Source organism: Oryzias latipes, chromosome 3 (genome assembly GCF_002234675.1).
Source record: "Oryzias latipes chromosome 3, ASM223467v1".
Taxonomy (NCBI): Eukaryota; Metazoa; Chordata; class Actinopteri; order Beloniformes; family Adrianichthyidae; genus Oryzias; species Oryzias latipes.
This window is the reverse complement of record NC_019861.2, coordinates 17,816,443-17,938,756: the sequence shown is the minus strand read 5'-3', so window position 1 is coordinate 17,938,756 and position 122,314 is coordinate 17,816,443. Positions and strand designations below refer to the sequence as shown.

General features: G+C 39.4%; 11 protein-coding genes across 25 annotated transcripts; 8 read left to right on the top strand and 3 right to left on the bottom strand.

Annotated features, from left to right (window-relative positions):
- The first annotated feature begins 17,826 nt into the window (after nt 1-17,826).
- On the top strand, nt 17,827-31,095 carry bdnf (brain derived neurotrophic factor). 9 transcript variants are annotated; one of them, XM_023953424.1, is made up of 3 exons: nt 17,835-18,428; nt 19,140-19,593; nt 29,882-31,095. In XM_023953424.1, the coding sequence occupies exon 3, from the start codon at nt 29,903-29,905 to the stop codon at nt 30,710-30,712; it is 810 nt and encodes a 269-aa protein (XP_023809192.1). In that variant the 5' UTR covers nt 17,835-18,428; nt 19,140-19,593; nt 29,882-29,902; the 3' UTR covers nt 30,713-31,095. The 9 variants fall into 9 exon arrangements, with proteins under 9 accessions (XP_020569060.1, XP_023809192.1, XP_020569069.1 ...); XM_023953423.1 differs by lacking the exon at nt 17,835-18,428 and adding an exon at nt 18,497-18,663; XM_020713401.2 differs by lacking the exon at nt 19,140-19,593 and having other exon boundaries at nt 17,827-18,428.
- Nucleotides 31,096-33,484: 2,389 nt separating this feature from the next.
- Nucleotides 33,485-36,811, top strand: lin7c (lin-7 homolog C, crumbs cell polarity complex component). Of its 2 annotated transcripts, none has more exons than XM_004067041.4 (5): nt 33,485-33,695; nt 34,740-34,858; nt 34,943-35,014; nt 35,124-35,333; nt 36,431-36,811. In XM_004067041.4, the coding sequence occupies exons 1-5, from the start codon at nt 33,659-33,661 to the stop codon at nt 36,596-36,598; spliced, it is 606 nt and encodes a 201-aa protein (XP_004067089.1). In that variant the 5' UTR covers nt 33,485-33,658; the 3' UTR covers nt 36,599-36,811. The 2 variants fall into 2 exon arrangements, with proteins under 2 accessions (XP_004067089.1, XP_020569055.1); XM_020713396.2 differs by having other exon boundaries at nt 33,493-33,695; nt 34,943-34,990.
- Nucleotides 36,812-42,073: 5,262 nt separating this feature from the next.
- LOC101168608 (60S acidic ribosomal protein P2) lies at nt 42,074-45,469 on the top strand. Its single transcript, XM_004067042.4, has 5 exons — nt 42,074-42,179; nt 44,400-44,523; nt 44,596-44,644; nt 45,018-45,113; nt 45,353-45,469. Exons 2-5 carry the CDS (start codon nt 44,401-44,403, stop codon nt 45,430-45,432), a joined length of 348 nt encoding a protein of 115 aa, XP_004067090.1. The 5' UTR covers nt 42,074-42,179; nt 44,400; the 3' UTR covers nt 45,433-45,469.
- A 2,778-nt stretch (nt 45,470-48,247) lies between these two features.
- LOC101169025 (ferritin, heavy subunit) lies at nt 48,248-50,338 on the top strand. Its single transcript, XM_020713389.2, has 5 exons — nt 48,248-48,553; nt 48,963-49,068; nt 49,236-49,382; nt 49,595-49,720; nt 49,922-50,338. The coding sequence occupies exons 2-5, from the start codon at nt 48,967-48,969 to the stop codon at nt 50,078-50,080; spliced, it is 534 nt and encodes a 177-aa protein (XP_020569048.2). The 5' UTR covers nt 48,248-48,553; nt 48,963-48,966; the 3' UTR covers nt 50,081-50,338.
- A 2,034-nt stretch (nt 50,339-52,372) lies between these two features.
- On the bottom strand, nt 52,373-56,029 carry mcee (methylmalonyl-CoA epimerase). 2 transcript variants are annotated; one of them, XM_004067045.3, is made up of 3 exons: nt 55,926-56,029; nt 54,907-55,241; nt 52,373-53,075 (listed from the first exon to the last, which is right to left on the bottom strand). In XM_004067045.3, exons 1-3 carry the CDS (start codon nt 55,951-55,953, stop codon nt 52,923-52,925), a joined length of 516 nt encoding a protein of 171 aa, XP_004067093.1. In that variant the 5' UTR covers nt 55,954-56,029; the 3' UTR covers nt 52,373-52,922. The 2 variants fall into 2 exon arrangements, with proteins under 2 accessions (XP_004067093.1, XP_011488209.1); XM_011489907.3 differs by having other exon boundaries at nt 54,907-55,238; nt 55,926-56,016.
- On the top strand, nt 56,017-64,372 carry mphosph10 (M-phase phosphoprotein 10). Its single transcript, XM_011489916.3, has 11 exons — nt 56,017-56,134; nt 60,463-61,123; nt 61,250-61,416; nt 61,516-61,675; nt 62,226-62,367; nt 62,489-62,556; nt 62,631-62,768; nt 62,871-62,981; nt 63,208-63,315; nt 63,403-63,633; nt 64,138-64,372. The coding sequence occupies exons 1-11, from the start codon at nt 56,049-56,051 to the stop codon at nt 64,285-64,287; spliced, it is 2,022 nt and encodes a 673-aa protein (XP_011488218.1). The 5' UTR covers nt 56,017-56,048; the 3' UTR covers nt 64,288-64,372.
- Nucleotides 64,373-65,080: 708 nt separating this feature from the next.
- Nucleotides 65,081-70,252, top strand: ist1 (IST1, ESCRT-III associated factor). Of its 3 annotated transcripts, none has more exons than XM_011489929.3 (10): nt 65,081-65,192; nt 65,772-65,872; nt 65,988-66,168; nt 66,251-66,338; nt 66,439-66,522; nt 66,623-66,733; nt 66,822-66,995; nt 67,930-68,031; nt 68,467-68,473; nt 68,651-70,252. In XM_011489929.3, the coding sequence occupies exons 2-10, from the start codon at nt 65,785-65,787 to the stop codon at nt 68,815-68,817; spliced, it is 1,002 nt and encodes a 333-aa protein (XP_011488231.1). In that variant the 5' UTR covers nt 65,081-65,192; nt 65,772-65,784; the 3' UTR covers nt 68,818-70,252. The 3 variants fall into 3 exon arrangements, with proteins under 3 accessions (XP_011488231.1, XP_004067095.1, XP_011488236.1); XM_004067047.4 differs by having other exon boundaries at nt 68,428-68,473; XM_011489934.3 differs by lacking the exon at nt 67,930-68,031 and having other exon boundaries at nt 68,428-68,473.
- Nucleotides 70,253-72,038: 1,786 nt separating this feature from the next.
- Nucleotides 72,039-81,900, bottom strand: LOC105356856 (polycystic kidney disease protein 1-like 2). Its single transcript, XM_011489943.2, has 23 exons — nt 81,528-81,900; nt 80,837-80,941; nt 80,726-80,751; nt 80,589-80,622; nt 80,442-80,506; nt 80,276-80,338; nt 80,015-80,173; nt 79,801-79,919; nt 79,586-79,709; nt 79,376-79,498; nt 78,326-78,545; nt 78,045-78,223; nt 77,732-77,962; nt 77,419-77,520; nt 76,712-76,890; nt 76,232-76,378; nt 75,927-76,129; nt 74,989-75,176; nt 74,783-74,915; nt 74,085-74,280; nt 73,753-73,972; nt 73,599-73,683; nt 72,039-72,970 (listed from the first exon to the last, which is right to left on the bottom strand). Exons 1-23 carry the CDS (start codon nt 81,871-81,873, stop codon nt 72,924-72,926), a joined length of 3,294 nt encoding a protein of 1,097 aa, XP_011488245.1. The 5' UTR covers nt 81,874-81,900; the 3' UTR covers nt 72,039-72,923.
- Nucleotides 81,901-84,957: 3,057 nt separating this feature from the next.
- Nucleotides 84,958-92,532, top strand: dhodh (dihydroorotate dehydrogenase (quinone)). Of its 2 annotated transcripts, XM_023953422.1 has the most exons (10): nt 85,014-85,083; nt 85,163-85,197; nt 85,642-85,854; nt 85,942-86,141; nt 87,671-87,753; nt 88,051-88,238; nt 90,500-90,613; nt 91,496-91,649; nt 91,726-91,885; nt 91,991-92,488. In XM_023953422.1, the coding sequence occupies exons 3-10, from the start codon at nt 85,744-85,746 to the stop codon at nt 92,058-92,060; spliced, it is 1,080 nt and encodes a 359-aa protein (XP_023809190.1). In that variant the 5' UTR covers nt 85,014-85,083; nt 85,163-85,197; nt 85,642-85,743; the 3' UTR covers nt 92,061-92,488. The 2 variants fall into 2 exon arrangements, with proteins under 2 accessions (XP_004067096.1, XP_023809190.1); XM_004067048.4 differs by lacking the exon at nt 85,163-85,197 and having other exon boundaries at nt 84,958-85,083; nt 91,991-92,532.
- Nucleotides 92,533-100,295: 7,763 nt separating this feature from the next.
- LOC101168355 (trace amine-associated receptor 13c-like) lies at nt 100,296-112,017 on the bottom strand. Of its 2 annotated transcripts, XM_023953420.1 has the most exons (4): nt 111,470-112,017; nt 108,814-108,879; nt 103,468-103,825; nt 100,296-103,245 (listed from the first exon to the last, which is right to left on the bottom strand). In XM_023953420.1, exons 3-4 carry the CDS (start codon nt 103,739-103,741, stop codon nt 102,353-102,355), a joined length of 1,167 nt encoding a protein of 388 aa, XP_023809188.1. In that variant the 5' UTR covers nt 103,742-103,825; nt 108,814-108,879; nt 111,470-112,017; the 3' UTR covers nt 100,296-102,352. The 2 variants fall into 2 exon arrangements, with proteins under 2 accessions (XP_023809188.1, XP_023809189.1); XM_023953421.1 differs by lacking the exon at nt 111,470-112,017 and having other exon boundaries at nt 108,814-108,976.
- A 2,196-nt stretch (nt 112,018-114,213) lies between these two features.
- LOC101170257 (haptoglobin) lies at nt 114,214-119,688 on the top strand. Its single transcript, XM_004067049.4, has 4 exons — nt 114,214-114,343; nt 114,532-114,599; nt 117,401-117,684; nt 119,007-119,688. The coding sequence occupies exons 1-4, from the start codon at nt 114,324-114,326 to the stop codon at nt 119,568-119,570; spliced, it is 936 nt and encodes a 311-aa protein (XP_004067097.1). The 5' UTR covers nt 114,214-114,323; the 3' UTR covers nt 119,571-119,688.
- The last annotated feature ends 2,626 nt before the right edge of the window (nt 119,689-122,314 follow it).

Genomic DNA, 122,314 nt, shown 5'->3' with positions numbered 1-122,314 from the left:
TGCACTACATCAAAATTTTATATTCTAACTGACAAACCAAATGGAAACTGATTGTTTAAAAAAAATTAAATACACTATTTTTGTCTGTAGATTTCCACTGAACAAAACTGAATACACGCAGAAGCTCACCGTATGATCTCTCCTACAATGTTCCTGACTCTCACAATGTCACACGTCACCGCTGTGAACTTTTCATCCCCCTGTCTAATTAGATGAACCGATATCTTAAAGCAGTATGTCAGAGTGGAGCAACTTGTGGGGAGCTCACCTCCAGCACTCCATGTCCTTTTACTACTAATGTCCTTTTCTGGCTTCTCGTTGAGCTCTATTAGCCTGCAATATGTGTATGACACAAGATAATGTTTGAGGTGAGCTCACAGGTTTCCATGTCTCACGCTGCGGTGAACATGCATGCAGAACAAGACAATAAGTTCTGCTCAGACACCAAAGGGAAAAAAAGGAGAGCATAACAAGAAAAAAGCAGACTTTTTGAGTTGCTTCTGGTGTTCATCCTGTCCCATGGTGCTCAATGCAAATATTAAAGAGGTTTATGGAAATAGAAGGGATCCACCCTGGTTTGGCATGTAAAACAGGGCCATGAGGGTTTTTGTTTACGCCCCAGACATTTGAGTCAAGTAAATCCCACTGCTGAGAGTAAAAGAATAGATCCAATAACTATAAAAACAGGAAGATTAGCTGCATTTTTCACTGTAATCGAGAAAGCTCACCAGAGAAAGCAGTGATTCTGGAGAAGGTAAGCCTTTTGAAGCTCACACTTTTGAATTCAAATAGTAAGCAAAATCATTATTTGGTTCAATTTGTGCAAAAAGGTATTTTTTTTAGATCTTTTGGATTACTGATCTTTTGTTTTTACACTTTTTTTAACAGTACAAAATAATAATCTGATTATTTGTAAAAAAAAAAATATGGGATTAAATCTGTAAAGGACTAGCTAATATATCTTTATTTCAAAGGTTTTCTTAACCATGTTTTAATCAGCATTTAGACTTGCTGGAGTTTACCACATTTACTGTCTAAAATAACAACAAACCTGTTTTTTTTTCCATATGTTACTAGTTAAATGTGACAAAAAGTTGTTTGTTTCTGCAGGAAAAATGGCTGCTTTTAATGTCAAAAGTAGCTATATGTCTCAGTTTTCAGTATTTGAAAAATATTTTATGTTAACATTTTATACTGGGCAAGCAAATGCTGTGGAAACAGATGTGGCAGCAAATACCTGGCTCGCTTTATCAACACGCAGCTGACTGTTGACAGGACCTTGTGCAGCCCTAATCATAGAGGGATGGGAGAGATTTACAGTTTCCTTTACCAGGTAGGGTCTCCTGTTGTGAAACAATGTGACAGAAAATCAGTACATCTGTGATGGCTCAGCAGTGTTCTCTACCCCTCTACATTTTCCTTCAGGAGCTTATCCAAAGTCCACCTTAAATGTAGCGCATGTAGTCTGCTGATGACTCATCCTCTGGAGAAAGAGCTGTATGGTGCAGGTACCCTTGCAAATAAACATTTCACAATCTGCAGAGTCTACTGAAGTATTTTGCTGACTTAAAGTCTCATCCCCCTGACTGCAGAGGGAAACTAAGAACCCGGTCAGTTTTATTTGATTGTATGGTGCACACAATGTGGATTAATCCCTCTGTGGGCATGTGTTTGCTGTGTGCTTGGTATGTGATGGCAGCGCCTCTAAAACTCATCCATTCACATCAAATTAAAGCTCCAGATTTATCACACTTTTGTTTATTAAAATGGCAAATATCTCCTCATTGCAGCATTTGTCAGGAACAGGTTAAATCCTGCTGTTGCCTTACAGTACATGCTCATTAAAACCGCTTCCAGTTAGTGGCAGGTTTTCATTAAATCATCCAATGCTTCATTTCTCTCTTATTTTTCACCAAGTTACTTTTTTTTTATTAAGTTATGAAGTTGTGAGGCGAGGAAAAAACTATTTTTCTTTCAATTTGAACCAAAATTAGAATTTCCTACTCCACGAGGCAACTGCCAAAACATAGCCACGCCCACTTTAGCCCTTTGACCTCACTTGTTTTAACAAGGCATCCACAGATTCATACAACTTTTGATTTTTTTATCCCACCTGCATGCATGATATGACCAAACCCAACAGTATTTTTACACCAGATTGAGACAGCCACTTGCTTTGTCACAATGTTTTCCAAGTTGCAGAGTCCCTGTTGCAGCACCGTGTCAAAAGATTGTGTTACACAGACCCAGTCTGTGCAGCTTCCAAGTAGCATTTAATCAGACAGCTAGAGGTTTCAGTTGCTTAAGAAGGCTTTTTTTTTCCTCTTCTGGTTCTGAGTAGCGCTTTGCCAGACTCTGCTGTCTTAATTCCTCCCTGATTCTCCGAACAGGCAATGTGCAACAAGCGTCCTTACACCGAGTTTCCACATGTTTTCCATCCTTGATTGCAGTGTATAAACAGATCAACCATTAAGTATTTCTCATAAGAAAAAACTCATTATTATGCTATATTAAAGAAACTAGCATTACCAGTATTTACATCTCCTGCACATGGAGCATTGATGTGGCAAAAAAATAAAATCTACAAATAGAAACAATTGTGCGTGTGGCTTAAAAAAATAGTTAGGAGTGATTTTGCAATTTGGCAATATGTCATCTGTGATTTTTTTTTTCATTGATTGGGCTGCACACTTTGTTAGCCACTGTTTTCAAGGCAGTCAATGCAACCCCTTTTCCAACTTTCTTTGAGTACTGTCACTCTACAATCGTATTTGCGCAACTTTAGTTTGCTTGTTTTTTACGTGAAGCAAATTTTAAAAGAAAAATTATGAAGACAGATGTTTGGTCAGTTGCTAACAGTTACAAGAGATTTCCATGAGCCTTTTAAACATACACATCTTTGGAAACCCCAAGAGTATATGAGTATTTGAGAACTGGAGCAAGTGAGGCGCCACCCTATGAAAATGGCTTCTACCTGGCTCCAATGAAATAAAGTCAATTCAGTCGCCTTTTTATTTTTATTCTTTTGCTATACGGACGTCATGTTGGAGCCAGATGACATCAGGAAGTAGTGATTGTTTTGAATTTGTTTGAGTCATCATTTGTTTTGCAACCACTCTCACCAATCAGGAGTAAGCTTGTTGGAAGTCTACACCTCTACCCAGTGGACAAGCTCGAACATTTTATATGGGGGGGGGGGGGGCAGGAGGGGGGGCGAAAGACTTCATAAGGGTGGCAAATGAGAACAGCTGAGTGGAAAGCCATTACAAGAGAAAGGATCAAAAATACCTCTTTCAAACAGTTTTTTTTATTTGTATTGATATTAAAACAGAAGTAATTTTAGCAGAGATGCTATTATTAATGTGAAGCAGTAGCTAAAAAAAAAAAATATTTAGAAATTCTTGAAAGCCCAAATGGGTCCACATACAAAGTACGGGGGCAAAACAACCAATTTAAGGGGTTTTAGATTTCGTTGGAAAGTCTTGAGTTTGTTATTTATGTAATGCATAAAGACACTCGTATTGATTAGTTCTAAATATTTGTCAATATTTTTACTAATTTTGACTCTAATACTGGGGGAGCAAAGCTTTTAGCCCTGGGGGGGGCAGTTGCCCCCCTTGCCCCCCACACCTCCACCCCTACCCATTCCACTTGAGAGCAGACTACACGAAATCTGTCAAACATTTTGAACAATTGATGTGAACCCGCCTACATTTATTGATGCATCTTATTGGTCAGTTTATAACTTTAAGAACTTGTGCAGAAAAACTATCAAGAAGAAAACAAAACAGGATGAGCAGGAACACGTTAAAAAAGCATCAGAGCAAAAATGGTTATTCTGACAAATATAATGACTGAGTAATTGCTGTTTATTTCTCAGTTGAAGGATTTTGGCTTCTTGGAGCCAGCAGGTACTTCCTGTTTGGAACACGAGGAGGGAGGGGTCACTCTGTCCAGTTCTCATAAACAGTCAGAGGCTTGTCTAGTTTACTTAGAGCCAAAATATGGAAGCTTGTCTCAAAATGAACCGACTCATACTGCAGGTCCACAACAGGAGAAAAAAATTAGGAGCTCCACTGCATCTACAACTGGCTCCTAAAGTGCTGAAAGGAGGAAAATTATCCGTGCTGAAACTCTACTTTGATTATTGGTTTCCTGTCAGGTGGAGTCTGATCCAGCTTTTTTCCTGTCCACCTCAATCTGCTTCTTTTCATTGGTGCAAGACACCTGGTTCAGGTAACAGCTGCAGGTGTAGCAGAAAAAATGTTTTCCCCTTTGCATTTGTTTCATTTCACTCCGAGTACAGAGAGTACTTATGCTTTTAGTGCAGCTTTCTGACACGATTAATCATGAGACACAAGAAAACTAATTGTCTAATCCTGAGAATATTTAGCGTTAAGAGGCACTAGATGTTTTCCTCCAAGCAAATTTGTCTTAGAATTCGACAAAGCAAACAGCTACATTGAAAAATAAATGCTGAAAACCTATGATGTCACACCCTTTTCAGCTAATTACATCAAAACACAGATATAGGTTTTTCTGAGACTCAGACTAAAATGGTCCCTCGGTGTGAATCAGTGAGCTACACAATCATGGGGAAGACTTTAGGCAGTCATCCACACCCTTCACAAGGAGGGCAATCCAGGAAGGTCTTTGCTGAACCAGATGGTTGTTCACAGAGTTCTGTATCTGAAAATATTAGCAGACGTGGAGTTGAAGGGGAAAGTGTTGAAGGAAAAAGTTCACCAGCAACAGAGGACTGCACCTTTGAGAGGTATGGAAAGCAAAAACTATTCAAGAACTTGGTGGAGCATCACAAAGAGTAGGCTGAGGCTGAAGTCATCAAGAGCCAAACAGACAAATACCAGACATGAGCTACAAATGTTGCGTTCCTCATGTCAAGCCTGTCCTTAACCAGAGACAATGATACAACCTGTGCTAAAGAGAAAAAGTGCTGGATTTTTGCTAAATGGTCCACAGTCCTTATTTTAAATGAAACATCAAGGTCCCAGAGTCTGGAGGAAGAGTGGAGAGGCACAAATCCACAAAGCTTACAGTCCAATGAGAACTTTGTACTCAGTAGGGATTTAGGGAGCCATGTTTGGTCCACTGTGTTTTCTGAAGTCCACAGTCAATGTCGCCATCTTCCAGATAATTTCAGAGCATTTCATGCTAACTTTTCCTAACACACTTTATGTAGATGCTGTTTTCCTTTTCAAGCAGTGCTTGGCACCTGCCCACACTGTCAATGACTTCAAAAGCTGCTTGTATGGCCATGCTGCCACTGTGCTTAATTGGCAATCAAATTCCACTGACCCGAACCCAACAGAAAATCTATGGGCTGTTGTCAGAAGAAAGATGACAGACACCACAGCCAACAATACAGATGACCTGTAGGCAGCTATCAAAGCAAGCTGGCCTTCCATTACACCTCCACAGTGCCTCAGACTGATACATGTCACAATGAGGCAGGAATGTATGCAAACGAAGCCCTAAACAAATACTACATGGATTGAAATGACCATAGTATTCAAAAGCCTGACAGTTGGACTGAAAACATCCCTTTTGATTGGTCTGATGTTGTACTCTAATACACTCAATTTTAGGTTTTTACTATCTATAAACTATATTCATCAACATTACAGAAAAAGCTTTAAATATTTTATTTTCAGTATAATGTTTTTATATAAAAAGTTCGCTTTAAAACAAATCAGCTTTTCACAACATTAGTATTTTTGAAGTGACAGCCTCACTGACATTTACACTCACAGATCCTTCCTGGTGGAAAACGGAGAGCGCACCAATTCTCTTAGAGAATCTAAAAAGGGGAAATTACAACAAAATTTGCCGTTTGAAGCAAATATTTATATCATCCTTAGAATATATTTTAAAAAGCCTGAAGCAGAGAAAAACTGTTATTCAGCCTTATGCTAGATTCTTTTTTTCCCTCCTCTTTTTTTATTCTCTGTGGTGTCTGGGGGCCTAAAGAACCCTCAGCACAAAGCTACCGTGCTGCACAGCAAGGTAACCTTCCTGCAGGGGAGAAGCACACCACCACAGACCACCCATCTACGCAGGCAACAGGTTTTTTTTTATTCTATTACTGAACTTTTTATTCCAGCCTAATTGGATTTGTTTCAAATAAAGTTACAGCCACATACATGTTACACCTACACAGGTGTTTCACTTGCTGCACTTGATTAGACGTCCTCTCAGGACCTTGTGGGCGTCCACCGACTCTGCTTAATTCACTGCTGCTTCGCTCCTGCTTTGGTTTTCTGCTCCACTTCTCCAACTACAACCAGAACATTTGACCCTATGGAGTGGATCTACACTTAAAGCCTCCATTTCTGCCAGATTTGGCATAACTCCTCCATAATTATGATCAATTTTGATTATATTTTTAACCATCTCTTGTGTTTTTTTGATATTCTTTCCTGGCCTGTAAAGACTAGGAATTTTGAAATGTGTTTTTTGATATTCAATTTGTAATTTTTCTATTGTAACTTCTGTTTTTAATTATTAAAGCTAGAAATGTACAATCTTTCTTAGTGAGATGCTTATTTCCAAGCGTTTAATTTACAAATGCTTTGGCCTTGACTTCTTGACCCTCCTTGACCCCCTTCCTGTAAACCTGCCATAATTTCAACAGGATGACTCAGGTTAGAATTTTGAGAAGACCCTGAAATTACTAAAAGTCTATGTACGGTTTTTGAAATAACCCCAGCTTTTGTTCAGTTGCCATCCATGATAGTCCTCCAAACCAAACTATTTCATCTATTCATGTTATTTTACCCTTCCTAATTACGTGGCCTGTTTTCTGTGTTCTTGACCAAGGCTCACATTTCTCAAATTTCTAATATATTAGGGGAAACAGAAAAATGTTTCATGGCTCAGAATAAGGATTATATTTTTACAGTGATCAACAACTTGAGTTTCATAATGTTTTGCACAGAAATTTTGCAACGCATGTCTATTGTAATGATGATCATTGATGGTTTTGGTACTACAGGACCTTTATTGACATTGTTTCAGGGATATTCTGAGGCCTAATACGGTTTAGAAGTGTGTTTGAGATAATACGTTCAATAAAACAATGTAAACAGTTGAAAAGTTTTGAATTTGATGTATGGTTTCTCCAAGAACAGAACTCAAGCTGTACCTTGTAAAACCCTAAATTAAACAGCACCTATTTCTGATTAGAGAGGAAATTTGTGGTTGAACCCTTCAGTGAGATCCCTGCACATTGTCTTAGACCAGTTCCGAAATGTAGCTTGAAGTGCGACATTTATCAAAGTTTGCTACATCCAACTAACAATATTTAAAAAAAACAGGCATTTAGGTGGAACATGGTGAACGTTCTGTTGGCTGGACTCACCCACCACTTAAAGAAACAAGGCCTCAAATCAGTGGAGCAGAAAAGTATTTGTCAGTTATTATTCTGCAATTTGTCCCACTTAAAAAGATGAAACGTTTGTAACTTTATCGTGGGTATGTTTCAACTGTGAGACTCTGATTTTTAAAGAATAACTTTATATAATCCTACCAAAAAAATATTCGGTCAACAACAACTGTTTACCTCAAGATGTTGTTAAGTACCCTGGTTGATAATGACAGAGGTCAAACATTTTCTGTAGGTCTTTAACAGATTTTTACACACTGTGGCTGCTATGTTTGTCTATTCTTCCGTGCAGATCATCCCAGTCTTCTTTAAGTGTACAATCTTGTCCCTGGTGTTCTTTGACAGCTCTTTGGTACTGGTTGTTGTGGTGAGGTTGCTGCCTGACTGTTTAAGGCTGTGTATCTTAAATGCAGATAACCAGTTCAAAATGGTTAATGATGGGAGGAGTGAAGAGCTTCTTAAAGAAGATGCAACAGGTCTGTGATGGACAAAATTATTACTTGTTTGTAGATGATGAATATTTAGTCTCTGACTATTATTCAAATGAATTCTTTTATAATCTTACAGCGTGATTCTGTCTCTTACAGTTGAGGTGTACCCCTCTCTCATATTTTTAATTGGGACAACTTGTAGAATCAAAAATTGGAAATAAACTTTGCCCAATTGCATGTGCATGAAAGCTCTAAAATAATTTTGAAAACAGTTTTTTTATCCATCCCACACAGTTACACATATACATACATATGAAAACATAGTTATCATGAATAGACATCAAAGCAATGAGTATTAAACAGATTATTTTTGGTTAGAAAAGTTTCTTTTTGTGTAAAATCAGACTTTTTAACGTGGCCTTCAAGCGATAATTGCTTCTTTTTGCAACCTGCCTCCAGTGGCCCTTTGATGAACTGCAACACTTTATCCTTTGGGGTTTGGATCAGATTTGAGTTCAGAAAGGAGAAGGCTGGGTTCCGACTAACATGACATCCTTTTTTGGTTCTGAATTCTCAAGTTCTGTGCTACAAAATTCGGGTTATTAAAATGCAATTTCAAAGTACCCTCACCCATTCTCAAACACAATCATGCATCTTTTGTTTATACAGCTCCGTTCTCCTTTATTGTCCTAAATCTTTACAGAGAATTTAATTTTTTTAGATGTATTCCTTCAGCCATGTTTCTCTCATGTTTTCTAGCTTGGGGAACTCCATGGATGTTCCCTAAAAATATTAGCAAATTAAAAAAAAAAAACACTAAAATTCAACTGTTGAGCTATTGCAGATGGATATCATTTTGCAAATCTACATATTGCTGGGATAGATTTTATGTAAAACGTGGAAAATCCAGGCGGTTTTCAGAGCCGCTCTGACTGTGTTGTTCTTAGCATTGAACCTTTTGCCTGAAGTGCTCATTGCAATATAAAAGTCATCTGAGAAGGAAATATCAAACTTTAGTCTATTGAGATTTTATATCAGAATTTTTTTCTCCTGATTAAAGACAGGCTTTTTTTTGTCTTATATTCCGGAATGCATGTACTGTAAGGTGCTAAATAAAAATGTAAAAATCCAAATACCAAAAGCAAAAGCTTTGTCTTTGCATTGAACAGGCTGTTTGACTTAAATTAAGAAAGACTTTTACTTTCCATACACACAATAAGTTAAAAAAAAACAAAAAACAGATGCAATCTGAATTTTTATCTTTGCTGTTTTATTGAAATAAAGAAAGCTGTAAGAACTTCATCATCAAACTGCAACTTTCCTCCAAAGATGAGGAGTCACAGCTGTCATTGTGAGGGCTGCAGACAAATTATTTTTCTATTTTCAGAGCAACAGTTTTCCAACTTGATCTACATTTTATACATATACATGTGTGATTCTAAAATCGGCAGAAGGCTTTGAATTTAGGTTGGTGTGATTTTTCTTATTTCTTTTTTTTGAGTTTATGAGGAGAGCTGCATCTGCTTGCATTAGATGACAGTTGCATAAAGAGCATTTTGAAACGTCTAACAGCACTTTTGGTTCAGATTTTGCCCTTTAATTAAAATGTAATTATGATGACAGATAGTACGGTAGCAGTGGAGGGATAATGCTTCTCAGATCCAGACACTGTTTTTCCATCACAGTAGACTCCGTTAGATCAAGAAGTTTGTTTCAGATTTATAAACATCTTTTTTTACACACTTTACATAAGTCAGTAAGTCAAAGTCAGTTCTTTCCATCATGCTGTAGTGTGAGATTCAGAGAGTAGAGGGTGGTTTACAGGAGTTTGAGCTGTTCACTGTGTTGATCGTGGAGACGTCTGAACTGACAACGTTTCTGTCCGTTGCTGTTTCTTCTCAGCCCACATCTTGGTGTTTGGGGTCTGCAGATGTGCTGCTGCGATCCGAGTCCCGCACTCTGCGTTGACTCATTTCCAGCTTCTCGTGTGATTCATTCGTGGCAGCCTTGTGATTCATCTCATGGAGGGGAAGGTTCTTCCATCCTGCTTCCTGCTTTTCCTCTGCCTGACGAGAATTCCCATCAGTCCATCTTTGGGGGCAATCTTCCCTGTGTCTCGTTGTTTCATTATGGATAATGGCATTCACTAATCCAATAATCTCTGCGTTGTTTGTAGAGCCTCAGGTGCTGGATTTGCAGGATTCGTCTGTAGGAGTTTACATGTCTTGACGTCAGTGGTATCTTTCTCTTTCTGTCGCCAGCTTACCCCCCACCCCTCATCCCCCTGACTGGGTCTGAAGACAGGTGGGCCGTACATGCTGATGACTTGTATCTTCTTCCTACAGCTGAGCTGTCTTCTCTGTTTATCTCACCTTCTTGAGGCATTTCTCTGTGACTGTACTTTTGAAGAAGTAAGTCTTGCTCATTCTTTTGCAGCTTGATGTTATTCATGGTCACCACACTTATGAATCTGAATTGGTTTTCTAACGTAAAGTGGATAAGGGGGGTTAAGGAGAATGGAGCATCTCTTTTGTATTTTCCTAGTAATAACTTTTTTGTAAAGTAGTTTTTGTTGTTTCTAGTGAGGTTTTCCTTTGTGTGACTGAACATCGTCAATCCAAGCAGGTTCATCTAGTTTAAGGTTTTGGAGATGATGCTTCTTCTAAGCTTTGGATCCTTCTTTCATTTAAATGTATAAAAAGATTACTTTAAGATTGGATAGGTGTTTGAAAGGTTGGTTTCATTTTTTTTACAGTTATATTCCTGATCAGGTACAGATTATTCATCAAAGTGCTACACTGGTCTCATGCACACCTTTTTAAATGAAGTGTTACCATGGATATAACTTTAACTGTATGTGGGCAGGATTTCTGCAGAAAGAAGTTAATTAAATTTAGTCTTGCCTACCTTTAGTTTTGAGTTTTAAAAAGTTGGAAGAAAGAAAAAGATGCCCTTTTTTATAGGATGTCAAAAAATGACACCATTTATGTTTTGAACTCGTACAGATATCATTGTTTTATCCCTTCCTTACTTTTTGCACCTTTTACCCCTCAGAAGCACGCCAAAGTGAGGTGTGCTATACACTGTATTTATCATAAATAACACGCGTCTTCAGGCACAAAACGCGACCTTCGATCTTTGTCTCCCTAGCACACTTTCAGTGCAGATGCACACATGGTTGCGCCTCTCCAGCCTTTCATGCAGAGTGGCCGCAAAACCCTGGGATTCTCGTTTTCACTACTTCTTTTTCTTTTCCATGATTAAAAAACAATAAGCAGCCGATAACTGCAAGTTAGGCACACACCCACACTCATTTGCAGAGAAAGGCAAATGACCCTGGTGATGAGTCATTGTATTTACTCAGAGACTTCTTTTTTTTTTATTCAGTACCCTGAAATCTGTTAAGGCAGTAAAATTAGATTTTTATTTTCAAGCTCCATGCATGTGTCTAAAATTTGACAAGGATTTTTTTCTGCAGTGGAGATATGTTTGCATTTTACAGCAAATGACAGACAGGAATAAAATACATCTATTGCGTATATTAAAAAAAAAAACCCTTGTAAACCATTTAGGAGCACAGTTTTGGAATTATAACGAAACCCTTTAATCACTTATGAAAATGTGTTTGGTCTGTTTTGTGCCCCCATACTCACTATCTTTGGAACAACAACCACAGATACCTTTCAGAAAATAAAATATTCCATTTCAATTTTGCAAAAGCGATTATTTCACGAGAAACATTTTGGATACCTGTAATAACATGAGAAAAGAGGTGACATATTGCACTGAAATTGTGAGTTGTGTCACAGCGTGTGCAGGTGGAATAGACTCTCTCCCTTTAAAGGCAGTGCATGCATGGAAAAACTTTCCAACTGACAAGGTTTTTTTGTTTTGTTTTTTTGAGACAAGTGCAGGTAGCAGATGTTTGAAGAAACAGCAAACCACACGGGACAAAGATCTCCCATCAACGGCAAAACATGTCCAGTCTGTCTGACCACAATCTGTACAAGGTTGCTGGCAAATGGGGGGGGGGGTTGAACCTGAGACTCATCTTTGGGCATGAGGCCTGAGGGCTGCAAGTGTTATCTGCCTGCATCAAGTTTACTTTGTTTAAGAAAAGAAAGAATAGCGGAGTGCATGGGGGAGGGAGTGTAACGGGATTCTTTAACAGGGACTAAAAAGACCTGAAAGGATTTTGATCCAGTGATATTATGTATCTGTCCTGGTCAGGACAGACAAAAGCAAACGGCAAACCACCAGAGAACAAAGCATGTCATCTGAATAGTATGTCTTCTTTGCAGTGTTGTACATCCAAAGGCTTTGTGCGCGTGAATTTGGTTGGTTAGAAGCCATAAAGGAGGCAGTTTGTTCACCCCTGACAAGTGTGCTTTTATTTGCAGCAGGCCTTTGATGTCTTGAGAAACTTTGGCTGGGATATCCCTCACAGACAAACACACAAGAAATCCCAGTTCTTTGTGCTCTCCTTAACAATCCCCTCACTATTCACGGCAAAGCTTTTATTCCCTTTAAGACCGCCGTTTTTAACTTTCTGCTTATTGTCTGTCTGTCACCTGTAATGGGGTATCTTGTCTGTCTTTTTTTATTTATTTTTTTGGAGGGCCGACGCTTATTTGTACTCTTGACCAGCCAGAACTACTTCAGTTTTCTGAACTCAACCCCTTGACGTGCTATGACAATATATGAAAAAGTAAAATGTCACTTCTGATTATGCTTTCAGGTAGATGCTAAATAAGGTAATTTTGGAGCCAAAGGGATTTGAATCATAGCTGCATTAGTAACCGTCAAAGGGTTAACCCACCTCCCCGAAAAGTGAGGATTCTGGTTAAAATAAAGTAAATGATTTAATGTAATTTAAACCCCTGAAAATCTGAAATATGTTTTTATTATTTTAAAACAAGTAATAACATATATTCTGCATTTCTGTGTGTTTTTTATGGAATGTATTTATTGGTTTGTGAAAACCAAAAACACAACGAAAAGATCCAAACCTCCTTCACAAGTTGACAAAGTTATTGGTCCATAAAATGTTTTATTTTGTTTTTATTTCTATAGTAAGTAACACGCTTTAATTATTTTTCTTTTTTTTTCTGCAAATGTGTATTTTTTATAAGCACACACGATGAATTCTAAAGACCAGCATCAAACCCCTTAAAAAACAGGACAAGTAACAACATATCTGATTAAATATAGGCCAATCATTACATTTTCCAGCTGAAAATGAATTTTCTGTCAGCAATGCAATGTTGGCACTATTGTAAATGAACTCCAACACATTTCAGATTGAGCTTTCCTGCAGCTTTTTCCAGCAATCTGCTCACATTTGTAACCTAAATCCAATATAACCTTGTGGGGCTCATATCAATCATTTTGTCAACTAGATCAATTTAACAGTCAAACAGTATTCCAGGCTATCGTGTTCGTTGTTTACTTTTGCAGATGACAAATTTTACACCTCTTCAAATGGATTTACATCTAATCAGAAACTGTCTGCTACATGTGCATCATGCGACCCTCATAAAACCTGAGAAAATCTCGCAAACAAAGATACTTTTTGGTTCTTTCATGATCTTCGTCAGCAGGTGGCTTTTTGATCAAGGTTACTAAATCCACAATAGGTCTTCCTTTTCTTCTACCTTCGCTGAAATCTTTCAGGCTACACCATACAATGGCCTCAAGGTTGTGACGCCAAAGTATAAATGCACTATTCTGTGCTTTGACGCTTGATTTAAGTTGCTAGACGTTCTGTTACATTTGATCTTTTCTGTTTTCTGATGTAAAATTAAATCTCTGCCTAATTTTGTAAACCTTTTTGTCTGGGCAATTTGAGCTTCTCCACAACCGCCTCCCACTGTATGCGCAGACCAGTCTGGACGTTGGAGCCGCAGCCCTTTGGCAGCTGCTGTGGAGGCAGCATTCAGGGAGGTAAACTCCCTGCCTTCAAGTCATGAGTCTCCACCTCCTGCGCGGGCAGCAGCTTTTATTTTTGATGGGAGATGACCAGTAATAAAGCAAGATAAATAAATAAATAAATAAACACCCCGACCCCTCTGCTCTTGGGCGCCCACCAGTTCTTAAGCAGATAAAGAATATATTCATCACGTAGGCATTTTAATATGGGGTCAGAAAAAGGGCTTTTATATAAAAACACACAAAAATGCCTGTTTTTTAAAGTCTGCTGATTTTTTTTTACAGTGATGCTGACCTTGACTTACTTTGCATTTTAAGTTGGTTTATATGCTAGGCTTTTTTTTTTACATCCTTTATGAAAATCCAAACACTTCTTTTCTTTTTAAGAAGGAGTTGTCCATTTTTTCTTTTAGGTAAAAGTGGATGGTTGCAGCCTGGGTGTCCAGCGCTGTGTCAATCCACCTCGCTGTTATACGAAGTGAATCACACAAAGTTAAATATTTGAACTCACAATCTGCCACCTACCTCCTGTGTGTTCACCTACGTAACTGAGGAATTACTTCTACTGCCGTGTAAACAATAAAAGAATAACTGACTGACAGTGTCGCTGTCCACCTTTTTATCCAAATCCTTATTAATAAGTTCAAAAGCGATGCATTCTGTGTAAGTCTGGCATCTAGATGTCACAAATATGGAAAGCCAAGCCAACAAAGATGTCTAAAACTTCACTCTGAAAACAGACAAACTCATTGTTTTGTTTCTTTTTCTTGTAGAAATCAGAGGAAAAGCAGAGGGAGGGACAGCAATGAAATGTGCACATCTGCTTCGACTTATGTTGCATTCATGTGCTGCGTTGAAGGTCAGTGTCTTCATGCTACTTCTGTGCAATATATGGCTGAGCATAAAGGAGCTATCCTTCACAGGGGTTGCCATGCATGCAAAATTTCAGGTCACTACCACTGGGAACCAATAATGCCTTTAGCTAAGCAACAATATGCAAATAAAAACTATTCAAATTCACAGGACTCCTTACACAAACACTCATGCACATTTTCATCTCAGGGCCCTAAGCTGCAGATTTGAAATACAATTGCATTCATTTCAGTCATGAATAAGCCTCACTCCTGGGGCAGAATTTAATCTGAAACAAGCTGGGATTCATATTTCCGACCCTCATCTGGCATATCCTGAGTTGTTAAATACAAACTAAAGTGCTTACCCTCCTTGCTGCCTGCTGCAGCTTGGCCGTCCCTCAGTCTGGTGGCAGGCCCGAGATTACCCGTCTCGCCCAGGCGGCCATAAAGATAATGGCAGACAGGCAGCATCCTCCACTCCAGACTCATATCCAGACAGAGGTTAGTCAGAGTTAGGAGATCAATGCACATATATATCACACCCTGAGCTCCAGATTTCTGCTCCCAGGCTCCAAAGACAAAGTTTATGCAGTCACCTGTGTCTTTAACTGGTGAGTGATGGTCAGAAGAGAACAGATGAAACAGGTGCAGAACCAGAAAGAAACCCTCAGCGTCACACCGGCACCCTCGGCTTCGCCTCACGCTGCTGACCCACTGGGGCAACCCAGATACCATTCTTCCTGGCTCTGTCCGTGACACTAAACATAGAACACCAGAATTAGCACAAATGCAGCTTTTGCTATCAGCGTGAAGTATGGCGGCGCAGCACAGATTATTTACAGGCTGCATTACTTTGGGAAGATCTGAACTCTGAGTCACCGGCCCGGCCCGATAATAAATTCCACACTTCACTTCACTTCATATTTTGAAGCTGCACCGCAGAACGACCCGACTTTGTCAACAGAGAAGCAAACTGGCTCATTCACAAACTGGTGCATTTTTAGATCACATTTTGATGTAAATATTTTGTTATTTTTCATAAACTCAAATCGGTTTGACCATCACAGATAAAGCTGTTGAGACAAGCGGGGCAGAAGTTTGATGTACTTGTGTGTAATCAGACTATTTGTTGTTTTCTCTTCTGCTCTTTGTTTGTTTCAGAGCTCAACTTCCTGTAGATACAAGAGGTAGAGGGGGGAGATACATTGGCTACATCTGAGAGCAAGAGATAACCTGCTTCTATTTATAACAGCAGGTACTAGTAACTCATGACGTAGAGCTCCTGTTATCAATATTCATGGAACAAAGATTAAGACAGAGTAATGGTACACAGTCCTGACTGGATCCATCCTGACTTAATAGTCGTCATTACGTCACACGGGGAAAAAAGCTCTCATAGACTCAAAGTTTGAGGTCGCCACTCTGCGTTTTAGTAATGATTTCGGAGACCAGACGGGGCCCAAATGCGATTAGCAGATGGAAACAGGGAAGAATGACGAGTGCAGTGTCAAAACGGCCTCAACAATACTATCTTTTTACTGATTCATTTTGTTCAGTTGTCACAGGCGGACACCGAGTTCATTTTCAAGCTTTTCCTTGGCAGATTGTTGGCACATCTTAAAGGCAGATTGTGTATCACAACAAGTGGCACTGAAACAGACACCAAGGAGAAGAGCTGCTTTGTCTCTATAGCTCTTCTTTCCCCCCTCCAGATTAGTCTTCTTCATGCTCCAGCCCACATTTGTCCGCAAGGTTCAACAAGTTAGCAACACATTTTTGCCCAACCCACACGAACGCCTAAAAGTTCCCCAGGTGGGTTTAAAAGAGGTGAAGCACCTTGGCAGATCGTGGAGCTAAATGCCACGCAGTCACACGCCACTCAGGGGATGAAGGGATTGATCTGTGACCTCCAGCTCGGTATAAGATGTGATGGTGAAGAATGCGGGGGAGGGCATGGATAGTGGAAAAGAGACGAGCATGAGTCAGTAACCGAGTCTGCAAAAGGTGTGGGAGCAGAGGAAGTGTTAACAACATCACAAGTAGGAGCAAGTCAAGTTACCACGTCAGGAAGCAAGAAAGGGCCTGAGAGTAGGATGATGGTAGGAGCCCGAGACGTGATGGGACACATACATCTTGATCATTTAATCATGTGAAGCGAGTGAAGGGACTTGTTCATCCTCTTAATGCTGTCCACGCTGAGCTGGAATGTGTTACCTCTCCTCTTTGCGTGGCTGCCTTTTATTACCAGCCTGTAATGAGTAGCCCCCCTGTGTGAAAAGTCAACAAGTAGGGAGTTCAAGGATGATAAGCTACAGCATGTGTGACTCTGTCCAACACTTGTTGCCTTTAACTCTCACTCAACACCAAGAAAAACTTAGGATTACCATTTAAAAAAAACTAGATTTCTACTAATTTTATCAGATAATGCCATCTTGTGTCTTTTTGACAGAAATGTTAAACTTTTTACAAGTTTCTGCTTTGTTCTAATCCAGTCTGACAAATTAGTAATGTGTCATATTTGTATCAGTTGATTGAATCAATGCATGATGCACCACAGCCAAGGGGACCTCCACTTGGTGCCCCCAGAAACTTTTAGGGAGTTGAGAGAAGTCCTGATTGAAGACATCCTCACCTACAAGTTACAGCAAAAAAGAAGAAAAAACGCACCACCTGCTCTGCGTGATTTCTATAAAATATGACCAAAAAAGGAGCGGGGGGGGGGGGTCCACCAAAATGAGACGTTTCTCTGTAGAAAGTTTGGGATGTTGGAAAAGAGTCCGTCAAATATCACATATTACTCATGTTACTTAGTACATTTGGGGCTTCACTTGACAGCACAGCGCTTCGTCACTGCATAACAATCAGATGGCTGAGTGTTGGCAGTGCAAGTGATGGAATTTTACTGAAAACAGATTTCGCCTTTGAACTTCAAGATATTCCTGATCCAGAGAGTGTCACACCTGCCTTTCCACGCAGCTGTCGGTGTAAGTACGCCTCTTGAGGACGGGGATTAAATTTACCAATTTTTCATTTACATTTTTTTTTGGGAGGGAAATTCTGTGCCGGAGGGGTCAAACAAAAGTATTACGCAGCACTCCCTGCAGATTTGTCAATGTAAGTATGTATGAGAGGCAAACAACTCAACATTAGAGAAAGGGGTGGGGGAGTTGTTTTTTTTTTTTTTTTTTTTTTCTTTCTTTTGCGCAGCAACAAGTTCCTCTGGAAGTTGACATGCACACGCATGGTAGCCATGGATGTTTTTTTTTTCCCTGTGCCGCACTGTCCGCGTTCGAGAGCCACCTTCATGACAAGTTAGTGTGTGCGTAATCGGCCTGTGGCCCCCGCGCCAAGTAGGGAGTTTACGGTCTATAACGCAAACGCCCGAACGTGTCAGAAGTTTTATGTCCGTCACTGTGGATTTAAAAGATTTGAAGCAGCAACGGGGGAACAGTCAGAAGCTTCAACCCCTCCATAAACTTGTGCAGCAGTCCTTTGAATCACGTAAGACCCCTAATGGCGTTGTCCCGGCGAGGGTGTTACGTATATCTGCACGAGCTTTTCTGACATCCACAGCTTGTTGTTGTTTGTCTCAACTGAAGAGCCACCAAGGTGTTGCCTAAGAGAGTTTAAGCACGCCGATATTGCAAAGGGTTATTAGATTCATAAGTCAGCGAAGTGGTGGGCGATCTACTGTGCACAGCAGAAGTTCTCATATGATGACTTCAAACAAGACACATTACCTACCAGCATCTGTTGGAGTGAGTGGATATTAAGACACTTCTGTCTCCAGGACAGCATATGGGGGGGAAAATGGTAAGTAGCGATGAAAACTCGCAGCAGATCAGCAATGATTACAAGTAAAAGAGTCGTGCTCGCTGTTTAGTCTGGCAACGCATCGCTGGAAGGGTTGGACTCCTACTTGACAAACTCGAGAGCCGCGTCTGCTGAGGCTGGTGTTGACAAAGCTTGTGTGAGAGGGGAAAAAAATAATTAAACAACAGATTGTGTGGCATTTCTCTGCTCAGGATATGTCGTTTCATTGAGAGGGGTAAGGACATATTACACTGTGTCTGCGCGCAATGTGTGGCTGTATTGGAGGGCTGCGTGCTCGCATGTTTTATGCATGTATGTTATGATGATTTCTGTTTTATTATTATTATTTTTATTTTTATTTTTTTGCTTAAGCGCGTTGGTCACATTTTAGAATATAAGCCAATTACCCGTGACACTTGTCAAAAGCATGACAGCTCGGAGGAAGAACGGTGCGGAGTAGCAGCAGTTTGAATCTCCAGGCTTTCAAGCGAGCGTGCACTGCTGAACCGGCGTTTGTCGTTTTATCTGGAAGGAAATATCCGACCAATATTTGATCAAATATTAACAGGACAGCTTTGGCACGGGGTGGAAAACACACGTGACAATGGGAAGCAGTAATTCGAGGGGGGGGGGGGGGGGGTAAGACTCAAACAAAAGTAGAGACAGTGTCTTGGCCCCTCATAGTTCACCCTGGCTGTGTTATGCTTTCAGCACGTTGGACAGAGGCACAGGAGTCGTGCATGGACTAAAACGCCGCGTGGACGCCAACTCTCTCTCTTTTCCCAGCCCCCCCCCCCTTTTTTTGCCAAAACCTGGGATTGTTTTTCCAACTTTTGGTAAGCTTATTGTGACAGAGCCTTGGTCTTTCAACGGGAAATCAAACGGGATTTTAGAGAGGTGAAAGAAAAGGCGCAAAAAAAGAGAGGAGGGGAGAAAAGGAAAAGGCGCTTAAAAATAACTCGTTCTCCAAAGCATTTTTTTCTGAAATCCCTTTTTTTGTTCTAAAAAGCACAGAGAAAGTTGAAATGTTAGGGCGTCTGGTCTTTTGCACACCACATTCTCAGTACCTATAAGCCCCCCCACACTGCGTTAAACTTTGGGACATGCAAGTCTTGGTCGCGGAGATCTAACCACGCACATAGTGGTTGTCAGCCCCCTTATAAAGGTAAGAAAACAATTCATTGTTTTCCTGTCATTTCTGTCATTCTTTCGTCTTTACCCGCTTCTGAACTACAAGCACTGCGTTGTAATTGGGACCCGAAATTGCTCCAAAATTAGACCCGATCCAGGTGACAGATAAGCCTTTCAAATACTTATTTTTCATGTAAATGAAGTGTGGTGCCTGGACATTTAACGGAAAAGAGAAGCAGGGGAGAAGAAGAAGAAAACGAAGAAGAAGAAGGGGGAGAAAAAGCCCACATGCGTTTGTGTCGCTCGTTTGGAACGTGGATGCGTTTTCTCGGGGAGAAAAGGAGAGCTTTCGGACGCGTTTGTAGAGTTTCCGAACACCGCCTGCTGCATTATAATTTGCGTAATCGTTGCGTTGCGCCTAATCATGCCACCAATATGGGACTTCAGGACGCTGCAGTAATGATTCCAGCACCAAATGGATTGAGAGGGATGCAGATGCATGCAAATTTCCATCCATTCATCCATCCATCCATCCATCCATCCATCCATCCATTTATCCATCCACCATCTATCTATCTATCTATCTATCTATCTATCTATCTATCTATCTATCTATCTATCTATCTATCTATCTATCTATCTATCTATCTATCTATCTATCTATCTATCTATCTATCTATCTATCTATCTATCTATCTATCGTTTTTATTTCTCTTGTTTTATTTTGTTTTGATGTCTAACCCTCCGGATTTTGTTATCGACCAAAAATAACCCTACTCTTTTTACCCCCACCCCGCCCCGCGCGCCTCCGCTACCCCCCACCCCCCTCCCGTCATCGCCATCAAATCACTTGTGTTTTTACTACGACCGCTCTACGGTTTCATTCATAAGGTGCTATTCACTTCACCTGCTACCCTGCCCCCCTCTTTTTTTTTTTTTTTTTTTTTTTACTGTGTGTGTCTGTGTGTGTGTCCGTACACAGCCGACCTGCCTGATCGGAACCGCCTATAGTGAGCACTAATGATATTTTCTTTTACATTCCTTATTAGAATAGATGTTTTTTTATTATTATTTTTTTTGTTTGTTTCGTTTGCGATGCGAGCTTCTTTGATAGTTCACACATTTCTCTACATTATTCCAGTGGGGGAAATTACAATAAAGATGGGCGTGGTCAAACGCATCCACTGACAGATGTTATGGCTGAATGGGGAGAGATAAGACGGCTTGATATGCAACTGTTCAGGAACCAAGGGCTTTTTTTTCCTCCTCCTCTTCTGTTTTTTCTTCTCTTTAAAGTGATCGCACTCATTTCTCCTCATCGCTCCCCTCTTCCTCTAAATAAAAAAGACAATTTTTTTGGCGTTTTAGGATTGTAGCAGAGCTTAAAAAAAATAAACAAACAAATGCATAAAAACACAGCCAAAGAAATAGTCTTTAAATCGCTTCTCCATCCTCAGCTCCACCCCAATCCCCCAACCCTGCGGTCAAAGATTTAAGATTTCTGATCCAAGATGCCAGGCAAAGTAACGGCCAGAGAACCCCCCACCCCCACCGAACCCACCGCCCACTCACAGTCCCGTTTTTAATCAAGGCACCTCATGCAGGCTGCGCGCTCCAAATCAACACAGCGCGTCCAGTAAATTCCTAATTGCATTAGGATTATGGGACTTTTCCGCCGGCGTTTTCGCTCACTTTTTACCGCGCGCGCGGATCGCTTTCTGCATATTACAGTTCAGCCTATTACTCCTCTGTGATGAGACGCAACCCCCCCCCACCCCCCCACCCCCCATAGATCCGCAGCTGATGAGGCTGCCCGACATTCATAAAATGCTCAATTAATGAAGGCTGCGTCGCCCGCAGAATGCCTACATGTTTGCGGCATTTTAATGAAATTCTTCTTTATTTATGAATTAAAACATCATTAATCAAACGAAACGAAAACGGTTTCATCTGAAAAAAAGTACAAATAGAAATGTAAAATCAATTCTTGGCCTTTCATTCACTAAGATATTTTTATTACATAGTCTGTGTCGGATTTTTTTCGTGATGGTAAATCAAACATTTTTTTATCAGCAGAATAGCTATTTTCTGGCCATGTAGCAGTATTTTTAATATTTTTTTTCTCCTACTGAGACATGGGATTATGGTGTGGGCGTGGGCGTGTTGGGTGGAGGAGGAGGGATGAGCGGAGGCGGGTTAGGAGGGGTCTGTGGGGTGGCACGACACACTTTGTATGTATGAAGGTTTTTTTATAGCACTTTTCTGCAATGTACGTCAGCGGATCAGTCCATAAATGGGGCTGTGTGCGCTTGTGTGCGGGCGTGCGCTCCGGTGCGCGCGCCCCTGGGTGCGTGCGTCTCCGCGTGTGTTATCTTTACCGAGAATCTCCCCTCTCTCTCTCTGTGCCTGTCTCTTTCTGCCTCCCTCTCCCAGCTCTGCAGAGTTGAGGTGGGCGTCAATAACAAACCTGATGGTAGGTTTCACTGCACAATAAAACAATCTTTTGTCGGTAGGCCTTTTAATTACACGGAAAATAAAGGGGTAGGGCGCAGAAATAAAACGATGATATTCCGGGATTAAACTGTTTATTATGTCATTTATATTTTTCTTACATTTGTTTAAATTCCCACAATAATTGCCTTTTTTGCGTCGTTTTTATTCCGTTTGACATCATTGAACTCCGATGGTTATTATTTTTGAGGGGTGTGTGTGTGCTTTTTCCGTTCTTAGAAAAGTCGTAACGCGCTCATCCAGAACCTTTTCATTCATAAATGCTGCCGTTTTCTTTAAGGCGAAAATTTATTCTCATACGTGTAAAAGAACTATTGGTTGTTTTTGGTGGAAATCTCTGCGCGCAACAAAGCGAACATCACGACGTGTTTGGTGGGGTGGTGATGCTGGGGAAGGAGGGAAGGAATGAAGGAAGGAAGGGGAGAATAAAAGGGAAGTTAATCATCTTCACCAGTTTGGAAGGCTACCTCGCCCTCCGCCGCGGTCGCTGCTGCCACTGCTTTAGTCACCACGCCATCATCTTCATCACCGACACCCTTCATCCAATTAACAAGCTTGTTTCAGCAAGTTCTGGCAGGATGCGACGCTGTCAAGCTCATTCCGAGCCTTTAATTATCAGCTCTTCGTCACTCCGTGGCGTGATTGTGCTTTTGCATCAAGGAAGCCCACTATGAGTTATTAACATACACGGTAGATGGAGTTAAGGCGCGTCCACTGCGGGACGACGGAGTGTGTGGTATAATCCGTGCGCAAAGCAGCAACTTCTGGAAACAATAACGCGCGGTTGTTTACCTCCCGAGTCTTGAACGCACAGAAAAAAAAGTGAATGGCATCTGTTTCTAACTTAAAACTGACGAAAAGGGGAGGGGGGGACGTAACATTTGGTTCTCTTCAAGCTCATTTAATGCAGTTTGAACCTCTTGAACAACAGCACGTTGCAGCATTGACTGTTTCCAGGCAAATCTTGGTGTGTGTTCATTCAGCAAATTGATGCGGAGGAAAGAGGACAGACAGACAGACAGACAGACAGACAGACAGACAGACAGACAGACAGACAGACAGACAGACAGACAGACAGACAGACAGACAGAGACCATGCGTCTCGCTGGAGTGATTTGCAGTCCTCACCACCACAGAAGTGATGTATCAGCTACATAGGGGTGTGGATGGAGGCCTGTATAAACCAGACTTGTCAGACCAGTGTGCCGTGGCTCTCTCATGATTACATTAAAGGTTATTGTCATCACAGGAGGGATGGCATTAAGTCCTGCGCTCCCAGACTTGTCTCCACTCTCCTCTCCACTTCTTTGACGTCATCCCAGCCTCAAACAACGCGTTTCCTTGGCTGTTTGCTCCTTGAGCAGGAATGCAATTCCACTTTGATCAAAAAATACCCATCCTCTTCTCTTTTTATCCGCAAGTCAAAATGACATTTCACAAAATGTCATTTCGGCCGTGTTACGCTTCTTCTCCTCTCGCGCGCACGACGAGGCGCACTTTGGCGCGCCAGGTGGAGGGGTTTGGTGCTGAAGGTTCTCACTGGTCTCCAGCACCGGTTGCGGCACAAACAAGCTCGGGAAACAAGGAATGTGTCCGGATGAAACGGGATGTTTGTCATGAACTGCCGAAAAAAGTCACTTCAGAAGGGTTTGGTCCAGCAAAGAGGGGCCCCTCTCGATACATTTAACCCATTTGACAATGTCAGTTCCAATCATGCTGGATCACTTGTCTTGACGCATCTGCTTTTAATTGAGCTGCATTTGTAGAAAGGAGTGGGGCCGTGATGTTGGTTTTTTGGCTCTCCTAATGAGATTTATTTATGAATTAGTTGTTCGGTACAGCCCCTCCTGAGCAGAGCCCATTTTTCCTTCTTATTCTCTTTGGAGTCATGTCGCTCAGTGATTGCTGATGCAACTTTTTGTCATCCAGAGTTTGCCCTCGCCTCCTGTGAGCCTTCAGGGAGGGCTATATCTATCTTGGCACATCCCCGGGTGTGTTGGAGGTGGGAGTGACTCATTAAGCAGGTGTGAGCATCCACTTCTATACTGCTGCACGCCAAACAAGCACACAGGGAAGAGCCATGATGGCAATATTACTAACGCATCACAATAAATCTTTGCACTGGATCCTTGCCAAGACGCAAGGATAATGAGCTGCTGTTCCTCCATTATGCTCGCTCTCGTATTCATCAGAGGTAGACTTTCCCAACATCCATTACCAATAGAACGATTGAGAGCTCTTTATTTGAATCCAGATTCATAAAAGAGGTGAATTAATCCCAGTTTGTTCTCGATTATGTGTGAGGGTGGACCAAAGAGGACAGTCATGATCTGCAGCTTCAGAAGTTACCCAGATCAGCTGTCACTTGGTGATAGCACCATCACTGCACTGCAGAAGCATTTGCAAAGAAGTCATGCACCTGCAACGTGAGGAACAATTTGCAGGGGGGGAAGCAAAAATTGCACCAGAATTGAGAAAAAATGACGCATCGGGCAGCTCAAGATTGGGCTTTCATTAGTAAGATGGAATCCATGTTGCTCATATCTAATCTCCTCATATAGTCATCTAAGAGAAATGTTTATTTTTGAAACACCCCGAACATCCAATTTTACATAAACAGGACATTTTTAAATGGCACGCAGTGTTATCACGACTTTGGTGGAGACGCGCTTGTTACGCAAAACCTCAAAAAAGAAAAAAAAGAGAGGGGTGGAAAAGCCTACTCTGGAGGAGGCTGAGCAGAAAATACGGAAGAGGAGAGGCTTCAATCGTTTGTTCTGTTTTGTAGATGCGGACAAACAAAGGGGGAGTAATGCACCTTAAAATCGCACTAATAGTTTCGCCTCTGGGCTGTTAGTTCGGTTACGACCAGTCAGCCGGCGGCAGGTCACATGTTGCCGCGTCATTGTGTAGTAAAGTTACTGTAGTTGCAAAGAGGATCCTCATTTCGACTCCAGAGGTCTCCCATCCCGCGGTGCTGCTGCTGCGTTTTTACGTGCGACAACTTCAGTTTGAGACGATTTTCAAAGGGAACGCGCAGCCATGGGAATGCATTACCTCAGCTATGCAATTTCCACCATCAATAATTTAATTTATTTGCTCCAAAGCTGAAGAGATATCCCGAAGCTTTTTACCGAGAGAGTTGCAGGGAGAGGAGAAATACCGCTAAAGTCAAATTTTACTCAGGGAGTTGTCCAAAACATCCCAGATGACTACACTATCCTCTTGAATGGTCTGTTTTACCGACTGGGCAGTAAAAGGTACGTGTGTGCTCGTTTTCGGTAACTTTGCTATTGTTTGAGGCTTTTTTGAGGGGGAAACAGATGATGTGTGCGTGTGTGTTTGCGTTTGTGTGTGTGTGTGGTGGGTCTAAAAGTGGCTCGATCAAGTCCAGGTCTCCTGCGCACCTACAGCGCCGCAGCCCGACAGGGGATCTGTGTAACTTTATCCCCCCGTTCATTAATAAAAAACGCTGTTATTATGTTGATTGGGTTTCCAGTGGGGAGCACAAGCTCCGGAGATATAATCTCATGAAGGGATAGAACGGAAAAAAAAGCAAACTGTTATAAAGCGGTGTTTTGGGTCAATATAGTCAAGTTTTAACTTAATTTCTTAGAAATTGGCTGATGGAAAGGACATCCTTTGGGATTTTAGCGCACTCACGTACATCATAGTCTTCGAAAGTTCTACATTATTGTTTGAGAAGCAATGACAAACACTTTGATGGACATATATTGGAACTTTATTGGACGCTAGAGACAACGCTGTCAACGCTGTGACCTACAGTACATTCGTGTTGAATGACTGTACAGCAAATCAGCAGAGGAAAGAAAGTGGCGAAACAGTCTCAAAGTTGCAGCAGAAAAGGAGTTTTACACTTTGAACGTAATTGTACCAAGTTCCATCTATCCTTACGCACTATCTTCCCTTTACGCACACAATTTTACGCACAACAAAACTATCTATCTATCTATCTATCTATCTATCTATCTATCTATCTATCTATCTATCTATCTATCTATCTATCTATCTATCTATCTATCTATCTATCTATCTATCTATCTATCTATCTATCTATCTATCTATCTATCTATCTATCTATCTATCTATCTGCTTTTGCACAGGGAGGTAAAGGAAAACACTTATTATTTCACGGTCTCAGACACCACCTAGTGTTCAATTTAGGGAATTGCCAGTTCAGAACTGCAGGCCTGCTTCTCTTATCTTCATTTTTAAGGTTAGAAACCACTTTTAGATGACTTCCTAAAGCTCCCACCCAGGCACTTGGTTGCACCTCAACCCAAACTGGACTGATCGTGTACTTCCACTGTGATCGCACACTGCCGCACACAGGACAAGGCAGGAGGCGAGCCGCTCATTTGGGTAGCATAAATCACTCAGCAGGTATTTGAATGCTGGGTTCTCTATGGCAGGAACCAGGGGTTGGCCTGGAGGCCAAGGTATAATCTATAGAGATGCTCATCTATTACTAAACGTGCTCGGAAAATTGAAAACAGACCAGGAGGAAGCAAACTTCCACATGTGTCAGCCATTACTGCAGACAGCTCAATTGAGTCTAAATTGCCTTTCATGTATTGCATTGTGGCACAACAATGTGATGCCAAGGTAGAGTTTTGTTTTTAAGAACATTTTCTTCTATTTTCCCAGCAAAAGCGAGCGTTTAGGCTGTGGGGCTTGTCGTGTTGAGCATGACAAAACTTGCTGCTGGGTAAATAGCTCTGACCTCCACACTTTTAGAAGAATCAAAGAAAGATACCCATAATGGAGAAGCTGCTGTGGAAAAGAGTCCATGCTGCACGTGTGCTTCTATTCAAATACATAGGGGGACATTTCGTTCTTTCATCTCTGCTGATAGAATTGTGTTCATATTCCTTTGTGGGAAGATAATCTCACTCACACTAAAGTCAAAAAGTGTCGAGACACGCAGAGGAACTCTACACATTGTGTATGAACACTGGCCTTGCTAGTTCATTCATGCTTTAGAGAAACTTTTCAGTAACTGTCAGAGGAGGCATTTATCACTTTAATCCCCATGCGGCACAAAAGAATAAATGTGAGAGGGAGTTACTTTACCTTGTCACACATCTGTGTTCTCTCAGCGATGAAACAGGTGGTTGTCTATAGACGGCAAAGTGGTCAAACATTAGGGTTTTCATGTTCAGATTGTATTTTTAGGAAGGATTTCTTTTGTTGGATCTTTCATTCCTCCACACCGTTATGTTATCAGATCAAAACTCAAAGTGTCTCAGTACAGTACCCTGAGGTCTCTGTTTGAAGTGAGGGGGATCCGTTTTTTTTAACTCACCAACTTCTCACATTACTCATCTAGAAGCATCAGCAAGCAGATTTGACTCTTCTTTCCTGATGAAATATTCATGCTCATTATGTAAACAGACAAACCCATCTCTTTATTGGCTGCGGACTCCCGTGAAAACGTTCCTGCACTGGATGGATGAAACAGGAGCAAACCAAACATTTGTCACATTTAGCCTGGGTGCAGATATAAGCCAGAGATTCTCTGCCGGTCCCACAGCAATTAAATGATTCATTGGCTTTATCGCATTTTAACAGGATGTTGATTGAGAGCATAAGCCATATTGATTGTCCTGATGGAAACAGGAAATCACAGAGATAGAAATAAAATCATCTGTTGTTCCCGGTGTGAGGATACCCAGGGGAATGGCATGCAATTGCGCACTGTTGAGTGGCATTACCCCCCCTCAGCAACCTCCCCTCCCTCGCCTTCTCCATCCTCTCCCCTATGGAGACCTGGAAGAGACGTCATCGGAGGTTGTTATGCTGTGAAATGACGCTGGCACTCTCCCCACCCCCTGCTACTGCAATATTACCCCTGTGGTCTGTTACAGAAGATGCAGCACTCTTCGTCTGCACCATTTCCAGCATGAAGTTTGACGCCTAACAGTAATCAGGCCTCTGCCGTCATTTCCCTCTCGTGGAAGTGGAACCATTTGAGCTCGATGCTGATAATAATTATATCAGCCTAAATGCTTCCTACACATAAAGCTCACGACTGGCCTCAATCCCGTAAACCGACATGCTTTTCCATGCTGGGAAGCTCTACAGAAACCTTCTTGTTATTGGAGACAGAATAATGTTAATTCATAAACTGGATTTGGAACAACTTCCAATATGAGGTCTTCATTCTTGGATTTTTCCTGAATCGGTATATTTGTTGGATGAAAGGAGAAAAAGAAAATACCCCCCCCCCCCCCCCCCCCCAAAGTTAACACACATATAAGCCAGCCCCTCCCCATCCAGCACACACTCCGGAGGAGCACGTCACAGAGCTCGGGGGATGAGTGCCTCATTAAGAAGAAGGATGTGATATTCTGAATAGAGACTGTGAGACTCCTAGCACGTCTATTTATAGACGAGATATCTCTATGGCACTCACCGTGGTGTCGGTTAATTGCAGCCACAGCCCCAGATACCAATTAAGAATGAAACAAATGCTTTTAAGGTGGGGTTTTGCTCCTCCCTGTTGTAAAGGTTTTTCGTGTCCATCCTGAGCGAAGGCAGGAGTATGTTTGCTCGCTTCCTTTTCCTGCGTCAGCTTGGGACATGCGGAGTGCAGTCAAAGCCACGGCCAGGCTATTTTTAAATGAGCAAGATCTAGATTTTTGTTTTTGTTTTCTGAGTGTGTATGTGTGTGTTTGCCGCTATGAAGCCTTTAGCTGTTGGATGTTCACCAATTCATTGATTTGCTGTGAATCTTAGAGCAACTAAGAGGTAAGGGATGAGCATGTGCTCAGTCAATTCATTGATTTAGGATAAATGTTCAGCATTTCTGCAACATATGGCTCCCTTGTGGATTTTTTTTTCCCTTCTTTTTTTTCTTTTGCTTATCTTGTAAGCTGCCGGGAAGATGACACATCTCTGGTTCCTCATGACATCCTGCTCATTCATCCTGCAGTGCTTTCAGCGTCCACCTGCCAAAAACCAAACAGAGTCCCTCATAAAACAAACCCATTCACAAACATGGGGTTTTGGTGTCATACCTGTCTTGCAACACCGACCAGTTTACCGTTTAAATAAATAAAAACCACAGCTCCAGTGTTTGCCAGAGCTGACACGAACACATCAGCCAGGCTGTGGAGGTGCTGCACACGGGTGGAGGTTCCTGAGCTGTTGATGGTGGGGATTTTGCTTGCGGGGCTTTCAAACGATTACGAGCCCATCTGTTTTGTCGTTTCACAGTTGACCCTGACGTGGTGAGCGCTCTAAATACATCCATCTGTCAGTTGTGGTTTTAATCGGGTGTAAAAACAATTAATGTATCAACCAGATGACGTCTAATAACCGGAAACCACTACTTATGTGCCGAATTTTAAAGCCTTTTTCAAAGCTGGTTAGCAGCTTCATAGCAGCACATACCTGCACACACTGGAGTTTACTCAGCAGTTCATGAATAATATAAGTGTACGGCGCTTTCAGCATCAATTTGTGTAATATTATCTTTGGTAAAAGCAGCCTCTCTAATGCTCAGCTCTCAGTTGCTGCCAACAAATAGAAATCAAAGCCAGACCTCGCACAGAGTCCAGTTTGCAAACAAGCTGAAAACACTGACGACACAGTGCCAGTATGATTTCAATAGAAGCTTGTTTTGATTACTGCAAAGCTTCAGGCTTTCTTTTTGGCATGCACTCAAAGAGTGAAGAAGAAAGTAGGATCTGTGGGTGTGAAGAAGAGGAGAGGAGCTGGCTTTGTTGAAAATGCTCTTTAACTGACCGACTCTCCCCACTTTGTCTGTTTTTCTCTTCCCCTTCCAGTTCCACCAGGTTAGAAGAGTGATGACCATCCTGTTCCTTACTATGGTTATTTCATACTTCAGTTGCATGAGAGCTGCGCCCCTGAGAGATGCCCCGGGCATGCGGGGCCATCGGACGGAAGGCTACCTGGGCGCCGCTGCGACGGCCGTTCGAGGCCACGGGACTCTGCAGAGCGGCGGCGGGCCGGGCCAGCACGGGGAACTCCCCTCACTCACAGACACATTTGAGCAAGTGATAGAAGAGCTGCTGGAGGTGGAGGGAGAGGCGGCGCAGCTGGGACAGGGGGCGGATAAGAGCCAGGCAGGTGGGGGCCCATCGCCTGTGGTCGCCGCAGAGACCAAGGATGTCGACCTGTACAATTCGCGGGTGATGATCAGCAACCAAGTGCCTTTGGAGCCGCCGTTGCTCTTTCTCCTGGAGGAATACAAAAACTATCTGGATGCCGCTAACATGTCCATGAGGGTGCGGCGGCACTCTGATCCATCGAGGCGGGGAGAGCTCAGTGTGTGTGACAGTATTAGCCAGTGGGTGACGGCTGTGGATAAAAAGACGGCAATAGACATGTCTGGGCAGACGGTTACCGTCATGGAAAAGGTCCCTGTCCCCAATGGCCAACTGAAGCAATACTTTTATGAGACCAAATGCAACCCCATGGGGTACACAAAGGAGGGCTGCAGAGGAATAGACAAGCGGCATTATAACTCCCAATGCAGGACAACCCAGTCCTACGTGCGAGCACTCACCATGGATAGCAAACGGAAGATTGGTTGGCGGTTTATAAGGATAGACACTTCCTGTGTATGCACATTGACCATTAAAAGAGGGAGATAGTGTATAAAATGTATAGATTTTATTGCAGAGTTTAAAAAAGAATAAAGAGAAAATATCTATTTGTATATATACTTAACAGGGTAAATTATTCCGTGAAAAATTTTATGAACTGCATGTAAAAAAGATGGTTTATACAGTAAAAGTGATACTACAGTCTATTTATTGAACATATTCATGACCTTGTAAACAATTAAAAAAAATCTGATGAGTCTTTTTGCGCCCAGTTTAAATTACTATATCACTTGACTCAAGACATTGTGATTTGTTTACATTGCCAAGAATTAGAAAATGAAGGGAGAAGATTAAAAAAAAAAAACAAAGGCAAAGAATGAAGGAATGAGAGAGGACGGTTCCATCTTCAAAAGCTTGCATGCTGCTTCAATTGTGAATTGAGAAATATCCACTTAAAAAAAAGGATATGATGCTGACCAGAAAAAGAATAAAAAAAGAAGAATTCAGTTTACATATTCAGCAGAAAACAGTTTCCTCTCGAGTAATTTATCTGTTTACTGTTCTAAACTTCTCAAGGTAATGTTGGAATTACTTACTATGTCAAGGTGCTGTTGTCAAAGCTTTGCTGTTTATTTTTTTATCCCCACAAGAGGAAAATATATATTTAAAAAAAGTATATATATATATATATATATATATATATGAGACATGTTTCTGGGTTAATATTATTCATTTTGTATGTTGTGAAGTTGTTTGCAATATTAAACTGAAATATTTCAAGAAATAAAAATGACTATAGGCAACTGAAAACCAAAACCAATGTCGCTAAAGTTTTAACAGTACATTTCCAGGATTTCCGCATAGACTAACTTACCAATTGAAAAGCAGAGCAAGCACTCATTGCACACATGCATGCCCACAAGCTGCCATTTTTGATGCATACGTTTGAAAAAAATCCAGCTCTGTTAGCGCTTAGCTCTTTTTTGTTGTCGTTTTTTTTAGTCTGCGAGCAAACACATGAAGAAAGTGAACACAATTGCGGGTAAGTGGGATTTGGCTGTTGGCTTTAAGCAGGAATGTGCAATAAGAAAACATGTGGTTGGTGGTTCTCATAAAAAAAAGTTTCCCATTAGCACACAAGTAGAACACAGCATCAGTGCTTTGATCTCCTCTTTTTTATTATCTTGACTCAGGTGCTCAGCGATTTACTTAATTTGCCCTTCAGCTGCGCATGAGATATTTTACAATTGCATGAACTTAAGATCACAACACATGTACCTACATATTCAAGTGTAGACAAGTTCCAGTAGGCTTGAATACACAAAAGGCATGACTCAGATTGACAGTGATGGATTCTGCCACCCATATTTTTGTGTACAATAAAGATATACAGCTGGTATTTCAGGATGACTACAAGCTAATCCCATTTTTAAACTTTCCTTTTCCTTTGACAAAACACTCACTGTGATCCAGCACAAAAGCGATTCTTGGCATCTTGATTAAAAGAGAGCAGCCGCTCTGTCAGTTTTTTTCCTCTGGCAGACGAGAAATCCCCGTTTACCAAGTATCAGCACCTTAGTTTAAAGCCACAGTGGGATAAACTAAATCACGTTGATCTCTGTATGACCAATTTAAAAAAAACTTTAAAATGCAGTTTTAAAAATGAATAGAAATCAGAAATTATCCTGAAGTATTTGATTTTACTTCTTCCTCAAACACATGGAGGTAAGTCAGGCATTTGATGGATCAAGGGCACACTGTTACAACATGGACCTTGGAGAGAAGGCTATCCAATAGAGAAGAGCAGAACTGAAGATTTTTGGTCGAGTCCAAAGAAAACCAATCAATTTAAGTGATAATTCTGAAGAAAAGAAGTCGGCGTGCTCATGAAGGAATTCCACAACATTTGTCATGTTCGTGCAGAAACACATCCTCAAGGACAAGAAGCAACAGTTTTTGGATTCTTTGTTGGTAAGGTAGACGGAGTTCTTCATTTGTGCTCAGTAGATGCCTTGGGCATTTTTGTTTAACAATGTACCAGCAAGCGGAAACTGACATGTATTAATTACACCCCATAAAGACAGGAAGGAAATCGTGCTTTATCAAGCCAGGTTCAAGCTCAGGTTTGCACAAAACAGTAAAAAAAAAATCAGTTTTCTAGCATCATGCATCATAAATAACTCTATTGTAAGATTGTATAGATTAAATACAGCTAAGATAGTAATGGAAATAAAAAGAATAAATCATTACTGCTACTACACCAGCTAAAGTTAGGTGAAAAGTGAACGATTTCAGCCCATAAAGGCCTGTAAAGCAGTACCTCACAGCTGATTAATGTCAAGAATGGAAGCAGTGCTGGAGGTTACCACTGGGGGGCAGTAGAGGGACATCAGGTCTCAGAATTTCACTGGCCGGTCTTCCTGCTCTGCCATTTACCCACCAAGCTTTGCTGTGCAGATGGACCTAACTCTTTAAATAAACGTTTCAGTCAGATTCACAGTTTATTCTGCACATATTTTATTATAAGAAATACATTTAGATTTGCAGCAATTGATTGTACTGATAAGAAGGGAGTGACTTTAAAACAAGAAGAAAGTAAACAAATAGCTCTCACCAAGAAAGTAAAGCAAATAGCTCTCAGCCATGGGTAATCCGGTACGTCTGTCTGTATATTAAATGTTATGTGGATTTTAAGTGGTCAATTGAACAAATTATGATATTTAAAACAAAATAATTAATCTACATATCATTTTATTTTAATCGATTAAAAGAAATTGATTTATGTCTGATATCGAGTGTGGTCAATCTGTTTTACGAGGTTCCTTTAACGCATCATGGCACTGGCATCTAGCCTAGCCTAGCTAACCTGGCTAATCTGATTTATCGTCTCAGTTAAGCGCAGGAAACGTGGGTCAGGATTACCAGTTTTAGTTATCCTAACTCGCTTTTTGTTGCTGTGTAGATTAAAGGTGCAATTTATTTATTACATCGAGAATGGCATCACTGGGGGAGCCTGTGCGACTGGAAAGGGGTAACGTTAATTGGCTAACTGGCTTTATTGTGAAACGAGATGGACACACCTAGCTTACATACATAGCATTGCTTGGTTAAAACAAATGGTGTTTTTCATGTTTTATTTGGATAACGTCTCGTTTAAAGTATGCTTTGGACCACAAGTGTTTTTATGTCGTCGAGTTACATTAACTATTGCTTAAGCGTTGTATTTGGTTTGCTCTTTTTAGCTAACAACAGAGATTGGCCAGCGCTCTCATTTGACTTCGGCGTCCTAATGTTGTATTTCATTTCTCTGACTTTTTGTTCGTTTTTAGAAAATAAAGATAAAATTAAGTAAAAACTGTCGATATTTTAGTTTTCATTGTGATCAAATCTAAAACATTTTAAAATTGGGTTTGAACGTGCCCATAAGTACTACTAATGTCGTCCTGAAATCACCTCGTTATTAACGTCGTTAAATGAAAAATATAGTTTTAAATAAAAATGGTTAGCAAGTAAGAATGACTTATCTAGTTGGCTTTAAGTAAACTTAGGCAAACGTTTATATTTTGTTGCAACTCTACTTTTGCCTTAATAATAAATACTAGCTTTAAATTGTTTCAAGAACATAAGGACAGAGTTAAACTGATACGTTTTTAACCAGTTATCAGTTCTATATTATTTACTAGTCTTTATGCATAATTTTATTTTTAATTGCTAACTTTGACAGATATCAGCATAAAAAAGTACGGTAACCGAGTTACAGGTACAGGTATTTGCAGTTCTGTTTTGATTGAGGGACCATATTTAATTTTTATAAATTAGAGGTTGGTTTCTTTTTTTTCCCTCCTTTTATTTATTTATTTATTATCAATATTTTTTATATATTTTTTACCATCAGTCTTTGTGGCTGTTAAGGAGTGGCTTTTGTAAAAATGGAAACCACTGTGTGGGTATCTTGTGTGATAGATCGTAGCTGATTAAAGTGGAGTTCCTGATTTGGACAGTAATAGGAGAAATAAAAACTATTGTTGTTGAGACTTGAAATCTGTGAACGTGCTGTACATGTTGTTCCTTGTAGATATCAACCGAGCCATTGAACTTCTGGATAAGCTTCAAAGGACAGGGGAGGTTCCTCCTCAGAAGCTGCAGGCTCTGCAAAGGGTCTTGCAAAGTGAATTCTGCAATGCTGTCAGAGAAGTGAGACATTGCCATCACTTGTCTTTTTTTCTCCCCTATTATCAAGATTTTTTTGTTCATTTTATGTATTTCATGTATGCTTAGGTATATGAGCATGTGTACGAAACTGTGGACATCAACAGCAGTCCTGAGGTCAGAGCCAACGCCACAGCTAAGGTTTAATCTCTCTTTCTTTTATTTAGGTTCACTATGTTTCCTTAAAGAAGATGTGTTTGAACGGTTGGTATTGTGTCTTGAGGACTAAATAACACTTTCCTATTTGCAGGCTACAGTGGCAGCTTTTGCAGCAAGTGAGGGACACTCGCATCCGCGCGTGGTGGAGCTGCCCAAAACAGAAGAGGGTCTGGGCTTTAACATAATGGGTGGCAAGGAGCAAAATTCTCCAATTTACATTTCCCGGATTATCCCAGGAGGCATTGCTGATCGACATGGAGGTCTCAAAAGAGGCGACCAGCTGCTCTCTGTCAATGGCGTGGTAGGTTCATATTAAAGAAGTCCAACTGTGGTTCTAGAATAACACTAAAAAGGTTTGTTTGTATTATTCTGTGCAGCAACTTAGAGAACAATCTAAAACTATCAAAAACCTTAATTTAGTGGCCTATGCACAGGTTTAGGTATTTATAATATAATCTAGTGGATCATTACTTTATTTAACCGAATTAAAATCCATTGAGAACAATATATCTTTTTCACAGCTGACCAGCAGCAAACATTAAAAGTAGTTAAAACAGAGAAAAAGGACAATAAAAGTCCAGTTTTCAAATAAAATGTAAAAAAGTGTGTTCATAAAACAGGTGTTAAGGGTAAAATTGATACAAATCAGAACAGTGACAAATTGGAAACATTAGAAACATAAACTAGCATAACAAATTAGACACAGTTTATATTTAAAGCAAATATTAACAACCAAGCCATGATAATCTTTTTACACATCAAAGTAGACCATTTTGAATAAATAGCTTTGTGAATCTGCAGTTGTGTTTTTCACCTCTGAAAGTACTGACCTAGTGTTGCTTTATCTTTTCTCTACATTTCTATGACAGTAATTATCTAAAAATCATGAACCTTTTTTGTGCCTATTAGCTTTTAAAGTCTCTGTTGGAGCCATTTGTCTGAGTTTAGGTTATTTACTAGATTTCGTGCATGCATGCGCCTGTCATTCCTTGGCCATGCAGCTGATCTGGCTTCCTATTGGTTAGGTGCATTTTGGGAGCTGCCGTGTCTTTTATTGGCATTTGCTTTTTGGATTTTGAACTTGGGAAGCACGGCAGCACATTAATCTTAGACCGTGTTTAGAACATGTTATTGTCATAGTTAAGACGTGTTCATGCGCTTGAAAAGTATTTTTTGTGGTTTGTACTTTATATTTTTATTGTTCAGTAAGGTGCAAGAAAATAAATTACATAAAAGGAAGAACAACTTTTTTTTATGAAGCACGCATTAAGACAGTTCCAGCTCCCCAAGATATCCGAATGTAACTGCAATGGCAACAACAGTCTCAATGTTAATACGGCAAATGCACCTTTATTTTTATTTCCTGAATTAATTGAATGCTGTATTTTCTTTCTCTAGAGTGTGGAAGGTGAACATCATGAGAAAGCAGTGGAACTCCTCAAAGCAGCTCAGGGCACAGTGAAGCTGGTAGTAAGGTACACCCCCAAAGTCCTAGAGGAAATGGAGTCACGCTTTGAGAAAATGAGGTCAGCCAGGCGCCGACAACAGAACAACTATCCCCAGTAGAATTTTCTTCTCATCATAGTGATGCCCACCTCCTGGGTCTCTGCTCCTCAAGCCTTCACATCTGTTCTGGTCTTTTCCATATATCTCTGCCCTTGTTGGAACCCACAAAAAAGACGATCCCAGCTGTAGTTCCCACTTGCATATGCATCACAGATTTGGATTCTAACCTCCTTTGTAGCATTTTTTTAGTGTGTGTGTGTATATATATATATATATATATATATATATATATATATATATATATATATATATATATATATATATATATATATATATATATATATATATATATATATATATATATATATATATTTTTGCCACCATTACTGTACCAGACACTAAAACTCTAGATAAACACAAAAATGATTGTCCGTTTGAGTCACAACATGTGCATTATTTTTTAATCTAAAACATTTGAATGCAACTTAATTACTTTTGAGGAAAACTAAATGTCTGATGTGACTCGTTTCACAGCTAAGGTTGGTAATTTGTTCCTTCACAGCCACTACCAAGTGCCTCAGGGCAAACACATTCATCCTATGTACTGTGTCAGCTAATCTTGTTTGCTTTTAATGGTTTAAGGTGAAGCAGTGGTGACTAAATCCTCAGAGTGATTAATTACTGCGTGCTTAACATCTATAAATCTCAAAAATCCTTTTTATTTGAAATGAATATGTCTTGACGGTTTGTAAAACCCATTTAATATACCAGCTTCAGAAAGAGCAAGTTTTTTTAATTGTCACTTCGGAGGGATGCCCAGAAAAGAGGCTTTGGAGGAGCAGGCAAAAGGTTTAATAGGCTAATTAAATAGATCAGATTCTCAGTAAATTAGAGTGCAGTCATTTCAACACAAAAGAAATGAGGGTTTGAGGTTTTCTTCCTCTCTCTGGGCTTAACTCGTTTTTTAGGATCTCGCTTTGCAGTGAAAAGCTTGGCAGTGACTGTAAGTGATCTAATAGGGTCATAGCAGCTCGTAAATTTAAACCGGTAGCTCCACAGAGATTTGCTACTGGGATTTTAGCAGAGAGAGAACGCCATGATGGAGTCGACGTTCAACGAGGGTACACTGGTTTCCTTGTCATGACATACATTTGCATGAAGAAGTTTACATACACTCATTGAGGGAGTGGTGGTACTTTAATGTCATAATAGTAATTACAGTCCAGCAGCTTCCAGTTTGTTCCAAACCTGTACATGTGTTTATCATGGTGGTGGGAGATGCTCTTAATTTGTAATCCTTTTTTCTTTTACCTTTCCGACTCTCCTTGCTGCATTTTTCAGTCTGCACAGGTTAATGTCACCATTAGCTGAAGACATTTTGTGGTAATTGAGACTAAAACAACATTGCAAGGACCAATTGGATTTAGGGAACCCACAGAGGATGAAGCCACTCATCCTGGACAGTGATGACTGTATGTAAACTTTTGAAGGACTGTAAATCTGAAATGTACTTCTTACTTTGTGCTACATTTTGGGGGGGTTTAGTTCTTAAGGAAAACTGTATGAAATCTCACTTTGATAATTCCTCACATTTTGTTTTCATGCAAAAGTAGGCCACAGTCGTGCGTAATGTTAATCCTCACCTCTTTGTCTGATGAATAAAGTGACACTTTTTTTTATTGCTTCTACATTTAGTAATGCGACAAATTTTGCTGTTATTTTTTCACCCTGGTATCTCATTTGTGTGTTTTCAGAACAGCAGTGTGTCTTGAATTTTTCTTTCTTGTAACTCTCGATCAATAAATTATTTGAGTAAATAAAAGACAACATGGGTGCTAACACAAGATGTCAATACATGTATTTAAATAAACAATTGCTTTTCTGATGTTGTGCTCAAAGCTACACATATCCCTAAATTTAAGGCAATAATCTTACATTTCCTGATCAAAGTTTTAACCTGATATTTTATTTTTGTCCTTCCTGACACTATGAATTTTATTAAAAACATAATTACAGTTTCCTTCTTGAATCAGATTTGCTATGTCCCAACTTCCAAGCTTCTGTAGATCCATCACTGCACTCTGATAGTGTTTGCAGGTTTCTGCATCCTGTCACAACGGAGTGAATTATCAAATGTGATAAACACTTCTTTTCTCATCAAGCAAGTCTTTAAGTCGTGGTTTACTTTGAGATACTGTAGTAACAAGACATACAAATTTACAAAGATAAGTAAAGGTTTTTCTTTTCTTGACTGTCAGTTGAATAGAGGTGGAAACAAAGTTCTTGTCGTATTTAGTGTTTGTATGTGATTTTTTTTTTCACCCCAATTTTACTTTTATTTGAAATAAGTCTTGAAAGATGTGTTAGCTATGTATTTGTCGAACAAACTCCCTTAGGAAAGGAAGGGTGGAGCAACTTTTATTTCTGCTTTCTATTTTGCAACTTCTTTTTTCAGTAAAGGGGGATTTACCGTTTAGTCAAATTAAGTTTGTGCTGAACGATAAATTGTGTAGGTGTTTTATTTATGTGTGGCATAAGTTGCCAGACTTAAAGTGATGTCTTAAATTTGAAGGTACTGTAATTAGTTTAGTCAGTCACTTCATTTAATAAATGATCTCAAAGGGACATCACCAGGTACCAACATTTTTATCAGCAGAAAGTTGGTTAAAAAGAATTTTTGTGTGTATTTGTATGTTTACATCTGTTAATTAGTCGTCATGTAAGAACACGTCAGGGTCTGCTGATACCTTGAATGTCAGATGCATCAGCAGAATTTATTTTTTCAAATGTGGATTGTGTTCATTTAAGTGGAATTGTGTAGAACTTCAGTTAGGAGAGAATCCCAATGCGACCTGGAGTACATTGTCCACTTCTCGCTCTTGCAATTCTCCTTGTGAAAAACAAAAACTAAGGCATTATGTGACAAATTCTAAAGCAAAATGCACAACAAATATGTAAACTGATGATCTATGCAAAGTCATTCAAAATGTAATCTGCATTTGTGCTAAACTTCTGAATTTTGTCTACAAAAATGGATGGTTTTAACACAGCTAAAACCTCTTTAAATGACATGTTAAAGAGCATTTTGTGGCCACCGTGTTCAGATTTGTGAGAACAGCTGATCTAAACATTTTTGTATAAATAACATTCTCATAATAGCGCTCTTGTAATGTAGTTATTGTCTGAAGGCTTTTAGAATCACAGGCAGCAGTAGATTGCTCAGTCTACCGGCTGAGTTTACATTGAATGCAGTGGGAATCCGCTCCACATAAGAGTCTGAATGTATAGTATGACCCTTTTTATTGTCTTTAATTCAAAAATACACTACTCTTCCAGTCCTGGCGTGCATATATGTATAGTAATTCACTCAAACATGTTACCAGACTTATAATGAAGTTAGTTTCCACTGAATGTCACTTGTCCGATTTGGAAAGCACTCCAGCTTTTTACCTGGATCTTTGTCTATATGTCAAAATGGCCAATAGAATATTTTTTATAATGGTTTTCTTTTGATATTTTCTGCAACTTTTCTAAGTGTATCTTTCCTTCTTAAAACCTGATACCAGATTGTTCCACGTAGAGTAAATACCAGGTCCATGTTGGTTCATCCTGGCTTTAAAGCGGCCTGAATGACTGTGTACCATCACTTTTCTGAGCTGAGCTATGGACTAAACAACCACTTCTTTACTGGACCAAGAACAATTTGTCCAATTTTTTTATATATGTGTTTCAAGATGTTATAGTCATTGCTTGTTTGAAATGTTGCCTGTAGATTGTGATATGTTTTGTTCTTTATTGTCTTAATTGACTGTGTTACATTGATATGGAATGTAAAATATTGTAACCTAGATCCTAATAATTGAATAGAGGCTTAATAAATCTTGCTTATAGATGTGAATTTGGAAAATGTGTTGACATATATATGTATATGTTTTATTAACAGAAACAGAAATTAACAGTTGCTTTAAACTGTTGATGTCAGAGAAGCAGCCTTATCAGGAAAGCATTTTATTATTATTTAATCCAGATTTTGGTGCATTTTATTTTGCACACCACAACAATTTTAAGTGTGAGGCAAATACACAGTTTAGAATTCAACCTAATATAAACAGAATTCAAAGCTAATATAAACACTTTTTCTTTTGTTAAAAAAAAAGAAAACTTAAAAATTTTCATCCCTTTTTGTATCCTTTTTTTTCCCCAGAGTCCAAGATTTTTGGGAGTGCACATTACATTGTAATCACATGCATTAAAAAAAGGTGGGCGTATTTAGTGACTTTTTTTAAACAACCAACTGTAAACAGTTTTTTTCCCCCCAAACCTGCAGTTCTGACCTGGACAGCAGGTGTTGCCAATCACACTAATGAGCGCTCAGTTTAAAATGAACATGACGAGCATCTGTGTAAGAACTAGTGTACAGTCTGCAAGAAACTATTAAAAGAGGAATTTGTAAGATGTTTTTTCTCTCCCCATTTTGTTTTCTTTAAGTGTTTCCAGTTACAAATAGAGCTTGGCTAGTGGCATCTTTCTTTAAGAAGTGATAAGAACACAAATCCAAAGCTGCTTGCTTTAAAATACCAACAAAAGCTAATTAATTTGAGCTTTCATTTTGTAGTATTTTTAAATCCGTAACCCTCAGAAAACTATCGATGGCAAAGCTGGGGGTGAGGCTGACATTAAATGTAGTGGAAAAATAAAGGTTTATATACAATGTAGAAATGCATGAAGGTCGAAAAAGATTTGCCTGACAAGAGGATGAAATGATGGAACTAAAGGTACGTTCAGCCACATTTTAATGAAAGGCTTACCGGTGTGCTTTTTTTTTTTTTTTTTTCTCTCCCAGTATAAAGTTCAAATTTTCAGTAATTCTTAGATACAAAAGTCGTGGTAAGAATAAGCTAAAGAATGCTTGTTTAAGGGGAAGCAAGTTGAGTAGTTTTCTGGATATTAAAAATGTTTACAACAATAGGGGATGAGAATGTGTTTTCTAATGCAGGCCTCAGACATTGAAAGGCTTTGAACTGTTTGTTTTACACTTCCCTACATGTTGAGACTTTCTCCAATCATATCCATATATCTTTTTTATGGAGCTAGAAGTTTGTTTCATATTTAAAAAGAAAAGCTTAAATTTTATAAAGAATTTAGACCATGGCACGAGGCATTAACAAATCAAATTTCACTACTACAACTCATTTTACTTTGACACTATTAACTGTTGGCTTTGTAAGCACTTAAAGTAGCCTAATTTTTTTGTGTGCTTTTTTTATTTTGGATGTGGGTCTTTTCTGGATTTGTTTAGTTGATCAATGGGCCCGATAATTAAATTATTGATAATAACACAACGTTTTGCAGAGAGGAAGTAACACAGGCGACCAAGCGACCTCAATTGCAGTTTACAATAAAACCTTAAGCCTATTTTAAATAGCCTCCCTTTGTTTTTCCCAATATTACGTTATCTTAATACTTAAGGATTGCATATGCAGCAAAATGCTTCTATGCGTTCCTCGCAGGTGTTTAAAATAAATAAATTTTAGAGCACAAAAGGACAGGGGGAGGGGGCTTCCGGTTTCCATCTGTGACGTAACTTCCTTTCTGTCCGTGCCAGCCCTGTAGGAAACACGCGTTCGCCAGCCTAGCTCAAGTAAGTGCTTTTTTAATAGCCTAAAAAAGACACAAACACGAGGATAATGGCCCTACAGTGTAAAGATACAAGTAAACTATACATTACAGTTGTTTCCAACGTTAAAAATTATTCACTTGTCAAAATAAACGCAGTTTATCGCTGGCTTAGCTGGCTAGCTAACGCCACGGCAGCGGGAGAAAAGAACATGATGCCTAATGGACCAAAACTCAGGCTTTGTCCTAAAATTAAAATTACGTACGTAATACAATACACACGATATTTACGTTTTAAACTTTGACGTTAACCTTTTCTTGCAAAAATATTTACATTTAGAATTTTGAAAAATGAAGTAGTACTGTCTTAACAGTCGTAGTTTTGTTTTTGTTTATTACATGAATTTCATACTTAAGTTATCTTGCTTTCTTAACGTGACTGGCTTAACCCCGTAAGTAATCAACGTTGTTGTTTAGAATTGACAGTCTAAAACCCAAACCTGAATTCATTTATTCATTTTCCAGGTACGGCATTGTTTCAGCTGATTAAAAGCAGTACTATGAGAACTACTTTATCACAAATTATGATTTTCTGTTACTGCTTATCTGCTACAAAACTTTTGAGGAGCCCTGAAAGACCATTGTTTAAGAAAACTGACTTGAAACATTCAAGTTCTTTGCAAACAAGTCTGGTTTATTCAACAAAACAATTTGGATTACATTCAATTAATCTTTCTCCCAAAAACTGACACGATTGTCAAAAAGGCAGTGCAAAGATGTACAGACCCAGCTTCATTCGGGTGATCTTCTTCCAGTTCCCTGTGGTCTAATGACATATTGTAATGTATGCAGAAATTTAACCAGAAGTTGCAGAGAACCTTAACAGGATTTTTATAGTCATCACATCAATAGTAACTAAAAAGAAGAAAGCGACTGTAGATGCTTAAAATTCACCTTACCGCCAGAACCTCCCAGCCGAGGCAGCTATTCAAGCCTGTTTTGCCATGACGATCTTTCTGTGAGGCTAATGGGTTATGTCAGGATGTTTGCAGCCTCACTTGCAAATCAACCAATCACTGGTGGGCTTTGCTGTACACTGAAACCAAAATGGCTGAAGTAAACTAGAACAAAATATAAGTGAACATGAATTTATTTTTACATCATACACCATGTATTTGCTGTGGGGTGCTAAATAAAAATTGTCAAAAAAGTAGCCACTCACAGGAATTTTCTACTTTTTGAGGCCCCTGTTAGTGGTTTTCTATTCCAAAGGAATAGCCATAAAGTCCCGCTCAATCATCTTTTGATCTATTGTTAATGCATTAGCTGTTTTTTCATTATGATTATGCTGTTTTTATCCAGGGAAATAAACTTGTTCCTGCAGAGCAGCAGTAGTTCATCAGAAATTCAACCTTGAGTTCTGGGTGGGAATGTTGGTGTGGAAAAAGCCTGTGCTGATGTCCCCATCAACCCTTTCTTTACACTCTCTGCCGCTAGCTTACAGCCCCTCAAACCCCCATCCTAACATTGCGATAAATGTCGAAATATTGGAGCTATCAGCCATATAATTTAGAGTCAGATGCCAGCTCGGACGAGGAAAACAAAGATGTACACGGATCTAGTTGTCCAAGAGTGGATTCAACAGTTTGGATCGGGCAGAGAGCTTGTGTGGTATTTGTGATCTGACCTGTTTTGTCTGATTCTCCACAATTTGAATTCAGAAATACTCAAACTAAGTTCTCGTCTTATTTTTCATATGTCCTCCCATCCCAAAAAATGCTACAAGAACATGTTAAGAACACCCATTTTTATCGTAGCAGTTCTATAAACACTTGCTTCATATGATAGTGTTTTGCACTAATGCTGTTTATGATGAAACCAAGGTCAGCGAACACCAAATGTTTTTGATGACAGATGTTAACATGACAAACACATATTTGAAAAAGTTCTACATAAAAAAATATTTAATTGCTACTACCAGTGCCAAGTATAGTCCACCCCATTTCCTCATTCTAGTTTTTTATAAACTATTTACGTAATTGAATTTTCAAACAGAATTGTTATATTGTATTTATATTTATGGGCGTATTGCCCAGCTCAGACTATCATAAAAATGTTGGTCAAAAGATGGGCCTAAATATTTTTCGCAAATTCGCATTGATATCCTTACAACTTTTTTCATGTAGTTATTAAAAATCACTAATGGATATCACTTTTATTCCATTTATGTAAATTTGTGTTGCAGGATGCGTTACGTTGCTGCTTATCTGCTCGCTGCCCTGGGTGGCAATGGCAACCCTGAAGCTGGTGACATCAAGAAGATCCTGGACAGTGTTGGCATTGAAGCTGATAGTGAACGCCTGGGGAAGGTACGCCTCTGAAACTATCTGCAGTTAAACTATTATCTGGCCACGGTTTCTAAGATGTTTAATGTTTTGCAGGTCCTCTCTGAGCTCAAAGGCAAGAATGTCGAGGAGGTGATTGCTGCTGGTAAGTTTAACTAAATTGGAAAAATGTCTTCTAGGCTAATTACTGAGACAACTGAAAAGGATTAATAGAATTCATGTTGATCATGAACCTTTGCATGATTGCAAATGTATTTCACAATGCTTGATTCTGCATTAAAAATGTGACCTAGCTTACTAGAATAGAACAAATTAGAGGGAACATTTGATTAGAACCTAATCAGTTCAAGTTCCCATTATCATTAGAAAATGTGAATGAACACAAATGCTTCCCCATCTGTTTCAGTCTGAATTGTGCTCCTACTTTAAGTTCTTGATTGTTAATTTGTGGTTCATCATAAAGTTGTGCGTTTGCTGCTCCATCACTAATGCTTTGACCCTCCATCTGTTTTCTTCAGGTTACAGCAAGCTGGCCAGCATGCCAGCAGGTGGTGCTGTTGCTGTTGCCAGCTCTGCAGCTGGTGGTGCAGGTGGAGCCGCAGCTCCTGCTGCAGGTGGGCGTTTCAACTTAGCACCTTGTTTGTGACAACAGTGACTGTTGGCACACGGTGTTCTTTTTCCATTTAATGTTACTCACATGATGGATAGTTTGATTTAAAGTTGCCCACCGTTGGTACCTGATAGTTGTTAGTCATGTGGGTAAATGTGCTCAGTTGTCATTAAAATCATGTTGAAATGACCAGTTTGATTCAAACAGTGAATATCTTTGTATAACACGACGTTTGTTCTGCAGCTGTCGAGGAGAAGAAGGAAGAGAAGAAAGAGGAATCTGAAGAGTCGGATGACGACATGGGCTTTGGCCTGTTTGACTAAACTTTTGCAAACAATAAAGTTTATAAAACTTCAAAAAGTTTGTCTTGTTGCATTTTTTTTTTTGTAGGGACTAAATAAAACCCAAGTGACGACAATACAGACATTGTAACCTGTCAAAAGTAAACGGTAAAATCAAGTCAAACAGGTTGACAAGTGAACAAAACTTATTAGAGGGCAGTATGGACAGGAATTCTGTTATAAAACAATGGTAAATTTAAGATCGTTTTGTAATCTGTACTTTGAATAATGAATGATCAGCAGAACTCTGAACCCGACACCGTCTGCATTTATTTAAAAGCCATGTGGTCAGGTCAGGTGGCCTGACTGCATTTCCAGTAAGTTTTCTGGAAATCTAGAACAGGAAGTTTTTGTGCAATGGTTTTTAGCTTTAAAAGAAACGAAAATAAAATTGTTTGGGTAGGTCATTAATGGTGGGATATCTAAAAACTAAATTAAGAATGATTAATTCCTTAAGAGAACATGGAAATTGTATAAATAGAAACATTAAGGAGTAAAATTAAGAGTGCTTAAACTTTTCTGCGTGCTACTGTTAGAGTCAAAAGTCTTATATTTTTTTATCTTGCTAGTAATGTGGTGTTTTGTTCTAAAAGGCACCAATTGACTATAGTTTGAAAATTACTGCTTACTGAAAAAACTATTTCTGCATATATGTGTATTAGTCCATGAGTGTTTGTAAAAGTTTATATTTAAAAAGATCTTTTTATGAAAACTTGAAACGTCAAAATGATAAAAAAGCAAAATGACAGAGTTTGAACTCATCACTTCATTTCATGGGCTTTAAAGCCCAGTAACCTGACTATTAGTTATTCACTGCAGCATAATAATGAACTGCGATTCCAAGCCTTTCTGACAACAGTTATTAACCTAACCCTTTGATAAGTCCTCCCTGCACACCTGCTGATTTTGCCATGGCAACACCAACCCTTGGGCTTTTAGTTAACTACGTCTCCACTGTGACCAAGCACTGTCAGCCACGAGCTGCTGAATTAGTTTGTGTAGAAACACTTGACATTCTGAAAACAACGTAGCTTTTAGTAGGAGTACAATTTGGATTGATTTGAAGCCACTGACCTGCAGGAAACATCATTAGCTGGATCCAGCTAATAGGCCTACGACAACGTCAGTGTGCGCCACAATCACAAGTGCTTTCAAATACTAAAATAAAAGCATCAATACGGCAGCAATGACAGAAACAAAAGGTCAAACGATTTGTAAAAGACAAGAATACAGAAGATGAACCTTTTATGTAATATCTTAGTTTATTGTCTTTCATCACAAACCCCACTCAGTCTTTACCCCAATGCTAATGAAACACAATAGGTGTACTGAATATGGTACTTTAAAAGAGTGGTAACCATGGGTTTGTGTTTGTAATAGCTGTTTTGAAGATACATGTGTGATTATCTTAGAATTTTTTTTTTTTTTTGGTAAAAATGAAAAGCTTGTATGCTGTGAAAACAGTGTAAAAATAAAAAGAGGATAATTTAGATCCTTGTAACAGGACGGGGTTGGGCTGATTTGAATCCAGATTTTTTTTTTCCGTGTCGTTTTAACTTTCTTTTTCTGCGTGTTTTCCCCAGTTTCCTTAATCCAGACCTCAACTGTTGAGTCGTAGTGTTTTCTCCTTCCGGTCACGTACAGTGCATGACTAACCAGAGGAAGGATTACTTGCAAGGCCGTGGTGTTTCAGCCGACAGTTTTACCCAACAAGAAAATGGATGCAACAGCAACACAATACATCAATTACTTGAACTGCTTCCCCCTCAAGTTTTTTTTTTTTTCTAGATTGACAGGTTTTCCCTCCCTTGCCCTCCTCTGGGGCAGTTGGCATGTGACTGAACGTGTCACATGTTGCCTTGGTAGGTAAACAACTCAAAGGTGAGTTCATGTCCAGAATACCCACAGGACCGTCAGCTGGATCACAGCAATGATGACTCTCAAGGTCTTATGTCAGCTCAAACTCCACACCACTCTCCTCCCGACACACAAGGGCTGACCAAGTCTTCTGGATGATAACTGAGAAAAACACACCAGCTGCTATTCATTTTCACCCCAAAATCTGTGTTGTGTGGCGGACCAATGCCCTGAAATTATAATCTGATTTCAAAATCATCCCAAACTAATATTAAACCCACAGAAATCCCAAAGTGTCTTAAGACAGTTTGTCACCTTGTGTTTGACGTCAGTTCTGTTGCTTAATCGTCAACTTTAAAATGTGCACTGTCATTGTTAAAAAACCCTAACAGACGTGAGTCACCTCAGCTGCTGTGAGCCAAGTCAGCAGACATGAAGGATGGACAGTTACTCACTTCTCCTTTGCCCTGAAACGATACTTTTGCTTTGGATTTTTTTTTTGTTTGTTTGTTTTATCATAAAGATGAACTTATTATAAAGATGTAAGTTTAGTGCAACATTGTTTAGACATCACACAGGCATGCCATGTGGCTATGATGGAAAAACAGTGCAAATTTGTTCTGTAAATTGTCACTAGCGTAAAGAAAACACGTTTTTTTAATACTTGCAGAAGTTGCAAACAGTTCCTAAATTGATATTTAAAAAACGCTATAAACACATGTATTCATCTTTTTCTTTAAATTATTGTGCAGCATGTAAACAGAACAGAACACTAAGAACATTGTCAAGGAGAATGCAGGGTGGTACATGAATAAAGAAAATGGATCACAATAAATTCAAAACTTGTGTTAGCAGCTTTTTGTTTTAATGCTGTGAACACGTAACCGGGGAACAAACATTTTGAAGTGCGTGATAATTAGTGCAAAGCCCCGCCCACTCCGTTTGTGACGTGCCTACTCTGCATGAGCCCTTATCAGTCGCAGCTCGGGCGAGGACATTCAGTCGATCATCTTGTCGGACGGTGAAGGTTACCTGCTTCAACAGTGCTTGAACGGCAACCTTTTAACTGTCTTTGAACATCGCAGGTCGGGAACAACCATCGCTGCCATTTTCGTTTGAAGAACATCCAGACAGCAGCTAGCTAAATCATCTTTCAGCGCGCTTAGCTTGGAGGCTAGCCGTTTGTTTTGCTAACGACACACACACCAGCTTTGACCTCCTACGAAGACAACCCGCCCAAACTCAGGTACGAACCCTTTGTTCTTTAGCCTAGCATGATTTCTCTTTGTGTTTTGTTTAACTAGACTGAGGCGACAAAACATTTTTTTTTTAATGTGTGCCCTCGTATTTTTTATGACCCACGTCGCTGCTAATAAATATGGCGCAACCTGGCATCGTGTTTTTCAGAATCCCAATTTACTTTGAAAACGCCCCGAAATACACCTGTTTAAACTCCACGTTTTAAAGTAAATTTTCTCATCAGGATTGCTGACTTAATTAAATTGTGGTGGTTTGATAAGTTTGAAATGTATCTAATTGCCCCACCTTTAGTCATGTTTTTTGGACCTCGCTTAAGACTCCAGCGTGCGTCTGTACTCGTTATTTTTTGCTGCTCATGTTGGTCCAGGTCTAATAGATGTTGTTGAATCTTGCAGAAACATGAGTTCCCAGGTCAGACACAACTTCCACCAGGACTGCGAGGCTGCAATCAACAGGCAGATCAATCTGGAGCTGTATGCCTCCTATGTCTACCTGTCCATGGTAAGAACCTAGAGGGGGAAATGACCGAAACGGCCAACTGTTTGATAAAATCCAGGTGGTAGCTAAAAGAGGAACAACCCAAGTCCCCCCCCCCTTAAACTAGTGGTGGTTTTCTAACACACCTGGCTTCCGGTATTTTTGACGCTGTTCTTTTGTTTCTCATTAAGGGGTACTACTTTGACCGTGATGACCAGGCGTTGCATAATTTTGCCAAGTTCTTCCGCAAGCAGTCTCACGAGGAGCATGAGCACGCTGAGAAGTTGATGAAACTACAGAACCAGAGAGGGGGAAGGATCTTTCTTCAGGACATCAAGGTAGGGCTTCTGGTGATGCGCTACAGATATTTGGTTGAGATTGTATTGGGAGGGTCAAACCATGCTGTGGGCGTCTGTGGGGATGCACAGCTTATCTTGTCTAAACATGCAAGCACCACCCGCTGCGGTTCAGTAAAACGTTAAACGGTAAATTTCAAAGATTTTAAGGTCTTAATTTTGTTTTAAACCCGGACTTGTCTTTTTGTCTACAGAAGCCAGACAGAGATGAGTGGGGCAATGGCTTGGAGGCTCTTGAATGTGCCCTGCAGCTTGAGAAGAACGTGAACCAGTCACTGCTGGACATGCACAAACTCTGCTCTGAACGCAATGACCCACATGTGAGTACACAGCAGCTTGATCATCACAGGAAGAGAATAAAAACCCTCTTATCTGATTGCACCTCTAGTAGATGGTACTTTGGACCTTCTGAGGTGCATGGTTTACTACATAAAAGTTTATCAGGCAGTCTTGGTGGGCTTTAGTCTTTGTAAAAACGTTCTTGTCTGTGTGTATTGCTAAATTTCCTTTTCTCCTTTCAGCTGTGTGACTTCATCGAGACGCACTACCTTGACGAGCAGGTGAAGTCCATAAAGGAGCTGGGAGACTGGGTGACCAACCTGCGCCGTATGGGTGCTCCCCAGAACGGCATGGCAGAGTACCTGTTTGACAAACATACTCTTGGTGAAGAATGCAGCTAAATCTGTCCAGATGACTTGCACACCTGCTTCTGCAAATGTATTTTTATATCTTGCTTCCATACTATTAAAAAAAGATCTGTTATCTGCATGATGGGTAGTTTGACCTTTTCTAAATGGTATTTGTGTTCCATCCACGTTGCCACACTAATGGAGTAGTAGCATTGAAGATCTTGTTTGTCATCACCTTGTCATTGCTGCATATTTGCTGTATTGTGCCGAGAGTTGTTTCTTAATCTCAATAAATCCAACCCCTCTGAATTGTGTTTCATTTTATTTTCAAATGGAGCATTTCAACTCGGGTTCAGGTGCTGGAATAAACTCAGTTTGATTTCGATTTCTCAAACCTAATTTCCAGTCAATGCAGTCAAATGTTAAAGCTTATCTTTAGTTGTAGACTAATGCATGAGAAGATTCTCAGTATCCTGTGTGGTTTTGTTTCTCTACACAAAACTTGCAGAGCAGTGTAATTGCTATAGTCAACCTGCAATTAGTGTGCAAATGTGCGCAGATTGAAAATATGGTTCCCAGCAAGGCTGTGGTAGAGCTTAAACATCACCTGTTCTCCAAATGACTAGTCGAAACGGGTTTCAGTGTGTTTGCTCAAAGGACAGGTGACGTGATTAGCTGATGTTCCTCACAGAAAAGCAGAAGTTCTGAACCTTTTCTTCCCATTTTCAAATGTAGCTTGAGAGTATCTGCATGAAAGTCAGTTAAACAAGCTAAAAGGACTTTTGCTGCAGTGGAAGTTTTAGTGGCATGAACTTTAAATTCAATATTGTTCAGAAGGACATAGATCAGAGCTTATCCCAGCTGTTTGGGCCAAAAGCCGGGTTCACACTGGACCTGGGATAGACTCCCACCTCACCTCCCTGAAAATGATGTAGGAGGTTCAGAAGATGGATGGATTGCTGGAACATTCAGTGTGTTAACACTGTTCCATGAAAACAGCAAATACGTTCTCTATCAAAGAAGCTCCTCAGGCCTCAGAAAATGTAATTCTGTCAGGGTTCACGTCTGCCATTGTTTCAACGCAACAGAAGCTGCTTCATTGTCATTTAGATGACTAAACACCTGAAAGCTGCCCTTCATGCCATCATGCAGTAACCACCAATGGCAAACATCTGTAAATCTACAACAAAATGGTTCAAAGTTTTGCAGTGACTCATATTTGAAGCCTTTGCTGAACTAGAAAATGGATCTGAATAAAGCTATAAAGAAGCACAAGATGAGGGTTTTTAAAGCGTTAAAGTTTTTAATGCTGCTAAAAATATTTGTAATGAGAGGTTTTCCTAGTGGCCAAATGTCAAAAATAATTTTTTATCTAATCCGACTAAAGTTTTTTAACCTAAAAGGCACTTCAACTTAAAGCACAACACCACAACCAAACACAGGTTTAAGACAAAAAACAAAATAATTTGGGTTTTTCCAAAAGAGACAAATGTTTGAAGGGAAGTGAAATTATTACATAACACCCACCTGTCAATTCAATTCCCCAGTGTGTCAAACAGATGTTTTGGGGCATTTTATTTTGCCCTTTATTCTAACAAACAGAAAGCTGTAAAGGCTTCCCTAAATGTCAAGGCTCCCCCCAACTCTCCCCTAATGGTGACCTTGAAATAGGATAATCAGCTTTATGTCTACCTTAAATAACTGGTTTAATTTAGTGTCATTTACAATCATTTTATTTCATAAAAGTGTGTCACCTGATGTTTGTTTCAAATATATTTCCAATGCTACATCAAAGCACAGTAACAAGCTTGTATCGGAAAAGTTTGGATGATTTAGAAAGCTCTTCCTTTTGTTTTCCAGTCGAGTGAAACATTCCAGAAATGTTGTGACTCATACGTTTTTTAACAGTTGTGTTATGTGGCCATTCTCAGAATGCCTAAAAGTTTCCAGCATGGAGGACACAGAGTAACAAAACATTTTGTGACGGTTTCCCTCTTTACAGAATTGCGTTTCCAGAGCGCGATTACACTTCTTTTGTTTTTGGAGGGAGGCTCCACATCCTCTGCAGGCCTGTCGACTGCCGGTCCTTCCTCTTCAGTAGAGTCTGCAGAAAGTTACTTTGCTAAAATGAATACACATTCACTAGAAACACTGCGATCTTTAAGTAAGTATGTTTTGCACTGATATCTTGAGATGGTCTTATCATTCACCCCCCCACACACACATTTTAGAGAGGGAAATTTCAATGAGTTATTTTTTTATGAATTAGACACAAAGTAACCCTTTTTAAACTTTTCTGAAGACTGGAACAGCTAAAACTAGAGATAAAAGAATCCTCACAAGTTGATGCTCAAAATAGAATCTTTACTGCTATTTACACAAAAATCAAACATTATCTTGAGACAACATTTTAAAATTTAAACAGATGCTCCCTTTGCAAACACAAAAATGCAAAAAAAATATTTTTTTGTTTTATTGTTCCACCATCACGATCTGAGAAGTGAACTGTTTTCTGGTTCATTTTTGTTTATTCTTGTTTGATATGTCAGATGAAGACAGATTGAAACATTTTTTTTGAAGTTTAATGTGTTTATGTATGTGTTTATTTTTCCAACAATTTAGAAGGGCAAATTTTTTGTTGGAAGCTTGGGAACATCATAAGACATTTAGTTTAAAATGATGGAAAACCTGTCTGCCTACTGTTTGTGTTTTTGTACGTCCATGTGGGCTTTGAGTGTCGATTTTTTTTAAATACAAAATGAAAATATGAATGAGAATATGAGAAGAAGAAAAAAAAAAGGAAGTGAAATGAGAAGTGTTAGAAGGAACAATGCACATTAGTGGAATATATACATGTAAATGGAGGTTTTCTCCTGGTTCCAGGCACAGATGCTTATGCTTCTTCGAGCTCAACCAGCACACCATCACAGTCTTTAGGATGAAGAAACATGACAGGCTTCCCGTGAGCGCCGATACGAGGCTCTGCTGACAGAGTCCTGATGTTCTTAGCTTTCATGTCCGCCACAGCAGCTTTAATGTCATCAACCTGTGAATATAAAAAAGGAAGAAAACACGTGTCAGTGTAACAGCGGCGCGTGTCAAGATAAGCATCAGAAACAATTATGGAAGCTTGAATTAGCTCATTCTGAATGGATGGATGGATGGGTGGGTGGGTGGATGGATGGGTGGGTGGATGGGTGGGTAGGTGGATGGATGGGTGGATGGGTGGGTGGGTGGATGTATGGGTGGGTGGATGGGTGGGTGGGTGGATGGATGGGTGGATGGATGGATGGATGGATGGTTGGATGGGTGGATGGATGGATGGATGGATGGGTGGATGGGTGGGTGGGTGGATGGATGGGTGGATGGATGGGTGGATGGATGGATGGATGGATGGATGGTTGGATGGGTGGGTGGGTGGATGGATGGGTGGATGGATGGATGGATGGGTGGGTGGGTGGGTGGATGGATGGATGGATGGATGGATGGTTGGATGGGTGGGTGGGTGGATGGATGGGTGGATGGATGGGTGGATGGATGGATGGATGGATGGTTGGATGGGTGGGTGGGTGGATGGATGGGTGGATGGATGGATGGATGGGTGGGTGGATGGGTGGGTGGGTGGATGGATGGATGGATGGATGGATGGTTGGATGTATGGGTGGGTGGATGTATGGGTGGGTGGATGGGTGGGTGGGTGGATGGATGGGTGGATGGATGGATGGTTGGATGGGTGGGTGGATGGATGGATGTATGGGTGGATGGATGGATGGATGTATGGGTGGGTGGATGTATGGGTGGATGGATGGTTGGATGTACGGGTGGGTGGATGGATGGATGGAAGGGTGGATGGATGGAAGCTCAAATAAAATACCGAATTAAAGTGGGAAAAATACAGCAGACCTAAGTAACTCTTGTTATTTATGTCCACAACTCTCCAAAGGTTCTGCAAGTGAATTTCCTTTGAGTTTAGACTCAAAACTCTCGATTAGTTTCTTTTCTTTTTTAAGAAACAGAGTTGGTGCTGTGTGTTTATTTACTTTTTTGTTTAGTGTTCCGGTCCCGTAAAGTGACTCAGTTTTAGTCAAACTTTTTGCCCTCTCATGCTTTCACACGTCTTTGCTACACGGAAATGCTTATGGTAGATTTTAGGACTCCCACGTCATCCAGTCCTACCGCTGCAAAACAAAACCACAACATTATCCTGCTTGACAAGCCCTTAAAAATCAACGTGACCAAAACAGAAGTCACTACCTAAGATGTGGTTTTGATTGAGGCAGGTGTGTTTGGGGTGAAGAAAACTTATTGCTTCATCTTAAACTGATGTATAATTTAGATGAAACATTTATTCAAATATTTTTTATTTAGTTGAAGTGAGAAATAATGCATGTAGATAACACAAGAGGAGGACAAACATTTAAACGAAGATAGGAACAATTTGAGGTTTGTTTTTCTATAAGTCTACCGACTCTAATGTAAGAGATCTATATTTTTAGTAATTATTCTTTCTGTTACATCGATTTTTAAGAAATATTTTGATCCAGACTTTTCACATAAAACTTTGGAACATTTGGGGTTTTCTTTCTATTCACCCAACGCTGGGAGATTAGGTAAAATATGTTGATGTTCGAGAAAGGCTCATTTGAAAAACCATTAAAGGACTTGTGTGTGTAATTCTACGATTATCAGTCAGGAAGGAAAATCCTTTTTCGATGCTGTAACAGAAAATTCCATTCAGGTGTGTCATTTTCATCAGGTCACGCCTATTCTTTCTGCTACTGACACGCAAACATACCTCCTACCAAAGCAATTTGTCATCATCATGGTTGTATAGCTATGGGTGCCACCTGAATGACCTATTGTCTAATACCTCTCACCTCGATGCAAATGTGATGCATCCCTCCAGACTTGTTCTTCTGCAGGAAACCAGAGATGGGGCTCTTGTCCCCCAAAGGATGGAGCAGTTCCAGCTTTGTGTTGCCAAGCTCCACAAACACAGTGTACACCCCGTGCTCAGGAAGGGGCACCTTGTCGCTTACTGTTGCCCCGAGCACGTCACGGTAAAGAGCTGTGGCCCTCTCCATGTCGGGCACAGCGATGGCAATATGGTTCAGCTTCCCCAGCTTCCAAACGGCCCCGGGGACGCCCTGGCAGAGCGGCGTTGTCGTGGAGACACCCCTCAGGAGAGTGAAACACCTGGAAACGCCTGCTGCTGGATAAACAATACAAAAAACATGAATCAGGACAACTGTAGCTGGATGTGTGGTTTGCCTTTTCATAGCAGTAAACACTGTATTCTGATTTAAATTCACTAATTTTGAAAATGCAAAGTCTAATCTATTATTCTTTCATCTAAAAATGTCATTAATACAGTTTGAAACAGAAATATTTGTTAGGAATAACCAGCATTTGGGTTGCATCTTCTTTATGGATTTAAATAATGTTATAAGGAGATTTTGATCATCAGACCTAATTTTAACGACAGCAGTTAGATCGGCTGTTGGCAAATAATGTACAGAATTATGTTTATTAGAATAATTTGTTATTTTGAAGAAGAAAAAAGTGTTTCTTTAGACTTGTCAGTCCTCCATTCCAACAACCAAACCGGTCAAAAACAAAAATTAGGTGTAAAACGTGTTGACACGTTTTAAAGTTTAGCTCATTTTTACAACTGTAACAAAATTTAAAAATCATTACATCATTTACTGATTTTTTTTCCCCCTCGTGTCGTGTGACATGATATTTTGATGAAACTCAAGCTTACAAACTCGGTTTTAACTTGAGCATAGTCTTTTTTAACGACTGGATCGGGAACAATACATCATAATTGTCATCCTATAAGAACAGAAGACGTTGGGGAAAGCTGTTTGTTAGAAAACAATCGACAACAACAAACCTGCAACCTTGAGCATTGCTGACGCCATGTTAAGAGGTCGGAACCAAGTTTCAGCGGAGCACAGGTTTCTCCTGGAACGTGTTTACGTGCGGCACACGGGAGGGTCACACATGTGACGGGAAAATGGCGAGTGAAGATGTGTTTAGATTGTTGGAAGATTGTGTCCAAAAAGTACAGGAGAATACGGCACAACCAGACATTTTTCTAAGGCAAGTGTTGGTTTATGCTTCATCTATTGAATAAAAAAAAAGTTAGTTTTTATCTTTGCAGAGAGAGGAGACAGTGTGGCGCAATCAATGCTAATGTTACTTCATTAAATAACCTACAGCTTGGATTTTTCATCTCTAACATTTTGTTATAGTCAGTAATAATAGAGGGCTGAATTTAAGACTTGGCATTTATGTAAAAACACAGATTTAGCCTGGGATGTGCATCTGCAGGCGGTGTATCAGACAACAGTTTAGCATTAGTGTGGTGAACAACACAGACACAGGATTCTGTTGTAAATCAGTTTTGTTCAATAAAATGATCAGATTTATCTAGATTATTGTAACCAGCTTTTACAAACCTATACTATACATACAAAAGAAACAGATTGATATTGTCAAGTCACTAGAATGGATTGTATAAAAATGCAGATTCCAGAACTTAGTATCTATTTATTAAAACTAAACATTACTGAATGAATGTGTGCCTGCCTGAGGAAATAGGTGATATTATCATCTTATATCATGATGTCAAATAAAAACAGACATAAATGTTTAGCTCCACATTAAAGTTACACAGACTATTTATTTCACACATTTCTTAAATAAAATGAGTGAAAAAGACAGGGATCCAAATAACACAAATAGCAGCATTGAGAAACTTAGCAGTACTTGGGTTAAATCCCTGTGGTTAGGGGGGGTCGTAAAGAATACTACCAACGTATTCCCTGCGTGTCGTAAAAGGCGACTAAAAGGGACGGAGCGAGAGGACTGGGAATCCTCTCCCCTGTAACTACATTCCTAATTACGGACAGGGTAGAGTTGGGAAGGGGAGATTACCTCCCCAAACCCTTAAGATTGGGTCGTTGAATGTGCGGGGGTGTAGTACAGACGGAAGCAAAAGAGATCTGATTGGAAGGATGTTTGAAAGGAGGGGAATGAGCGTGTTAGCACTGAGTGAGACAAAGATGAAAGGGAAGGGTGAGTGTGTGTTTGGAAGTGTGAGTGGGAGAATGTCTGGTGTAGAGAGCGGGAGAGCAAGAGAAGGTGTGGCTTTGCTGGTGAGCTGTGAGGTGAGACGATGTGTGGTTGAATGGAAGGAGGTTTCACCAAGACTGATATGGGTGAAAGCGAAATTTCGGAAGGAGCTGTGGGTGTTCGTGAGTGCATATGGTCCTGGCAGTGAGAGGAATGAAGAGGAGAGAGTGACCTTCTGGAACGACTTGGATGAGTGCTTGCAAGGATTTGGAGCAAATGTGAATGTAGTGCTGATGGGAGATCTGAATGCTAGAGTGGGTGATGAGAAAATTGAGGGTGTTGTTGGCGGGCATGGTGTTCCTGGAAAGAATGATAATGGTGAGAGACTGATAGGAATGTGCACTGAAAGAGAGATGGTGATTGGGAATACATGGTTCAGAAAGAAAGAGATCCATAAGTATACGTGGGTGAGGCAGAGTGGTGGAAGAGTGATTGACAAAGCACTGATGGATTATGTGGTGGTTTCAAAGGTTGCATGTAGTAGATTGCTAGATGTAAATGTGAGGAGGGGAGAGTGTGGAGGTATGTCTGATCACTATTTGGTGGAAGGAAGGTTGCGTGTGGGTATGCCATGGGTGAGATCGAGAAAGAGTGGGGAGGCAAGAAAAGTTCTGAGAGTGAGTGTTTTGAAGAACAGAGAGAAAATGTGTGAGTATCAGAAGGAATTAGGTGGCAAGTGGAATATGGTGAAGGAGCAAATGGTTGTTGGAGTGGAGGAAGAATGGCAACAGTTCAAAAGTGCAGTGGTTGGAAGTGCAGAGGAAGTGTGTGGTGTGAGACGTGTTGGGGGTGGTCTAAGAAAGGGAAGTGAATGGTGGTGCGAGGATGTAAGGTTGGCTGTAGCTGAGAAGAGATGTGCGTACGAAGTATGGCTGCAGAGAAAGGACAGGGAGTCATATGAGTGTTATAAGGAGAAGAAAAGGGATGCTAAGAGAGCTGTGCGTGAGGCAAGAGCGGCTGCGGACGAAAGGTGGGGCAGACAGTTGACTGATAATTTTCGAGAGAACAAGAAAATGTTTTGGAAGGAGGTAAAGAGGGTGCGAAAGGGAGCGTCGGGGAGGGAGGAGAAAGTGAAAACAGAGGATGGAAGGATGTTGAATGAGGGGAATGCAGTAAGGAAAAGATGGGCAGAGTATGTCGAGAGGCTGCTGAATGTGGAGGAAGATCGGGATGCTGTGATTGGGATGGATGGAAGGGAAAGTAGACTGAATGTATTGGGAGAGTTGAATGAAACGTTGATTACAGGAGAGGAAGTTGAGCAAGCTGTGGGAAAGTTGAAAGTAGGAAAGGCTGCAGGTGTGGATGGGTGTGCTGGGGAATGCCTGAAGTGTGGTGGAGCGATCGTGATTGAGTGGTTAGTGAGATTGTTGAATGTGTGTTTTGCAAATGGGCAGGTGCCGCTTGATTGGATGAGTGCGTGTGTGGTTCCCCTGTACAAGGGTAAGGGTGATAAGTATGAATGTGGTAGTTTTAGGGGTATTAGTCTGTTGAGTGTTGTAGGCAAAGTATATGGGAGAGTGCTGATTAATAGGGTAGTGGAGGGAACTGAGTGTATGATTGGTGAAGAGCAGTGTGGTTTCAGGAGAGGTAGAGGGTGTGTGGATCAGGTGTTTGTTGTGAGACAGGTGTGTGAAAAGTTTTTGGCTAAGGGGAGGGAGGTGTTTTGGGCATTCATGGATTTAGAGAAGGCGTATGATAGGATTGATAGAGAGGCGTTGTGGGTGGTGTTGAGTATGTATGGTATTGATGGTAGATTGTTGGAAGGTGTGAAGAGTTTCTATAGACACAGTAGAGCGTGTGTGAGAGTGGGAAATAGCATGAGTGAGTGGTTTCCTGTGAGGGTTGGTCTGCGTCAGGGATGCGTGATGTCTCCGTGGTTGTTTAACGTGTATATGGATGGTGTGGTAAAAGAGGTGAATGAAAGGGTGTCGGGTACGGGTGTGAGCATGATAAATACTGACGGCAGCGAATGGAGTGTGAATCAGCTGCTGTTTGCAGATGATACTGCACTAGTGGCTGACTCAGAAGAGAACTTGGGACGTCTGGTTGAGGAGTTTGGAAGGGTGTGCGACAGAAGGAAGTTGAGAGTGAATGTGGAAAAGAGTAAGGTGATGAGGTGTACGAGGTTAAAGGGTGAACGCAGATTGAATGTGGCATTAAATGGGGAGTTGTTGGAAGAGGTAGAGTGTTTTCAGTATTTAGGGTCGTGTGTCTGTGTGGATGGTGGAATGGGGGGAGAGGTAGAGTTTAGAATGAATGAAGTACGAAAGATATGGGGGGGAATGAAGAGAGTGTTTGAATGTAGATCACTGGGAAAGGATGCAAAAAGGAGATTGTATGAGGGTGTGGTGGTGCCTGCAGCGTTATATGGGGCTGAAACATGGAGTCTGAAAGTGGCGGAAAAGAGGAAGCTGAATGTAGTTGAGATGAGATGTTTGAGGAGTATGTGTGGTGTGACGCGTATGGATCGTATGAGAAATGAAGTTATCCGAGAGAGAACTGGTGTGACGCGAGAGTTGGCTGAAAGAGCAGAGCAAAAGGCACTGGGATGGTTTGGACATGTTGAAAGAATGGAAAGGGAGCGATTGGTGAAAAAGGTATATGAATCTGATGTGAGTGGAGTGAGAATGAGAGGAAGACCGCGAATGGGATGGACAGAGGGTGTAAAAAGAGCGCTGAATGCAAGAGGGATGACTGTGGTGCAGGGGAGAGAGGCTGCTCAGGACAGGGATGGGTGGAGAGAGTTTGTGTATGAATGAATGGATGGGTGTGGTAGAGGTCTGGTCTTGGGATGAAGCGGCAAGGGGAAACCAGCCTTGGCTGAGGCCCTGCAGTGGAGGTGCCCACACTGGGCTGTGCAGCTGACCCTGGTGCAGTGTGGTGTGGCTTAGACCAGATCTCAGACCAGTCGCACGCACATACGCACACACGCACTCACGCACTGAAGGAGGAGGGTTTGGGGAAGAGACAGAGGGAGCTAAAATTGTGTGCCTTGTCTAGGCTACCCCACCTTGGTGGGACACAGCCTTGGTAAATAATAATAAAAACTTGGGTTAATATACCATGTCAATCTAGTTCAGTGTTGAGACAACACTGGGGTTCATTATAGTCTTTGTAGGAATTGCGGAAATAACTGACTACATGGAGTCTATATTGAATATGGATGGAAATTTATCTGAAGTGTATCAAATGATACGGGACATTTTTATTTAAGTTGTAGTGATATTGTTTGGTCTTAAACTCTTTCCTAAATTAACTCTCCTTACTGAATTTAATGTCTTTGTCTTTTCCAGCCCGCAGGACGAAGTGGCAGCAGAGTTCACGTCTCTCACCAAAACCTTGTATGATCTCCGCAAAGCCCAGGAGCCTGCAGGTTATGGAGGCAGCCCGCTGGCTCAGCTTGTGGTGGAAAACTTTGATGAAGAGCAGATTTGGCAGGAGTTGGAGCTGCAGAACGATGCTGTCCTGACACACTTTAAGAATGCCATAGATGGGGCTTTGTCAAATGGAAACCTCACGTTACTGTCAGATGAAGAAATGGATGCAGACAAGGAAGACCAGAGTGGAGTAGAAGAAGAAGAAGAAGGAGCAACAGATGATGAAAATGTTAGCGAACAGCTTCCTCGACTGTCTAAAAAATCCTCAGTGGAAGCTGAAGAAGGCTCAGACAATTACTCGGAGGATGACTCGGATATCGACTTTGACGTGAACGCTTTGGAGAAACAGAGAAAGGACAAAGGAAAGACGGGCTCCAAGAAAAAAGTGGTTCCCTCTGAAGTTGATGACAAGTTCTTCAAACTGTCAGAAATGGAGACGTTTCTTGATGATATAGAGAAGCGAGAGGTCAAAGAAGACGACAACGAAGATGAATTAGACTACTTTCGGGACCTGCCTTCCGATGAAGACGATGAAATCAACTTGGATGAAGTCATGTCTTCCAAAAAGAAAAAGACAGTATGTGTTTTTGCTTGTTTTTAAGTCATCGCTCTGGGGAATCCATGAATCTCATGGCTGATGTTTGTGCAGATTCTCATTCGTCCTAGCACTACAACAACTGATGCCAACTGTTTCTGCTAACAGGGAAAGAGTTCCAGAGATCTCAAGTACAAGGACTTCTTTGATGCAGTGGACAATGAACCAGATGAGCAGCAGTCAGATGGAGACGATGACCACATGGATGACAGCCAGGAAGAAGATGGTGAGGAAATTGATGGCGAAGACGACACCGAAGAGGAGGGCGATGATGAGTAAGCGTGATCAACGTTGCATAACACGCAGAGATGCGTGAGAGAAATGTTTTTGTTTTGTTTTTTTAGTTTGAATTTTTTCCCCCGGCCCTTTTCCAGGGATGAGCAGAAAAGTCGCTCCGAAGCATCTAAAAAGAAAGTGACCTTTGATCTGTCAGAAGATGAAGACAGCGAAGGCGAGGACTTAGAGGAGGTTTTAAAAACACCAAGCCCTGAAAAGGCTGAACTAAAGTCTTCATTTGAGAAACGACAAGAAAAGGTAACCAGGATTTACCTTAGTAAAGGTTTTATACTTTATATTATTTTAGGGTTGCTCAGCAAAGATGTATCATTTTTTGTTTTAATTGTATTGTGACTTAAAAGATTGGGTTTACGTATTTAAAGCCACAGGTTTTATATCAACTCTTGTATAGAATTTCTGAATATCCTGAGCTAAAAAAAGTCCCTTTGCTGGAAAGAAACTGAGATTGATATTTTCTGATTCTGCACCCAACATCTGGAAGTTATCGTAAATGTGCTACTATTACTATATAGAGAAACAATGGCACATAAAGATGAACTGTCATGGACATTTTCTTTAACATTTTAAATTGAAAGTCAAACTAAGCAGCAGAAATGCTCAGCAGCAGTTAACAGATCATTTGTGGGATTGCGATTGTTTGTTTCTCCTGTTTGTCCTTAGCGCCTTGCTCTGCAAAGACTACACAACTGCAGCAGATCTCCTTTGTTTCACGCTCTGTGTCTGCCGCTGCACACTTCCAGTTCCTTAATGTTGCATGTGTTCTTTGTTTTTCCGTTTTGCCTGAAAGATGTCCCAGAAGATTGAAGAACTGGAGAACGCGGCTCTGGCAGAGAAGCCGTGGCAGCTGCTGGGAGAGGTGACGGCACAGACCCGCCCCGAAAACAGCATGTTGGAGGAAGATGTGGAGTTTGAACAGGCGTCAAGGGCAGGTAGATGAGCATTCAGTTACTGTGCTTGAACACTATCCAGATTAGTGCTGTGTGTTTGTAATATTTGTTGGTAGCTTTTGTGTTTTCATAGCTGTTTCTAACCACACCATGTGTTTTTCAGCACCAGCCATTACAGAAGAAACCACACTGCAGCTGGAGGACATCATTAAACAGAGAATCAAAGATCAGGTTTGTCACGATAGGCAGAGCTTTCCAATAGTTCAGAAGATGATTCCTAATTCAGCTTGTTTTGTTTCTTTAAGGCGTTTGACGATGTGGTCCGTAAAGAGAAACCGAAAGAGGAGGTGTTTGAGTACAAGAAGAGGTTAACTTTGGACCATGAGAAGAGCAAGCAGAGTCTAGCAGAAATCTACGAGCAGGAATACATCAAACAGACTCAGGTTTGAGTTTGATTCTGGTTTTGTTGCTGCTTTAATGCAATCAACCCTGCAGCCACCCTTTGGTTTTCAAAACGTTCTTTTTTCTTTCTTTCTGTCTTCCAGAAAAACACTGAAAAGGAGGAGAACCCAGCTCATGTAGAAATTCAAAAGCTCATGGACACACTATTCTTGAAGTTAGATGCTCTCTCCAACTTCCATTTCACACCCAAGCCTGTAAGTTTAACTTTAGTTAGAAAGCAACGGAAAAGCAGGAAGACTAAAACTATTCAAATGTTCTGAAGATTATGTTCTTTTGCCACCAAATGTGCTGAAAAAATCTGACATTGAAGTCATTTTTAATCACAGAAATTCATAAAATCTTGGAATGCTTCAAATTAACACTAGTAAATGTGTAGGGAGTGCAGCTAATGCTGTAACTAATAATTATTTTTGTGTGCAGCCCGTTCCTGAGGTTAAAGTGGTGTCCAACTTACCATCCATTACCATGGAGGAGGTGGCTCCAGTCAGCACTAGCGATGCTACACTGCTCGCACCAGAAGAGATCAAGGTTTACCATTGTTTTGATTGTTTGTTTTGATTTGAAATAGTTATTTGCAAAGTTTGTCTAATGACGATTTTTTTTCCTTCTCTAAAGGATAAGAACAAAGCAGGAGATATACTTGGTGATATTGAGAGGACGAAAACAGACAAGAAGCGCGAGAGACGGCATATAAAGAAGGTGAAACGACTGAAGATTAAGGAAAAGGAAAAGAGGCAGAAAGTCAAAGAAGCCAACAAAACTGGAGAAAGCAAGAAGATTTCTAAAACTGAAGTTGCTGAAAACTTGAGAAAAGTCACAAAAGGAGGAAAGGCGACCATACTTAAGGTGGGTATTTTCCTCCCATGACATTTTGTTCACAGCAGTCTGCTAGTGTTCAGTGTGACATTTCCTGAGTTCTCAGTAGAAGAAGAAGAAAACGGAGGTAAGGAAGCTGACTGACCCAAATGGCGTATGGTAAATGGTGTATACTTGTATAGCGCTTTTCTACCTACAAGGCCCAAAGCGCTTTAAAGTCACAGACCCATTCACACACTGGTGGCGCCTCTGCTACCGAACACTGGCGCCAACCTACCACCAGAGGCAAGGTGGGGTTCAGTGTCTTGACCAAGGACACACCGACTCATGGGCGTGCAAGGCGGGAATCGAACCTGTAATATTACGATCATGGGTCGACTGCCCTGCCGCTGTACCACGGCCGCCCCACGTAGACTTATTTTAGACGTTTCTTTTGTGTGAAATGTGCCTCAAGCTTTAATGCCACCATAAACATGACATCGCTCTTTACCAGCACACATTCCTCTAATCTAACACGGTTCTGTGTACTTTCAGGATGAGGGGAAGGACAAGGCTCTGCGATCATCTCAAGCCTTCTTCTCTCAGCTGCAAGACCAAGTCAAAAGTCAGATCAAAAGTACAAAAGAGCGCTCAGAGAAGAAGAAGAAACACATAGAAGTGTCTGTTAGCAAACTCAAGCTGTAGTCAATGTTTTTGGTATTGATGATCGACTTTATGCGTATATTTTTTATTGTAAAGTTGCAGTATAATAAACTTGATCTAAAAAAAATTTTCACTTGTATTTTTTTTAACTTAACTATGGATCCCTTGTTATTTCTTATTATAAATATTAATAATTGGAACTTTTTTCTAAAAAATGATGTCTTAAAGTTTGATTTTGCGATACTGAAACAGTAGTTACTGTTAAAATTCTGTTCAATGGGCTTCTCAGGGTTTTTTTAGCTCATGAATTTGAAAGAAAATCAAAGGTAAAAACCAACAAGAGGTCAGATTACCCAACAGGATTTAATTTAAAAAGTACTGTTTATTTGTGTTGGATGGAACTATATATTAGCTAATTGTTCTGAGCTACAGAACAAAAAAGTATTTTAACAGCAACAGCATTATAGAAAATATGAAAGAAATACTATGTGCATTAAAGATTTTCCCTTTATGTACATTTTGCCACATTAATCTTGTCATAGTCTACTGAAGGCTGCTGCATAAAATATTAATAGACAGATTATTAAAACAAAGAAACAAAAAAATATCAACATTTTAATGAAGAACCCAGGGTAGATTTAGGGAGTATATTAAGAGGCAAAATATATAAAAAACAACAACAAAGCAAACTTTTTTTCAATTGGTTGAACATCGGTAACATAACAATCACCTTTTTTTGTACGATTGACATTCTTTGTGTTTTATTCTTTGTACTCTGTCGCACCTGCGTTGGAGTAATGTTCACAGGTAATGTTTATCTGAGGTGAGACTCCGCCCTTCCGAAAAAAGTCCCATGACGTCACGTCACTTTAACACGGAAGTGAATTGGGCAACAAAACGCCGAGTGACATCTATAGCAAGTAGTTCCAGTTTAGTGCTATTTTTCGGTGAGTTTCGTAAAAGTTTTCCTTTTATTTATTTATTTTTTAAGTTTGAATGTACATTTGTCGTATTAAATGTGTCTTAAAGAGTGTATTCTGTCAGTTTTGCTGCCGTTACGAGAGCTCGGAAGCTAGCTACTGACTACTGCTAACAAAGCAAACCTAGTAAACTCTTATCGGTCCATTCGGACTGGGTTAGCTTCCCAACTTCAATCGTAACAAATGTATGGTTCAATAAAAAAATGATTAACAAACCAACCGAGTATACTTATAATTTAGTATCTTCATACCCTCCCATCATCTGTTGTCGAGCTAAAGCTATATATATCTGTCATCGTTTATCGGTAAATTAGATGGTTTGTTTTCCCCCTCCTCTCGTCTTTTTTTCTTTTTAAACGATTTAATACAGTCTGAGTTCATGTGTGTGTTTTGGGGGATACATGATTTGCGAAGTCATGTTTTTGCTGTGACTTTGTGAAGCTCACATGATGATGAGATGAGTCACTGGCGCAGAGGTGGGTTAACTTAAGGGTTCCTGAGTTCCACAGATTCATCCGTGTTGCTTCCATGCTTCTCTGTACACAGACCTTCTGTCATCATGTTGGGTGGAGGGTTTAAAGCAGAAAGACTAAGAGTCAACCTTCGGCTGGTCATTAATCGTCTCAAACTTCTTGAGAAAAAGAAAAGTAAGTCTTGCATCCACTCTGTCAGTTGTAGTGTTTGTTTTTCTGTATTTCTTTACCTTTTTTTTTTTTTACTTTTAACTCTTTTTCTATCTCTATTTACAAATGACACACAAAGCTGAGCTTGCTCAAAAGGCAAGGAAGGAGATTGCTGATTACTTGTCATCAGGCAAGGATGAACGAGCCCGTATCCGTGTTGAACACATCATCAGAGAGGACTATCTTGTTGAAGCCATGGAGATCCTGGAGCTGTACTGCGACCTCCTGATCACTCGCTTTGGGCTCATTCAGTCCATGAAGTGAGTAGTTGTCTCTTCAAAAACCCCATCATTCAGTCATTATGCAACTGTCACAGTTCTAATCCTTTACTTTCACCACCAGGGAGCTAGATCCAGGTTTGCAGGAGGCGGTGTCTACCCTCATCTGGGCAGCTCCTCGACTTCAGTCAGAGGTTTCTGAACTAAAAATAGTAGGTTTTTATGTCTTTCGTACATTTTTCTCAACGATATCAGACAAATTTATGATTGTCGTGTTGATGTTGACAGTAATATCTCTAATATTTCTTGTAGGTCTCTGAACAGCTCTGCGCAAAATATAGCAAGGAGTATGGCAAGCTATGCAGAAATAACCAGATTGGCACAGTCAACGACAGAGTAAGCAATGTTAATGACTGACAGTCCACAGATCCTGCTACCGATTCATAGCTTTGATAGTGACTTTTCATACACGCTAATCAAATACTGATGTTTGTAGCTAATGCACAAACTGAGTGTGGAGGCTCCTCCCAAGATCTTAGTGGAACGCTATCTGATCGAGATCGCCAAGAACTACAATGTGCCGTATGAGCCTGATGCCATGGTTCGGGTAGGTTTGAAACCAAGTTGTCACTTGGTTTAAGATGTTGAGTAATAGATTCTGTTTGTTCACTCGTTATTGTCTTGTCATGGTCCAGCCCGAGGTGTGTGTTGGAGAGGAGGCAGACCTCATTAACGTGGACAATGACAGAAAGTCTGGAGGAGGTGGAGGAGGAGGGGGTTTCTCTGCTCCTCCTGTTCCCATGCAGATGCCCATGCCCATGCCTATGCCTATGCCAACACCTTTCAGCTATCCCCCTCCCAAAGGACCAGTAAGGAGTTTTCAATTTTATATAGTAACATTTCTTTCCCAAGGGGGTGTGATGAGCTTCATCCAGTGAGGGTCCTTAGGCAAGACCTTTCATGCTACTGCCTAACTATGTAGCCACAAGGGGGCCTTGGTCTGGGTCTCCCTGTGCCAGTTCCCAGTCCAGATAAAGTACCGGGTTGTGTCTGGAAGGGCATCCGGATCTGTGATAGGTGATTTGCTTTGGCGACCCCTGAGGGGATATGACGAAAGGGAAACGACTACATAGAAGTAGTAAAAAGAAAGACGACATTTCTCCTCTTCCCCAAGAAGCTTTCTCAATGCAGAAGAAGTACCTGCAGCTTTAATGGAATCTACCTGGATCAATAATGATTTACAAAGTTAGTAGTTTAGTATAATTCTGCTCTTTTAACGGACGGCCAGATTCAATCCATGAAACATGGATCCATTTTAACATAAAAAAAAGAATGTCATTGGTAATATTTATCTAGGGATGAACTGATTTTAAAACTCGAACAATATTAGCATTGTTGAAATCTTCTCTGGAACTAAAGTTTATCTGTTCTGGCATTTGTAAATCTAAATGTACAACATTTTGCTTCTTATGCAAGTTTTTATAACTACTCTTAACAATACCTTTCTTTCTTGTCTTGTGTCTGAAGTACAAATGATTATATGACTAAAAAACTTTTTAAAAATAAGACAGGTATTTGATGGTTTACATGATTCAATTCAAACAACTGTATTTATCCCAGAGGGACATTTTTTTCAAAGTGCGGACAGTAGCTTGTGAAAGAAAATAAAGCACACAGACACATTAAAAACAATCCTATCATTCCTCGATACAAGGAGAGGCACCATAGTACACATACAAAATTCAAAAATGGCAGACCCCTCTCTCCCTCGTACTCATGCTTTCCATTTGTTTTCTGCTGCAGGAACATTTTAACCCTGCAGTAGGAACCTACGGTGGATTCCAGCCCCCCATGGGAGCAGGGCCACCACCCGAATTGCCCACTTCTCCCCCCACATACGAGTCTGTAAGTTCCAGAGCCTGACACGTCTATGCCCGCCGTTTTCCCCCATTGATGGGCAGATGGAGTCAGAATAATTAGGGGAAGACTTTTTTTATTTTTTAAGTATAAGCTGCATGGTATTTTTATGCCGTTTATGTAAATCGAAGTTCATGTTTTTACAACAAAGTAATTACATTTTATACTTTTTACATTGGTACAAATACAACATACAGATAAAGTTCAAATGACATATAGATTATTTACTTGATCTTTTCTGAGGCACTTACTGTGCTGAGCAGCTTCTTTATTGGCTGGAAACTTAATTACCCCCCCCCCCCCCCCCCCTTTTTTTTTTCTTTATATTTTTATCTGTGGGATTTTTTTGAATGCATCCTTTTAATATAAAATTGTTATTTTCAGATTGATGATCTTAATGAAAAGCCCTTTGTTCCTTCTCAGGCAACAGGTGAGTGACTCCTGCCATTGTCATAGGAAACTATTAGCTATGCAGCAAGTAAATTGTTGACTAAAGTTAAAGATGCAACAGGCTTTGTTCTTGAAATGTTAAAACTGAGTAAATCACACCAATGAATGAAAGCTCCTCTCGCTTTTGGATTCTGAGTCTATCCTTCCACCTCTCCAGGCCCGCACCCCGCACCTCGCCAGTTTGACAGCAACGCTTTACCAGAACTCCCCTCTGTTCCCGACACTCTGCCCACGTCCTCCTTAGGTGGGAACACCGCCGCCTCTGACGACATTGACTTTGACGACTTGACACGGAGATTCGAGGAGCTGAAGAAGAAGACCTAAGTGATACAGCTGTGGTCTAAACACACACACAGGCACACTTGTCTCCTCACAATCACACTAAAATTAAAAAAACTATATATTGAAGGCTTAAAATCAGACTTGGGTAGTTCTTCACACCGCTTAATGGTGAAGTCATTTTACACTGATATTTAAATGTAAATGTGTTCTTACCTCATTTATCTGACTAATCTTTACCTTGTCCACCTCTTAGAGAAAATGTACATACTTCCACAGTGCCGTCATATACTTTTCTAAATAGCACATTTAGTCAAATCTCTTATTCAATCACATCGGTTCTGATCCCTGTTCCTATGGGTTCTTTCAAATGTTTCCGTTTGATTGCTTCATAGGGCATTTAATCACATTAACATCCAAAAACATTGTTTTCCTGGCAGATAGGGGGGTTGAGGTGAACTTGACACACCTTGATTCTACTTTGCACACGCTGATGTCGCTGTGATCTCCACCACTGTGACACTCGGCTCTGTCTCAAACCCGTCAGACGAGCCAGACGAGCTGCCGCGTCATTAGAAGAAATGTCGAGTCTTTGCTTGTCCTCAGTCAGAAGTGCATCAGCAGGTGGTCGGGCAGTTCATCACTGTGGAAGAGATATTTGGAACCAGTCGTTCTGCTCTGGCCGTCTCACCCATCAAGGCTGTGCTTATAATGTATAACTTGTACATGCGACTCCTCCAAAAAAGCCCTGTGTTGTCAGACTGACAATTGGTAAACAACCTGTATAGTAAAGTGTAATAATAACAGATTTATTTACCTGTGCAGCAGGAAGTTGTCCAACAGATTTATACTCTCCCATCTCCAAAAAAACATTTCTTTTTGTTTCTCTTTGAATGTTAATTCTACCAAAAAGGTGCACTTTGTAATGAAGCGGTTCATGTTTAAGCCTCTCAATGATCGCATAAGGTTCTAGGTCGGCCGGGGTCTGATACTGTAGGTGCATCACTGCGTTTGCCTTAGCGATCGTCTCTCAGTTGAGGACTCTGTATAGGTTTAAACGTTTATCATTGATCAAGACTGAGTCTGTTGCATCTCTCGAGGTTCATGTTTATTACCAGTGGAAAAAGTGAGCGAAGGGGTTTTTGTTTACGTCAGTTGCCGTAGCCTGACCGACCACACCCAGCTCTCCTTTGCATGGCTAATAATCAAGCGGAAGCTATCCTCGAGCAGAATGAATCAGCAGTTTCTGGAGGCAACTTGAGACTTTTTCCGCTGTTTGCTTTTGGGTTTGATGTGTCATGAAATATGAAAAGAGAATATTATCACTGCAATGCTTTGACTAGCTCTTTTTCTTGTTTTTAAGTTTAACTGTTTAGTTATTCTTCATGTTTAGACACAAACCTGTGTCTTTTAAAAAGAAAACATGTTTTCTACTCTGTATGCGATAACAATTTAATAAAAAGGCTGTTTGGAACTGGAACAGTTTCAGGTCTCTGCTTTTCTTTTTCCTTCCATGGTTTAAGGAGTTGAAATATGCAGCAGCAGCCAGCAGGGGTCCTTCACGATTCAGCAAGGCATCATCAGGAAGGATTATGGCACACCAATAACTTCTCACATTGAGACTGAATTTATGAAATATTGAGGTTAGTCTGTGTCGGTTGCTGTTTGGGGGATAATGGTCAGCTATATCCATTTCCATTTTTAATGGCCTATTTTAACAACCAAAAAAACTGGTAATATAAGTCTGAGCAAGTGATTTAGCATCCTTTCATGTGTTTGACTGTATAAGACATGCACACAATTAATGTTTGGAAGGTTCCACCCAAATCCTAAGTGGATCAATTATACAAATGACTAAACTCTTGCTAATTTCAAAAAATTTGCTGAATGACTTTTGACCAGAAAAGGAACAAAAAGATGCTTGAGAAGTGTTCCAACCACTAATAGGACCACTGCAGCCTTCACCGTCCACATTTTTCCCAGTTCTTTTCTCAGCCTTTGGTGTTTCTCGATCTTTTCATGTTCCTTCTCCCTGATGTTGCTATCAGTTGGGAGTCGCACATTTATCTCTCCATCTTCTTAACTAGGACTACTACTGTATGTTTGGTCTGTTAGCTTTTACCATTTTTGTCTGTATCTGAAAGTCTCACAGGATCATACCTTTGTCATTCTCAAAGGTACCTTCAGGAATGTTTTCTGTCTTATGGGACTTCCAGTCCATATTTAGCACTGATTTTTCTTTACACAATATCACAAACTGGTTATTGAGTTCCTCATATGTCCTGCCCACTAGTAACTTACAACTGTGGCGGCTGTGGTGCAGTGGTAGGGCAGTTGACCTCTGATCGAAAGATTGCAGGTTCGATTTACGCCTTGCCCGCCCATGTGTTGAAGTGTCCTTGGGCAAGACGCTGAACCCCACAATGTCTCTGATGGAGGGTTGGTGCCAGTGTTCGGCAGTAGAGCCGCCATCAGTGTGTGAATGGGTGAATAGGACTGTGACTGTAAAGCGCTTTGGGCCTTCGAGGAAGGTAGAAAAGCTCTATACAAGTATATGCCACTTACCATTGACCATTTGTTATGTGCTAGGTGTGTCAAGGACGTCTTTGCACAGCCTGCTCCTGGAGTCCTACTTGGTTTGGAGATCCTGGCCTTTATTGATCTTGTACTTTGAGCCTGCTCCTGTGCTAGTGTCTCTGTTCTGTCTTTTAGTCCAGCTTTGTTAATTTCAGGTCTCCGTGCTGTTCGGTTCTTCATTCCCAAGACCCATTCTTGGATGTCTGCCGCTAATGGTTTCTGGATCTTGTTCCTGGAGGTCCTAATGTTGTGCTCTGAAGTTCATTTGTCACTGATCATTGCTGTGCTCTTCTATCTTTCTTTTGTATTTCTCCAGTTTCTTAGCTTGTTCCAGACCCACATGTGTCCCAATCAATATCGCAGCATGTCCTGGTACACCAACCAGACCTTGGTGCACACCTTGGTCATCCAGGCTCATATCAGATCCAGGAGGTTTGCCATAACCAGAACCCAGGCTGGCCAGGTAAAAGGAACCTCAGGCAAAATTCCTTAAAGATTGAAGAGGTTTGAATAGATTTTTTCCTCTTTTGTTTTAAAGTTACATAATTCTGTCGTACAGGTTGAGGTTCGACTTAAAATAAAATTACTACATTTAATCTTAACAACCTGTCATAGGATGTTTACATTTTTTTGATCATTAAGAGGTTGTTTTGTTTACTGAGTTACAATAAAAAGTCACAGAGCAAATAAAGATCACAATGCTAAGAGGTCCCTTTATTAAAAGTCCATAGATACAGTATCAAGAAATAAAACCAAAATATTCTTTATGATTAAAATAGGAGCACAGAGGAACACACATGAGGCGTTTGAAAATAGAAAAACAAACTTGAAAGTAGTTTGGCCTTCGTCATGAATGATTCAAAGGGTGGCAGACTGACTCCTAAAGAAGCATCCATGAATGATGAAAAGGTTTAGTGTGCACTTTCAGCATGTATCACAGTGACTGAAGCAAAATGTGAAGAAAAAATAAAGTGATCAATTAACCATTAGCTCTCACATGTTCAATTACATAAGTGCACCTTTTTAGCCAACATTTCATAGTTTGCATTAATTCACAGACTGTGGTTGGTTGTTGCTCCCTGTGATGCAGTAGGGAACCTCGAGTGCCAATTGTGTACCTGTTAAAGTGGGGAATTTGTGTATCGATGATAAATATGAAATTATTTTCTCATCTCCAAGATGAAACAACTAAATAGACCTAAATTCAAGCCGTCTATTAAGATTTACATTAAAAATATATATTATTTTGCTAAACTATTATTTCACTTACAACCAACCATAGATGTCCTGCAATCTCCTGAGAACTGGCAATTTGTTTTTAGCTCCTAAAAAACGCAGCAGTATTTTTTAATGAAATTGAACATCTAAAAGCTTCAGAGAATCCACAACAGTTACTGACATTTAACATTGTTACTTTAAATTAGACGATAACTGTTACTTGAAATTTTGTAGATGTCTAAACACCAAACTTTTATATATTGAGTAAATTCTTCAGAAAGTGCAAATATAGTAGAAGATGGATGCAGTGGTGGGTTTCATGGGGAAGGAGGTCGATCCGGCGCCACGATTGGTCTTCACAGTGACTCCCTGCCGGTGTATTTTCTGCACCGCTCTTGTTGCGCTGTTTGATAGGAAGGACACTGCAGTTAGACATATACTGTATTACGCCCCATTTAGACTTAACCCTTGTGCTATCCTAGGCACTTTAACGTTGGGAGTTGGGTCATCTAGACCCACTAGACAGTGTGCTGAACCTTTTTTTTTTCAATGATTCTTTCAATGATTTCAATGAGTCTTCAATGATTCTTTTGATTCTTTTTTCTTCAATGATTCAATTTGTTCAATGATGGGTCATCTAAGCTAGCACAACAGTTCTAGAGGTGCACAACTATACTTGCAAGAGAGATGTTGCTTAAGGGACCCCCTGAGGAACATTTTTGCTGTGTAATGAGCTTGATTACACAAGGCTAGAATGGACTGGAATGGTAACTTCAGTCGAGTTCATCAATAAATCATTTGTGTGCTAAATAAAACTTTGATGCAGTCCACAGCTGATTTAAAACTACAAAAGTTAATCTGTTGACGTTTGTGAGAAAAGAGGTTGGACACAATAAAAAAGATTGCAGAAGAGGATGCAAGAACCTCATCTCTCTTGCATTATTTGTAAGAACAGTGTCCATCAGTGATCTGTGGACAAAAACCTGCAAAACAAAAGGAATGACAGGAAAGCAGCTCAATGTTTTCGTCACCTGATAGCACCTGCTCTGCTTCCTCAGTCTCCTCCACAGCCACTGGTTTTAGCAGCATGGCAAAAAACACAGCAACGCCTATCACCTGTGTACAAACACAAGCCTCAGCTAGGGAACGCAATGGAAACGACTCGTTCTGTTGTCTCCACCTCACCTTCAGAGGCTGCAAAATGAAGATGCTCTGAAACAACGACAGGCCCAAAGTCATAACCCACTTGATGGACTTCTCCTTGCCGTACTGAAAACCGTACAGCAGGGTGAAGTAGGTGGATATTGCACTGATGGACAGCAGCAGGAACCAGCCTATGAACACACACCACCAGGGCAGACGGCAGCCTGTAGACTCCTTCTTCTTCCTCCTCACTGGTAGAGGGCTTCAGAAGAAATGTGAGAGAACATGAAAATGGGGAAAGGCCTGGACAAAAAACAAACCTCCACCAAACTTAAGGCTAGCAGAGTTGAATCTGTGTACATGTCACGGCTTACCAGTTGGCCAGGTGGCTGCTTAAGACCATCTCAGCCTTGCGAACGAGCAGGTTGGTAGTGCTGAGGGTGTCCTGGTAATCCTGCAAACTTGGGAAGTGTTTTCCATCCAGTTTCTCCAGACACATGAGAAGGTGGCAGAGAGCAGCCAGGAGGAACTTGCTGCAGTACACCAAGTGGTTGTCACTCAAACTCTCACCTGTGGTGATGATATTCAGAGATAAGTTTGTATTTTCCCTTTGAAACTCACCTGAGCAAATTAGCAAAACATTAAAATATATGTAGGCTGTGGGTGAAAATGTGGTGCGCCGAAGACTTTCTACTTTTTCTTTCATTATTATATTATTATTGTTGTTTTTTATTTTATTTAATCAATTCCCCATATTTGTCCACCTTAATTGAAAATTTTTATAGATAATTTCTGTTTCCTGGGAAACATTTGCTAAACAATTACAAAATTAATTTGTTGTTTTGCCTCATGTTGTTGTCGATGCCTCCAAAAGAAGCATTGAAGTGCTTGGAATCAATTTTGAGCATAAATTTTGTCAGTTTCATGTCGATCAAGACATGCATTACCTTATGTTTGTGTGCATCATTCATGAACTACAAAAGCAAACCTTTAAACCTTTTTCTTAACCACATTAAGGGTGTGTATTTTTATAAATATTTTATTTATTTGTCAAACCAAATAACGGAGCTACCTTGCATGTAGTGGATTAAGTCATGCACCCTCTGCAGGGCAGGACCGAGGTCAGCAGCAGACTCCAGCCCGACCATTCCTGACACTTTGTTTCTCGGACTCATGCTCAACAAGTAAAGGAGCTCCTCAATTTCCTGGAAGCAGAAATGAATCAGTCAATACAGCAGTTCACGACAGTAAATGGAAGTATGGAGAAGCAGAGCGCACCTTCAGGATTGTTGGTACACTGATTGCGGAGGCTCTTGTTTTCTCAATGCCATCATCCTTTTTAGATGTTGAAACCACCCGAGGTCGGATGCTTCTGAAGATGGTGATGATGAGAATGTTGATTGGGAACATTAGAGCAGCACTTTCCACCGCCACCATGAAGTCCTGCTGAGTTATATGCAAAGATCCTGGAAACGGGAGAGAATTAAAGAGATGAGAACAGGTCCAGATCCAAAAAACAACCAAATTTAGAAAGTTTACGAGGATTTCCGAAAACGTAACGCCTTAAATCTTTCTTCCGACTGCAATGAAATTCTTATTATTAATCTTTCTTTAAGGGACTCTTTTCATGAAAAATATTTTATGACAAATAGTTCATTTTAAAGGAAATGCAAAAAGTATTTTTTATTTCCTGAAGTTGGAGAGAACTAGCAGTGCTTTCTTTAGAAAGAGCCCTTCATGTATAAGCAGTGAGGCTTTGTGGTTTGGGGGAAAAGTGGTTGGTTGTTGTATCTTGTGTGTTAAGAGAGGTTGGTTCTTGCTTATTGCTGTCCTGACTTGTCTTTCTAAGCATTCACTTTTTTTTCTCCATCTCTAGTTCTTTACTTTTTCTAATCTCTATCCAGATGATAATAATCATTAGGATTAATAATTTGTTGGTTTTGTGTTTGCCTGTTTCAATCAGCTTATGATGATTCTAAATAATGAGGCAGGACCCCCCCCAAACGGATGATGGTGCAGCCTGATGTCGTCCTTTGAGGTTGACTGATGGGTCAGAATGTCATTTCCCATGTCTTCTAAGCTTCTAATTAAACAGTACTCCTTTGTTAACCTATTTTTCATATTTTGTAGGTTCATTTTTGTGTGTATTTCACAATGTCCTCCCTGAACCAAAATTATCTGATGCTGTTCAACAAATGAGAAGACTGTGCAGTCACCTAATGAGAAGAGTTCTGGTGAATTGAGATCCTCAGGGATGTTCCAGAAGGCGATGTTGATGGCCATAGTGCATAGGAGCAGGGACATGCAGCAGGACACTCTCTGTGCCCGCGTGAAGGGGCTGCGTGAGGGGGGATCCCAGATGGACACCCAGATGTGTTCGTCCCTAAAACCTGTTAATGTTCTGGTCTGAAAGATGTTTCTAAAAAATATGAAACATTGAAAATGACAGATCATTTAACAACTAGCTTTTGCAAGAGCTGAAAGTGTTTGTATAATGAGATTTAAGATGCTAGACTCTAACCTGAAGCTGGCAATCTCGTTGTTCTTTGCAACGTTGAAGGTTTTCTTGGTCATGCCGTCCGCTCGGTCAGAACTCAGCCAGCAGTCGCAGAAGAAGTGAAACACTTGATGGTTTTGAAGGTCCTGTATGATCACCTTCTTAACATACCTTGGGATTATGGGAATTCAGAACAGAGATAAACATTTACCATTAAAAGTATTTGCAGATCAACAATGAAAAAAAACAAAAACACTAATGTATGCCATTTTTTTTTTGAGCACCTGCATTAATTCCCCTGAAACCACCCATGATAAATGTGCAATACATTGAAAATACTGCATCAGTTTTGAATGTTAACTTATCAAAGTTCTTTACTAGGTGGATTATTTGTGTCACAGTACAGTACCTATATATTCTCCATGTGTGTATATATATTAATTTTCCTGCAAGATGGTACAGCTACAGCACATGCTTCCTTTAGAGTTTAAAAACATTCAGTACCATGATGGGTGGCCTCCGGAGTTGTCGTGCTGCAGCCGCAGATGTCGCACTTCCCCCAGAGGGAAAGGTGTAGACAAGAAAAACATGTCGCAGGATCCTCTCTCAAGGACAGGCTTGTCGGGATCAGTCAGGTGGTGGATGCTGCTCTCTGCATCCGAGCCAACCAGCTTCGCTGTGACCTGCAGGACAGCGCAGACAAACAAGATTTTGAAGGCAAACATCAGCAACCATCAAGGTGTGTGCAGGCAGAAAGTGCTTATAGCTCTGCATATGCAGAATATACAGTTGATCGGTACCTTTGCACAGAAACATATACTGATTTTAAAAACTAAAGAAAACAATAAAATTCATACAGAATTCAACACACTGCAATAGGAGTGCAATTTAGATATTCCATAGAATGACAAAACTGTAAGACTTTGACCATCCTGTCAAAAAATCCAATACATTCAACAGGAAAATTCAAAAATACGCTGGTTAATAGTTAAAAAATTCATTTAATTTCAAAATTAAAAAAAAAGTCTGAGTAATCTCACTACTTTCTTAGTATAACGTGTGTACCAAAAGGGCGGCCATGATTTAGCACCATTTCAAATGGCTGCATATTTAAGTTGCTCCCAGTTTAAACGAAAAAAATAATTTGAAAACATGTACCAAAAAAAGTGTCAAAATGTCATAAAGATGTTAAAAAGTAAATAAACTCTTACATTTGCAGAAGTTCCTGCATTCTTGCGATGCCCTGTTTGGACACAAACCAGGTAGTTGTACTGAGCTCCTGGGTGGCTGTCCTCCAGCAGAGTCATCTTCCTCTAATAGGGTGACATAAAACATGAAACCATTTTAAAAATCAATATGGTTTGGTTTATTATTAACCTGGAATGCTGGTCAATTATACACCCTCTCTTCTTAGGTGGCCTCCTGAATTCGTATTGTTCAACTGTGTTGAATCCTTATACCCTAAACAGCATTAAGCATGTAAAACACATCAACTAATGCTTGTTAAAAGAAGACAGCCCTGACCTTAGAGCGTGCCCTGCGGTCAGCATAGCAGGCCCACAGGAGTGTGATCAGGTAGAGAGTGAAGAAGGAGCACAACAGGGCAAGCACCACGTAATTCTCATTCACGGTGGCAAACAGCTCCGCCGTGCGAGAAATGTCCACTTGGTTTGGCATCACAAAGAAGGAACTCCCAAAGAGGGTCAGGTGGTTGCACATGCAGTGTGTGAGCACCGGGCTTGTCTTGTGTCCCACCTGAGATGAGCACAGATGAGCCATCAAACCACTGCTACCATGATGCTAAAGCAGCTCATATTTTGGATTTGTGTCCACCAACCCTGCAACCGGCGGTGCTCCAATTTCCCGTGTGCGTGTCCCAATACACACACTTGCTCATGTGAGACGTCACCGTCACTGTCACGCCCAGTTCCTGTGTCGAATTAAGCCTTGTGTCAACATACCAGATCCCCAGATTCTGCTGGAACATTTCTGGGGTTATCATCCAGCGATATCCTCCTACAGCAGAAATATATTAACCTTTAATGTGACATCAAGTGCATAGACCTGCAGAAATGACAGCTGAGGCTCACAGGGCAAGTGTGTTGAGGATGAAATTACCTGTTTGGTTTAAAACTGTTTTGTTAGTGAAATAAGTAGAGTTAGGGGGTGAGTTGTAGGACAAAGTCACAACAAAGGAGGCATTGACGCTTGGCTCCACATCGAAGATGACGGTCACCTCTGGGTCAGAGATGTTGAATGAAGTCACCGATTTGGTGTCTTTTTCCAACACGAACGTGCTGTTAGCCACAGACGAATTATCCGAGCGGCGCAGGAATATCTGAGGAAACACAGAGAGCTCTCCAGGCTGACTTTATGGATTGGATAAATAAAAAGACTGAAACATCAACAAGTCTATTTTAAACATTTTTGTTTGACTTTTTGAAATGATCCCATAGGTCATAAAACAGGCGTTCAGGCTTGTTGGCATTTCTTTGGCTGGCTCTCATTGTTTTGCTTTTTTTCCATTCAAACATCAGCATAAATATTTTTCAGTTTAGTTTTTATTTGCTCTTGTAACAAAAGAGTGAATTGTTAAGTAAAAGTGGCACAGCTGTCATTCTTGGTGTAAAACTGAAAATTTTATTAAAAACCAAGTTTTTAATTTTGTACATTTTTGTTTTTGCTTTTCCTGCTTCAATAGAGCTGGAATCATTTCAATGAAAGGTTTAAACCAGTTTTATTACAATATGAAAACATGAAAAGGTTTTGTTGTTTGTTTTGCCAAAAAAGATTCTTATTAAAGCTTATTTCTCCAAAAATTGTCGTGTTTTACGAATCATTTTACTGTGCAGGAAAATACGTCAATCTTGTAATCATTATACATATTTGTTATTATAAAGTTTTGAGAACGTACCTACAAGAAATCCTTAAAGTATTTTTTAACATGTGTCGAAACTATAAAGAAACAATAATATTATGTGTTATCAAAAACTCTTAATGCTTTAAGAGATATTCCTTATCAGCAATTTTGTTGCAAACCATTTAATGAAAGTATTCATGCAACACAATTTTTCCATTCACTCAATTGTTTTGACTTTTATGGATGTATTTCTCTGAGTTATCAGTAGGAAAAGCACAGTTGTAACCGCACTCTGTCAGGGAATTTACCTCAATCATCTCCGGAAGGTTTGACAGCTCAATGTTTGAGCCTTTATTGCTGAGCACCAAATTACAAACAGTTCCTGAAATGTTGTCAGCAGAAGGATAAGGACTAACTGACATAGTGGTCATCTAAGAAGGAAGAAACCGGAGTTACAAAAAAAATAAATACAGATGCAGAGAAAACAGAGAGTTCACATCCTGGGAATCCAAACCTACCTGGGCGGTGACGTCACTGTAGTTCTCAAGTTGCGAAGACAGCGCCGAATATGGGGGGAGCTTAATGTACTCCCCATTCTCCTCTGAACCCAGCACTGCATTGTTGAGCTCTTGGGTTTTGTAACTGATGACGTTGGAAACCAAACCATTACATAACAGCAAGAAAAGAAGAGTATGGAGAAAAATCTATAATTAACATAAACTGAAATACATACGCTTTCTGATAGATGGTGCCTGTTGGATGCTTGATGACAGTTTGACTGAGGTTTGGATTGTCTTGACCTCTCAGCAAAGAAGCTAGCTCAATAATCTCAAAGACCTTCTCATACAGAGACTGGAAAAGCAAGAATAAAGGTGACACCATTGGACTAGGAAGACCCAACCAGCATCAAAGACCTTGCAAGTCAAAGTTAATTTCTGTCCACTTACTTGAGGGTTTGGCTCAGTGACCAGGTCACATTTTTTTAGTGAAAGACTCAAGATGGCAAAGCTGCTGTTAATGATGCCGCTTATTTCATCTGGATCTGGTAAAATTGATAGTTTTTGTGCTTTTTTCACAACAGCCAACAAATACTTAACAAACTCATCCTGTGAAGCAACAAAATACAGAAAGTTTTTTAGAACTTAACGGAGAAAATGCAATGGAATCATGCGCTTTTTTTCGTGGAAGGAAAAAGGAGGAGTGCCAACCTGTTTATCTCTTGTGGGCTCTCCGGCTGTCGTCTCCATTCGTTGGAGTTCTGGCCCTGCAAGCTACCAAAGAAAAACTGCAATTATGTTGATGTAGATGATCTTACAAAATGCACTTTTACATACTCTTAAATTCTTTTTATAATCAATTGTAGTATTTGCTTACTCTTATTAGTTCAGAGATGTCTTCAATATTTGAGGCCACGTCCTTTAAAGAACGTCTTCTGAGTCCTGGAAACAAAGCATGTGAGTGTTTAGAAGAACAAAAAAGAGATGAAGCAGTTTACAGTAAGGATCACAGAATCTCACTTACGAGGTTTGCCCGCATTATTGGATAAAAGCATTTTCTGAAAAGAGAACACATTAAAAAAATTGATAATCCAAAATTTCCACAAGCTGTTTCCTAAAGACAAAATGTGGTAAGTGTTTTTATTAAAATTGTCATTTTACCTTTGTGCTTGTTGGGGAACTTACACCTTTTAATGATAAAAAGTCACTTTTAAACTCATTGCAAAGATGAAATGTGAGAATGTGAAGGATCAGAGCATCAGCTTTACATACGGTGGGTGCAGAGGAAGCCCCGCGTCTTACTGCAGTCAGATGACAGCACCTTAAGAGGATTTAGCTTAATGTATCCACAGGAATCCATGGAAAAATCCCTATCATCTGGCATGAAAGAGAAGAGCTTTAGACTTGCATTTCAGGTCAGTAGTTTAATTTACCAAAAAATTACTGACCTTCACTTTTGATATTTAGATATTATTCCTGTATGTTATATTTTTTAAAACCTGATTTTCCCCTTCCTGTGTTTAAATGCTTAGAATTTTTTTTGCATATGTAAAACAATTTGCCCCTTTAAAATGTCCTAAACAAATGTCATGACCTCGCTGTAAAGATGGCAGTCAGGTTAAATTGCTGTTTTTTTTCCAGGAAAAAAATCCATGCAGTTTTATACGCCAACAAACTGAAATTATGCCTATTTTGCACAATAAACAACCTCTTTTTCTGTTTACTAAATGGCACAATTATTTTTGTGTGTTGAATTAATAAAAATCATTTTCTTGTCTAGCCTCAAGTCACAGACTTTAATTTCATCAAGAAAAAAGGACAAGTTTTTAAATTAAAATGTGAAACTTACATTAAAATATGTTATAATTTTCAATTTGATGCCTCAGTAATTTACATATTAAATCTAATCAATAAAAAAACAAGCACATTTAATAACATTTTACAACAATAAAAGATATCTTACTCAGATTGGGGTTTGTGCTCTCAACTCGGACTCTTTTTCCCATCCACCAGGTCATGTTGCTGAACCTTCGTTCTTGGATAATGCTGGTCAGGAAAACCTTTGCTGGGCTGTTCAACTCCTGTAGGAGCTCCCCTCCTCTCTCTTCACAGCTGCTCATGGCCTGGAACCAGGTCTTTGGTTCCACAACAAATTCCAAACAGAGATTTCTTGAAATAAATTCACATGGTGCTGGTTGCTTCTGGTGTGGACAGGCCTCTGATCTTTCACCTGAAGACAGACTTTCAACAGAAATCCACAAAAAGATGGAGGTCCAGAACAGCGTAGCCATTGTTGATGCAATGTGCATGGCAAACACACTTAGTGCTGAAACTGAACAAGCAACGAGTCACTTCAGTCTGTGCCCTGGAAATGAGAGAATTTCCTTGAAGAAAAAAAATCCTCTGCATCTGTTCTAAATACTTTAGGAAAATCACTGCAGACAATCAAAGAAGATGCAAAGTGAAGGAATCACTACTGGCTCCAAAATATGATTCAGGAGTTTCCTTCAAAACACTGACTCATTGTTTTGAACATTAAAGGCTTCATAATTAACTATAAAGTAAATTATTTCTGAATCTTGATAAAAAGGGGAACCTTTTTTTACTTTAAACAATAGAAGAAAATGAAATTAAGTCATTAATGTCTTTTCATGAGATTTCAATTACCAAAAATTAAACTATTATAAACTACTTCTGTTTAATGAAGTGATGACAGTTAAAAAATTGTCAATGTTTATATTAGATTAAACCATTTTAAAAAATACTCTACTGTGGCATGTTTTGGTTGGCACTGTATTCTGTTTTAACCTCCTGAGACCCGGCCCAGTCATTTATGTCCTCTATAATGGACATTTTGTTTACCTGTATATTTTATATTTTTAAGAGATACCTTTCAAAATCCTACTCTACTCTGTAGAAGACATCCTGGTCTTTCCAGTGATGTGTCATGTGATGAGTTTGCATGCTGGAAACTTTAAGTTTTACCTCTACCAAGATGGCTACCATACCATTTACCAATTTTTATGGAAAGGTGAAAGGCAAGTCAAATATTCTGTATCTATTCCTTTTTTTACCATGATAATTACATATATTCTTGGTCATAAACATGTTAGGAACAATATTTTTAGATCTGAAAACAATTTCATGGTTTCTGTTTTAAAACAGCAGGCATTTAATGAATGTCCACTGTAGAGGACACCGGGACCATTTTAATGTATTTAATGGCTGCACATGATTTTTGGAGAAAACAGTGAAGCAGAGAGGATTCAATGCCAGATAGTCTGAGAAAATTCAGATTTGGAGCTTTCGGATGATGAAAAGGATGAGAAGGATGAGATTCAGGAAAAAATAACTTGTTTTTATAATTAACTTGATTTTTTTGTGTTTTTTAAACAACCATCATAACACGTTTACACCTGTGCTACCAGGGCGCCCTGCCTATCAAGATGACCCAAAAGTTTGTGAATACTGGTGTCCAATCCTGTACTTTTCACAGTACATTCATAACATTTTCGAGGACCTGTTTTTGATCTAGTTGTGTTCCAACTACCGTGGAATCACACTCCTCAGCCTCCCTGGGAAAGTCTATGCCAGGGTACTGGAGAAGAGAGTCCGTCCTATAGTCGAACCTCAGATCCAGCAACAACAGTTAGGTTTCCGTCCTGGTTGTAGAACAGTGGAGCAGCTCTATATCCTATCTAGGGTGCTGGAGGGATTGCGGGAGTTCTCTCATCCAGTCCATATGTGTTTTGTGGATTTGGAGAAGGTGTTCGACCGCGTCCCCCGTATCCTGTAGAGGATGCTGTGGGAGTATGGGGTCCGGGGAGCCTTACTGAGGGCTGTCCGGTCTCTGCATGACCGGAGCAAGAGCTTGGTTCGCATAGCCGGCAGTAAGTCAAACCTGTTCCCGGTGCATGTTGGACTCTGGCAGGGATGCCCTTTATCACCGGTTCTGTTCATAGTTTTTATGGACAGAATTTCTTGGGCACAGGCAGGTGCCGTAGGGGGTCTGGTTTGGGGACCACAGGATTTCATCTCTGCTCTATGCAGATCATGTTGTCCTGTTGGCTTCATTAAGCCGGGACCTCCAGCGTGCATTGGGGTGGTTTGTGGTAGAGTGTGAAGCGGCTGGGATGAGGGTCAGCACCGCTAAATCTGAGGCCATGGTTCTTAACTGAAGAAAGGTAGTTTGCCATCTCTCTGTGGGTAGAGTGTCCCTGCCCCAGGTGGAGAAGTTTAAATATATTGGGGTCTTGTCCATGAGTGGGGGAAGACTGGAGCGTGAGATTGACAGGGGGATAAGAGCAGTGTCCGTAGTTATGTGGTTGCTGTTCGGTCCGTTGTGGTGAGGAGAGAGCTAAGCCAATAAGCAAAGCTCTCAATTTACTGGTCAATCTTCCTCTGTGGCAGATGGTCCAACAAGTGACAATACAGTGATGTAGAGTTTTATTGTTTTAGAACAAAATTTAATGTTTTTTGGGTGAATATCACTCTAAAGATTTAATCTGCTCCTTTTTTCTGATTTTCCTAATTGACTTCTATTTTCACAGAAATATCGTCCTGTTGTCCCCTACAGTGGACATGTTGGGAAATTTTAAAAAAAATTTTTTTTTTAAAAATTAAAATTGTAAGTTGTTTTTTTTAGGCCCGAATAGATAGGAAATCACACAAAAACAAATATTGGGAGACACTTTTTTTCCTCGGTTCTCAGGTGGTTAAAACTTTGGGGTTTCTTAAAGGGCTTTTTTCACTTGTTGAAATGGCATTTCAATTTTAAACAACAGCCACTGTGAATTAAATGTTTGCTTAATAAAAAGATTTTTGTAGCACACTCATGTGTTAGTATTTTTTTTTCCCATTTGAACTAGTCTTGAATAAAAATAAACTGCAAGTTAAAATGAGGCATGTTTTTTTAATTAAATATTATTTGAACTAAGACTCAGATAGATACATAGATATGCAAACTTGGAAAACTATATTTAGAAATGTACTTCATTAATATTTTTAAAAAGCTTCTTCAAATGCTATTAACTTCTTATGTCCACACTAAATTTAAAATGGGAAAGAGTTTGAATATTGCACCCACTTCACTGTTTAGTTTAACTGATAAGGTATGCCTTTGAAAAGTTTTTTATTTTTCTTTTCTATCCTGATGCATTTTAAATTAAAAATAAGACAAAGAAAAGCCCCACAGATCATTTATCCATAACTTTCTTGAGGTGCTCATTAAATGCACCACTGAGTCTTGCATATTGGTAAAAATAAATAAAAAGAAAACATTAATTTAAAAAGACGAAATATGTTAGCTAAAGATGTGAAATAGTGTTTCGAAAATGTTTTCACTATGAACATTGACTGTATTTGAGAATAATAAACCACACATTTGTAGCATCCACTTCCGGGTCATGAGTCGTTGGTGAGGTATCGCGAGAACATGATGGGGAAGTTGCTTTTGAGTAACATGGTGAGGCGTTCATGTCCCCAGACACAGAACTGCGTCAATGGCGGGACAATTGAAGGTAACTCAGGACTAAATAAACGATTTCAGATTTTCCAGAGGTATACATGTTATTATAACTCTTGTTTTCTGTGCTAAAGTGTAGCCTCAAACCAAGCTAACCTAATGTCGGTCGGTAAGTTTTACATAATAAAATCCTGAAAGTTATGTATACATTTAATTTAAATTGAACTCATCCCGTCGCTTTAATGCTGTTTGCCTGCACATGCTATTTGGAATGTTTAAATAAAGAAAACGTTACTCTTGTGGTGATGAAATAATGTGATGAACACATTATTTCTCACTAAACTGATAAGCTCAAGCCAATCATAACTAATTGTCAGTTTTGTTGCTTCATTTACACTGTCGTGTCGTTTTAAGGAAACACATTGGTGTTGCAGGTAGAACTACCTAGCATTCACACAGTGACAATTCATGGCTCAAAGCACTGAATGCCGACACAACCTTTTGTGTCAACTGGATGGTAAACATGTCATTTAGTGCCATTTCTGTGACAGTCGCTTGTTGAGATCTCCAGTGGATTCTGTCACTCGAACATCTGTCATGTCTTCATTAACAGAGACGCCTTAAAGATGCGGTGAAGGTCATCGGGTCAGGAAGCCTCCTGTTTGCCTCTTACCTCACTGCCGTTGGAGATGAGCGTTTCTATGCCAACCAGCTGATGCCTCTGCTGCAGAGGATTGTGGGGCCAGAAATGGCACACGTGTTTGCGGTCAAGATAATGGGAATGGGCCTTGTTCCTCTGAACCGCTACCAGGATCCTGCAGCTTTAGTAAGCCTGGAACATTTTTTTATCCTCCTGTTAAATTGAAAAAATATTTATTTCTATTTGTTAAAGTTGGACCATTTGCCCGTATAGGAGGTGACCACACTTGGCCTGAAGTTTAAAAACCCTATTGGCATTGCAGCCGGCTTTGACAAGCATGGGGAAGCTGTGGACGCTCTTTACAAGTTGGGGTTCGGCTTTGTTGAGGTTGGGACAGTCACTCCAAAGCCACAGGAGGGGAACCCGAAACCACGAGTGTTTCGGCTCCCTGCCGATAATGCAGTAATAAACAGGTACCTTTCAAAAGACTGCGCACTTTGGGGACAGAAATAAAATCCTTATTTGGTGCATCTTCCTGAAACAATTTCATCTTGATTAAGAACTGAAGTAGTTACAGATAAATGTGCACTTTGTGCTGCTTGACAATTGATAGCTGTGGTCTGTACAGCCACTGTAAACAATTCCTACTTCAGCAATGAACACGCTTTTTCAGATTGCCCTTCTGTGACAAACTAGACTGTGAATTTGTATTTATTAAAAGAATTGAGAATTAAAGAATTAAAAGATTGCAGACGGATGCAATCTTGAGTCAGATTGTCTTTTTATTCTGTAGACTTGGTCCTAGGATGGATGAAAGCCCCTCATCTATGAAAATACCTTCCAGGAAAATGCCGTGACTGTGTTTGTCACAAATGTATGTCTGTTAATCGACTCTGATTTCCCTTATTTCTTTCCTAAAGCCTCATCTACCACCTCAAGAGAAGTTGTGACCGTTCTAGGAATAACTTATTTTTTTTCAAAGTCAGGGTAGGGTAGTTAACAAAGTTAACCAAAGTTAACCCTTAAGCTTTTTAGAATTCATAACCTGCCCACTCAATATAATGGGTTATTTATTCAACTAGCAGATAGTAGATTTCCTTTTATTGTATATTTCATTTGTTTTTGTATGTTGTTTTTAAATCTAATTTTGGTTTTAATCCATTATTTGATGTGAGGTTTACCTGAACATTTTCCACAGCTAGAATCATGAACATGGCATCTGAATTAATTACATTTACTTTTAACTGATTCTTATTTCATGGGTTCTTCAATACATCTGAATACTTGATGGTTCTGGTTTTACTATTTTGAAAATATTAAAAAATAAAATGGATGAGGTTCCTTAAGAGTTAATTACTTTCTTTATTTAATATTTTCTTTTCTTTTTTATAATACATTTTAACCTCAGAAGCCATAACATGTTAGGCACAGCACTAACAAATCTTCATTCTTTCTTCATTCATATTTTTTCTTTTTCTAGATTTTTTCCTGTAATGAAAAGTTAAGATGAATTAGATTTTGTACATTTTAGGAAAATTAAGAGAATTAGACATAAATGCCTCATCCCTGGGTTTTATGTTAATTTAATTCTTTTATGGGAAATTTTCACTTTGATTTGTTTAACTTTTTAATTTAACCATTTTAATGTGTAACGTGCTTCTTAGTTTAAAACCTGCTTCACAAATCGACCGGCCTTCGGACTGTGTTGTTAAAAAAATTAATTAAATTAATTCTATTAGTAATTGTTTTATCTTTGGAATTTTATTTGTTGACAGTACCAGAGTCTGCAAAAATGGACTTTATAAATAAAGTTTGCCATTCTTTTGAACATAATTTTTGGTAAAAAAAATGATTTGTGTTTGTTACTGATGTTGTAATGTGGGATAATTCTAAAAACATTTATATTTTTATATCAATGATCTTGGTTGCTGGAATTTTGTTTCTTTTTGAAGCTTTTTGAGGATTTAATTGGTGTTGAATTGTCATGTTTATGGTTTTCCAGGTATGGATTCAACAGCTGCGGTTTGGCGGAGGTTCAAACCCGCCTGAAGGCCAGAGAAGAAACACAGCAGCAGTTAACTAAAAGTTAGTGGGTTTGCAGTGTTTCCTGTTGTTAAAATGTTTTTAATTCTGTTGCCTTGTTGTAAGTCGTTATGAATAAATGTAATTTTTTATTCTAAACATCCAGTACTAGTGTACTATCAGATAAAATACCCTCTGCTAATTAGCCTTTGAAATGATCCTGACCTGTCCTTGTCTCACGTTTTCACGCTCACAGCTCATTTAGCACATCAGCAGCCTCCGCCCCAGTTAAGTCATGGATGTGATGATGCGGCCTCTGTTTCTGTTTGCCTGGACCTTCATTTTTCTGTATGCTTATAGCTGGCCTTCCCCTCGGCATCAACCTAGGAAAGAACAAGCTTTCCCAGGATGCAGCGGCAGATTACAAAGAGGGGGTTAAAGCTCTGGGCCCGCTGGCTGATTACCTTGTGGTCAACGTCAGCAGTCCAAACACGCCAGGTCTCCGAGATCTACAGGGCAAGGCTGAGCTTCGGCAGCTCTTATGCACAGTAAGACTTTCCTAATGTCCTTGGAGGGATGCTGCTGTCCATAAACCCATTATTTTACTCAGCTGCTTTCCCTCTAAAGCTCTGCGACAGTGAAGGGATGGAGCTATACCTCCAAAGAGTTTGGAACCTTCCAAAGTAAAAAGTGGCTCTATATTGTTCCATAGTAAACCTAAAAATATGAAAGGTGGGCACAAATTCTGAAGCTGATATAAAACATCACAAATTCTTCTTAAGATCAAGATGAAAAAGTCAGATTAATCCACATCCTTATTTTCTTTAATTGATTAATTCAACGCCTGCAAACAAATCTCCCTCAAAAGTCTGCATCTGAGAAGTTGGTCGTTTTTAGCCTTAAGCTCCTACTTTTTAACTTCTCGTCATGGATTAATAGAAACTTTCCAACTGTGTTTAATATTTAAACAGAAAAGTTATGTTTGAAAAACAGTTTTCTATTGTTTCTGTTGTCTCTAGGAAGCAAGGAACAGAGTTTTGGCAAATAGAATTTGCTGATCAATGCTAAGGGTTATCCCATCGTCCTAATAACCAGAAGAAAGTTGCAACAGCACCTGAACAAAAATGCCACCAAACCACAGAGGTGCCTGTGAGAGCTCAGGTTTTTCTATTTAAACTGTAATGTCAGCACTCCTGTGTGCATTTCAGCACAGCTGTCCAAACTGAAGAAAAACCTGACAATAAACCGCAGATTCATCAGTTTGAAACTTATAGACAAAAGGGAAAACCTGCAAGTTTTGGGTTGTTTGAGCCTGAAGGTTCAAAGCATTCAGATGCACAGAGCCTTAAATCATTTATAGTATTTATTTTGAACAAAAAAAAGCTCAGTTCTGAAGGTTAGAGCTGCAAGAAATTGCATTTGCTCACCACAAAAACAGAAAGCAGGGCGCATGAGAAATGTGAAGGCGAGGCTGTTGGGTTTATGACCCTCCCTCTTTAAAAGCTAAAAAACTAAAAGGAAAAAGCAGCTTTATTGGTAACTAGGGTGTCTGTTTACCAGCGATGGAGGGAATGACATGTTCCTGAGATAAACAACAATTAAAACAACTTTATGATGTGAGGACAGCTTTGCAGAGTCAATCCTGCCTTCCTGCATTTATCTGCAGATTTTCTTCCTTGTAATCAAGTAGCACCATTTTTGTGTTATAAATGTTTACATTTATATGTTTGTACACTCAGTGATAACGTTAAAATGACTCAATCTGTTCTGTTCTATCTGTAGCGTGTGCAGCTGTAGCTCATACACCCTTTTTAGGGAGCAATGTCTTTTTTCCCCTTCCAGCCTTTAGGCTAAAGGAAAGTCAAGGGCAGGGTTAATGAGTGTCACCGGCCACTGGCAGACAGCATGGTGATGAAAACCCTCTGGCTCCATTAATAAAATACACTTTTTGACTTGCACGATTGATTATGTCTGATTTAATTTAAAAAAACAACATTTCTTATCAAGCTAATACTGCTCGACAAGCATTTTGTCGAGCAGTATTAGCTTGACAAGATTTTTTTTTTGCATTTCTTGTTGACCAGAATTAACTGAATTTACCAATTTTTTTCCTGATTGGGTTGGATAAAGAATTATCTGTATGGTTGGCTATCTGTCTAAACAAACTTTAGTCAACTCTTTGTTTTGTTTTTACCATTTAATGTCTGTTTGCAGATTAAACAAGATGTCATTTGGATCATAAGGTGGATGCTGCTTCAGTCTTTTTGGCTCCGGTACGGTGGCCCTGAAGTGCAAATCACGTCAAATAATCATTCAACGCAAAAACGTTTTAAAGATCACAACGGCAATTTAAAATGCAAAACAAATTAAAATAAAAAACTGCTTTACATTTTAGAAAACAAAACAAAATTCCAGAAACCAAAACGTAAAAAAATGAAACGAAAAAACATTTCAGAAAACAAAAGGAAACGACGAAAAACCAGAAAAGGTAGATACTTTGGGCCATCATTGTTTTGGTGATGTTCCTGCTTTTTCCGGTTTCTCATTATGTTTCATTTTTCTAACATGTCATTTTATTTTCTGGAAATGACTTTTGCTGTTGTTTTTGTCTTTTGTGTTTTGGTTTCGGGTGTTTCTTTAGTTTGTTTTCTAAAATGTAAAGTTCTTTTCTTAATATTTCTTTTGCTTTTTAATTGTTATAGTGATCCTTAAAATGTTTCAGCGTTGATGTGATTTGCACTTCAGGGCCACCGTACTCCAGTCCCTCTATAGTTCTAAAAGAATTTTCTCTCCCATCTTTCCTTCTCAGGTGTTAAAGGAGCGTGACGCCCTGCCGGACGCACACAGGCCCCCCGTCCTGCTGAAGATCGCTCCTGACCTCACAGCCCAGGACAAGCGAGACATTGCTGACGTGGTAGCTGAGGTGTGGGTCCGCCTTCATTTGCCTTTCATTTCATTGAGCTCAATCGACCATTTCTTGTATCAGCTGACTTTAGGATCTTTCATTTGTTCAGGTTTCACCTGGGCTTTAAAAGTATCCCAGACTATTTAGTGATTGTCATCACAATGATGCTGAGATGTTTTTCCCATGAGTCTAAGGGTTTATGTCAGACAGGTATGCAGCAGGTCAGTGGTCGCTGCATGGCTCCTGGGCGATGGAAGATATCAGCGCACCGAACCTCTGAAATCACAAGAAGGAAAATGCTCTGATTTGATTAAACAAATATCGGCTAAAGAAAGCACTCGACTGACTTCAGGGAAACTGAAAGTGCAGACACAGTTTGGGGTTTGTCCTTAAGACACCTTGAATTGGAGCTCTCCAGGTCTCCACTGCTTTTAAAGATTATTAAGCTGATTTGGTGAAAGAACCAACAAACTTGTTATATTCTGTTGGTGCTTTCCTAGAGTCACCTTGATGGAGATAAACAGTTTTTACAGCAGCTAGGCTGGGTTTATGTGGTAATTCATTTGATGCTGAATGAAGAACTGTGTGCATTTTTCTCTACTGGAGGAGAACTCTCAGAAACTTTGGCTGTGTCCAAATTCCCTCCCCAGACTATAAAGAGCAGGACTATCTAGTGCCCCGGATTTTATTCATTCTCACTTTTGTTTTTCAAACTGTAAACTTGACCTATTAGCTGGAGTAGAAACCAAATAAATAACATTTTTTGAAGACTCCACTGTGTTCTCATCAAAGGATTTATACAAAATAAGTGTACGTGCATTTATGTACGTCTTCTCCACCGTCCTGAGCACACGCCGCTATCTTCCCGCCTTTTCTTCCCTGTTCCCTTTGTGTCTGCAGCTGGGAGTGGATGGTTTAATGGTGACTAATACAACTGTGTCCAGGCCAGAGACGCTTCAAGACCCACTTAAGTATGAGACTGGGGGGTTAAGTGGGCAGCCTCTCAAAGAAATGTCCACCAACACTGTGAGAGAAATGTACAAACTCACCAAAGGTATTTTTTCCAGAGGTTTACATCTTTTAGAAGATTACTTATAAATAAAATACATTTTATGAATATTGTTTGGTAGGAAAAGTGCCAATAATTGGAATTGGAGGGGTTGCCAGTGGGCAGGACGCCATGGATAAAATTCGAGCGGGGGCTTCTCTGATTCAGCTCTACACTAGTTTGACCTATCAGGGGCCGCCTGTAGTGACGAAGGTCAAAAGAGAATTAGAGGACCTTCTTAAGTGAGTATGACACCAGGTATCCCTTTTTAATAACAACAGAAGGCTCATTAAAGACGTTCTCTTCCAGAGACATGAATGAAGTGATGTCTTCATGTGTTTGTGCAGAGATCAAGGCTTCAGCTGCGTAGCCGAGGCGGTCGGTGCCGATAACAGGGACGCAGATGGGAGACGCTAACGCCGACACTCCAGGGCTCTGAAACACCTGTCACTGCCATTTCTGCAGAACAGCATCAAGACCATCGTCGACTCCTAATGGATCCTGGGGTAAAGTCATTGCCCATTTGTCCATTCTGACGTCCTTTATTCACAAAAAAGATCTATATAGTCCTGCCTTTACATATAAAGTCCTTCATGAATAATGAAGATGCATCTGTATTATTAAAGAGCTGAGATCGGCAGCTTGATTTCAGTTTTTTAAAATGTTTTGTTACAGTGTAACAGCAGTTTGTTTCTTACTGGTAGCATAACTTTTCTGAATTCAGGTTGTTTCACAAAGATTTGTCATTCTAATGTTTTTAAAGTGACAAAGTACTTTAAATGCAGGGAGGACTTAGGTGCAACTGTCTTCTTCTTTTATTCTATTAAAGTACACACATTTGGAAATGTACTAAACATTGAAAGATTAAAAAAATGTCCAAAGCAGTAAATGTTTTGTCTTTTTCTTCTTGTGCAGGTGTTGTGAGACGTTTGGGATTTTTCCAATTTGAATTTGTTATTCATGACCCCCCCCCCTCCCCAGTTTAATCACCTCCTTTGGTGGTTTTAATCTCTTATTGAGGCATAAGAAGGTTTTCTCATAGGCAGTGATTATTAGCTGGTGCAGTGAAGGCAGCGGTTCTGTGAGGATCAGCTGTGAGCTGCAGGGCGCCTTCATGTTCCGCTCCCGAGGCAAAGTCCAGACTGGCTTTAACGCCATATGCGGTTTCACAACAGCAAAGCCTTCCAGACAAGCTAAACTTTCTGAACTTCTTGGTGACTGAAATAGCTCAGAGCCAGAGAAAAGGCATAGCATAATGTTACTAAAATCTTTGCTTAATTTGGGGCTCTGAGGAGCTTTCCTAAATGTTATTCGGATGTTTGGCGTTGTTTGTGTCGCATATAAAGTACCCTAATGTAAAGTTTTGATGTTGAGATGGAGATTGGGGACTAAACATGGCACAAAAAAATCATAAATGCTGAACAAAGTTGATGTTTTTTTTTGTTTTTTTTTCAAGTTTCCTATCAGTACTTTTATCAAATTTTCTAAACTTTAAAAAGATATTGTGAAAACAAAAACTCTTACAACTTTAAACTCACTGATTGTATGTCAGTAAAGAGGAAAGGCATAAACCTCCAGCCAAGAGTCGTGTCTTTAATCCAAACATTTATTAAATTCATCCCTTTGCATCAAAATGAATTATTGAGAAAGTCCTTAATGTTTTAAAATGGCTCAGATACAAGTCTACTCCTATGAATTATTTAACATTCTCACATCTGGGAGAATGTAAATTAGCCTTGTTTTAATCTTTGGTTCATTTTACAGACATCACTTCTGAACCGAATGTCCTCTTTAAAAAAACAGTTGGAAGGAAAAGGGAACAAATCAGCCAAGTATTCATCAAATCCACAAAGTTTTTTTTGTGTTGTTAGCACAGGTGGTGAACCTCAACATCAAGCTCTTTTTTGAAAAAACAGGTAACATTTACACAGGTAAAGATTTTTTTTACAAATCAACCCCCTAAACCTTCCTGTTCCTCTGCATGTATGTCAGTCCATGTAGTATAAATAATGAATACTTTCAAATAAATATAGTAAATGCACTGAGTAACCAGAGAGGAGGGTCAGCCTTAGATAAGTCTGTACGATGCTGCTACTTTCTAAATCCATCACACGTTCTCTTTGCATGAATTCATCTGTCTTTACTTTGAAATTCTTACTATTTTAAACTAAATTGAAGAATCAAGTAGGTTAAGTTTAGATTAAATTATTTTCACACAGGTTTAAAAGACAAAAACAATTTCCATTTTTTTAAAAATCCAACTTTTCCTCGCAAATTTTTTCTGCCCTGAACCTTAAAAGAAATAAAATTGGGAACTTCTTGGACTTTTTATAGATTTTTTGTTTGTTTAGTGCGGCTGTGCGACTCGAGAAAAAGTCAAATCAAATGGCTAACTTATTGATTCCTTTATTTAAACCGAATTCTGCAGGAATCTCTGGAAATGACTGACTGTTTGGAGCGATGCCTGCTTAAGATGAAATCTAAATCCAAATCTGACGTCACGACAGCCTCATCTTTCATGCATGACTGAACGCCATGCAAAAGAGAGCGAAGTGTTCCCTCGACTCCCAAGCTTATCGGCATTGTAGAAAACAGGAATGTTGTTCCTTTGCCTAAATCAAGAATAACAACTAGGGTTTTAGCAAAAAAGCTCCCCTTCAGGCCTGTGAGTGTCTTGATCTGATCGTGTCTGATCGAGAGCTGCAGCGTCGCGTGACTGACATGTACAGACTGGTGTCCATCTGCACATGGCTGTTATGAAGGCGTGCGATGCCTGGAGCTTCTCAAAGTCACAGGTGTGACTGTGGCAGGCGGGGTCACAAACCACACACCCCCATGCCCAGATTGATTACTGCTGATGGATGGTTGTGCACAAAGCGAAGACAAAAAGAGACAGACACAGCTTGATCTTTTAACTCCTAGTTTAAGAGCTTCTCTGGTCTATAGAGAGAAGTGATGGAGATTGAATTGATGTAAAACAACATTCTGAAAGAGGAAGCTTTCACTCAGTTGTCTGTGCTTTTTAAAAAACCACAAGTTCACCTGTTTTTATTAGTTTCTCGTAAAAGTCACCTGAGCAGAAAAATTGATTTTTTATTTTATTTTTTTGGGTTTGATCCCACATAAACAATTACAACGTTTCATGCGTTGACTTGTCCATTATGATTAACAGTCATTTAGTTTAGGATTTTCTAATGACCGAAAAAAAAAAAGGTCACTGTTTTAGATGTAGTTTCTAAAAATCCTTTAGATCCTTCTTTGCTGAACTTTGTCTCCACACACGATGACTGAAAACTTTCACACACACAAACTGACTTAACACTTACCTAACAGTATTGGTGTGAATAGCTTTTTCAGTAAGTAATCCTTTCTGAGTACAACTTACAATTTTAAGAGAGTTTTAGCGCCAGTTTACAAACCAAAATTATTTTTTTAATTACGACTTTAAAGTTATAAATTTACGAGAAAAAAGTCCAAACTGTTAAACTACCACTTTATGACTTAAAATTCAGACTTTAAATCTCGTAAAACAACTTTTTTTTTTGGTGGCCCTAAAACTCAGCCGTACAACTGCCAATTATGTATTATGGTATAGATTAATCTTATTGTATATTTCTAGGTCATTGCACTCTGTATATTGTTACATTTTATTCTTTTCATGGTATACAATACATTTCCAGTATTTAGCCTCCTTCTAGTGCTTATTTGCACCACTCTGTCTATACTGTTTGCATTTTTAAATAATTCATGGTACGCAACACTTTCTTTATTGCACCAGTATATTCAATTGCACAAATCATATTTATCTTCTTCTGTATACTATCATATACTCATATTTATGCTTACTGTTATACTTCCAAAATCCTCTTTTTTTTAACAGAACATATGACTTGAACTGCACACTTCTGGTTGGATCCTAACTGTACTTTGCTGCCTTCTACCCACATGTGCAGTGTCAATAAAGTTAAATCTAATCTAAATATGTACAAAATAGTTATGAAAAAATATATATATTTCCAAAAATCCATCTCCCATCGTATTTATTTTGAGTCTTTAAATGCATGGAAACACAATGTCTTTATTAAACTATGGTTTTGCATGCTCAGAATTTCCGTGGTGCCAATTAAAGCTGAGCGAAAGTGAATATTCAGTAGGAAATATATTTTCCATCAATTACAATTGTAGTCATGGCGCCTGTTTTGTTCAATATAATAGAGGTTGTTATGAAGACAAGAAGCCCAGGAGAATGTGGAGATCTCTCTTAAATATTGCAATTTTCCAGCTTCTATTTATATCATTGTCCCAGAGTTAGTTTTAGGGCTTTACATAACTTGCAATAAAGTGAGCAGCTCTGTCTTGGTCATGCAGTAAAGCCATATGGGACTTCAGCTCTCATCAGCCTGACACAGCATGAAACAAAAAGGGTGAGAGGAATAAACAAGCATTTAAATAATCATCCTTGATACTATGGTTAACACTGCAACATATTTTTTCAAAATAAAGCCAAGCCAAACATGTTTTTGTCATGCACAAAGAAAAATTCCAAGGAGATAGGTGCCTCCTTGCTGAAAGAGTCATTAGTGTCAGAACATTATGTAGATGTTTTACTATCACATCACCTTCAAACGCAGTGAAACCCCTGCCATAAATATGAAAGCAGGAACCTCTCAGCTCGAGGACAGACCGGTGATAGAAACACTCAAGCTAAGTGCAATAGTGGCTTTATTGTGGAAACTTAAGATGAACTTTGCGGATATGTGTATTTATAGGGAACAACGTCAGCACCGGCTCCAGGTAGACCTGACACGTGGCCAGCAGTCTGTTTACCCGACTGTGGCTCGGTCTGCTGGGCAGGTGGCATAATGGGGGCCGCTCTGTGATTATGAGTGAATAATTTAGCTGACATATCTTCAACGTGAGGGACTAGAAAACGAGGATGGATTATGATGAAGATGAAGTCATTATTTACTTTAGACTCTCAATGGAAATTGTTTTATATACTATGTCATCAAACTTTAATTAGGCGGAAAACTAGTTGACAGATTGCAATGGTTTTTTAATGAAAAACAAAACAGCCATACAAGATGATGCCAAAGTGACATATTTATTCATAAATCTATTAAAAAAATTATTTTTTTCTTTTCTCTCTTGTTTAAACCCTTAAAATTCAAACTTTGAAAGAAAAACAAGTCCAGTATTATAGAGTTGGATCACGATTCAAAATTTACGTGGATTTGTCAAACTGGACACATTCTGTAAAAGAGACACAGCAGAAACAATTGATAAAGTCAACAGCCAATCAGGACATAGAACACAATGTGCTGTTAAAAAAACGAGATAAACGGCATGCAAAACGTCAAAAAAGCGAGTAACAGCGAGACAGTGAAAGGTGAACCCATGGACTGCATATGAGAACTGGATGGAATGAGAATGAAATCATCCATAGAAAACGGCTTACTTCTAGCTCCATTGAACAAAAGTCAAGTCAGTCGTCATATTTTTGCAATAGGGACGCAACCATGTTGCAACCAGATGATGTTGGTAGCAGTGATTGGTCTGAGCCAACGTTTCTATGGCAACCACTCTCATCAACTAGGATTGAGCTTGTCGGAAGGCCACACCCCTACCACTTGAAAGCGGGCCACACAAAATCTGTCAGATGTTTGAAATGTTCAATCCGAGACCACATACTTTTATTGAGGCATCTGGTTGTCCAGTTTATAACTTAAATAACTTGCACTACAGACAAACTTTCATGATAAAAAATTATGATTAGCAAGAATATGTAAAAAAAAAAGGTAGCCCAAGAACAGTTATTCCAACAAATAGAATGAATAAGTAATAGCTGGTTATTTCTCAATAGAAGTCTAAAGGGTTTTAGCTTCCAGTGGGTACTTCCTGTTTGGAATGTGAGGGAGAAGGGAGTCACTAAGTTCAGTGCTCATATACAGTCAATGGGTGAGCCATGATATAGCGAGGGACCATTGTATACAACTTTTTTATTCGTTTTTTGCACAAGGTACTGTTATTTATCATTGCATATAACATTACATAGTTTAATTTATCATAACAGTAAAAAAAAAAAAAACTATGTGATTCTAATTGGCTAATAGCAAGTACCAAGTTGCTTTTGTTCCTAAGTGCAACCCCTCCTGCCACCCCTCTTAGCCATCCATGCCTTTGCCCTTTGCTGGTTGAGCCAAAAACAGACACCAGCCACAGGTGGTCACTGTGCTTTATTATCTCTGACACATATCTTTTGCCCTAAGAGCTTCGAGAGACAATTAAAAATTCATTAGGAGAGGAAAAACGAGAGAGGATAAAAAATAAATACTATAAACAACAATACATAACCTTGCTGTAGCTCTAAACTTCTCTGACCTATCATCTGCAGTGACTCTTGCCAGCAGCAACATTGTGCATGCTTTGTGCGCTTGTTTTGTGATGTAACAACAGGAGCACAAAGTGTGCTTGACTTAGAAAGCATGCAGTGGAAGGAAATCTCTTTATCAAGCCAAGTTACTTCTAGTTCTCAAAGGACATTAAAGAACAACTGAAACTGAATTAAAATTTTCCTTTAAAGGGTTTTGTTGTAAGCCCTCAAAGCCACTTAAGTCTTTTTACTCGTCATTTCTTCTGATTACTAGCAGTAATGGTTGAAGGCATTAGCATCAGGCACACCAATCCCAAACATTTAAATTTTTCTGACTAACAAATGACCATCTGCGCTGTTTTTGTTTACTTGCAAATAAGTTATTCCTGCTGTTTTTTTAAGTACGTCACACAGAATAAAAATAATTACATAAACTGAAAAAAATGCACTACTGATTCCTTCTCATAGAATAAACAGATATTGTGTTTTTTTTCACAGATACTGTCAAAACTAAAGTGTCACTCTGCCGCCACAACCTTTTGGCCTTTTATTACCAGAGTGTCCGTTAAGGTTCTTGACAAAATGTCCTTTCCTCACCTTATAGTCAATGTGTCTCTTTTCATTAAAGGTCTTAAACTCCGGGCTTCGAGGGTCAGTATCCTACATATATTTACTAACCTGCCATTTGAGCTCTTTATTGGCTAAACATACCTGATCCAGGTAATCAACAGCCTGGCTTTTCTGTGTCCTGTGTTTTTTTATTTTAAATAATTTTCATTTTTTCTGACCATTTTATTTGCTTTTATGTGAAGCGCGTTGCGTTTTCAACCTGAATGAAAAGCGCTATACAAATAAAGTTTGAAGTTTCTGCCTTGAGAGTCTAAGATCCCTGTTGTACATCAACTGCATGCTGACTACCAACATGTGCTTGATCATTAAACGTCATTCCTAAATGCTGAACTTGATATTCAAAATACTTTTGTCCTGTTAGTATATTTATTTATTGTTTGCTTTCTTATTTCTAATACCTTGTTTTTATCCCCACAAAAGTAACTGATGGAGAAAGTTCTTCAAATACATATAATTATACATATTAAACTTTGCAAAAGTTAATTTTACTGTATCATTTTTATGTAGAAAAGCTTCTATCCTTTGTCAGTCAGAATCTTCTTCTCTTTGCTCTTTCTTGACCTCCATCACTCGAGCAGCTCCATTTTTAAATGATTTATTTCAAGGTAAAATGAGGGCTGTGCTGAATACATAATGCTTTTTTTAATGACCACCCTTAAATATAGCATTATGACTCTAACACTAAGTTTCAAAGGGAACTCTGAAATGGAACTTCAAAGTCACTCAGACAGATCAAATGTCCTCACAATGAGAAATATCTTCATATTTGGTGATCCGCCGTCACAAATTCCAACTGTGGGATGGGTTATGGGTTATGGCCTCCTCCCATTTCAGAACACCAGCTTTTATTTTCTCAGTTCTTCCTCTTTATGTTAAGATACTATGACGTGATGCGGCAGAGTATCTCACTCTGATAGATATTTAGTTGATCTGACTCATTTAATCCCACAGTGAACGCATCAACGATACTCCAGCGTAACCCCCCCCCCCAAAAAACTCTTCCTCAGGCTATGACAGCAGTGTACTTTGCTGAACCTCATTAAATTCACATAGGGAATGTTCCCAAACACATTTTCTATTTTCACTATTATTACCAGCTTTGATGCAATCGCCATTAATAAATGATACTCTACTGATACAGCGGTTCCACTCCAGCAAAGCAAATCTTAAACACACAAGATGCAATTTAGGCCATTAGACTACAAAATTATGAACATTTTTTGCTAAAAAATTGTATATTAGATTAAAAACAACAAACTCATATACTTTATTTAGTAAATATGACCAAATTACATCAGAAAGATTTGAGTTTTTTCCTTTTTACAATAAAGTCCCTGAAGTTCATTATAGGTCAAAGAATTCTTCACAGCATCAAACAGAAAAGAAAGAATGCCTACCATCAGCGTGCAAAGCCGGTTGAAAGTGTTGTTTGGCAGGTCGGTGGATAAGCAAATGGTATTTGTAAAAGGTATTTAAAAAAAAAGTGAAGAACAAATTAAACAAACTGCATTTAGAAGAACATTAAACCTTTAAAGCTGCTGGTAGCTATTTTGTGTTCTATGATGGATAATAAATGTAACTAACAGTTCATGCAAATCCGTTAAATAAAATGTGAAGTTATTTTTTTAACATTTATTTTGCAAGCGTATTCTTTAAAAAGTGCCTAAAAACCTTTAGGTGTATTTAAATATTCTATGCCTGTAGGTTAATCAAACTGCATATTGCCCAAGCTTCAAAACATTATCTTTGTGATCCATCTCAGAAAGTCATTTCAAAATAAAATAAATGTATGATTAACCAACATATTTACTTTTACTTGTGAAAATGAATTAGAAATTCTGTTTTTTTCTAGTTTTTATTACTTAAAAGGGTTTAGTATTTTGAATAGGTTTCAAGCTTGTTTCAATCTATTGCCAGTTAATTTAATTGTAAGAAAAAAAAAAGATTTAAAGCTGACACAAGATCTTTCTAGGTTGCAGATGATCCTGTAAAATAAAATGCAGAGTTTTTTTGAGGATTTGCTCCATCAGTTCATTCACTTAATAATAATGCATGAAATCTGGTGTAAAATCATAAAGCTGTTTGACACATACTAACTAGTAAAGTGCATCTATGATTCTTGAGGCAGATTATTATGAGAGTTAAAAAAAGTTAAAGTCTCAGCTGTTGACATGAGATGATAAGAAAACAAAAAAACCTGACGTCTGGAAATAGAGAGGTGCTTCTGAAACTCCTTCTGCTGCACCGCTGCAAAAAAAAAGGCTGTCAAAGGAGGAAGCATCGAGACTGCAGAGCAGCTGCAAGGACATGTAGTCTGTTAACATCACAGCCCTTTTTCCTAACACCCTATGACACCATGTTTGGTCCAGGACAAACAGTTCCTGTATTGTAGTTGGTGGAAGCAAAAATAAATGTGAATGCCCTTAAACTTGTATTCTGCTTGTTTTTAACAGATTTATTTCAGTTTGTATGTTTAAATGAATCAATTTTGTCACTTGACACAACAACATAGTTATGCAGTTGCAGACGTGATGACAGCGATCATTTTCCTGACACAGGAACAGATGAACTGTAAATGAGTCAAAATATAACTTCTTGTCAAAGAAGGTCTTTAAACACTGAAGTCTCCTGAGAAGACACGTACACAAAACCCATCATGGAACCGGCTTTACGCCATTGACCATGTAACCCGCACGCCATTTCTTGCTTATAGACTTTTTCGGCGATTTTTGGACATGTCCACAAGGAGGAATTTGGTTTGTGTTGATAGCAGAAGACATCTTTTTATCATAGAAGACATGCTGTGAATCGGTTTGTATTCTGTATGTTTGACGTCTTTCTTCTACTGTCATAACAGCTCTGTGGCTGATTTGATGTAGTATAAGAAAAACCTGACGCTGTACAAACTGTCAGGAGACGAACCACATTTCCCACCTTTTATTTAATGCATAAATCACAGATTTCATTTCAAGTAGGTCTTGTTTGTTTTTTAAAGAATTAGATCCTTGATAACAGTTGTCTTCAAAAAGAGAGTTATGTAGAGGGTTAAAACTATTGAACAAAAATCAAATTCTTTAACAATAATTTACACTCACTTTATTGTCAATCTAAAGCTGGCATTCACAGAACCAGTTTTTTTTCTGTTATTCGGGGCGATCAGGATTTTTGATTTATTTGTAAATCCTAGAACAGCTTAAAGTGCAGCAATTCCCACTTTTTTCTTTGAATAAGTTTCAAGACAAATTGTGATAAAATCCTGCTTTTAGCAGATGGATATGAGCCTATTATACAAATGTCAGAATTTTGCACTGTTGAGTCAAAACAGAATATTTTTATGCTGTCAGTCAAAAAAACTAAATATATATATTAATTACCATAGAATCAAATATTTTCACTTATTTTTTAAATATTTGAGAATGTTGTGCAATTACTGTCCTGTAAATTTGACATTCATCTCTGTATTTTTGATCTCATCTTTACCACATCTAATCTTCTTTTGTCATCGTCACAGTTCCTCAAGGGGCATATGTAAGTCATGATAATGGCATTTAGAGCTGTATTTCCATTTTACTCTTATCTTTTAGGCTGGTCTTTGTGAGAAAATATAGGTGGGGAGTGATTCAAGTGGACAAAAATACCTTAAACAGGTAAAACGTTTGGCCACATTTATATAAAATGTTTTTATCACAATGAAAAAAAGTGTCTCTCAGGTCTTCTCAGCGTGAGGAGGGGAGCGTTCCCTTTGAAAGAGCAGGGTCACGCCTTTCCTGAAGCGGTGATCTCGAACACTGTAGATGATGACATTACAGCAACTGTTTCCCGTCAGAATCCAGAAGGCAAAGAAGGAGAAGTTACACCAGGTGTTTCCCACCACGTTTCCCAGCACGAACACCGCGATGGGAGAGAAGGACGCCGTGAAGGCGAATGTCAAGATGCCGATTGTCTTTGCAGCCTTGATGTCCGAAAAGGAAGGCCTGTGAAGGCAGCCGCCCCCTCCTCCCCCAGCGTCACTCAGACTTCCTTCTGAGAGCAGTTTGCGCTTTCTCGTGTACAGCCGAATGCTGGTGAAGGACACAATGTTAACTGCTAACGTGCCCCCCAGGAGGGTGAAGTCAAACGCAGGGAAGACGAGGAGGATGTTGGCGTCGGGGGGCAGGCGGCCCCCAAACAGGAGTGGGCTGTAGTTGCACATACGACTGCATTCATTGTACTCCAGAGTGAAGTTTCCACTGAAGATGAGAGGAGCAAGAGCCAACAGGAAGCTGGCAGCCCACGAGAGGAGGATGAGGAGCAGCGTTCGTCTGCGGGTCACCAACGCGTCCTTGTGGAGCGGCCACAGAATGGCCACGCTGCGCTCCAGGGTCATCAGGAAGATGGTGCTGATGGAGACAAAGGTGCAGCCGGCAAACACGGGGCCAATCAGCATGCAGGGCTGCCAGGGGCCCACCGGCCCACCGAGCGAGGAGAGAGCAGCCGGAGAAGTAGGATTGCCGTGGTACCAGAGGGGAGGAGCGCTGGTCACCATCAGAGAGATCTCCGTGTAGACAGAGAATGGAACCACGAGGACACCCACCATCATGTCGGCTATGGCCAGAGAAACTGCCACAGAGGAGATGAAGGAGTTTAGGCCAAAGGCTGCATGTTAAAGAACTCTTATAGTCAATGAAAGGAAAATGTATGTTTGCGTCTCAGTGTGTTCTGTTAACAGTTGGAGCATGGGCTTCTGTTGAATAAAACTTTAAAGAAAAAACTTTAAACTAAAATTCTAAAATTCATGTGCAAAAAAAACAATTCCTCAAAAAGCTCAGCAAGAAGGTTCACCTTTCAAATATCCCTGTGGTGTTCTCGACTGCCTGGTTTGCACAAAGACCGTGAGTGTGACCACGTTTCCAACCACGATGGCAAACGCCAGGAGGACCATGAAGGCCACAGCCAGGGTGCGGTTGAGGACGCCACAGCAGCAGGGGGTGCAGAGGGGGGGCAGCGACCACCCCTCCCCATCAACACCTGCGGTCAGGTTGAAGGGATGGTCGGTGGTGATCAACAGACCTGTGGTGCTCCCGAAGACGCTGACATTGGGACACAGGGCAGCCATGGTCGGAGATAAATGTCTGCTTGCGATGATGAGGATTTGTTGGTTCTGCTTATCAGGAAACCATGTTCAGACTGGGAAATGGACCTGATGAAGAAGTAAAAACAAAAGATTGAAGGAAAGTGTTGTGAAATCCCCTCTTCGTGTTTTGTCTCTTACTTTCACAAATTAGATGCAGAGGGAACAACAGGGTCCGCATAATTCCCCCACATGCTCTACTTCTGTTTAAAAAAATACCCTTGAACAAAACAACAATGTCAAAGATTCTTCCCTCCGACCGTAGTCCTGCTATTTTCATCCATGATTTATTCATAACAGTAAACTCATGCACAAACAAAAAATTACATTCCAAAGCTTTTAGAAGAAAAAAAAACATGCAGAGGGGGCTGAATTGGGTAAACCATGTCTCCTGGAAGGAGGTGAAGGCTTAGTTTGTGATTACTTAGTTCGTGTTTTGCTGCTTTCATGTCAGTCACACCCCAACAGCTGTTTCTGTTCAGGTAAATCTATTTATTACATTGTCAGGTCCTCTGTCTTGTTCCTTATGTTGGAGTTCAGTGTTAGATTTAAAATTCTGGTAACAAGCCTTTCAAATCTGCACTTCAATGAAGACAACTTTTGTCCCAATAAGGGAAACAGCTGTTACTTTGCTAATAGAACAGAGGATCCAATAAAACTCCTTTTCTGTGAAGCTTTTTTTTTATCCTTCACAACTGCATGAAAATAATAACAATTTTTCCTGATTTTTTTTTAATTTCCATTTACAATTTAAACTGACAATTTGAAAACCTGCAAACACATGATAGAATAGAACCAATCTTCAATTTTTGTATGTAAACAGTGGAAGAGTTTAATCTGGATAGTATGCTGTGTGTTTTTGTGAACTTTTTGAGTCAGATATAAAAATATTTGATAAAATTGAATAAATAGGAAAATAATACATTTAGATAGATAGATAGATAGATAGATAGATAGATAGATAGATAGATAGATAGATAGATAGATAGATAGATAGATAGATAGATAGATAGATAGATAGATAGATAGATAGATAGATAGATAGATAGATAGATAGATAGATAGATAGATAGATAGATAGATAGATAGATAGATAGATAGATAGATAGATAGATAGATAGATAGATAGATAGATAGATAGACAGATAGATAGACAGATAGATGGATAGATTTGTTATTTTTTTTCCACAGCAGTTTTTTTGTTGTCTTATTCCTGCATTGCCTTTCATGTGGTGTGAGGCAGCCCAATGCTGTTGAGGCGCACGCCAAAACTCTGAGTTCAGTACCAAACGTCTCTCAGCTGACAACCGAAGACACGACTCCCTCAATCATTTATGCTGTTCACTGAACTGGAGAGAAGGGAAGGTACGCAGAGTCAGGACAACAAAGGGTAACAGGAACGGACATATTCAGACCGGAGCAAAAGCAAAGCAATGTCATGGAGAGGCTCTGGGTGCAGGACCACAGTCAACAAACCACGACAAAAAAACATCACAGCAGTGAGACTCAGCTGCAGAGAGCGGAAATACAATATGGAATAAAAAAAATCAAGTGTTTTCACTGCAACAAAATCAAACCATATAAATAATGTCATCTAAAAACATTGATCAACATTTAACTTTAAAAAGCTAAAAACTGAATTTACGTTTTGTCATCAATGTGTTGCTTTAGGTTTTTTGTTTATTTATCTTGACAGTCTCTCATGCTAAATGTTTCATTTTATTGTATTAAAACGCTATGCGATAATAAAAATGTAACAGTAAAATGCTCTATTGCTGTGGAACATCATGGCTGATTCTTACAAATCAATTATCCACAAGGGGGCATAGAAGTAAAGACACACAACAGCTTTTGAAATCTTGAAGTACTGTCTTCTTTGTGTCTCTATTTGCCTCAATAATCTTCTAAAAGTTGATCAGAAATTCTGCATTCTTTTTCAATGTCAGACTTTGGTAGAATAAAAAATAATAATAATAAAAATGTCCTTTAGCTTTGTTTGCCAGGTGTCTGCAGTGCACTTCTCTATTCATTCTAACCTGGGCCTGGCTTTTCAGTGGATGTTTTAATGGATAAAATCATTGATTTGTTTTATTTTAACACTTACTTGATGAGTGCTTAATGCAACAACTGATATACAGCCCATATTAAATTTATCTTAACTTCATCAACCTTTTTGTAAGGTTTTTGCAGTATATATTTTTTTGCAATGTTATTCGTTTAAAACAGTCAAACTAACCATAACTGTTGCTAAATCACTCCCTCCATGAGAAGCAGTTTTACACAAAGCAAATGAACTCAAACAATTTTTCAAGAAAGAAACATTGTTCTCATCACTGAACTATAGTTTTGTATTTGAAGGTTAAAAAAAATCTTAATGCAGGTGAAAAGAAACTAACCAAAATGTTAATCTGCAAAGAATGATTGTAGAGGTTTCATAACTTTAAATTAGATTTTAAAAGTATTTAATTTCTTCATTAATCATCCATTTAGTGTATTTGCAGAAATCTAGTTGAACAATGCCAGACCAAAAAGGTAAATTAGCTTAATAACTATTCAAGCTTTAAGTATCCATGAATATTAAAATAAGAATTAAATTCATATTTGACTTATGTCTGTTTTAATATGTTGTGCTGGGCGCTGCAGACATTATAATTTTGGGGAGCACCAACACTCCAACGTCACATTAGATTTAGAAGGATCAGGGTGGTTATGGGAGTTCTTCATTTAAATTTAAGAGCTTTGCTCTTAGACACAATGAGTGTCTGCCCTGAGATTTGAACCCCCTAGCAGTAGTTACAGTTCAGCTCAGCGAGCTACCATCCTCTTCCTTTTATCCTGTTGTCAATAGAGCTGGCAGAAGAGTTAGTTTTACATATTACTTTATGAGAAAATGAACATTTCCTCACTGAACTTGATCAAAATGTATTATGAGGGGCTCCTGAGACCGTTCATTGTCATTGCACTCAATGAATTCTTAAAGAAAAGAAAAATACTGCAAACTTGATGGACTTTAGGAACTCAAAGTCAGTGCAGGCTTCTCACAGTGTCAAATAGTGAACTTATGTCTACATTAAAGTCTTAGGCTTCCCAGTGTTGCTATGTGAATATGATACTGCCTCCCTCTGCCATTAAAGAGAACATAACTTAGAAGAACACGCAAACTTCACACAGAAAGATCCCAGCTGGGATTTGAACCAGAGCTTTTTCACTATACACCACCATAGAGCTACACCATAAACTTATGATGAATTGGTGTCTAAATTGCCCCTTAGTTGTTGGGTTTAGATCTTTGTGGAGATGATGCCCTGTGATAGACTGGTATCCTGTCCAGAGTCCAGAGATAAGATCTCCTAATCAGGAGAGAGAGTGGGTATTGTAGATAAAACAGCTAAGGGATGGTTAATAGTTTTAGACAAAACAGCAAAATACTGCAAAGAATGTGGGCAGTCGAATTCCCACTTTTTTAATTAGAGCAAATATTTTGTTTTTTATAGAACTGTAACAGAAACCTCATCAGTGAAAACTGATATTTATTTTGCTGTTATTGTATTAGATGTTATTGCTGCATCCAATTTATGCCGAGGACGCTGCAGGTTTCTGTTGATGGCACAAACCAAAGGTGGAGCAGGCAAGTCAGCTGATGGAGAACCAGTATGTCTAAACAGCTTCCTGTTTAGCTGCAAGCAGATGGACCACATTCATTTGAACACACTTAGTCCACTGAATTGTTTGTACACATGCAAGTGTTCACAGTTATTCATTGTTCTATAGATTTGTTTTCGCTGAACCTGAACTCAAACTCATTGTGAGGAATAAATTATTATTATTATTTTTTAGGCTTCAAGTTAGTTTTACGGCCAAAGTTTGAATGAAGGTGTGAAGTCTGTCCCAAAAGATAATTCAATGGATAAAAAAATGACTGTGACCTTACGTCTGTGTGCATCCTTGGCAGATGTATGCTTCATTTTGTGTTTTGTTCATCCCTTTTTCATGATTTCTCTCTCAGTTTGACTTTTCCTGTCTGATTTTATTTGTAACGTCCAGCTTTCTGTGTGCTTTATTTTAGTATTTCTCACAGTTAGATGGAGTGGAATGCAGTAACCCTTGTGCCAACCTATGACCCCACCCTCACATTGACGTGTTCTCCCTACCATGACAAAGGTGGATAAAGGTGGAAAGATTTCATGTAATCCATGGACACCAGTGAAGATCACAAATCATTGAAGAAAAAAGGTTCAGAGCACTGTCTAGTGGGTCTAGATGACCCAACTCCCAATGTTAAAGTGCCTAGGATAGCACAAGGGTTAAACATAAACATGCAGCACTAAAGTAGAGAGAGGAACAGAAGTTGCTTTTGCAACTTGACTGTCACTTCTCTCGTCTTTTGAAACTAAATTACCTTGTTTAGTTAAGTTGTGGGTAAGCTTCCCCACTGGCTGTTTTTGTGATGTGTGCATTCTTCCGCTCACTGCTTTTGCATCTGATGCACTTTCACTTTGTGAATTTTTTGTTTTTAACCCAGCATTTCTGTCTCTCATCCATCTGCATCACGCCTACGGCTCTAAAATATGACTTATTTATTGGAAATATAAATAAAATAAATCAAGTGTGAAAGGGGCTCAAATGTTGGGTTCGAAGCTGCATTTGTTTCACAGCTCTGTCTTTAGTCCATCAGTCAGTCACAGCAGCGTGAGAATCGCATCACAAAGAGTGATCAAGGCCAAGCTTCACAAAGAACCATTTTAGTGGTAAATTCTGCAATAAGCTCCTGAATACTTGGAGGTGGGAGGGTGGGTGCAGTCTGAAGGAGGAGTCAAGGAAGTTTGACGTCAAATGTGGCTCGGCCCATGATACGGACGGACTCAACTCTGTGAATGCATTATCAATGAGATGCATGGATAACGAAAAGGCAGGAAAACCTGAGATGCAGTACGAATAACATGCTTTTGAGTGACAGTTGCCAGGTTAGTGGTTTCAAATAACTAGCTGCAGAAAGTGGTCAAACAAAAAGCATCATCATTTGAATGAAAGCCTCAATACAGGCTTTCATTCGTTACCTTGAGAGACGATGACAGGCGGCCGTCTTGCCTGCAGCTGGACCTCAGGCGTGGTTCCTCTAGGAGCTAACAGCAAAGGCAGCACACACAAAACACACAGCCAGCTGTTAGAGAATCAATCTCAGCATCTTAATCGTGGGCACAGACAGAAGGTTAGGTGAGTTTTTTTTAGGGAGGGTAAAGTTAAACCAGGTAAGTGTCCACATAAAAAAAAAGACAGATTTAGAGATTATTCTTTAAAAAATGCCAGCATCCAATTCAGTTTATTCAAGGTTGCCAAACTCTATTTTCCTCCAGCTTAGGATAACCAATGAACCAAAGAGTTATTGTTTATTATATAAAAAGGAAACTCTACACATACAGAAGAAGACACAAGGGTCCGGGAGAAGATCAATGACTTTTTTGGTTGCAGAGCTAATGATCACCGTGCTGCCTCTTTACAGTCATATTTATAATACGAGCAGCATTATTTACTATCATTAAGTGTTAGATCCTAAAAATATATCATTTTGTGTTTATGAGCAAACACCTAATAACCTAAACCTCACTAAGACACATGATCATTGATTATCATCAGGTTTTACATACCTGGTTTGGCTTTATACTCGTTTCTGTTTAACTCGTTTTAGTATTTATCCATTAGAATGACTTCTCTGCATCATTCAAAGGTGAACTCATTGTTTTCAGTTGACTGAGATGAACATGAGGTAATTGGTTGCATAATATCAGGGAAGCAAGCACTTTAAATTAGAAAGACTGGAGTTATCTCAATTTTGAAAATAAAAAAGAGCCTGCAGCTGTGCCATGACGACGCACCATCTGGGAGCCAAAAATCCATGCATGTGACCTAAGTCTTTGTTTTAATTATAATCTCAACTAGAGTTAATTATTTTTAAATTGTTCACATGTGAATAAGCTAAATGTAACTTGGCTCTTTAGAAAACATGTACAGTTTGTAGTTCTGGGGATCCACTGAGCTGGAAAGCCAGGATGCTTGCTGCTGATCTGTGCAGCAAATTTCCCTTGGCAGGCTTGAGTCTCTGACTGACAGATCCAGGCATATGTATAAGGACTGTGGGTGCCCTGTCAGGGGGGGTCTCAGGCCATGTTGCTCCACACATGCGGGGGGTCATGTGCAGTAATAACTACACAGGACAGTCCAGCTTCGGGCCATCAGTACCTCTGAGCCAAACACACAGAGTGAACCACAACTTTCTCTTCCCGTCTTTGCTCATCAGTCTGTTGCTGTCTGATTTCCTCATGTTTGTTTGAGACAAGTGCACAGCCAGCACATGATCGCTTACATATCTAAATTGTTTTATTTTCTTCCTGTTCAAACAATGCTTCCCAGTTATGAATTCCAACTGATTCAAATCCTTTGTGCTCTTTATTAGAGCCTAAAATTGTGGCATCAGAATAAAAAGATTGCTTGTTTTGTTGTATAAAGTGTTAAAATAAAACACTGTAAAAATTGAATAATTGGTTACCAAGCAGCAGCAGCAGCAACAACAACAGGCTAAAACATGAATACCATCAAATAAAAGACATTATATGATTTATTCTGACATATTGTAATGGATCATATTCTTGAGAATTCTCAGTTTAATAGGAAAGGTTGTTCTGTTTAAGCATGTTTATAAGCATATCTCAGCTGAGGGGTGAGGGGGGTTGTGTGTAGGTCTGGGGAGGGGGCTCTATATTATTTTTATAATATAAAAATAAATTATTTTTATAATGTAAAATAAATGTAATATGTAATATATGTATATATATATATATATATATATATATATATATATATATATATATATATATATATATATATATATATATATATATATATATATATATATATATATATATATATATATATATATAATATATTATTATTATATTATATTATCAAGGAATGAAGGTTTTCCATAACTTTACCTAATTTATAATTTGAAAATTAAAATCTATAAATAGTTCTGCCCATGTTTCTGAAACATCACAAAAATATAACAAAATTCTGCATTTTTGTGTGACTAATGAGTGTATTTGCTCTCCTTTTACTCCTGTGGTAACATTCTGTGATGGCTGCAGCATGAATGATCTGACACCCACAGGGCTTCACCTGACAGCTTACCTTTCACTACTCTGTTTTTTTTTTAAATACAAACTGAATTGTAAAGAATACGATCAGTGTGAGTCAAAGACTTGCTAGGGCAGTACAGCCATTACAATAAATAAAAAACGTTTAGGTTGTGGTAGAAATGTTCAATGATCTTCAAAAGAATGCAGACGGATTCAGGTGAAAAGAGAAAATATAAATGTAGATAACATGCTCACTGTATACGTTATTGGATTGATATTCTGTGCAAATAGGTATTTCTGCAGGAAGCAGTTACACCAATTCGTTTGAAGTAAGTGTGCTTTATAATTCCAATTATACTCCTTTTAAAGCCTTAAATGCTCAGTTTGCTGTGTTGCAGCAATATTTAAACCTGCAAACTTATTTGTTCATGTTTTAAACTTGAAATAGATTTCAAAAGCTCCAATGTCAAAATAGTCATCATGCACACACGCATTAAAAATTTAATTAAATTAAAAAAAAATGTGTGAATGTGAAAGCTGTTTGCCACAAAACCATAGATAACCATAAACCAAACCATACCTGCATGGCCACAGAGCCACTGGTCAGCCGGAGTTTACACACAAAAACACAATCCAGTTTGAAAATGCAGACTTAGTGGAACTTAAATCCAGTTAAAAACCCTCCGGTGCACGAGAAAGTGGAGCTGTTCTCCCTCATCATTCATTCTCCGGAAAAGCCCACTGCCTCTCACAAACTCCAGCTGTCGCTGTGATTCAGCCTCTCCCTCCTCCTCCTCCTTCTCCTCTTCTTCCGTCTTGCTTCTGAGCGCAAAAATTCCAGCCCCTGCCTCCTCCTCCTCCTGCTCCTCGCCCTCCTCACCAAATGTACACCCTCTTCCCCAGAGCTTCAAGGTAAAGTCCTCAGCAACATTTTTCTTTGCTGTTTGAGTCTTTCTTCCCACGTTCTTCTTCAGACATGTCCCTCCCCTTTCATCTTCTCTGTCCATCACCAGTCTGCACAGTGCTTGGTACCACACAGCTTTAGTCGCTGTTCAACTTTAACTGTTTGCATAATTTAAGTCCTCGCTGGCCTCAAAAGCTGTTAAAAATGTTCTTTTTATTGCTTTTTTTCCTTGCTTTCTTTCTTTCTGGCGGTCTTTGCCTGTGAGCAGAAACTCAGTGTTGTACCTGGGAGGATGGTCAAACCCGTCTTTTCTGCCCCCGGGGTGCAGAGATGACAGCAATCACAGCAGACCCTCCCTTGGAAAATAATTGCAAACAGTGGACAACACATTGAAGGACATGTTGTTGACTTGCCCTCTGCCTGACATCACTGGTACAAACAGCAACGACATGGAAATGGGAATATAAAACGAACGATAACATGGCCAGAGCAGAGGAATGCACATGCTAAGCCACCTTATGTAACTTAGTCCTCCAGGCCTTTTGGAAATCTGCCAAATAAATAACTATAAGACGCGTCCAGTGTGTATAGGAGGGGTCATACAGGATGTCTGGTTCTGTGTTCTAAATAGATATGATCTGGCTTGCAGTTAAAAAAACACGTAGAGAGGCCAGTGGCCGCATGAACTGTGATGGTGCAACATGGTTGGCCACACATGCATATCTATAGCCTTTTGCTAAAGGCCACTGCATCAATTAGGCCTATGTTAAAAGTCAAACTAAGAATAATTCAAAGCAGAGTAGGAAACATTTATTTGAATAAATTAATCCTAATGTCCTGGTGGCCTTGGGCTCTGTGACACTTTAGGCATTCATGCTTAGTCTGTTTAGTCATTAAAACAATGCAAGAAATTAACCTGTTTAGAAAGGAAAGCTAAATATCAGCAAGGTTATAATTTCTAAGGATCTTAACCTTGTGCATACCTCTTTCATGGCATGATTTGTGGTTTGTTCTCACCTCATCCTTCCTGGAGAAATATACAGTACAGTTCGATGTGAGAACAAATGTCCAAAAATAAAATTTGGGCTGAAATTGGGTCATGTAAAAAGTCACTGACCTTTAGAAAGCCAGCAAGTGCAGTGGCTGAAAAGCAGCAGTGTACTCGTCCCCACTGTTGTGCATCCAAACCAATGACTGATGATACAGTGAACAACAAATTGATTTGTTGTTAGTTTTTGTTACTGATTTTTACGCATGTCCATCTTTTTTTCACTTTGACCCTTGTGCTATCTTAGATGACCCCACCCTTCCATTGACGTGTTCTCCCTACCATGACAAAGGTGGATAAAGGTGGAAAGATTTCATGTAATCCATGGACACCAGTGAAGATCACAAATCATTGAAGAAAAAAGGTTCAGAGCACTGTCTAGTGGGTCTAGATGACCCAACTCCCAACGTTAAAGTGCCTAGGATAGCACAAGGGTTACACAGTGTTGTCTTTTATTTGTAAAAGGTAATATAAAAATGCTTTTTAAAGTGTCAGATGTTCAACTTAAAAAAATAAACAATTGTTTTTTTAACCAGTATTTAAAACAAAAAGCAAGTTGTAATGCTTTGCTGTGTTTGGTTGATTAGTCGTATTACAGCATTTTCTGAGTCACCCAGTCTCAACTCAATTTCAGAATTACTGAAACTTTGAACAGGTTATATGCCTTTAAAAAAAGGCCTTGAGATTATTATTACATTTTTGTTTAAAATTGATAGTACACAGGATTTTTTCAATTTTCACAACCAATAGCAACGTTTTTGTAAAATTGACGTTTACTTTAAAGTCAAATACGGTTAGAATTCTATGTTCTTGAATTTCTCCAACAGCATTGTGGCCTCTGATAAATAAATAGGTCTTATGGCAAACTGACATCACATTTCCTTATCTAACTGCCAGAAAACAGGAATCCTTCTACTAATCATTCCTGTAGGCAAACTTCATGAGGCAACATGTGCATCTCCCCGCTAACAACAAAGTAAAAAGCACATTAAGTTACAACTTGTTTGCTCTAACATTATTAGAACAAATTAGCAATGTTTACTTTGGCTAATCTGCCATGGAAAACTGTGTTTCATTAAAATCTTACAAAATCAGACCGGTGAAACTGTTTGTATTTGCACAAGCTCTGATCCTCAGATAATCAACAGAACCTGGCCAAGTAACTTAGAAAAAAAGGGAGATCTTTGAACGTTTGATCTAACAGGAGGCTCACTGTGTCTTTCATATTTTGCAACAGTTGGAACATTTTCTTGACTGACTGTGTCAGTGTGACAAGAAGAGTTCAAAACATGTTGAAATGTTTTGATGTGTTGAAATTCTGTGAATTTTTGTGAAGATCATTGCTTAATCTTTCATTTCACTTTCCGGGCATATCCTTTTTTTTCAGGTGTGGGTCGGATGTTCTTGTTTTCCCCACATATAAATACTCCACGCAGGAAAATATCACAGCATTCCTTGAGGCACTAATTACCACTGTGGAACATGGAAACTTTGCATAAGAAGTGAGTACATGGTGTTTTTTCTTCTTCTGCAGATTTATGATGAGGGAGATCAAGATGATTTCATCAAAGTTTAAGTCAATGATAAAAGATGTGAGTAAGTCTGTTTTAGCAGATGTGTCTGGTATGGATTTCATTGTAAAGGCTATATTTAAAACATTTATTCAAAGGTGTTAATGGTTGTTTTGCAGATTTTGTGCAGCATTAGTCTTCCTGGCTGCCTGGGTCTGTGTGGCCGAGGGGGGGACAACATTATCAGGTATTACTAAACACAAATTGCCAAAATTACCACTTTTGTTTAAACACAAACACAATTTGTGTGTTCACTCACAATAATAACTATGTAAGGATGCAGTAGATTTCTTTTCTTTTCAACATGTTTCATGAAAGGGTAGAGGATTAAAATGAGGAGTTCAGTTTCCACATTTTAATTTCATTTGAGCCATTTTTTAAATTTTTTTCTTTAGTGCCTGAGGGTGGCTAGAGGGAAAATACAATTAGAACAATCTTTGAACAAAATATAGTTTTAATATAACTAATAATGAGTCAGATGCGAAAGAAAAGCTTCAGATTATCAGACAAGAGCTTCGTTGGTAAATAAAAAAAATTTTTTTAAATGGCAGTGGTAGTCTAGCATTTATTTACATGGCCAGAGACCGGTTCAAATCCCAACAGGACTGAATCTGAGTGCAACATGAGAAAGGCCCATGACTTGAATTGTCTTGGTGGAGTTGCTGTGGTTCACTTCTTGGGTATGAATGTGAAACTGTGTGAACGGGAACAGTGTTCTTGAAAATCAGGGCCCACTCTTAATCGGCCTACCATGTAAAATTAATTGTTAGAAAATCATGCTGATTAAACTAAAATGTTCCCAAACTGCCCTCCTATTCCTGTATAACAATTCGGCTCACATGTCATGACGGTCCGTTCTCTTATCTACATCTGGACCAAAATGACGGCTAACACAACCAAAGCAAGCTGGAAATAGCCTGTTTCTTCAAAAGCAATTACTGTTGTACCAGTTAAGAGACACTCTGTACTGTTTTACAGATTAAGTAGGGAACACATTAAAAAAAACATTTTTCTTCACACCTACTTCCAGCACACACACATGCTCGATTTCTCCTAAAATACCCACACTACACCTCCTCAAAAGCTTCTGCCCATATTAACTATTTCTGTAGGAAATACAGCTACTTTTCTTGTGAAAACGAATAATGTTTTTATCAAATTTATGAAGTAAAAGTGAAGCAGTGTGTGTTAAAAGACAGGCAGAGATTCTAAATCTATTTTGGATTCATGAGTCATTAAAGCAACAATTTGTTTTATTGACCAAGAGACTGGACTAAATAAACCTGGTCTAGATTTGAAATAAGATTTAAAAAATAAAATAATATGTAACCAATGATTATTTCAGCATAAAGGTGGGAACTGATGAGTGCAATCCACAAAATGTCCTCAATCCTATTAAAAAAAAACAGGTTTTTAATTAGCTGTGAAAGCTTCACTAAGTGGTTTTGCAGTGATTTTGAGTTTCTTCTCATCACTGACGGGGTGTCACACACATGAGACTCTTTATCAGTTGATAAATCTCCATTTTTTTCTACCATGCAGCTGTCAGGTAAACAATATCTCATCTTAATTTAAGTTCAAACTACAAAAAGCCCTTTTGAATCAACCCATTGTCTCACAGCTGGTTGTTGAAGAACTGGCGTTTTCTCTCCTGTCGTTCTCTTTCTCAAATAATAATATCACATGCTGGAAAGATCAAAGAAGCTTGGGTGCTCTTTCAAGCTCAGCCATACAGGTGAAACCAAGCAGACATTGTCTGACTCCCTGCTATGTTTGTTAGATGTTTTCTCTTTTGTATTCATGTTCCAGGGTACCGTTCAGTTTCTGCCATCATCAAATCAATGCTGTTTCTCACTCACCAGGCGTTTACCTAAAGAAACACTGCAACGGAACAGTGAATTGTTGATCAATTGGCATTTGTCCTCTATTTTAATGAGGTATGTTTCCTCATTTGGTATCGATATCATGTCACTGTCAGGCAAGCAGCCAAGAGCCCAGATGAGGGGGAAAACTACAAGCAACGATTCTGAAGAAAGACCCACTAAAAGTGACAACACAGTGGAAAAACAAACAAATTCAAGCTAACATTAACTCCACATCCCGCACTGCTCGGATGAGACCTCGACACAAGGAGGAAAACACAAGACCATCCAATGCAGATCATTAGCAATGTGAAGGCAGCTGTAACTCAATGGATTGGAGTGGAGTCAGTGCAACCATCTTCCAGGGAATGTCATGCTGCCCTCTGCTGAGAACCTGTACGGAGATGTGAATGGTCCTGTATAAGCAACATTAGCAAAACACAAACACTTCCAATTGTTTCCAACAATTGAGCAAACCCCAGGTTAATGCTCCTCCCATTGGTGTCTGTAAATTGCACTCACCAGAAAATCCAAGCTACACCACGGTACGTCACTTTGTGAAAACATATTAAATTTGACCAGAGCCAGACCAAGCTGTGCTGGTTAAGTTACATTTCTTTAGTACCAATTTAGAACAGCTTGATCTGACTGGACTCAAATTTAAGACATTTCCAAAGAGACTGGGACTTTTAGTACCTGTGAGTTTGACTGAGCTGACTCAAGGTGGACGTAATTACTACAACCACCAATGATAGAATGGTGGCCTGGACTGTCATGTTGTTGGAAACAGTGGGATACGGGGACTGGAGTTTTTGTTTTGTTTGCTTTTCACCTTAATTTTAACCAACCCACATTAAGGTGGTCCTCAAGTTTAAAAGAAGAACAAGCATTACCGAGCTGAAAAATGGAAAATGGAGGAGAGTTCAAACGGCCATTGGACCTGCCCTTTTGGCTTTAGGTTGTTGTTTAGGTAGTTTAAAGCAAAACACATACCCTAAAAATAGAATATGTGTAAAAAAAACTAATTAAAACACTGTAAGTGTTGTGTAAGAACAAAATGTTTCAATTTATGTATGAAGACATTGTTTATAATTGCCATTACATTTATACAAATTTTATTTTCAAGCCAACAGATTATCATCAGTTCGTTCCAGGCGAATGGTTGGGGGAACACTGGCCCCTCATGTACCATGGCAGGCCATGGTATATCTCTCTGACAGTGTGGTGGATGGAGGCTATGCAGGTGGTGCACTGATCTCTGACCGCTGGGTGCTGACGGCTGCCAGGAACCTCTTTGTAAGGAAAAGTCGAAAGGACATTGGAGGAAAGGCCCCCCTCATCCCCAAAGTGTACCTGGGAATCTCCCAGAAAGCAGAACTCGATACCACCAAAGATGTTGCTGTGGAGAAGGTAAACAAAAGTGGATATTATCACTGCAGACTACAGACAAGCACACTAATAGAGATCTTAATTCAGTTTTTGTTGGTTGTTATTAAATAAGTCCATGAGAACTTTAGTAAAGTTATGTTTGGGATGTTTGATTTGGCCTTTGTTTTTGACACAACCCCCAGCATTTTACTGACGGATACATAAGAGAAAACAGTCAGACAGTGTCCTTTTTTTTCTCTCTACCTGCTTTGTGCCTTAGGAGCAGCACTACACTCTGCTTCCAAGCAAACACTGCTTTCAGAAGAAGCTATTTTTAATTAAGATGCAAAAAAAACTGTCTGGATGGGGGTATGCAATGAAAAAAGAGGAGTCACGGGTTTGCTCCAGAACTACCCTGTAAAAATAATATTTAGTACATTTATATACAATTGACTTCCAACCCTTTTACATTGCTCCTTTCTTTATAATTTGTTATCTGCAACAGCACTTTTCTACTTACGTTCTTCTCCAAATACAGTGATAAGGGCGCTGTAAACAGGTTACCAACTTTTCATCGCATAATTGATGTGTCAAATAAATGTTTGACATGGAATGTTCTTAAATCCCATGATGGTACATGTGGCAGCAAAATCATGTCACCTCTGTCCAGTAGCTGCAGGAGACAAAAATACATGCAAATAATGTTTCATCTTCAATTAATTTTCTAGATGTGCAAAGTTAATGATCATATACATTAATCTGGAGTTGGTATGTGATAATAAAATCCAGACAGAGGTAGATTTTTTATTATTACATTGTTATGTTAAAACATTTGAATAATCTCAATGATTTGATTTTGATTTACTGGAAAAAAGTATCTAAACCTTGAAGGTGAATCTGATGGGTAAAATGAATGGGCATAATGACTAATACCAAAAATTGCGAGGGTAAATTAAAAAGGAAATGTTACATTTTTCGCTTGTTCTTTCATTTTCTTAATGTGCTTTAACACATTGTCTTCGCCCATAAGTGGCCGGGATAGGATCCGGCAGCCCCGTGACCCCGAAAGGGATAAACAGAAGAAGATGAATGAATGAATGAATGCTTTAACAGAACTCATACTGTCTTCAGGACTTTCCATTATTAAAGAATAAGTTGGTCTTTGTTTTAATGAGCAGTGCTGGGATTATATAAATTCGCTTCCTCTGACTTTCTTTCTTCCTGTGGTAACTGGATGAAAGAAAACAACGCTTTAGGTCAAGATTTTGCCTTTCAGAGCATTAAATCTTAAACTAAAGCAGACTTTTTTGTCGGAAATAGAAATGAAGATAAAGGCGTATAAACTTGCATTTTTCCTCCTGCAGGTGGTCATCCATCCTAGCTTCCAGAATCTGTCTGACTGGGACAACGACCTGGCTCTTATCAAACTCAAACACCCTGTGATCATGAGCAACAGGGTTACCCCCATCCCTCTGCCAGAGAGGGGTCAGGATGTGGACAGGGCTGCACATGGGTCAGGGGTCATCGCAGGCTGGGGCTGGGGGATTCTCCTTACCCCTGCAGCATCCCTTAAACACCTAGTGTTCCCTCTGGCTAATCACTCAGACTGTAAGGCGGAATATGAGCACGATCCTTTTACGCCGGCAGTGGATGAGAACATGTTCTGCACTGGAGCCACGCAGTTTCAGGAAAATGTTTGTTTTGGTGACGCAGGAGGTGCTCTGGCTGTTCTGGACTCTGAAACTGGAGATGTGTATGCTGCTGGAATCCTGTCGTATGACAAACCCTGCAACAGGCACAAATACGCAGTCTACATGAGGGTTTCCTCGTATTTACCCTGGATTCACAGTGTAATCAGGGGAGATACGGGCAAATCGCACGCTCTGCGCTATGACACAATATCAACAATGTACTCATGGCAACCATAGAGTTCAGCACTCTTTTGATCTCGGATAGAAATGATCATTTTGGGCCAGTTTTTGTGCAGATGTTTCAGTGAAATGTGTGGCACTTTGCAGAGGAAATAAAAATTTTTTGTGTGGGAAATGTATCTTCATTTTTGTGTTTTTCACTGATAAAACTTTGATTAGACTACACTAAATATTTTGTGTTTGAAACTAGCAGTTTCACATTTCAAGCTTTTCTTTAGTTACTTTTAAAAGAAGTTTTTAAAATAAAAAGGCAACACTTTATCTCTTTATTTCAATGTGAGAGTGCATCACTGAATTTCCCAGCATCTGTGTACACTCAACGTGACACATCTTTGAAAACAGAGTTTAGACACTTCAAAGGTTGATACAGCATTTCATCATGTGCTGTCATAGCAAAGTTAACAATAGGTAAAATGTGGATGACACAATGAAGAATCTGTGGGGTTTGGAGTTTGAACCGGTTCAGCCGCAGGAAGACAACTTCAAAGTTGTTTTTTGTCTGGCAGGTGTGTCCACTCTACCGGAAATCATGAGCTGTCTCAACAACAAATGTCCAGAAAAGTGGTGCGCTGATATGATTGGAGCAGATAAGAGGGAAAGAAAAATCAAAGACAGGAGTGTCTGCTTTTCTTCCTTGAGGCGTTTTAGAGCAAAATAAGAAGGATGGAACAAGTGTAAGGTTTAAAGTAGCCTGTTTTTAAAAAAAAAAGTTTTAATCCACAAATTGCCTTTCAGGTATGGAAGATTTGCCACAATTGTTAAGAAGAATCCATAGTTTGTGAAAAACTCGGGAACAAAGGTTTTTAGGGGGAAAACTATGGATTTTAGTTGCTTGAAAAAGTTACATTGGTAAATTATGAATCATCAATAATATAATCCAAATGGGAATGTCTTTTTCATTTAATTTCATAGAGTACTGTGGAAGGAAAGAATCCCAATCATGGTAGCCCTTCCTGTCTCTGAAAAATGTTTCTTTCTTGATCTAATCCAGGGGACATTTGTCCAGTTTCTTACTGAGAAAAAACCCAACAAGAGCCGCAAAGTTTCAACTCACCATTTAGAAAAATCCTCTTTCTTTTTGTGGTCATTAAGCCATTTGTTTATAAAATGTAGCTTTTAAATATTTATAATACTCAAATTATAAGAGTGCTATATGTTCCTATGAATACCAAGTTCAACTTCCTTTAGTTTTTTAACAGCAGCAGCACATACAAGTTGCTTTCAAAATAAAATGCACCTTGTGTCAATTAAGAGCCTTTTGCTGCAGCAGATTTAGTTAAATTAAAAATGGAAGAAAGTCAACTCAAACATGGCATTTTCTATCATTTTGACTTTTGGGAACCTTCAACCTTTTTCTTCTCTTATATAAACTGAAACACGACAACACTGTTGGAAAATCTGTGTTGTTTTTTACTATATGCAAGTAAGTGCATTTAAGCACTTTAAGATCTTTGTCTATGAACAGCAACTAGACGCTGTTGTGCGGCGGAAGATAAGAATGTGTGCTTTCAGCTTATTCTAATGAATCACTATGTCAATATGTTATAACATGTAACTATCATTTCACTCAGTTTTCTGACATGTTAAGAATCTAAACAAAAATAGTGATTATCTAAAAAACATAAAACCAAAATCTATAACTCAGTATTTATTCAAACTATTTACATTTTTCTTCAAAGCCCCAAGGAGAGATAAAGGAGCCCCATGTGACTCAGGTCAAACCACTCTGCTGAATTATTCTATGCTGCAAAATTTTTGGAAGAGTGTTTCATGCAAGATTTCATTGTTTCACCCATTTTGATCACAGAGGCTTTTAAAACTCAAATCCTTGACAGAAATCTGTTTTTGTTTTAGGGCTTTCATGTCCTGTGATGGTTGTCATGATCATGATATATGTGCAGGTGTGGCTTTACTGTTTAGCGATGTAGCCTCACTCACCTTGCCTAATAATCAAAGTTTTCGCTGATGTACCAATCTACATCGCTGCGAGTTTGTAAATTATGCTCTTTGGGGTTAAGCATCAATACCAGGCTCACCTCTGTTGTTCTCAAACTTGAACTGGGAAATGCCAACAGCTGCTGTTTCTTAAATGAGGCTGGTCTCATGAGAAAGCACACTCACACTAACTCACATGTTGAAAAGTTATTTATATAGCCCAAATTCACTACAACAGTCGTCTCGATGGACTTCGTATAGGTAATTGAAAAAGGTAAACATAAAATCAAAAGGATCATAAATACATAGAATTCAGTAGGAAAATACTAAATTGAACTAACAAACTGACTAAGCTAAACTAGACATCCCTGCCCTTAGACCCCCTTTCGTGGTAAGAAAAAACTCCTAAAAAAACGGATATATCAATATCAACATCAATATTGAGAATACAGAAAAAACTTTTGCTATGTTTGTGGCTTTTTTTTCTTCATGAAATCTGAGGGTTTGGCAACATTATTTTAATTTTCTGTTTTGATTTCATCCAAGCTCAAATTCCTGCATAATTAAGGGCTTTTCTTTTGTTAAGTAGGTGGAGGGAAACATTTTTTTTTACTTTAACATTTACTGCTCCATTGCAGGTTTTGTCAGTATGTCTGACCCACTTCAGGCTATAATTTCTTGGTCATACAGCAATGTGTGTCAGAGCTTAGCGTATATGTGATTAATAAAAGGATCTGCCATGTAATTGGAATAAATGCAACTTAACAAAGATTTTGACCATTTTTGTCCTGATACTGTAATTGTTA

Coding starts and splice junctions, on each gene's coding strand:
- lin7c (XM_004067041.4), top strand. CDS start 33,659: ATGGCATCACTGGGGGAGCCTGTGCGACTGGAAAGGG. Junction 35,015..35,123: donor GAGCCAACGCCACAGCTAAG/GTTTAATCTCTC, acceptor TCCTATTTGCAG/GCTACAGTGGCAGCTTTTGC. Junction 35,334..36,430: donor TGCTCTCTGTCAATGGCGTG/GTAGGTTCATAT, acceptor TTCTTTCTCTAG/AGTGTGGAAGGTGAACATCA.
- LOC101168608 (XM_004067042.4), top strand. CDS start 44,401: ATGCGTTACGTTGCTGCTTATCTGCTCGCTGCCCTGGGTGGCAATGGC. Junction 44,645..45,017: donor CGAGGAGGTGATTGCTGCTG/GTAAGTTTAACT, acceptor TGTTTTCTTCAG/GTTACAGCAAGCTGGCCAGC. Junction 45,114..45,352: donor AGCCGCAGCTCCTGCTGCAG/GTGGGCGTTTCA, acceptor TTTGTTCTGCAG/CTGTCGAGGAGAAGAAGGAA.
- LOC101169025 (XM_020713389.2), top strand. CDS start 48,967: ATGAGTTCCCAGGTCAGACACAACTTCCACCAGGACTGCGAGGCTGCA. Junction 49,383..49,594: donor TCTTTCTTCAGGACATCAAG/GTAGGGCTTCTG, acceptor TTTTGTCTACAG/AAGCCAGACAGAGATGAGTG. Junction 49,721..49,921: donor CTGAACGCAATGACCCACAT/GTGAGTACACAG, acceptor TTCTCCTTTCAG/CTGTGTGACTTCATCGAGAC.
- mcee (XM_004067045.3), bottom strand. CDS start 55,953: ATGGCGTCAGCAATGCTCAAGGTTGCAG. Junction 55,242..55,925: donor AGCAATGCTCAAGGTTGCAG/GTTTGTTGTTGT, acceptor TTGTTTATCCAG/CAGCAGGCGTTTCCAGGTGT. Junction 53,076..54,906: donor TGCATCACATTTGCATCGAG/GTGAGAGGTATT, acceptor TTATATTCACAG/GTTGATGACATTAAAGCTGC.
- mphosph10 (XM_011489916.3), top strand. CDS start 56,049: ATGGCGAGTGAAGATGTGTTTAGATTGTTGGAAGATTGTGTCCAAAAA. Junction 56,135..60,462: donor CAACCAGACATTTTTCTAAG/GCAAGTGTTGGT, acceptor TGTCTTTTCCAG/CCCGCAGGACGAAGTGGCAG. Junction 62,368..62,488: donor TGAACAGGCGTCAAGGGCAG/GTAGATGAGCAT, acceptor TGTGTTTTTCAG/CACCAGCCATTACAGAAGAA.
- ist1 (XM_004067047.4), top strand. CDS start 65,785: ATGTTGGGTGGAGGGTTTAAAGCAGAAAGACTAAGAGTCAACCTTCGG. Junction 66,169..66,250: donor GGGCTCATTCAGTCCATGAA/GTGAGTAGTTGT, acceptor TTTCACCACCAG/GGAGCTAGATCCAGGTTTGC. Junction 68,474..68,650: donor TGTTCCTTCTCAGGCAACAG/GTGAGTGACTCC, acceptor CCACCTCTCCAG/GCCCGCACCCCGCACCTCGC.
- LOC105356856 (XM_011489943.2), bottom strand. CDS start 81,873: ATGCACATTGCATCAACAATGGCTACGCTGTTCTGGACCTCCATCTTT. Junction 80,752..80,836: donor GGGCTTCCTCTGCACCCACC/GTATGTAAAGCT, acceptor TATCATTAAAAG/GTGTAAGTTCCCCAACAAGC. Junction 78,224..78,325: donor AACAGTTTTAAACCAAACAG/GTAATTTCATCC, acceptor TTTCTGCTGTAG/GAGGATATCGCTGGATGATA.
- dhodh (XM_004067048.4), top strand. Junction 85,855..85,941: donor ACCAGGATCCTGCAGCTTTA/GTAAGCCTGGAA, acceptor TTGCCCGTATAG/GAGGTGACCACACTTGGCCT. Junction 90,614..91,495: donor TTGCTGACGTGGTAGCTGAG/GTGTGGGTCCGC, acceptor TTGTGTCTGCAG/CTGGGAGTGGATGGTTTAAT.
- LOC101168355 (XM_023953420.1), bottom strand. CDS start 103,741: ATGGCTGCCCTGTGTCCCAATGTCAGCGTCTTCGGGAGCACCACAGGT. Junction 103,246..103,467: donor ACCACAGGGATATTTGAAAG/GTGAACCTTCTT, acceptor CCTCTGTGGCAG/TTTCTCTGGCCATAGCCGAC.
- LOC101170257 (XM_004067049.4), top strand. CDS start 114,324: ATGGAAACTTTGCATAAGAA. Junction 114,344..114,531: donor ATGGAAACTTTGCATAAGAA/GTGAGTACATGG, acceptor GTTGTTTTGCAG/ATTTTGTGCAGCATTAGTCT. Junction 117,685..119,006: donor AAGATGTTGCTGTGGAGAAG/GTAAACAAAAGT, acceptor TTCCTCCTGCAG/GTGGTCATCCATCCTAGCTT.